General features: G+C 36.7%; 6 protein-coding genes across 6 annotated transcripts in view; 5 read left to right on the top strand and 1 right to left on the bottom strand.

Moving 5' to 3' along the window:
• Positions 1–1,541: 1,541 nt before the first annotated feature.
• On the top strand, positions 1,542–47,527 carry LOC132559794 (uncharacterized). Its single transcript, XM_060224420.1, has 26 exons — positions 1,542–1,643; positions 2,650–2,864; positions 5,775–5,975; positions 7,662–7,990; positions 8,327–8,477; positions 9,383–9,496; positions 12,250–12,360; positions 13,067–16,316; positions 17,552–17,651; positions 18,523–18,644; positions 18,908–19,161; positions 21,082–21,492; positions 22,442–22,591; positions 29,214–29,379; positions 29,999–30,155; positions 31,742–31,901; positions 32,376–32,492; positions 33,634–33,750; positions 33,993–34,208; positions 34,567–34,730; positions 36,865–37,015; positions 38,257–38,346; positions 38,754–38,949; positions 40,103–40,337; positions 40,546–40,733; positions 40,971–47,527. The coding sequence occupies exons 2-26, from the start codon at positions 2,667–2,669 to the stop codon at positions 43,595–43,597; spliced, it is 9,975 nt and encodes a 3,324-aa protein (XP_060080403.1). The 5' UTR covers positions 1,542–1,643; positions 2,650–2,666; the 3' UTR covers positions 43,598–47,527.
• A 578-nt stretch (positions 47,528–48,105) lies between these two features.
• Positions 48,106–72,445, bottom strand: LOC132559796 (ATP-dependent RNA helicase DDX54-like). Its single transcript, XM_060224423.1, has 20 exons — positions 72,100–72,445; positions 70,958–71,075; positions 69,097–69,167; positions 68,768–68,956; positions 68,080–68,129; positions 67,510–67,551; positions 67,217–67,312; positions 66,057–66,240; positions 65,475–65,606; positions 64,209–64,419; positions 63,447–63,578; positions 63,243–63,334; positions 60,917–61,052; positions 60,095–60,168; positions 59,317–59,505; positions 58,796–58,935; positions 53,344–53,448; positions 52,769–52,876; positions 49,015–49,133; positions 48,106–48,369 (listed from the first exon to the last, which is right to left on the bottom strand). Exons 1-20 carry the CDS (start codon positions 72,376–72,378, stop codon positions 48,149–48,151), a joined length of 2,688 nt encoding a protein of 895 aa, XP_060080406.1. The 5' UTR covers positions 72,379–72,445; the 3' UTR covers positions 48,106–48,148.
• A 281-nt stretch (positions 72,446–72,726) lies between these two features.
• LOC132559795 (mRNA-capping enzyme-like) lies at positions 72,727–93,347 on the top strand. The gene is made up of 19 exons (XM_060224421.1): positions 72,727–72,797; positions 73,733–73,842; positions 74,153–74,262; positions 74,752–74,858; positions 75,514–75,602; positions 75,869–75,944; positions 76,469–76,499; positions 76,682–76,790; positions 77,603–77,700; positions 78,260–78,363; positions 78,646–78,747; positions 79,831–79,966; positions 80,358–80,429; positions 81,414–81,578; positions 81,788–81,859; positions 82,462–82,562; positions 83,019–83,085; positions 84,303–84,426; positions 90,099–93,347. The coding sequence occupies exons 2-19, from the start codon at positions 73,773–73,775 to the stop codon at positions 90,281–90,283; spliced, it is 1,818 nt and encodes a 605-aa protein (XP_060080404.1). The 5' UTR covers positions 72,727–72,797; positions 73,733–73,772; the 3' UTR covers positions 90,284–93,347.
• A 5,442-nt stretch (positions 93,348–98,789) lies between these two features.
• On the top strand, positions 98,790–114,063 carry LOC132559799 (microtubule-associated protein futsch-like). Its single transcript, XM_060224426.1, has 9 exons — positions 98,790–98,843; positions 99,120–99,267; positions 100,140–100,354; positions 101,966–102,156; positions 104,151–104,335; positions 106,900–110,414; positions 112,062–112,213; positions 112,810–112,881; positions 113,982–114,063. The coding sequence occupies exons 1-9, from the start codon at positions 98,790–98,792 to the stop codon at positions 114,061–114,063; spliced, it is 4,614 nt and encodes a 1,537-aa protein (XP_060080409.1).
• A 12,264-nt stretch (positions 114,064–126,327) lies between these two features.
• On the top strand, positions 126,328–136,284 carry LOC132559800 (uncharacterized). The gene is made up of 10 exons (XM_060224427.1): positions 126,328–126,876; positions 129,001–129,114; positions 129,275–129,485; positions 130,155–130,265; positions 130,546–130,746; positions 132,199–132,438; positions 133,090–133,421; positions 134,666–134,727; positions 135,188–135,248; positions 136,171–136,284. Exons 1-10 carry the CDS (start codon positions 126,328–126,330, stop codon positions 136,282–136,284), a joined length of 1,995 nt encoding a protein of 664 aa, XP_060080410.1.
• Positions 136,285–141,247: 4,963 nt separating this feature from the next.
• LOC132559804 (zinc finger protein 184-like) overlaps positions 141,248–144,179 on the top strand; it is a 3,786-nt gene continuing 854 nt past the window's right edge. The window contains exons 1-2 of the mRNA XM_060224430.1: positions 141,248–141,323; positions 143,238–144,179. The exon at positions 143,238–144,179 is cut by the window's right edge and continues 854 nt beyond it. Of these exons, the coding sequence (XP_060080413.1) occupies positions 143,384–144,179 (796 nt within the window). The 5' untranslated portion in view covers positions 141,248–141,323; positions 143,238–143,383. The remainder of the gene's footprint in view (positions 141,324–143,237) is intronic.

A 144,179-nucleotide genomic window follows, 5' to 3' on the forward strand; every position in this document is an offset into this window, starting at 1 on the left:
AATCCCTTTTGTTTATCTATAAAACACATCAAACAGGTGAGAGAATAGTCGCGTTGTTGCATGGCGTCATTTCCCAGGTTTTTTTTATGTATAACTTCATTTTTAAAATTTAAATTGAGATTATAAGCAACATAGAAGACATGGGTTGATAAAAAAAATGCTACAATTATTCATAAATTAGTCAATTCTTGTTTAGAATAGTTAATAATCACTTGTATTGCAAAATAAAAATCTGCATGAAATATTTGAGAAGTAATCCTTTTTGGGTACCGTCACGTTATGTTGTAAAAGTTGTGTTCTGGGTATTAAAAACAAAATATGAAGAATATAAACCAGAAATTTTATAAATCACAAAATGTTGTATATAAACCAAGATTTTTAACAAAAGTTAGAATATTGCAACGTTTTACATGCCGTTGTCACTCTTTAGCTAACGTCAGTTGAGCTCCAGGACTACCGTGGGCGAGTACTACTGCGGGTATCGTCGGTTCAATTCCATGAGGTCAATTCACGTTTCTCAACCTTGGATCATATATTTCTGGGCAACGAGAAGACATATTCACTAGCTACAGAAAAAATGGCAGTGCCATTGTTGGAATATATAGATCTGCCACATATATATTTTACTGTATTCGGCAGTGATGGGAAACAGCTGTATTTTTTTAGCAAATGCATTAATTCGACAGAATTACTTACTGAATTTGCTTAAATTTAACAAGTAAAGTAAAATACAGATAATATGCAATCTTGTTTGTTGAAAGAACAAGTTTAATTGCGAACATTCGTGAAATTGCTTAATATCCGTAACAGTTTCGGAGCAATTATTTTTGCGTACATCATCTGGCGAAATTCAGTTTTCAATGTTAGGTAAAAAAAACAATAAGAAAATACCATCATGTGAACAGAACAATAATCCAACTTCAAATTCAATAACCTATGTCAAAATATAAACAAACGAAAGAGTTCATTTGAAAAAGTGCAAGAAGGAATGAAGAACTTTTCTTTTTTAACTACAGAAACTTAATACTAAATACATGTGTGGAATAGTTTGCACTCTGTACAGATATTAAATATCGAAATTGATCTTACCGTCTGAAAAAGGATCGGACCAGAGATTTTCGGATGCTGGAATATGAAGGCGAAAGAATCTCTTTCCATTTCTCAACTGTCATATTAGAATTTAGAATGACGTCTCGTGTCAGAACACAAAGTTTTCATGATTTCCCGCAATTTTGTTCGATGCCACTCTCCTTCCGCTATCAACACTATATAAAGTCCCGATGGCTACCGATAGACATGTGAATAAAACTTATCATTTGATTGGATAAAATTGATAATGTATTTGTTTAATTAATTGTACTCATTATGATGGTATGTTTCTATATCATCATAGTATTGGGTATAAGAAAAAATGCACATGTGTAATATCAAACTATCGAAGGAAGACCCTCTGAACTAAGAAAAACACAATGTCACGTGACGTCTAGGAAAACATGGCGCTTGAATATTGATGAGATACGGTAGTGTGTTGCAAGGACACCTGCTATTTTGGTATATTTTGCAACTGGATGGAAAAGTCTTTCAGCAGAGGAAACCTAAAATACATAAGCTATTGCAAACACGTTATTTGTGGGATGCTTAAGGTTTGTATTTTTCAGACACAACTGATATTTCAGTCGACATCATTACTCGTCAGCATCGCTTTGCCTGCGCATGAGGCCTTGTATATTGATAAGCAAAAGCACGTGATTTTGTTAAAAACAAACAGGCCAGCTGATGTTGCGACACAATACTATACTATGAAACTGACGAAATGATTGTTTTTCGAAAGAACAATAAATTGTCATTGTTTACGGAGTCATGAAATCCATCGTGTACCGCGTGGAATTTTGCAGTCATTGTTATTTATAGAATGTTTGGGTATGGTCTGCATGGTACAAGACAAGGCCTGCATAGCATTTATTAACATCTTGATATGCTTTGGCAATAAAGAATGTGGGATCATTTTAAATGGATATTGAATATTTATACAGAAACCTGTAAATAAAGTAAGTGATGAAATCTGTTATATACGTACATTGTCAAAATTTGTTATGTGACCAAGTTCATGTGGGCAGCAGCAAACAATAATTATACTGTTAACTGAATGTGAAGTTACTAAATACACAGAGACTATAATACAAAGAAAACAAGATCCAATGTCTGGTCTGTTAGATTCAGTAATACCAGCAGTCTTCCTAGGATCGATTCCTAGTGGAATACAGGAATCTGGTTCAAAGATGTGAAAACAGCAAATATGCCAAAACATGTCAACAGTTAAACAGTTTTAATTCTTCCTACGATGTTGTCTGGTCCTCTATATTTGCTTAAGTTGCTAGAGTTAGAGATTGCAAATTCAGAAACATTTTAATGACATGATAATAATCTCTTGTCAAATAAACAATTATTTAACAACTTTGTTTTCTCTGGTCAGAACCAGAGTTATGATTATTTCTTCCTTCGGAAGGTATTATTCCAAAAGATGTTTTCAATGAGTATTATTTGCTATGGTGGGACAAATTTGTGAAATAGAACATACATAAAGATTGTTATATTGATAGTTTTAGGTTCTTTTATGTTGCTCTATTAATTTTGATAATTATTTTACAGATATTCAAAGGTGTGAAATGTCCGAAAGTGAACGAACAGAAACAAGTCATGCTATAGCAGTGACTTTAAGTGATAATCAAGGTTGTTCTGGCAGTGCTGGTCCTCCCACTTCCACTGTTTCTGTTGGTAATGATAACTCTTGTGCTACAAAACCAGAAAGGGGAGAGCACTCTGGACCTACTCCCCAGGGTGGCTGGCCTTTAGAAGGATTTGAGGTAATGAAGGACAGTTTTATTTTTCAAACCATTGCCATATGTAATATTCATTTTACTCTCTGTCATTTCTTGGAATATGTCTGCATTCCTGGAATGAATGAATGTGATATGGTGAATTTAGACCAGTTGGTCAATTAAACTGGTACAAAAATCAATGTTTTTCCTGCCTTTATATTTCAGCCCAATTCAACAATGTTAATGTTGATTATATTTATATGCCCATCAAAAATTTGACTGATTTAAAGGGAGTTACTGCCCATGCTTGTTTTCATGCTGTTCTTGTCCATCCTATCTCTCAGTTCTCAAGAGATTTCTGTTAAACCTGGTAGGCTTCATTGACCCTCAGAAACCTTCATTTTGACTTCTTAAATTTGCAAAGGACTGGTATGTCCCTCAGTCCATTTATAAACTTTTATTTTTCTGGATATCTCCAACAATTTTCAATCGGTTTTTTTTTTTTTTTTGTTCTAAACTTGGAAGGCTTACAATTTCCCATGACATGAAGTTGCCTATACTTGAATGACAGTTTTTAATGAGTTATCACCCTTTTGTTGTTTGGATTGCGTTAATCTTATCTGGAGATCTCCTCTGTGCTTTTAACCGATTTCTTTGAAACTTGATAGACTTAATCACCTTGACATGAAGTTGTCTGTTCATGAATGGAAGTTTGATTTTACATTATTTGAAAAAGTTACTGCCCATTGTTAATTGTACTATGTTCATCTCTCTCCTGATCAGATTTCAGTTGATTTCAAACTTTCATACTTTCAAACTTGATATGCTTCAATTATCATGACATGAAGTGGTATTTTCTCACAGCAGGTTGATTCCACGCTTTTAGGTCATTTGATCCTAATGATGAACTATAGTCATTGTTCTTCATCCGTTGTCTGCTGTGCATAAAATTTTGACATTTCAAGCTTCTTCTTAAGTTCCACAAGTGGGATTGAGCTCAAACTTGCATGAAATGATCCTGGGATTGTTCAGACCAAGTGTTGTTATTTTTCAGGTCTGTCTGAAATCCAAGATGGCCGTCATCTTGAAAAACATTTTAAACTTCTCCAGTTCTACTGGTGCCATTGAGCTAAAATTGAGGGGAATGTTAAAGAAAAGTAGCCAACAAAGTGTTGTTATTCTTCAACCTTGTACAACACCTATTTTGTCTCAAGTTTCACCGGTGGGATTGAGCTTCAACTTGTTTTCAATAACCAAAAGGCCCAGGATGCAGATATTTGGCCTGTAGCATGCAAGGGTGAAGTGAGGACAAGTTTTTTTTTATTTAAATCACCTTGAGCCACTTTAAAGATTACTGGGGTCAATTGTCGTAAAATCTTCAAAGGACTTCTTAATAACAAAGAGGTATTGGCTATTGATATTGGTCCTGTAGCATAATTGAGTGAAGGGCTACAAAATTAATTCAAATGATTGACCTTGACCCAATTTCAAGGTCACTTTGGTCAAATGAATTTAGAATTTCTTCTTTCAATAAGCAAAACTTCCTGGGTGATGGTATTTGTGTAGTAGCATGTATTAGGAATAGAATTTCAAATGTTCAGAAACTGACTTTATGAACTGATCAAAATATTTTTTGTAAGCTTTAGAACAGATTAGCAATTCAGGGCCAATTGGCATCATCTTATATGGGACTTTATAGTCAGATGACCATTAAGACCCATGGGCCTCATGCTTGTTTTTTGTTGTTAACAATTTGATTTTTGTATGGAGATCTTCTTCCCAAGTTTTCACCAATTTCTATGAAACTTGGTAGGCTTTATAACCTTTACAATTTTTTTTCTTTCTGCCATTGTGATTTTACAATTTTGAAAAGAGTAATTGCCATTTATTTTCAACATTTTTATTTGGTTCAGATATCTCCTTCCTCAGTTTCAACCAAATTCTTTCAGACTTGGTAGGCTTGAAAACAACAACTTGATACTCTGGTCTCATGAATAACATTTCAATTCAACAATATTTCAAAAAGAAAATTTCCTTTTGTTTTTTTCAGCATTTTAAACTTGTCATGAGATTTCTTTCAGTTTTCCACCCATCTCTTTAAAACTTGATAGTTTCAATTTATCATTAAAACACCTAACACTGTATTTGCTCGCTACTTTTTGATTCATTATTATCTTTCAATATGTTCTTTGGCCTGGAATTGATGTATATTTTTCTGCCCTGTGGTTCTCTTGTTCTTTCTGAAGTCAGAATGATTCCCCTATTAAATTACATTTCATATGCGAACACAGAGTCCATAAATTAATATTACTTATTTTTTGCCAGATTTCTGCATCAGCTGTACAAAATATTCCTTTCTTCTACCAATTGGCATTTTCACCAACTGAAAATATTTCTGTTACACAACTTTGTTATCAACATCATTTTTTCTTTTTCAACAAATTATTATTCGTTCTAATGATAAAAATCCTTATACAAAGCCATTGTATTTCCACTGTTCTTGAGTGTTCTGTATTAAATGCAGCTTGTGAACAACATTATCATACAGGCATTCAAATTTATGGTCATTACAAACACCAAAGTGATTCAGTATTTGTCCATTGTGTTTAGTTTGTAGACAACAATCAGCAAGAGGTTTCAAATGGACATCCTCTGTCAATGAAGGATGTGTTCCAGATTTCAAGAGAAAAAAGAAACGACATGCGAATACTACACCCAATTAGGTCAAGCTGCACTTCAGTTCCTTGTTTACAAACAAAAAGGTTAACATGTCTGCAAGAATTAAGATATTGGTGTTTTTCATTAGTGATTATCCAGAGATTTCAGGTGGATATTTTAAAAGATGGCAACAATCTTAAAACAACTTCAGATTAATGGACTTAAAGCACTTCTTAATAAATTAAATTTCTTTTTAAATATCAAATTACTCTTTCTGTATTAATATATTTCCTATAGGACAAAAATCCATTTAGTGGTTTTTCTGAGGAGCACATGAGCAAGCTGGACGAATTTCTGTCCTCCGAAGAAGCTAGAAAGATTCTTCAACAGACAAACGAAGGCGATTTCACCGAGACCATGGCCCAAGTGGCAGGTTTGGACAGTAGTCAGGATTCTGCTAACACCAGTGAAGACCTTCTGACACTTGATATGTTTGATGTAGGTTTTCCTGTCGTAAATGTATAACATATCAGTGTGAACATACCAAATTAGTAGACATCCATTAAGATATTAAGACAGGAGCATTGTGATACTCTGGTATTGTTTTTCTTCTGTACATTTTTTTCAAACAAGAAATCCCACCTGCCATCAGTTTTTGACTGATCTCTATAATTTTGTGAGGTTTTATTACCTAACTGTGACTATATCCCTGCCATCAGTTTTTGACTGATCTCTATAATTTTGGGAGGTTATATTACCTAACTGTGACTATCTCCCTGCCATCAGTTTTTGACTGATCTCTATAATTTTGTGAGGTTATATTACCTAACTGTGACTATCTCCCTGTCATCAGTTTTTGACTGATCTCTATAATTTTGTGAGGTTATAATACCTAACTGTGACTATATCCCTGCCATCAGTTTTTGACTGATCTCTATAATTTTGTGAGGTTTTATTACCTAACTGTGACTATCTCCCTGTCATCACTTTTTGACTGATCTCTATAATTTTGTGAGGTTATATTACCTAACTGTGACTATCTCCCTGCCATCAGTTTTTGACTGATCTCTATAATTTTGTGAGGTTATATTACCTAACTGTGACTATCTCCCTGCCATCAGTTTTTGACAGATCTCTATAATTTTGGGAGGTTTTATTACCTAACTGTGACTATCTCCCTGCCATCAGTTTTTGACTGATCTCTATAATTTTGTGAGGTTATATATTACCTAACTGTGACTATCTCCCTGTCATCAGTTTTTGACAGATCTCTATAATTTTGTGAGGTTATATTACCTAACTGTGACTATCTCCCTGTCATCAGTTTTTGACTGATCTCTATGATTTTGGGAGGTTTAATTACCTAACTGTGACTATCTCCCTGCCATCAGTTTTTGACAGATCTCTATAATTTTGTGAGGTTTTATTACCTAACTGTGACTATCTCCCTGTCTTCAGTTTTTGACTGATCTCTATAATTTTGTGAGGTTATGTTACCTAACTGTGACTATCTCCCTGTCATCAGTTTTTGACTGATCTCTGTAATTTCTGGTAGGTTTTTGTGTCGTCTGCAGAGCTGGCGGACACTTAGGGATCACTTTGTCCATCATCACGCATAGGCGGTGGTGTCCGTACGAAAGTTTTCCGGACTTTTTTCAAGTTATAGAAATGAAATTTGGTATATGGCTTCTTGTTGGAAGGGTACAGAAAATTCTTTGAGAATTTGTTTTTTTTGTACTTTTCTTGATTATGCTTTTTATGAGTTTTTGAAATGAAATATGATAAATGGCTTCATGGTCAAACATTACAGATAAGGTTCGATTCTCGGCTTTCTTGGCAGAGTTATGCCCCATTGAACTTGGACAATTTTCTTGGTTATGCTTCGAGTTATCAAAATGCAATTTTGTATATGAGTTCTTGGTCAAAAGTTGCGCATCGAGTTCGCTTCTTGGCAGTCTGTAACCCTTATTGGCAGTGATATGTCCCTTTGAACTTGGAAAATTTCTCAGGAATATTGCTTTGCGCAGTTTTCCCTTTATGCTTCGAGTTATAGAAATGAAATTTGGTATTACAACTTTATGGTTGAACGGTGCACATCCAGTTCGATTACTGGGTGACCGTGAAATGTAAGTAAAATCCAAAGGAATGTATTTATCCTACATGAAAACTTTTTGTTTTTAACAGAAGTCAGATGATAGATCATCAGCTTTCTCTGACCATGCCTATGCCCTCCCTTCCTACCAAATGCCCAAGCCACCGGCAGTAGTGTTACAGACTTCAAGCACACCATCATCCTCCCCACGCAAGAGTGCACGCATCGCCATTCGTAAGGGGCAGAATGATGATGTTGATGAAGTGAAGGATGTTGAGCAGACACGCGAGGATGTTACTGTAGAAGTAAAGGTTCAGGTGGAAGAGGTTGTTGAGGAGGTAGAGGAGCAAGAAGAGACTCCTAGTCGGGGCCGAGGACGTCCAAAGGGAAGAAAGGTGGAACAGTCACAGCTCAGTATCAGGTTAAGGGATATTTTAACTTTACTGCAGCTAGTGATTGAAAGATAATGGAATACAACTACAATTCACTTATTCGTTCACCTCAGCTGATCTGATAATCAATTAAAATATTTCATGATCTTATATCATAACTTAATATTTTCTATCTATGAATATTGTACACATCAGTAAGTGATTAACTACATCAGAAAGACTGAGAGTATATCTGATAATTGATAAGGGATTGGAAACAGATTTCCCTTTACTAGCCAGAGTTATCTACCTTGTCAACAGACACCAGAATCCTTCTGTGTGGATGTGTTAATAATGCTTCCTTGATTGACTGATGTGTGTTACAGGCGGTCGACCAGAATCGGTGACCATGAACAGCGTGAAATGGCAGAGAAGATATTACAGGAAAATAGACAAAGAGAGAAGGAGGCTTTGGAAGCTCTGCAGACTGGAAAGGCTGGAGAGAAACAAGACGACAGAAAGACACCTGTTAGAAAAGTAAATAGAAAAATTTCAAACTAATTGATTTTTTTATCACAGAATGATAATTATGTCATAAGGTGAGAGGTGATGGTCAAATTTGAAATGTCTCACAGGTATATTTGTAACAATTTACAAGTCTCTTGACCATTACTAAAGGTCTGGGTATATTGAGGTCAAAGTACTTTTTTACAAGTTTTAAATTGGTAAATAGATACTGTGACCTAACACAGCAGCTGCATGCTTCTGTTAACACAAAAAATATTTCTGTCGGATTTTGATTAATGAACCATGGCAGCTTAAGAGAAATCTTTAAAATAAAGGATATTAATGGAGGCTTCCTGTCTTCACTTCAACCTGGCTTGAAGTCACTCTTGCATTCTACAATGTATTCTGTATATGTGACGCCTTGAAAATTTCCAAGTGTTTAGTATTTTAAACTTCCACATCATTCTTTGTTCTCAATAACAATGATTATAAGTTTGCTATATACTGATGAAGCCTCTCTTACAGAGGCGAATCTAGTCGGCCAATAAATCTGTAAATGATGCTGGGGTATGTTGTGATTGAAACTATCACGATTTAAGTTTGTAATATGATGTTCTTTCTCTGTAAAACAGTGTTCTGCCACTTCTGTATTTCTTGCCTTTCAACTTGTGTTTGATGCCACACTTTGTGATGAGAAAGGGAAGGTCTATGATGTTAGCTATATGTTTCAGTCCTATCCCATCGTTTCCAATCTTGAATTAATGTCATATCCTGAGACCCTCTGAACAGATTCCTTTCATATTTATTCTGTTGTATCTTAATTCCAGGTTCTACACCTGATCAGATCCTTGTTGGGGGTATTCATGTCCTACAGATATTTTGTTAGTAAATAGTAGTAGGACAGTGATCAGCTTATTATTACTGTATCTTTTTAGGGTGGTCGAGGACGCAAAGCTGCAACCAAGACAGACGATGAAGAACAGGTTCAGGAAAGTGAGGGGGAGAAGGAAGTTAAAAATGCCAAAGGGAGAAAAAAACCATATAAAAAGGTATTTGATCACAAACTTTACAATGTGGACAAGTGTGAGCACAAAGTGAATAGTAATGCTGAGAGGAATAAAGGATATTGATTAGTTTCACAAATGAGTAATTTGGAAGGACTGTGTTCTGAGGCTGAAGTCAAATATCAAATAATGATTATGGGGGATGGTGTGTGTATTGGGGTAACTGGATGGTGTGTTTATTGGGCAACTGGTTGTTGGTGTGGAGACGAGGAGTCATGTATAGGGTAGCTGTTTACTAGTGTAACTGGTTGTTGGTGTGGAGACAAGGAGTCATGTATAGGGTAGCTGTTTACTAGGGTAACTGGTTGTTGGTGTGGAGACAAGGAGTCATGTATAGGGTGGCTGTTTACTAGTGTAACTGGTTGTTGGTGTGGAGACAAGGAGTCATGTATAGGGTAGCTGTTTACTAGGGTAACTGGTTGTTGGTGTGGAGACAAGGAGTCATGTATAGGGTGGCTGTTTACTAGGGTAACTGGTTGTTGGTGTGGAGACAAGGAGTCATGTATAGGGTAGCTGTTTACTAGGGTAACTGGTTGTTGGTGTGGAGACAAGGAGTCATGTATAGGGTAGCTGTTTACTAGGGTAACTGGTTGTTGGTGTGGAGACAAGGAGTCATGTATAGGGTAGCTGTTTACTAGGGTAACTGGTTGTTGGTGTGGAGACAAGGAGTCATGTATAGAGTAGCTGTTTACTAGTGTAACTGGTTGTTGGTGTGGAGACAAGGAGTCATGTATAGGTTAGCTGTTTACTAGTGTAACTGGTTGTTGGTGTGGAGACAAGGAGTCATGTATAGGGTAGCTGTTTACTAGGGTAACTGGTTGTTGGTGTGGAGACAAGGCGTCATGTATAGGGTAGCTGTTTACTAGTGTAACTGGTTGTTGGTGTGGAGACAAGGAGTCATGTATAGGGTAGCTGTTTACTAGTGTAACTGGTTGTTGGTGTGGAGACAAGGAGTCATGTATAGGTTAGCTGTTTACTAGTGTAACTGGTTGTTGGTGTGGAGACAAGGAGTCATGTATAGGGTAGCTGTTTACTAGGGTAACTGGTTGTTGGTGTGGAGACAAGGAGTCATGTATAGGGTGGCTGTTTACTAGGGTAACTGGTTGTTGGTGTGGAGACAAGGAGTCATGTATAGGGTGGCTGTTTACTAGGGTAACTGGTTGTTGGTGTGGAGACAAGGAGTCATGTATAGGGTAGCTGTTTACTAGGGTAACTGGTTGTTGGTGTGGAGACAAGGAGTCATGTATAGGTTAGCTGTTTACTAGGGTAACTGGTTGTTGGTGTGGAGACAAGGAGTCATGTATAGGGTAGCTGTTTACTAGTGTAACTGGTTGTTGGTGTGGGTTAGCTGTTTACTAGTGTAACTGGTTGTTGGTGTGGAGACAAGGAGTCATGTATAGGGTAATCAGGGTAACTGGTTGTTGGTTTCATGTATAGGTTAGCTGTTTACTAGTGTAACTGGTTGTTGGTGTGGAGACAAGGAGTCATGTATAGGGTAGCTGTTTACTAGGGTAACTGGTTGTTGGTGTGGAGACAAGGAGTCATGTATAGGGTAGCTGTTTACTAGGGTAACTGGTTGTTGGTGTGGAGACAAGGAGTCATGTATAGGGTAGCTGTTTACTAGGGTAACTGGTTGTTGGTGTGGAGACAAGGAGTCATGTATAGGGTAGCTGTTTACTAGGGTAACTGGTTGTTGGTGTGGAGACAAGGAGTCATGTATAGGGTAGCTGTTTACTAGTGTAACTGGTTGTTGGTGTGGAGACAAGGAGTCAAAGGGCTCTATGTAATAGGTATAGTGCTGTTTACTAGGGTAACTGGTTGTTGGTGTGGAGACAAGGAGTCACTGTTTGTAAAACAACTGTTTACTAGTGTAACTGGTTGTTGGTGTGGAGACAAGGAGTCATGTATAGGGTAGCTGTTTACTAGGGTAACTGGTTGTTGGTGTGGAGACATGTGTAACATGCTGTTCGTGGCCTAGGGTAACTGGTTGTTGGTGTGAGACAGGAGTCAATATGTAATGAACTGTAAAATTTATAACTGGTTGTTGGTGTGGAGACAAGGAGTCATGTATAGGGTAGCTGTTTACTAGTGTAACTGGTTGTTGGTGTAGTATAATGCTAGACAAGGAGTCATGTATAGGGTAGCTGTTTACTAGGGTAACTGGTTGTTGGTGTGGAGCAGAAATAGGGTAACTGAAGGGTAACTGGTTGTTGGGTGGAGACAAGGAGTCATGTATAGGTAGCTGTTTACTAGGGTAACTGGTTGTTGGTGTGGAGACAAGGAGTCATGTATAGGGTAGCTGTTTACTAGGGTAACTGGTTGTTGGTGTTATCATGTATAGGGTAGCTGTTTACTAGGGTAACTGGTTGTTGGTGTGGAGACAAGGAGTCATGTATGGGTGCTACCTGGTTGTTGGTGTTAGGGTAGCTGTTTACTAGGGTAACTGGTTGTTGGTGTGGAGACAAGGAGTCATGTATAGGGTAGCTGTTTACTAGTGTAACTGGTTGTTGGTGTGGAGACAAGGAGTCATGTATAGGGTAGCTGTTTACTAGTGTAACTGGTTGTTGGTGTGGAGACAAGGAGTCATGTATAGGGTAGCTGTTTACTAGGGTAACTGGTTGTTGGTGTGGAGACAAGGAGTAACAATGAAGGGTACTTAATAGTGAAAGATATTGAATCATCATTTTCTAAGTGAGAATTTGAAATCTGATATTCTCCAACTTTTCTTGTGTTTTCAGACAAAGAAAAATGACATAGATGAAAACAGTGATGATGAGGATGAAGATGATGATGATGAGGAGGAGGAGGAGGAGGAAGAAGTTGCTGATGAGAAAAAGAATACAAGAAAGGTTGGTTTTCGGAACAAGTTTGTCATCCTACTAAGCCCCTCCACTTTGAGTTAGAGATTTTATTATAAGGACTCATTGTGGATGGATCTGGTAATCATTTTTCATTCACCTGCGAGAATGGCTAGTAAGCTTATGCACTGGTTCAGCATCCATCCTTTGGTCTGTCTGTCATGAACTTTTCCTTTCTAAACAATTACACCCAGGGTACTGATATCTAGCAGTATCATGCTGCCAAGTTTGTTCAAATAATTGACTTTGACCAACTTTGAAAGTCAAAGGGCTCAAGTGTGTTCAAGTTTTAAAACAACTCAGTAACTCAGTAAACGTCCAAGGTACTGATATTACATGTGTAACATGCTGGGATCGTGGCCTACGAAGTTTGATCAGATCAATATGTAATGAACTTAAAATTTATTTTTTTTAACAAGCGATAGTTTCAAGTTCATGGTATTTGTGTAGTATAATGCTAGAGGAGTATGCATTCAAGATAGCAGAAATTTGAATGAAGGAATGAAAGGTGCAGAATAGGTGAGCGATTCAGGCCCCTAGAACCTCTTGTTTATCATTCTACCATTCTGTGTGCTACCCATGTTCATCTGTTGTGTACTGTTATGTATGAGTTGGAACTCATAAATAGCCAGAAGTATATATGTTCATGTCGAATTTTGATGGAATGTTATGAAAGATATGATTTTGTTTATTACAGACTGGCAAGAAAGGTGTGAGATCAAAAGGGAAAATGGTGAAAGCTGGGGACGAAGATAAGAGTGATGGAGACAATGAAGACAGTGAAAAAGAAATCAAAACAACTCGAGGTTCTAAGAAAAAAGCAGTAGTGAAAGGAAAAAAAGGAGGGAAGAAACTAGCCAAAAAGGAAGAAGAAAGTGACAATGAAGAGGAAAGTTCTCCCAAACAGAAAGGGAAGAAAAGAGGAGGAAAGAAAGGGAAAATGGAAAAAGAAAACAGTGAAGATGAAGACGAGGAAACACCTAAAGGCAAGAAAAAAGGAGGGAAAAAAGGAAAAGTAGAGAAAGAAAGTAGTGAGGATGAAGAGGAGGAAACACCTAAAGGCAAGAAAAAAGGAGGGAAAAAAGGAAAAGTAGAGAAAGAAAGTAGTGAGGATGAAGAGGAGGAAACGCCTAAAGGCAAGAAAAAAGGAGGGAAAAAAGGGAAAATGGTGAAAGACGGAAGTGATGATGAAGAGGAAGAAACGCCGAAAGGCAAGAAAACTAGAGGAAAGAAAGGAAAAATGGTGAAAGAGAAAGAAAACAGTGAGGATGAAGAGGAGGAAACACCTAAAGGCAAGAAAAAGGGAGGGAAAAAAGGAAAAGTAGAGAAAGAAAGTAGTGAGGATGAAGAGGAGGAAACACCTAAAGGCAAGAAAAAAGTAGGGAAAAAAGGAAAAGTAGAGAAAGAAAGTAGTGAGGATGAAGAGGAGGAAACACCTAAAGGCAAGAAAAAGGGAGGGAAAAAAGGAAAAGTAGAGAAAGAAAGTAGTGAGGATGAAGAGGAGGAAACACCTAAAGGCAAGAAAAAAGTAGGGAAAAAAGGAAAAGCAGAGAAAGAAAGTAGTGAGGATGAAGAGGAGGAAACGCCTAAAGGCAAGAAAAAGGGAGGGAAAAAAGGAAAAGTAGAGAAAGAAAGTAGTGAGGATGAAGAGGAGGAAACGCCTAAAGGCAAGAAAAAAGGAGGGAAAAAAGGAAAAGTAGAGAAAGAAAACAGTGAGGATGAAGAGGAGGAAACGCCTAAAGGCAAGAAAAAGGGAGGGAAAAAAGGGAGAAAGAAAGTGATAAAGAAGGGACAGAAGAAGCAGGAAAGTGAAGAAGAGGAAGAGGAGATCACACCCAAAGGGAGAAAGAAACTTTTTAGAAAAGGAAAGAAAATTAAAGACAGTGAAGAAGTAAAACCAACTCCAAAAGGAAGGAAAAAAACTGAAAAGGAAAATGGGGAAAGTGATGAGGAGGATTCACCTGTCAAGGGGAAACCTAAGAGAGGAAGGAAAGCTAAGGCGAGGGATGATGACAGTGTTCAGGAAGAAAAAGTTAGTCCATCAAAAGGAACAAAAGGGGCAAGGAAAGGAAGGAAAGTAGCAGTTAGTAAAACAGTAAAAGCAGGAGAGAGCAGTGAAGAGGAAGAAATGCCAAAAGCAGACAAAAAGAAAGGAAAGAAAGTTAAGGATGATGAAGATGCAACAGAACCTGTTACAAAAGGAAAGAAAAAGAAACAGGAAGTTATGGAGGAAGATCCAACAGAAAGGAAGGGGAAAGGAGATATAAAATCAGTGATAAAGGGAGATAAATTGGAAGTGATGCAAAAGAAAACTATTGAAACGAAAACTGTTAGAGCAGGAAATAAAAAAGAGGAAAATATAAAGGAATCACCAGCTTCAGATAGAAGGAAAAGTGGACGGGGAAAAGCTACAGAGACACCTACGGTTGTCATGGAAAGGACAGGAAAGAAAGAAAGCCCAGGTGAGGAACAAGAGGATACAACTCCTAAACAAAGGAAAGGCTTAGGTAAGAGAAAGGAGGACTTGAAGGACACCCCCAGTGGAGGGAAAAGGAGGAGGACAATTTCAGAGAAGGAAGAAGTTTCTGTGAAAGGGAAAGAAGGAAAGGATTCTCATAGAAAGAGACTAGATTCTGTAGATTCCAAAATGAGTGAGGAATCTGCTGTACAGAAAGTCACTCCAAAACCTGTGAAGAAGAAGCCACGGAAGTCTGAGGAGATTGTTATAGATCCAACTGTCATGGATTTGTTTAAACCTGACGGAGTCATTCAGGAAAAACATGACACAATGGATAGTGTAGAGGTTAAGGGTCATCAACCTACACAGTCTGAGATGTCCAAGGACAAAGTAGATGTTCAACAAGAGAGTAAAGTGTCAGAGAGCCATTGTTTGACTATAGCTGATTCTGATACCAAAAAAGACAGCAAAAATAAAGTTGTTGACCTTATTGAGGATGTTAAAGTTGAAAAGGACAATATGGAATCTGAAGCTATTGTTTCAAGTGATAAAACAATAGGTGTGAGTGAAAACATGGATTTTACTAAAACCGGTGCTGATGCTTTGACAGTAGAGGATACCATTAAACAGGATAAGCAGGAGCAGGTGGCAACACATGTACAAACTCCAGAGATTAAGTGTGAAAGTGATTTTGTAACAGATGCTGACAAAACTCATATTAAAGAGACAGTCAGCAGTAGTGTTCAGATCCAACCTCAGATAATAGAGGCTGTCGGTGATAGTGTTCAGATCCAACCTCAGGTAATAGAGGCTGTCGGTGATAGTGTTCAGATCCAACCTCAGATAATAGAGGCTGTTGGTGATAGTGTTCAGATCCGACCTCAGATAAAAGAGGCTGTCGGTGATAGTGTTCAGATCCGACCTCAGATAAAAGAGGCTGTCGGTGATAGTGTTCAGATGGAAACTAAGGATAGAGTTGATTCTGTTTGTAAACAGGAGGTGACTGCTGTTGATACAGAAAGTGAGAAATGTTCGCTTTCTGAACAAGCCCTCATGAGTGACAAAGGCTCTGGTGGTGTTTCTAATGAAGGAAGTGCTGTGATTTCACAAACTAAAGAGGAGATAACTCCCGAAGTGAAAGTTCAGGAAAATATAGATTCTTCAGTTGAATGTTCAAAAATTACAGAGGTAAAATTACAGAAGGTACCACAACCAACTGTAATAAATGACAATAATTTGAACACTCCAAAAACTCAAGACTCAAAGACTTTACTTAAAGAGGTTGAAGGTCAAAATACGCCCACAAGTGGCAGTGATATAGAGGTCAGACAGAAAAGAGAAAGAAAACCAAAAACATATTCCTTTCCTTATGAAATTCCTGAGAGAAATCAAAGAAAGGAGAAGAAACAAAAAGTTAAAGAAAAGAAGAAAACTACAAAAACTAAACCATTAAAGGTTGGAAAGTCATCACAGGCAGATCTAGAAAGTGGTAAGTTATTACTGAAGGAATGTATGAATCTGGACAGTTGTGTGTTATCACTAAAGAAATGTATGAATCTAGACAGTAATGTGTTATCACTTTAAAAATATATGAATCTAGACAGTTGTGTGTTATCACTAAAGAAATGTATGAATCTAGACAGTTGTGTGTTATCACTAAAGAAATGTATGAATCTAGACAGTTGTATGTTATCACAAATGAAATATATATTATTATCTAATTAGTGCCATCGAATACAAGTTCATCCTTGCTGACTGCTATGCTTGGGAGCACACTTGTTAAATGTTCCCTACCTAATTAATGATAGACCATGGTTCAGGACTCTGGGATAGGTCCTGTAACTGGTCGGTTAAAATGAGGTCATTATACAGATAAAAGTATTTTTTACCATGTTTATTCTACCTATTTGGTCAGGTAGCAAATTCAACAAGAAAATGGTTTGTAAAACAATTTTAGTGATGTAAAAATGTGCAAACGTTCCTCAATCAATACCAATAATTTAACCATATTGGTCCTTAAAAAACGACTAAGTTGTCATCATGAGTAAAAAATTCAGATTCAAAGAATTTTTCACTCACTGAAAAGTTTACTAAAATTTCAAGCATGTTGGGTTCTTCTCAAAAACATTATAATGGTTAAATGGGTAGTACCTACACTTATACAAAATAGGAATGGATCTGGACCAAATTTCCAGATTTGTATCTTTCTGCAGTTATTTTTGAAATTGATATTTAACATTAAATACAAAAATTGAAATATCAAGATTAAAAAATGAAAGAATTAATTTCATTTTTTGAAAACAAATACTTTGCTTCTTTCTCTAATGTTTGATAACATGACAGCTGAAAATTTCATGAGATGATTAACGTTATTTGTTCCTTATAAAAATTAAACCAATTCTTTCAGAAACATCATATTTGGAAATATAAGATTTTTTATTTATCTTACACTTGGTCCATGAACTGTGTCCATCTTGTCTTGGATTTTGACAGAATTGCGTATTATTAGCCAGAGACAACTAGATAAATACTAAGATATTTCATTGTCATATATAGATTAGTCAGGTTCCTTTTGTTTCTTGGCTGGGGGCTTTGGGGGTTGGGGGTGGGGGGTGGGGATGGGGCGATGCAAGAGGTTGGTGAGGAAACAGTATGGAAAGAATCAAGAAAGTTAAGACTTTCTTATCCTAGAACCAGTGAAGCTGACAGCAGGCTCTATTTCAGGAGATGACGGTGATCTGAGTTATGAGGATGATGAGAATGATTCAGACTATGAACCTCCCGATCAACTTTACTGTATTTGTAACCAGCCCCATGGTAACAGGTGAGAAAATGTCCAACCTTAGGTTACATGAGCTACCTAGATATAAATAGACAGGAGAATCAGTAGATCTTTTTATGGATAAGCCGTGTTTGATTATAGTAATGATATACAGCTGTTTCTGTACCCCAGGCATTTTGAGGAAGGGGATGTTATGTTATGACACAGCGTCAGGATTTTGTTATATTTTAGCTAAGATAATGTACCGCCAGATGAATTCAGATTTCATGGATTTAAGGTCAAGGTCACTATTACTATTTATAGGAAACTATTCCTGCCTTTACACTGATGTAGGTGACCTTTACACAGAAATAGACAATCTTTACTCTGATGTAGGTGACATTTACCTTGAAATAGGCAATCTTTACTCTGATGTAGGTGACCTTTACACAGAAATAGGCAATCTTCACACAGATGTAGGTGACCTTTACACAGAAATAGGCAATCTTTACTCTGATGTAGGTGACCTTTACATAGAAATAGACAATCTTTACTCTGATGTAGGTGACCTTTACACAGAAATAGGCAATCTTCACACAGATGTAGGTGACCTTTACACAGAAATAGGCAATCTTTACTCTGATGTAGGTGACCTTTACACAGAAATAGGCAATCTTTACACAGATGTAGGTGACCTTTACACAGAAATAGACAATCTTTACTCTGATGTAGGTGACCTTTACACAGAAATAGGCAATCTTTACACAGATGTAGGTGACCTTTACACAGAAATAGGCAATCTTTAAACTGATGTAGGTGACCTTTACACAGAAATAGGCAATCTTTACATTGATGTAGGTGACCTTTACACAGAAATAGGCAATCTTTACACTGATGTAGCTAACCTTTACCCTGTTGTGTACTATTTTTCCAGATTTATGATCTGCTGTGATAAATGTGAAGGCTGGTTCCATGGTAACTGTGTTAACATGACTAAAGCCCGTAACAAGGAAATGGAAGAGAATGGGGAGGAATATATTTGTCCAATCTGTACTGGTAAATACAGAGGTTGTTACAGTCAACCTACTTATAATGTACTAAATAAAAAATTCAGCAAAATTAAAACAAGATGCATTATGAAAATAAATGTTTTAAGCCAGATTGTAAATCATTTTGTATTATCAATGATTGCATGATATATTGATAAAAGAATACAGAAAATATTGCGGTGTGTTATTGTCTAACCATGTTGAGTAGAGTAATCCAAAAGAGTGAGGTAAGATGACATGATCAGTATTCAACATTATCTATTTCTCCAGGTGATCATAAAGGTCCAAAGCTAAAGACAAAGGGTCCCGAAAAATCACCAGATTCTAGAAAAGAATCTACACCTAAATCCAAAGATGAGGAGAGAGTGAAAAAGGAGAGCACACTGCCCAAAATACCCAAAAAGGAAAATAAATGTGAGGTTTCTTCTGTCAAAGGGGAAAAATCTGTCTCAACTAAAGAGTCTCGTCACAACAGTAGTGAACATCGACATCGATCATCATCAAAAGACGAAAAAAGTGGAGGAGTAAGTCCTTTTACCTGTTCTTGAATAATTGTTGTAAAAACACTATTTCTTCTCTAGACCCTACCATCATGTTGTAAACCCACTTCTTCTTCTCCAGACCCTGCCATCATGTTGTGAACCCACCCCTACTTCACCAGACCCTTCCATCATGTTGTAAACCCACTTCCTTTTCTCCAGACCCTGCCATCATGTTGTGAACCCACTCTTACTTTGCCAGACCCTGCCATCATTTTGTAAACCCACTTCTTCTCCAGACCCTTCCATCATGTTGTAAACCCACTTCTTCTCTAGACCCTGCCATCAGTTTGTGAACCCACTCCTACTTCGCCAAACCCTGCCATCATGTTGTAAACTCACCCCTACTTCACCAGACCCTGCCATCATGTTGTAAACCCACTTCCTTTTCTCCAGACCCTTCCATCATGTTGTAAACCCACCTCTTCTCCAGACCCTGCCATCATGTTGTGAACCCACCCCTACTTCACCAGACACTTCCAGCATGTTGTAAACCCACTTCCTTTTCTCCAGACCCTGCCATCATGTTGTGAACCCACTCTTACTTTGCCAGACCCTGCCATCATTTTGTAAACCCACTTCTTCTCTAGACCCTGCCATCAGTTTGTGAACCCACTCCTACTTCGCCAAACCCTGCCATCATGTTGTAAACCCACTCCTACTTTGCCAGACCCTACCATCATGTTGTAAACCCACTTCCTTTTCTCCAGACCCTTCCATCATGTTGTAAACCCACTTCTTCTCTAGACCCTGCCATCAGTTTGTGAACCCACTCCTACTTCGCCAAACCCTGCCATCAGGTTGTATACCCACTCCTACTTTGCCAGACCCTGCCATCAGGTTGTGAACCCACTTCCTTTTCTCCAGACCCTTCCATCATGTTGTAAACCCACTTCTTCTCTAGACCCTGCCATCAGTTTGTGAACCCACTCCTACTTCGCCAAACCCTGCCATCATGTTGTAAACCCACTCCTACTTTGCCAGACCCTACCATCATGTTTTAAACCCACTTCCTTTTCTCCAGACCCTTCCATCATGTTGTAAACCCACTTCTTCTCTAGACCCTGCTATCAGTTTTTGAACCCACTCCTACTTCGCCAAACCCTGCCATCAGGTTGTGAACCCACTCCTACTTAGCCAGACGCTGCCATCATGTTGTGAACCCACTTCCTTTTCTCCAGACCCTGCCATCATGTTGTGAACCCACTCCTACTTAGCCAGACGCTGCCATCATGTTGTAAACCTGCTTCCTTTTCTCCAGACCCAGCCATCATGTTGTAAACCCACTCCTACTTAGCCAGACCCTGCCATCATGTTGTGAACCCACTCCTACTTAGCCAGACCCTGCCATCATGTTGTAAACCTGTTTCCTTTTCTCCAGACACTGCCATCATGTTGTAAACCCACTTCTTCTTCTCCAGACCCTACCATTATGTTTTAAACCCATTCCTTCTTCTCCAGACCCTGCCATCATGTTGTAAACCCACTTCCTTTTCTCCAGACCCTGCCATCAGGTTGTGAACCCACTCCTACTTCACCAGACCCTGCCATCATGTTGTAAACCCACTCCTACTTCTCCAGACCCTGCCATCAGGTTGTAAACCCATTCCTTCTTCTCCAGACCCTACCATCATGTTATAAAACTACTCTTACTTCTGTGACCCTTTAGGAACCATTTTAATTAACACAAGTAACAACAAGATGTTTAAGTTTCAAATTTTTGTCCAATTTTTCAAAGTGGAAAATAACTCATTTAATAATGTATAAGTTTTGTACACAATTTTGTATAGCTAAAATGATTTCTGGTCATCCAATCAAAGGGTATTATAAGGTTGTTTAATAGAATTTAGATATATTTGGTAAGATTTTGTAGCTGACATTTGTTTTACTTTAATGTACATGCAGGATAAATCTCGTTTGGAGAGAAAGTCATCTGATGATCGATCTCGAGGGCGACATCACGACAAACACCACAGCTCTGAACGCAAACACTCAACAGATGGGAAATCAGGAGAAAGACGTTCATCAACTTCAGGTCACCATGACGATAAGACAAAACACAAGCATCACTCTGGACAGAAGTCTTCAGATTCTCACAGACGTGACTCAAGTCACGGGCATCACTCAGGACAAAAATCATCAGAATCTCACAAACTTGACTCTAGTCGAAAGAGTTCTGTAGGCCATAGTGTTAAATCTCCAGTTCTTAAGTCCCCTGGTGTCTTGTCTACTGATACACGTACTCCCGATAAATCTCATGGTGATATACATAGAAGATTGTCCTCGGGTGGAGACAGAAATCTAAAAAATATTAAGGTGAGATTGTGTTGACATTTATACAATCTATGGAAACAAATAGCAAAATGATACCTTCATTTAATAATAAATATATAAAAGATCACACACCTGAAAATCTATTGTATTTTCTGGATTATAAGTCACAACTTTTGTGGGTCAGGTGTGCTGCTTATATGTGGAATTAACTTTGCTACCTATACACTGGTGCGACTTATAACCAGGAAAATATGGTAAAATCATGACTTTTTTTTGTATAAATGCGTTTAAGTTAAACTAGTATATATAGTGATTGATTAAAATTCTCTTATTTTTTAAAATAAAACATCATTTCAAGAGTTATATTGGTTAACACATAACTCTCCCTGTATTTTTTCATCTAAAGCAAAAGTCACGACATAAAGAATGCTTCGTCATATAATGCTTACATGGTTTTGGTAGTTTGACCTTGGGTATCAATGGTTAAGGTCGATATGACCTTGGGTATCAATGATTAAGGTCGATGTGACCTTGGGTATCAATGGTTTTGGTAGATGTGACCTTGGGTATCAGTGGTTTTGGTAGATGTGACCTTGGGTATCAATGGTTTTGGTAGATTTGATCTTGGGTATCAATGGTTTTGTTAGATGTGACCTTGGGTATCAATGGTTTTGGTAGATGTGACCTTGGGTATCAATGGTTTTGTTAGATGTGACCTTAGGTATCAATGGTTTTGTCAGATGTGACCTTGGGTATCAGCGGGTTTGTTAGATGTGACCTTGGGTATCAATGGTTTTAGTAGATGTGACCTTGGGTATCAATGGTTTTGGTAGATGTGACCTTGGGTATCAATGGTTTTGTTAGATGTGACCTTGGGTATCAATGGTTTTGGTAGATGTGACCTTGGGTATCAATGGTTTTGGTAGATGTGACCTTGGGTTGGGTGTTATTGTTAACATGATAATGATATCGTCTAACCAACTTTTGACAGGAGAAAAGAACGCTGCAGAAATGTGTCGGTCCAGGCTGTAAAAAAGATGCTGTGTATGGGACAGTTTACTGTTGTACGGACTGTATCATCAAACATTCTGATGAGTCACTCAAAATCATACGCAAGGATCAAGAGGACCAGGGCATTAAGGTGAGTGAATCCTGCCAATAATTACATACCTGAAAACTTATAGTATCCAGTTACCTGTGTAATTACATCCGTCACATAAATACACTGTTATCAGTGTAATAACTCCCTCACATAAATACTCTGTTATCAGTGTAATAACTCCCTCACATTAATACCCTGTTATCAGTGTAATTACATCCGTCACATAAATACTCTGTTATCAGTGTAATTAAACCCGTCACATAAATACCCTGTTGTCAGTGTAATTACACCCGTCACATAAATACTCTGTTATCAGTGTAATTACATCCGTCACATAAATACCCTGTTGTCAGAGTAATTACACCTGTCACATAAATACTCTGTTATCAGTGTAATTACACCCGTCACATAAATACCCTGTTATCAGTGTAATAACTCCCTCACATAAATACCCTGTTATCAGTGTAATAACTCCCTCACATAAATACTCTGTTATCAGTGTAATAACTCCCTCACATAAATACTCTGTTATCAGTGTAATAACTCCATCCTCACATAAATACATAAATACTCTGTTATCAGTGTAATAACTCCCTCACATAAATACCTTGTTATCAGTGTAATAACTCCCCACACATAAATACTCTGTTATCAGTATAATAACTCACTCACATAAATACTCTGTTATCAGTGTAATAACTCCCTCACATAAATACTTTGTTATCAGTGTAATAACTCCCTCACATAAATACTCTGTTATCAGTGTAATAACTCCCTCACATAAATACTCTGTTATCAGTGTAATAACTCCATCACATAAATACTCTGTTATCTGTGTAATAACTCCCTCACATAAATACCCTGTTATCAGTGTAATTACACCTGTCACATAAATACTCTGTTATCAGTGTAATAACTCCCTCACATAAATACCCTGTTATCAGTGTAATAACTCCCTCACATAAATACTCTGTTATCAGTGTAATAACTCCCTCACATAAATACTCTGTTATCAGTGTAATAACTCCATCACATAAATACCATGTTATCAGTGTAATAACTCCCTCACATAAATACCCTGTTATCAGTGTAATAACTCCCTCACATAAATACTCTGTTATCAGTGTAATAACTCCCTCACATAAATACTCTGTTATCAGTGTAATAACTCCCTCACATAAATACTGTTATCAGTGTAATAACTCACTCACATAAATACTCTGTTATCTGTGTAATAACTCCCTCACATAAATACTCTGTTATCAGTGTAATAACTCCCTCACATAAATACTCTGTTATCAGTGTAATAACTCCCTCACATAAATACCCTGTTATCAGTGTAATAACTCCCTCACATAAATACTTTGTTATCAGTGTAATAACTCCCTCACATAAATACTCTGTTATCAGTGTAATAACTCCCTCACATAAATACTCTGTTATCAGTGTAATAACTCCCTCACATAAATACTCTGTTATCAGTGTAATAACTCCCTCACATAAATACTCTGTTATCAGTGTAATAACTCCCTCACATAAATACCCTGTTATCAGTGTAATAACTCCCTCACATAAATACCCTGTTATCAGTGTAATAACTCCCTCACATAAATACCCTGTTATCAGTGTAATAACTCCCTCACATAAATACCCTGTTATCAGTGTAATTACACCTGTCACATAAATACTCTGTTATCAGTGTAATAACTCCCTCACATAAATACCATGTTATCAGTGTAATAACTCCCTCACATAAATACTGTGTTATCAGTATAATAACTCCCTCACATAAATACCCTGTTATCAGTGTAATAACTCACATAAATACCTGTTATCACATAAATACTCTGTTATCAGTGTAATAACTCCCTCACATAAATACTCTGTTATCAGTGTAATAACTCCCTCACATAAATACCCTGTTATCAGTGTAATAACTCCCTCACATAAATACTCTGTTATCAGTGTAATAACTCCCTCACATAAATACTCTGTTATCAGTTCTGTTATCAGTGTAATAACTCCCTCACATAAATACTCTGTTATCAGTGTAATAACTCCCATAAATCTGTTACATAAATACTCTGTTATCAGTGTAATAACTCCCTCACATAAATACTCTGTTATCAGTGTAATAACTCCCTCACATAAATACTCTGTTATCAGTGTAATAACTCCCTCACATAAATACTCTGTTATCAGTGTAATAACTCCCTAATAACTCACTCACATAAATACTCTGTTATCAGTGTAATAACTCCCTCACATAAATACTCTGTTATCAGTGTCACATAAATACCCTGTTATCAGTGTAATAACTCCCTCACATAAATACTCTGTTATCAGTGTAATAACTCCCTCACATAAATACTCTGTTATCAGTGTAATAACTCCCTCACATAAATACCCTGTTATCAGTGTAATAACTCCCTCACATGAATACTGTGTTATCAGTGTAATAACTCCCTCACATAAATACCCTGTTATCAGTGTAATAACTCCCCACTGTTATCAGTGTAATAACTCCCTCACATAAATACTCTGTTATCAGTGTAATAACTCCCTCACATAAATACTGTGTTATCAGTGTAATAACTCCCTCACATAAATACCCTGTTATCAGTGTAATAACTCCCTCACATAAATACTCTGTTATCAGTGTAATAACTCCCTCACATAAATACCCTGTTATCAGTGTAATAACTCCCTCACATAAATACTCTGTTATCAGTGTAATAACTCCCTCACATAAATACCCTGTTATCAGTGTAATAACTCCCTCACATGAATACTCTTATCAGTGTAATAACTCCCTCACATAAATACCCTGTTATCAGTGTAATAACTCCCTCACATAAATACTCTGTTATCAGTGTAATAACTCCCTCACATAAATACTCTGTTATCAGTGTAATAACTCCCTCACATAAATACTCTGTTATCAGTGTAATAACTCCCTCACATAAATACTCTGTTATCAGTGTAATAACTCCCTCACATAAATACTCTGTTATCAGTGTAATAACTCACATAAATCTGTTATCATAAAATACATAAATACTCTGTTATCAGTGTAATAACTCCCTCACATAAATACTCTGTTATCAGTGTAATAACTCCCTCACATAAATACTCAGTGTAATAACTCCCTCACATAAATACTCTGTTATCAGTGTAATAACTCCCTCACATAAATACCTTGTTATCAGTGTAATAACTCCCTCACATAAATACTCTGTTATCAGTGTAATAACTCCCTCACATAAATACTCTGTTATCAGTGTAATAACTCCCTCACATAAATACTCTGTTATCAGTGTAATAACTCCCTCACATAAATACCCTGTTATCAGTGTAATAATCACATAAATACTCTGTTATCAGTCACATAAATACCCTGTTATCAGTGTAATAACCCTCACATAAATACCCTGTTATCAGTGTAATAACTCCCTCACATAAATACTCTGTTATCAGTGTAATAACTCCCTCACATAAATACTCTGTTATCAGTGTAATAACTCCCTCACATAAATACTCTGTTATCAGTGTAATAACTCCCTCACATAAATACTCTGTTATCAGTGTAATAACTCCCTCACATAAATACCCTGTTATCAGTGTAATAACTCCCTCACATAAATACTCTGTTATCAGTGTAATAACTCCCTCACATAAATACTCTGTTATCAGTGTAATAACTCCCTCACATAAATACCCTGTTATCAGTGTAATAACTCCCTCACATAAATACTCTGTTATCAGTGTAATTATACCTGTCACATAAATACCCTGTTATCAGTGTAATAACTCCCTCACATGAATACTGTGTTATCAGTGTAATAACTCCCTCACATAAATACCCTGTTATCAGTGTAATAACTCCCTCACATAAATACTGTGTTATCAGTGTAATAACTCCCTCACATAAATACTCTGTTATCAGTGTAATTACACCCGTCACATAAATACCCTGTTATCAGTGTAATAACTCCCTCACATAAATACTCTGTTATCAGTGTAATAACTCCCTCACATAAATACTCTGTTATCAGTGTAATAACTCCCTCACATAAATACCCTGTTATCAGTGTAATAACTCCCTCACATAAATACTCTGTTATCTGTGTAATAACTCCCTCACATAAATACCCTGTGTAATTACACCTGTAACATAAATACTCTGTTATCAGTGTAATAACTCCCTCACATGAATACTGTGTTATCAGTGTAATAACTCCCTCACATAAATACCCTGTTATCAGTGTAATAACTCCCTCACATAAATACTCTGTTATCAGTGTAATAACTCCCTCACATAAATACTCTGTTATCAGTATAATAACTCACTCACATAAATACCCTGTTATCAGTGTAATAACTCCCTCACATAAATACCATGTTATCAGTGTAATAACTCCCTCACATAAATACTGATGTTATCAGTGTAATTACCCCTCACATAAATACCCTGTTATCAGTGTAATAACTCCCTCACATAAATACCCTGTTATCAGTGTAATACCTCCATCACATAAATACTCTGTTATCAGTGTAATAACTCCCTCACATAAATACTCTGTTATCTGTGTAATAACTTCCTCACATAAATCTGTGTAATAACTCCATCACATAAATACTCTGTTATCAGTGTAATAACTCCATCACATAAATAATCTGTTATCTGTGTAATAACTCCCTCACAGAAATACTCTGTTATCAGTGTAATAACTCCCTCACATAAATACCCTGTTATCAGTGTAATAACTCCCTCACATAAATACTCTGTTATCAGTGTAATAACTCCCTCACATAAATACTCTGTTATCTGTGTAATAACTCCATCACATAAATACCCTGTTATCAGTGTAATAACTCCCTCACATAAATACTTTGTTATCTGTGTAATAACTCCCTAACATAAATACTGATGTCAGAGTAATTACACCTGTCACATAAATACTCTGTTATCAGTGTAATAACTCCCTAACATAAATACCCTGTTATCAGTGTAATAACTCCCTCACATAAATACTCTGTCATCAGTGTAATAACTCCCTCACATAAATACTCTGTTATCAGTGTAATTACACCTGTCACATAAATACTCTGTTATCAGTGTAATAACTCCCTCACATAAATACTGATGTCAGTGTAATTACACCTGTCACATAAATACTCTGTTATCAGTGTAATAACTCCCTCACATAAATACTGTGTTATCAGTGTAATAACTCCCTCACATAAATACTCTGTTATCAGTGTAATAACTCCCTCACATAAATACTCTGTTATCAGTGTAATAACTCCCTCACATAAATACTCTGTTATCAGTGTAATAACTCCCTCACATAAATACTCTGTTATCAGTGTAATAACTCCCTCACATAAATACTCTGTTATCAGTGTAATAACTCCCTCACATAAATACCCTGTTATCAGTGTAATAACTCCCTCACATAAATACTCTGTTATCAGTGTAATAACTCCCTCACATAAATACTCTGTTATCAGTGTAATAACTCCCTCACATAAATACCCTGTAATCAGTATAATAACTCCCTCACATAAATACTCTGTTATCAGTGTAATAACTCCCTCACATAAATACTCTGTTATCAGTGTAATAACTCCCTCACATAAATACTCTGTTATCAGTACTCCCTCACATAATAATCCCTCACATAAATACTCTGTTATCAGTGTAATAACTCCCTCACATAAATACTCTGTTATCAGTGTAATAACTCCCTCACATAAATACTCTGTTATCAGTGTAATAACTCCCTCACATAAATACCCTGTTATCAGTGTAATAACTCCCTCACATAAATACTCTGTTATCAGTGTAATAACTCCCTCACATAAATACTCTGTTATCAGTGTAATAACTCCCTCACATAAATACTCTGTTATCAGTGTAATAACTCCCTCACATAAATACTCTGTTATCAGTGTAATAACTCCCTCACATAAATACTCTGTTATCAGTATAATAACTCCCTCACATAAATACTCTGTTATCAGTATAATAACTCCCTCACATAAATACTCTGTTATCAGTGTAATAACTCCCTCACATAAATACTCTGTTATCAGTGTAATAACTCCCTCACATAAATACTCTGTTATCAGTGTAATAACTCCCTCACATAAATACTCTGTTATCAGTATAATAACTCCCTCACGTAAATACTCTGTTATCAGTGTAATAACTCCCTCACATAAATACTCTGTTATCAGTGTAATAACTCCCTCACATAAATACTCTGTTATCAGTATAATAACTCCCTCACATAAATACTCTGTTATCAGTGTAATAACTCCATCACATAAATACTCTGTTATCTGTGTAATAACTCCCTCACATAAATACCCTGTTATCAGTGTAATAACTCCCTCACATAAATACTCTGTTATCAGTGTAATAACTCCCTCACATAAATACCCTGTTATCTGTGTAATAACTCCCTCACATAAATACCCTGTTATCAGTGTAATAACTCCCTCACATAAATACTCTGTTATCAGTGTAATAACTCCCTCACATAAATACTCTGTTATCAGTCCCTCATGTAAGTAATCTGCTATCAGAGTAATAACAAACATAATTTTTGGTGTTGTGTTCAGTTTTTGGTAAGATAAGATACATATATTTCAGTTGAAAGACAAATCGGAGAGGAAAGTCTACGTCCTTGAGAAAAAGACTGGACGAATACTGACAGGTAACAACGCTCCAACTGAGGCCAATATCAAAATCTGGCTGGAGAGTCACCGGTCTTTTGAAATCCTTTGTCCCACCAAGAAACCATCCACATTCTATGGAAGTAAGTACCAAAGTATTTAAAGTATTTCATTGTGACTGAAAAAACATCCCAGACAGAAAGTCTATTGTTAGTAGTGTTGGCATCAAAGCTATCCTTTGTTCCTTCAGTCTTACCTTTGTCTTATCTAACCAGCTTAATGGAAGTCTTACCATTGTCTTATCTAACCATCTTAATGGAAGTCTTACCTTTGTCTTATCTAACCAGCTTAATGGAGGTACTTGTTAGGCATAACAGTACACAGTTTGTATACACAACTATTCTGAAAAGTTATTTTGAAATAAACAAAAAACTCAAGGTACATTCTTAATGCCTGATCAGAACTAAGCCTGGTAAGATAAAATAGATAAAGTACTGAAGATGGGTCAGATAGGTATTTGCTGCCTAACATCTACTACTGAATGTTGTAGTGTAATCTGCAAAGTACAGTCAATATTGTCCACGCAAAAAGTGCTAAAATAAGATTACATGTACTGCTAAAATATGTATGTGTAGAAATTTACTGATTATTCAAATCTATGTATGTAAAGATAGGTTGTTATTTAAAATATTCACATATTGGATCAGGACATAAGGATAATGATAATAAATGGGTTAAATATTGTACACTGATTCGTTGTAGGCAAGGAGAAAGAGAAACAGAAAGATCGGGAAAAGCATGTCACTGAGAAGGAGAAACCAAAGCCAGAAGAACCAAAGGAAGTAAAGAAGGCTGATGAAGGTCCTGATCCAGTCCGACTAAATGTCAGAAAATCCCTCAGGGATGCTCTCACACACAGGTAAATATCTAGTCAAATTTCACACACAGGTAAATATCTAGTCAAATCTCACACACAGGTAAATATCTAGTCAAATCTCACACACAGGTAAATATCTAGTCAAATCTCACACACACACAGGTAAATATCTAGTCAAATCTCACACACAGGTAAATATCTAGTCAAATCTCACACACAGGTAAATATCTAGTCAAATCTCACACACAGGTAAATATCTAGTCAAATCTCACACACACACAGGTAAATATCTAGTCAAATCTCACACACAGGTAAATATCTAGTCAAATCTCACACACAGGTAAATATCCAGTCAAATCTCACACACAGGTAAATATCTAGTCAAATCTCACACACAGGTAAATATCCAGTCAAATCTCACACACAGGTAAATATCTAGTCAAATCTCACACACAGGTAAATATCCAGTCAAATCTCACACACAGGTAAATATCCAGTCAAATCTCGCACACAGGTAAATATCCAGTCAAATCTCGCACACAGGTAAATATCTAGTCAAATCTCGCACACAGGTAAATATCCAGTCAAATCTCGCACACAGGTAAATATCTAGTCAAATCTCACACACAGGTAAATATCCAGTCAAATCTCACACACAGGTAAATATCTAGTCAAATCTCACACACAGGTAAATATCCAGTCTTGTCTCACACACAGGTAAATATCTAGTTGAATCTCACACAGGTAAATATCCAGTCAAATCTCACACACAGGTAAATATCCAGTCTTGTCTCGCACACAGGTAAATATCCAGTCGCACACAAGTCTCACACACAGGTAAAGATCTCACACAGGTCAAATCTCACACACAGGTAAATATCCAGTCAAATCTCACACACAGGTAAATATCTAGTCAAATCTCACACACAGGTAAATATCCAGTCAAATCTCACACACAGGTAAATATCCAGTCAAATCTCACACACAGGTAAATATCTAGTCAAATCTCACACACAGGTAAATATCCAGTCAAGTCTCGCACACAGGTAAATATCTAGTCAAAACTCACACACAGGTAAATATCCAGTCTTGTCTCGCACACAGGTAAATATCCAGTCTTGTCTCACACACAGGTAAATATCTAGTCAAATCTCACACAGGTAAATATCCAGTCTTGTCTCACACACAGGTAAATATCTAGTCAAATCTCACACACAGGTAAATATCCAGTCTTGTCTCGCACACAGGTAAATATCCAGTCTTGTCTCACACACAGGTAAATATCCAGTCAAATCTCACACAGTTAAATAACTAGTCAAATCTCACACACAGGTAAATATCCTATTAGACTCCTTGTAAAATATTCCTGGTGATTGCCCCTCATTATGTCAGATAGGTGCCTCTGACCTAAAGCCAAATGTGAAAATTTAAGCTTTTTTATCAAAATGGCAAAATGACATTTGAGACCAGTGCGTCTTATATGTGTATCAAATTGAAAAAATCATTTAAAATCAGCCCTTCATCTTATACTTTGGTGCAGTTTATAGCCTGGAAAATACAGTATATTATCTCTTAATTTAGTACAACTACTAGATCAAATTGTATTGAATGTTTGATTATTTATACAGGGCTGGCAAGGCTGACGACATGATGCTTTCTAACAGTGAGATCAAGTCACTAGCATTGAGTGTAGAAGGAGAGCTCTTCAAATGTTTCAAGGATACCAACACCAAGTATAAAGCAAAATATAGAAGTCTTATCTTTAATCTGAAGGACTCGAAAAATCAGGTAAAAATTAGCTCTAATCTTAACTAAAAAAATCAGGTCAAAATTAACTCTAATCTTAACTAAAAAATCAGGTAAAAATTAACTCTAATCTGAAGGACTCGAAAAATCAGGTAAAAATTAACTCTAATCTTAACTAAAAAAATCAGGTAAAATTATCTTCAATCTTAACTAAAAAAAATCATGTAAAATTATCTTCAATCTTAACTAAAAAAAATCATGTAAAATTATCTCTAATCTCAGTGACTCCAAAAATCAATTAAAAAAAAATGATCTCATATCTCAGTGACTCAAAAATTCAGTTTAAAATTCAATTTATGTCTGAACATAGGATAAAAGTATGGAGTTTGTTACTGAGGTGAAAGGTAGGTTTGAATGCTATCAACATATCTGTTTTGACATCTGTGCCATGTTTTGTGTTGGTATGGACATATATTGATAATAAAGTTATATTGAATATGTCTGTTCTTAATGCAGGGTTTATTCAGGAAAGTGTTGTCTGGTACCATAAAGCCTCACAAACTTGTACGTATGACTGCGGAGGAATTGGCCTCCAGGGAACTAGCCATGTGGCGAGAATACGAAACAAAACATGTAAGTAATGGACTCTGCTATAGGAGAAATGTAGGATAGTAATGTTACTGGAGAAAGACAATAAATTAGAGATGTGTGATGGCTATTTGCCTTCAGTTAGTTGTAAATTTTCTAGAGATGTTTCATCTTTATTTGCCTTCAGTTAGTTGTAAATTTCTTAGAAATGTGTTATCGCTAATTGCCTTCAGTTAGTTGTAAATTTCCTAGAAATGTGTTATCGCTAATTGCCTTCATTTAGTTGTAAATTTCCTAGAAATGTATTATCGCAAATTGCCTTCATTTAGTTGTAAATTTCCTAGAAATGTGTTATCCCTAATTGCCTTCAGTTAATTGTAAATTTCCTAGAAATTTGTTATTGCTATTTGCCTTCATTTAATTGTAAATTTCCTAGAAATGTGTTATCGCTAATTGCCTTCAGTTAGTTGTAAATTTTCTAGAAATGTGTTATCCCTAATTGCCTTCATTTAGTTGTAAATTTATATTTCCTAGAAATGTGTTATCGCTAATTGCCTTCAGTTAGTTGTAAATTTTCTAGAAATGTGCTCATTTAGTTGTAAATTTCATAGAAATGTGTTATCGCTAATTGCCTTCAGTTAGTTGTAAATTTTTCTAGAAATGTGTTATCGCTAATTGCCTTCAGTTAGTTGTAAATTTTTCTAGAAATGTGTTATTGCTAATTGCCTTCAGTTAGTTGTAAATTTTTCTAGAAATGTGTTATCGCTAATTGCCTTCAGTTAGTTGTAAATTTTTCTAGAAATGTGTTATCGCTTATTGCCTTCAGTTAGTTGTAAATTTTTCTAGAAATGTGTTATCGCTTATTGCCTTCAGTTAGTTTTAAATTTTTCTAGAAATGTGTTATCGCTTATTGCCTTTAGTTAGTTTTAAATTTTCTAGAATTTATGCTTTATTATCCATCATGTCTTTGTTGAGTGTTTTCTCCCAAGAATTTACCTTAGTACATTCATTCATAATTGAGAATACTAACAGAATGGATGTAGTGGTGTCATATGATGATTGTCTGTGAAACTCTGTGAAAGGAGATAGCTTTTACATTAAGGTTGCATAAAGCCTTAACCAAAGTCTGTTTGTTTAGATTTCATGTATCTGCTTGTTATAGTCCTGTGTGTTTGTTTGTCCATAGAATCTAGAGATGATTGAGATGACAGAGAAAGAGCACATGAATGAACAGCACACAATTGTGAAGAAAACTCACAAAGGGGAGGTCACTCTGGAGGAGGAAGATCTAAGTACATTAGATGTATGTGAACGAGAATAACCTGAAGAATGATAATTGTTATTTAGATGTCTTGTTTAATTTGTAATCTCCACAAAAAGAGTTTCTTCTGAACTTAACTGAAACTGTTCATTGAAATTATTGATCAAATTTTAATATGGCCAAACACTTTGGAAGAGTTCACTTTCCACTTAATCTTAAGAAAAAGTTCAGTCTAAGCCAGCTTGCATTTAAACAAAAATATTTTAATTTTATTAACATTTTAGTCGAAACCAGAGATCAACAAACAGAAATCAGAAACCCCAGAAGATGCTCCCAAGGCAGACATCTTGTCAGAGTTAATTGTCAATGACACAACTTCCCAACACAAGCAGCATTTGTTTGACCTCAACTGTCAGATCTGTACGGGCAAGATAGCTCCACCAGCTGAGCAGGAACCAGTTTCCAAAAAAGTGAAGGTTGCCCGCCGACCCACTGTAGAGGTAAAGAAAACATAATTGTGATATTGATACTGTACATGGGCAGTCATACAGGCACGGTTGTATTGGTCCTCAGAGCTGAAGATCTCATTGGAATTTTACGTTGGCAACACTCAGCTGAGTGCAAACTTGATATTTGAGAAAACATTTGTGATACTGAAGCCTAGAATGGTAGATGCAGGTATACTCTTACTTACTTTGGAAGTGAAGTTAAAGGGACTTTCATTTTTGAAAACTATCCACTTAATTTGAAAACATCACATTTGTTGGAATACCCAACAACAACTCTTGAGATGGTTTCTTAATTTCATGATTCAGTTCAGGTAGATGGTCAGATAAATTTATTGTTGATGATTTACAGGATTCCGAAGAAGAAGAAAAAACTGAGGCAGCATCATCTAAGAAAACTGTGGAAGAACAAAAGAAGGCAGAGCAAGTTGTCAAAGAAGTATTGAAAGCAATACAGAAAGCCAAGATCCAGACTGACAAAACTCCTCCCATTGTGGATTCTACAGTCACTGTGGGGTGAGTATGTGACCTTAAGTTTACAGTTTGTGACTTGAAGTTAACAGTATATGACCTAAAGTTTATAGAAGGTGACCTGAAGTTTACACTATATGACCTTAAGTTTACACTATATGACCTTAAGTTTACAGTATATGACCTGAAGTTTACACTATATGACCTTAAGTTTACACTATATGACCTTAAGTTTACAGTATATGACCTGAAATTTACAGTATGTGACCTTAAGTGTACAGTATGTGACCTTAAGTGTACAGTATGTGGTCTGAAGTGTACTGTATGTGACCTGAGGTTTACAGTATGTGACCTAAGTTTACAGTATGTGACCTTAAGTTTACAGTATGTGACCTTAAGTGTACAGTATGTGGTCTGAAGTGTACTGTATGTGACCTGAGGTTTACAGTATGTGACCTAAGTTTACAGTATGTGACCTTAAGTTTACAGTATGTGACCTGAAGTTTACAGTCTATGACCTGAAATTTATAGAAGGTGACCTTAAGTTTACAGTATGTGACCTAAATTTACAGTATGTGACCTTAAGTTTACAGTATGTGGTCTGAAGTTAACTGTATGTGACCTAAGGTTTACAGTATGTGACCTCAGTTTACAGTATGTGACCTAAGTTTACAGTATGTGACCTTAAGTTTTCAGTATGTGACCTTAAGTTTTCAGTATGTGACCTTAAGTTTACAGTATGTGACCTTAAGTTTTCAGTATGTGACTGTAAGTTTACAATATGTGACTTGAAGTTTACTCTATGTGACCTGAAGTTTACAGTATGTGACATTAAGTTTACAGTATGTGACCGTTATTTTACAATATGTGACCTGAAGTTTACACTATGTGACCTGGAGTTTACACTATGTGACCTGGAGTTGGAGTTTACACTATGTGACCTGGAGTTTACAGTATATGACCTTAAGTTTACAGTATGTGACCGTAAGGTTACAGTATGTGGTCTGAAGTTTACAATATGTGACCTGCAGTTTACACTATGTGACCTGGAGTTTACGCTATGTGACCTGGAGTTGGAGTTTACACTATGTGACCTGGAGTTTACAGTATGTGACCTGGAGTTTACAGTATATGACCTGAAGTTTACAGTATGTGATCGTAAGTTTACAATATGTGACCTGAAGTTTACACTATGTGACCTGGAGTTTACAGTATGTGACCTGGAGTTTATAGTATGTGACCTTAAGTTTACAGCATGTGACCGTAAGTTTACAGTATGTGGTCTGAAGTTTACACTATGTGACCTGACGTTTACAGTATGTGACCGTAAGTTTACAGTATGTGACCTGGAGTTTACAATATGTGACCTGGAGTTTACACTATGTGACCTGGAGTTTACAGTATGTGACCTTAAGTTTACAGTATGTGACCGTTAGTTTACAATATGTGACCTGGAGTTTACACTATGTGACCTGGAGTTTACAGTATGTGACCGTAAGTTTGCACTATGTGACCTGAAGTTTACATTATGTGACCTGGAGTTTACACTATGTGACCTGGAGTTTACACTATGTGACCGTAAGTTTGCACTATGTGACCTTAAGTTTACACTATGTGACCTGGAGTTTACACTATGTGACCGTAAGTTTGCACTATGTGACCTGAAGTTTACACTATGTGACCTGGAGTTTACACTATGTGACCTGGAGTTCACAGTATGTGACCGTAAGTTTGCACTATGTGACCTGAAGTTTACATTATGTGACCTGAAGTTTACACTATGTGACCTGGAGTTTACACTATGTGACCTGAAGTTTACACTATGTGGAGAAGTTTACTGAAGTTTACATTATGTGACCTGAAGTTTACACTATGTGACCTGGAGTTTACACTATGTGACCTGAAGTTTACACTATGTGACCTGGAGTTTACACTATGTGACCTGGAGTTTACACTATGTGACCTGGAATTTACACTATGTGACCTGGAGTTTACAGTATATGGTAGCAACAAAAGTAGACTTAAATTAAGCCAACATTCACTCATTCTGGCATTTTCTTTTCCTGAACCCAAGATGTTCTCCATTATCATTGCTCAGATGTTTGATATTTGAGAGAGTCACCAGATTCCACAATAATTTAACTTTCTTACTGTACTAGCATTGTTGTGTTATTTGAAGGTCTCCAGACTCCGCTCTCCAATCTGGATTAGAGAAGAAGCCTATGTTTACACCGTCTGGACCCCAGTTGTGGAAAGGGTTCATCTTTATGCAGGATGTTGCGAAGTTTGTCACCACAGCTTATCGTGTTTCAGGACCAGAGGTCAAACTGGTATGTATTCCATCTATATTAAGTCTGTGTGTTCACCATCAATCGTACAAAGTACAAGTTTAACCATGTAAACATAACAAACATATTCATGAAACGTAATTTTTAGAATTGACTGATTATGTCATTTTGTGCTGTATTGTGTACAACCTAACCAATGGTATGTAAATGATGCTATCAAACTTGGAGGAAACCACACTTTATATTCATCTTTGTTTTGCTTTCATGTGCTCCATACATTTCTTGAATAATAAATTCACTGTTTATCAGACCTATACATACCAGACTAAACACCACTGTTTATCAGACCTGTATATAACAGACTAAACGCCACTGTTTATCAGACTAAACACCACTGTTTATCAGACTAAACGCCACTGTTTATCAGACCTATATATACCAGACTAAACACCACTGTTTATCAGACCTATATATACCAGACTAAACACCACTGTTTATCAGACCTATATATACCAGACTAAACGCCACTGTTTATCAGACCTATATATACCAGACTAAACGCCACTGTTTATCAGACCTATATATACCAGACTAAACGCCCCTGTTTATCAGACCTATATATACCAGACTAAACACCACTGTTTATCAGACCTATATATACCAGACTAAACACCACTGTTTATCAGACCTATATATACCAGACTAAACACCACTGTTTATCAGACCTATATATACCAGACTAAACGCCACTGTTTATCAGACCTATATATACCAGACTAAACACCACTGTTTATCAGACCTATATATACCAGACTAAACACCACTGTTTATCAGACCTATATATACCAGACTAAACACCACTGTTTATCAGACTAAACACCACTGTTTATCAGACCTATATATACCAGACTAAACACCACTGTTTATCAGACTAAACGCCACTGTTTATCAGACCTGTATATAACAACTAAACGCCACTGTATATCAGACTAAACACCACTGTTTATCAGACCTATATATACCAGACTAAACACCACTGTTTATCAGACCTATATATACCAGACTAAACACCACTGTTTATCAGACTAAACACCACTGTTTATCAGACCTATATATACCAGACTAAACACCACTGTTTATCAGACCTATATATACCAGACTAAACACCACTGTTTATCAGACTAAACACCACTGTTTATCAGACCTATATATACCAGACTAAACACCACTGTTTATCAGACCTATATATACCAGACTAAACGCCATTTTTGTTACCTTTACAGGATCTGCCTGACACTATCCACGTGTGTGGTAGGATAGCTCCAGAACAAGTCTGGGATTACCTGTCGAAGATGAAAAAGATTGGCACTAGGGTATGTACTGAACAGTATATTGTTATATCTCTAAGCTTGGTACTCTTTTTTTATTAGGATTAATGTCAGCCAAGTGGGTATCCTAAAAAGAGTCATGGTGTCAGTCAAAACACACATATTTCAAGATATTGTTTCAGAGTCCAGAAACTACAGACATTCTACATGTTGATACAGTTATATGTGGGTGTGTGTCAGGTCTTTAGCAAGTCCTTTGAAGCCTTGATCAAGGGCACAATGACGAAAAGATGGAACAGGTGTTGGCATACGTGTATGTAGGATATATGACCAGGCATGATAATTCTCAATACATAATAACATATTATCAGTATGTTAATTATAATATATCATTAATATGTTAAGCCTTTCACTTATCTCAGCATCATCATCATTAACTTGACTTTTTACAGGACATCTGTATTTTGCGGTTCATACCTGGAAAAGAAGAAGAGAAGACCTCCTATATTAACTTATATTCCTACCTAAACAGTCGGTCACGATGTGGGGTGGTCGGAAACTGTGCCAAATACATAAAGGACTTCTACCTTCTCCCTCTAGCCTCCCACAGCAAAATTCCATCAATATTATTGCCCTTTGATGGACCAGGTAAGTAATCTTGCCCGAGACACAATAGAATACCCTCAATATTATTGCCCCTCAATGGACAAGGTAAGTAATCTTGCCCGAGACACAATAGAATACCCTCAATATTATTGCCTCTCAATGGACTAGGTAAGTAATCTTGCCCGAGACACAATAGAATACCCTCAATATTATTGCCTCTCAATGGACAAGGTAAGAGATCTTACCTGACACAATGAAATACCCTCAATATTATTGCCTCTCAATGGACAAGGTAAGTAATCTTGCTGGAGACACAATAGAATACCCTCAATATTATTGCCTCTCAATGGACAAGGTAAGTAATCTTGCCCGAGACACAATAGAATACCCTCAATATTATTGCCTCTCAATGGACAAGGTAAGTAATCATGCCCGAGACACAATAGAATACCCTCAATATTATTGCCCTTTGAAGGACTAGGTTTGTGGTCTGACCTCACACAGCAAAATTCTCTCAATATGGTTTCCTTTTGACAGACAAGGTACATACCAAGATAAAATCTTTTTAAAGGATGATAGAAGGAAACAACCTAACCCATCAAGGTTCTCAAAAAAATTCTTGCCTCAGGTTTTATTTTAATTGGTTCTGATTAGGAGAGCTACGTCCTATCCACCGCACTTCTAGGTTCTCAACAAATTTTGCTGAACAATGAATGCCATCGATGGATGAGGTCCTGAAGAGAATGTTTACACATTTTTGATGGACAAAGTGAAGGTGTAAGGCTTTGCGTTTTATGATGTTGTCATCAGCCCTTTGTATTATTGAGTTTTTAACTACATTTAGGTTTGTTCTATCATGCTTGTGTTTCTGACCAAAGATTGGTGTAGAGATATGATTCCCAAGTCTATCTTAAATTAAATCAAGTTTTGCAGAAATTGTTTCAAAGCTTGAAAATCATTTATAACTTTCTAACAGAATAAGTCTCAATATTCCAGTGCTTCAAACTAAGTCAGTTTGGAGATGAATTTCTGACTAAATGTAGATTTGGAGATAAGTTTCTGACTGAAGTTAGTTTTGGAGATGAGTTTCTGACTGAAGTTATATTTGGTGATGAGTCTGTAACTAAAATTAGATTTGGAGATAAGTTTCTAAAGAAAGTTAGAGAAATTATTGCTGGACTTTTTATAACTGCAGGGTTAGAAGACAACCGCCCACACATGTTGCTGGCAGTTATTGTGAAGCAAAAGACGAAACGACACGGCAGCGACTCTTCCAAACAGCCATATGATCCATCAGATCCTAAGAAATCCAGGTCGTCTCATGACAAAGAATCACGTCGACATAGTCTGCATTCCTCTGAGTCTTTTACATCTCCTCCACATTCTTACTCTCCCAGTGTTAAGACAAAATCCAGAAAATCATCCCCAAGGTATGTCAAATCTTAAAACTTAACTTGAACCTCAAAGTCTTTCCTGGCTCCTCTCCCCTTTTACTCTTGGAGACCAAGTCAAAGTTTTCATACAATACAACATTGTGGACAATACATTGCATTTCATTGGAAATATTTTTGGTCAAACTGATATCATGTGTCCTTATGTTTGAATCAAACAAATAAAATCTGAGATTTGTGGTTGTAGGTTGACGCCCACTAGTTCCCAGCGCGGGAAAGGCACGCCTATGTCCTCTACCCCCTCCACTACACCGTCCTCCTCCAGCATCACACCTGGTAGTGCTAATGCCACTCCTGGGACGTCAGAGAGTAAGGACCCTATTGTCAAGTTTTATGGCTCCGGGGAACTCTTACCAGTTGAGAAAACACCTGAGGGTAAGAATATTGAAAGTTTTATCATTATTGTTTAATTTAAGCTATGGTAAGACTATTGTATAAGGGTATAAGTCATAAAAAGTTCAAACACAAACTTTTATGTATGGTGGGGAAAAGAATGATGTTAGAGGTCATTGGTCAGACTTAAAGGTCAAATGTCATACTTAACAATTTTACATCAGATTATTACCCGGTAAGTTAGAAATAAAAAGGTCAATAAAATTTTGTTTGTTACAGATGACACACCCTACTCACCAGGCGGTGGTGTTGAAGGAGATAATGAGGACCCCTATGATCCTGAGAGTGTCAGCTTTGACAAAGCTGAGGAAAGTAAGCAAGGCAGTGCAGCCTCAAGTTCCAGCAACAGTGTGGCACAAATGATAGAAAAAATTGCCCAAAGTGATAATCCTGCTGAAATGACAGCCATCATGGTGGCTACCCTTGCCACAGCCACATCTCTACGTGACAAACAGATGTTGCTGCTGGAACTCACACAGAAAGTAAAGGAACAGAAGGATCTGCTAGAGGCCAAACGCAAGAAAAAGGAAACTCCAGTTGTAGCTTCTAGTGCCACACCAGCAATGGCTTTGTCAACTTTGACCTCAGCCATTAGTGCTATAACTACTGTTTCCAAGCAACTGTCATCTGATGGACATAAAAAGTCCTCCTTAGCAACCGCAGCAGCCCAATCATCAACTCCTAAGGCTAAAACACTGGACAAAAAACCAGCTTCTGAGGAACAGAAGACAAGTTCCACATCTCATGGTGATAATAGTGTTGAAAATGCGACTGAAGATAGTAAAGTTGTGGCCACAGTGCCACAGTCAGCAGAGGAAGCTGGTGAAAAGACAGAACAGATAACATCAACTGAGCACAGAGAAGATGATAAAGACCCCAAGTCAGTGCCAGAAGCCTTGCAGTCACTGTTCTCCAGCATTCCTGGTAACTACAGCCATGTAACAAACATGAATCTGGATGAAAACAAGCCACCAAAAGCATCATCTCCAGAATCCGCCAAGCCTAGTAGTGTGCCAGTCATGGATCCTGACCCAAAGTCAGCTCCAGAACAGCAGGAACCAGCACCAAGTATCATCACTACACGTGTCAAGGGTGGAGGAGAGAAGAAAAAGAGAGTTGGATTTGATGTGTCTTTACTCAAATTTGATTACGGAGATTCAGACAGCGAAGGAGAAGAGAGTGAAAGTATGGGTGAACACAAACCCAAGCCGGTATATGAAAACACTACAGCCCCAGATTTCATCCCAGGTCTAGACTTGGATGAAGACACCATGCCTTCTAAGATGATTCCCCCACTTCCTCGTCATTCCATTCAGATGGCAGATCCTCTTGTTGAGCCTCCTTCTGAGCCTCCAGTAGCACCGCCAGACATGCCTCCGGACATGCCTCCACCTCTCCCATTGGAGCCCCCGCCCCCACCACCAGATCATGATCCAGATGATGAAGAAGAGGAAAATGAGGACAAAAAGGGCAAAGGTAAAGGAGGTAACCAGAAGCCTAAGCCTCCACCTGAGATTGTGCTTCAGGCTACAGACCCTGTTGGTAGGGTCATTCTTCAGGCTTCCTTTAAGAAAATCCAGCAGGCAATGACAGTTCCGGCCCCACCACTACCACCATTGCCAGGGATAGGAATGCCCACCCAAGGCCCGCCACCCACACACATACAAATGCCTCCAATGTCAATATCAGGTAATATAGGTGGGCCAGCACAATATACTTCTCCTGAAATGCACTTGCCTCCTCCTGGACCAGGTATGCCTCCACCAAGGTCCAACTTGCCTCCACCTGGACCTGGTATGCCCCCATCTGGACCTTCCTTGGCTCCGCCTGGGCCTGGTATGCCTCCTCCCAGACATAACCGTGGAAGACACCCAAACATGAGTGGGCCATCAAGGCATCAAGACCGACGACCTATCAGCGGTGGCCCTCGGTTACATGGGGCACCAAGAGGATCACGACGACCACACAGAAGTCATAGATCAAAACAGGGAATCCCCAGTCTGTTTGACGTTGATACACATGACTACAACCGCAGGACTGGTAACTGGAGAGAGGAAGAGTTGCATGAAGACTCGCCAGATTGGTCACTTGATCAGGACATGAGGCAGGCACAGGATCAGGATTTCAGAAGGATACAGGATCATGATGAGCGTATTCGACCAACATCTTGGAAAGAGTTTAAGGAGATGTCTAATTCACCCGTGATGGAAGATGTGGACCACAGATGGTCAGACAAACATGGACGCAAACCTAGGGTGCCTCTCGCTCTGCAAGAACAATCCCATTTGCCTCCCTTGCCTGCATCATCAGACATTTTGGAGGACAGTGATATGAGGAACTTTGTACACAATGTGGAGGACAGAGACTACAGAGTGAAAAGTGATATGTCCTCATCACTGGCTCCAACAGAGGACCAGGACATGAGGCTTCAACCTCCACCCCATAAATACTCCCAGGAACAATCAGATTCAGACTTTAGTGAACCAAAACTGAAGAAAGCCAAATTAAAAGAGGATGATACTTATTCTCCCAGTTCCTCACAATCCCTTATTGTTCCCTCCCAAGCCGTGACACATTCTCAGTCCTCCTCCCCAAGTCCTAGTCATGCACTGCCACCTGGTGGTGAAAAACTTGAGGGACCAAAAACTGTGCCATCAAATGTCTCCATGGCAGCACCTGATCAGCAGAGACCAAGAATGCCCATTAGACCTTTAATGGAGATGGGTTCTCCCCATGGCCCCAACCCCCTAAGGGGTCCACCCACAGAGATCATTAGACCGAGACCTCCACTGCCTCGACTTCCACGAAATCAGCCAGCACCTCCTGGTGTTGATGACTGGGACTAAATCGTGTAATATTTTTAATGGTATATCTCATCTCAGAAAAACTGTATCTAGTCAATCTTACTGTCATTGCACTGACATGTCGGCAGTTCTCATTCATTTTCATTACAAATTTATTTTAAAATAGCCTGACCTCAGTCAAGCTCCATTATCTAGGTAACATTCTCTCCTTATAAATAGGAGATGCAGCAGCAGACTTGTTTTTCTGATTATCGTGTCAACAGTTGTGATGACTACAGATGAACTGTAGTGAAGGTGCATGTTCCTCAAAAACTATAAACCATCTTTCTTTAGCTTTCAGTTTAATTTCACAAAGTTAAACAAATAATTTGATTGAAGTAATTTTTTTTAAGTAAATTGTGATGGAAATCATTTTGTAAAAGTTTATCAGATTTTATGATACAAACAATTTCACAGACGTTGATTCTTGCAATTGAAACAATTTTGCATAAACTACAAGAAGTAAAGTATGATACAGTCTGTTATGAAAATGTTCACTTATTTTAGTATGATATAGTCTGTTTCAGAAAAGTACAATTAGGTACTTCAATCTGTTATGAAAAAGTTTTTTTAGAAAAGTTCATAGCCATGATTGATTTACAGTAGTAATATCACTATTGCTAAAGGTGATGATCAAGGATATATGTGTGTCAGAAAGATTCACTGACAATATAAAGATAAGACATGCAGAAATTATTTGTCTTGTACATATGAGCTTTCATAGTCTTGTATATATTTAAAGAAGATTTTATGTAAAAAAATTGTTTGATATATTGTGTTTAATTTCTGAAGTTAAAAAAATCACTTTATTTATATTTGGTTTGAACATCTGAAGGTAACAAGTTTAAAGTTAATCTATAATATTTTACAACAGAGAGAAAACATTATTTGGCTTGTAAGTGACAAAATATTTTATACAAAGCATTACACTCCAACTGTCCATTGTTGGATAAGCATACAACATAAATTATTGCTGTATTGAGGAATATTGAAGATATTTTATTAAAGACACATGTGTTGTGGGGACTGCATTACGCTTTAAATCTCAGCATTTATCATTACATGTGGACTACACATAACTTAGGACCTGTGTCTGTGGTGAGATGGCACCACACATGACTTAGGACCTGTGTCTGTGGTGAGATAGCAGCACACATAACTTAGGACCTGTATCTGTGGTGAGATAGCAGCACACATGACTTAGGACCTGTGTCTGTGGTGAGATAGCACCACACATGACTTAGGACCTGTGTCTGTGGTGAGAGCAGCACACATGACTTAGGACCTGTGTCTGTGGTGAGATAGCACCACACATGACATAGGACCTGTGTCTGTGGTGAGATAGCAGCACACATGACTTAGGACCTGTGTCTGTGGTGAGATAGCAGCACACATGACTTAGGACCTGTGTCTGATGAGATAGCACCACACATGACTTAGGACCTGTGTCTGTGGTGAGATAGCAGCACACATGACTTAGGACCTGTGTCTGTGGTGAGATAGCAGCTCACATGACTTAGGACCTGTGTCTGTGGTGAGATAGCAGCTCACACTACTGGTAACAATTAAAGGGAAGTAACTCCTCACAAGATTTCAGATTGAATTGTACTATATATTAATGAGTATGTGTATTTTTGCTAAAATGTGATTTTTTTTATTTAAGAAGAAGAGTAAAGCTTTGTAACAGTATAGTATAAAGATAACAGAGGACAGTTCACCTCTAGGGAGTTATATATTTTACAAGATCCCCCTGTGCTGTTGGATAACTCTATATCAAAGTTTAAGAAGATCCTACTTATACAAAATAGAGCAATGTTTATGCTTGATACAACTTGAAGCAACTTTTTTAAAGTGATTGTCATAGTAGTTTTTATGATTATTTGACACAGTGTACCTCCTCAGTGTTTAGTGATCTAGAATGCAAATTACTTCAGATATACCTACTGTGTGAGGGTCATAGCATGGACGTTGTGTAAAGTATCTGATGAACCACTCTACAGATTTGTGCAAATTGATGTCATCACATCAGTGGTTTACATCTGATTTATGGGGATCATCGGTCAAATTTTAAAGATCAAAGGACATACTTGACCACTTTGGAAAGGCAAAAAGTGTGAACAAGATATTTCTGGTGAAACTCCCAACAGATTCAGTCCATGTGACACAGGTTTGGGATGAGATTTTTAGTGGTCACTGGTAAAGGTCATAGGGTTACAGGAGGGTTTTTTTTTTTAGCTCACCCGGTCTGAAGCAATTTCAGCTAAGCATGTTAGGTGAGTGATACAGGCCCTATGTACCTCTTGTTTAGGAATTTGAATTAACACCATTCTTTGTGTGTCTGGTCTGTGCTGTAAGGTATATCTAAGTAATCACATTGTGACAAGTCAGTTACAATTGAAATTATAAACTAGAAAATGTCTGAAATAATAAAAGTGAAAGGTCCGAAAGAGATGATTTCATACTTAAATTGACAAGTTGATTTAACGTACATGAATTTAGAATTTTGTTCTCTGGAAAAAATGAGGGAGTATATTAGTTCCTTATGCCTTAAAACCCACAAGTACCAAATTATGTAGAAAAAGGATGATGTTCCTCTTTTTTGAGTTATCTCCCCCTTGTGGCCATCTTTTTTTAGAATGCCGAGAAATTCAACACTGCATGAGAATTACAGAATCCGCATCGTGAATAATTTAAAGCAAAAAGTTCCTGGTTTATATTCATTTTTCATGAAAAAAATTGATTTGTCAATTTTGATAGATTCCTATCTTTTAACTGAATTTGAATCCTGCGTCAAAAGATTGTTTTATTGATATAAAGCTCACCATACATAGGATGATGACAACTGGAGTTCAAGTTCTAAAATTTATAGACCATCATGAGTTATCAGGAAGTGATGATGATAAAAACATAAAAATTCATGTTTTATAATACTCAATATCGACCAGAATTACTTGCCTTTGTCTTACTCTTTCAGGTTTCCATAAAAATCCAAAAAGGATTAACAAATTTATAGTTATATCTGGTGACAGATTCGCTTATTTTTCTTAAACAGTTTGATAGATTCAAATGTTGCCAACAGTTTGAACTTCATCAATGTATCTGATGTGTTGATAGATTCAGATGTTGTCAACAGTTTGAACTTCATCAATGTATCTGATGCATGACTAATTCTGTACGAAATACAAAACATTATTCTCTGGTAAAAATCATTCTCGACAAGTTTTAAACTATTAATAAAATGCCAAAATGAAATACTGTTGTTTAACAGATAATCTTAAATGTCTGCAACCATTTTTTCGGTGTTTTAATGTAAATCATGTGAAATCTACTTTTTAGGACCCGGATATGTTAAAACATTTGCAGAAATGTTTAAGTTTTCCCCTCGTTGTTTTAAAACTTGAATACATTTTATTAAACCTGATTCTTGCTGCCACGGTAGATTATCCGTTATTTTCAATGATGTCTTTAGCCCAACTGAAAAGGGTAGATAAATTGGATGATTGTATACCAACATTGTGCATTCCAAATAGTTGTAGAAATCCATTCATTGATTAATGTAAAGGAATGGATACTTGTTACCGACATATTCAGAGTCAACGAGACGTTTGTTTTAATTGGTGCTATGAATCTAGCATCTACTCTACACTGATTTTGTGTTCCTAGACATTGCTCGCTATTCTGTTGGTTTTTAATTGCAATTCATGTGTTCATATATCTGTGTAGCATTATGGATAGTGCAACACTATATGTTGATATTGTTATGCAGATAAATGCTGTTCATGGTTATGTTGTTAGGACTGTTGTTGCCGTCATGTTACCTATGAACTACGTTTTGTATGTTTCCCATCAACCGTTTTGTGAAATTATGACAGTATCATTTCCAGTCTATATTGTCATTGATCATGTGATACACAAGTAAAATTTTAAAGTAAGCCTCTTGTCTTTTGCTGATATTTTCAACCACTTAATGAACAAGTATGTGTGTGTTTTACGGAAAATTCCAAAAATGGAAGGTTAGGTTAAAACAATATCTTCAGCACATGGATCTGAGGGGAGTACATCCAATAACAACATGTTCACCATCCTTATATGTGTTTCGAATTATAAACCTGTTATACAGAGGTCTCAGCATTCATCAGTTAATAATAGTGCATGCATTTCATACTTTAACATATCAATTTGTTGGATTTATCGCCTCGTAAACAGGATTATTTTGAGGGTCGGTGGCTACCTCACTGAATTATATACTGGAGGCCCATCACAAACCATCCAGATCAATTAAGGCAGAGTGTCGTGCCTAATGATATGATCAGGGCGTCACAGACCAGACTGCTTCTCAGAAACACAAACCAACCACATGTACAGAAATGGAGAATTGAACCACCAACAGATCCTCACCTGAGCTTACGTAGGTTTTAACTGACAGAGTAATCACTGCCTATTTTATAATACATCCGAATGTTGTAAGAGCTACCAGTTATCTACATGTAAACAACAAACAAGAAGAAATCTATTAGCATCGTTTTACTTTAAATAACCACTCTTTTAACATCTCTATCTTCGTCCTTTCTTTTTTGACATTTTTGCGGAGAAGTTTTTACGCTTTTGTCGTGCCTGCTCTTGATGTTTTTGGAAAGCTTGTTTACGAGCTTTTACATTTCTGGTCTTCATGATCTGTTCAGGACGTTTACGCTCCTGTTTTGGAATTTTGAATTTGCCTTTCCTAGAGCTGTTCTTCAAGCTGTTCTGGCTATCCTCTTGACCTCGTGTATGCCCTGTATAGGAAAAAGATGTCAAAATATTACAGACAATTTATATTGAAACCTTTTTTTCCACTATAACATTATATCATAACACTTTGTTTAACACAACAACAGATCAAGATATCGGCCATAATCTGATTCAAATCCCTGAGACCAGAAAGACGATGGCTTTCTCAGTCCCATGACACACAGCGAACTCTCATAGACCATTTACCCTTTGAACCAAGTGATTTGGCCGATTTGAAGAGAATTTCAGAAGTTTGTTTGCCTGAATAGTACACTGCTTTGGTTAATTTAATCAATCCGAATTAAAATATCATTTATGATTACAAACGTTCCAGTGTTGAGAAATTTGACATTCTTAACAAATGTTCATGGTTGTAGAATATACAGTTTACAGTATTCTATTAAAATCATTGTCATGCATCAAAGGGGTATTTAATCTATTGAAACCTTGGAAAATAAAAAGTATTTATTGCATAAATTCTATATTGTACTACTCTTTATGATGGAGACCTGGATAAAACTGATTTCTGGCAGGTGTAAACGAGATCATTACTTCTTTTAATATCTCTACAAGGGATCAAAAACCGTGACTTCTGGCTTGTTGATTTTATTTTTACAAGGTTACAACACGGCAAGCTGTATTATACTTACACTTCCTGCCCTTGCCTCCTAGAACCTTGATATGATTGCTCTTTTGTTTATCGTCGTCGTCATCACTGTGATCGATCTCCGCATCGTCTACTTTGTTTTTATTCTGCCATTCCTTGTATGTAAGACACGTTAAGGACAACAACATTTAAATTAAGGTTCAAGGACTTTCTCACTAAGCAGTTGAGGCAGAAAGAAATAATAAAACTGAAACAAATTTTGGCTTTAAGAAGCCTGTGTAGGAAATATCTTGAAATCAGATTCATAAAATTGATATAGATATATATAAGTGCAAATAGCAATACCAAACGGTACATTGTGAGTTTTCAAAAATGTCAGCTTCCTTTATCAAGCAAAGAATGCAAATGTACAAATGACATAACTCTGAGGTAACTAACAAACAAAACCAGCGATAGATTTACTTTTTGTTTTTTCAATCTTCAATCTTCTCTATTCTTTAGTAAGCGCTGTGCCGAAAATCTTTCAGCAAGGTTGGAAAAACCAGATATAAGTACAATGTTACACTGCCACAGTACAGCATCAGTACAAAATCAGCATAAATATTTTACAACATCATTGTACTGACAATACTACGTCATTGTACTGACAATACAACATCATTGTACTGACAATACTACGTCATTGTACTGACAATACAACATCATTGTACTGACAATACGCCATTGTACTGACAATACAACATCCTTGTACTGACAATACTACGTCATTGTACAGACAATACTACATCATTGTACAGACAATACATCATCATTGTACTGACAATACAACATTGTACAGACAATACTACATCATTGTACAGACAATACATCATCATTGTACTGACAATACAACATCATTGTACGGACAATACTACGTCATTGTGTACAGACAATACATCATCATTGTACTGACAATACAACATCATTGTACGGACAATACTACGTCATTGTGTACAGACAATACAACATTGTACTGACAATACTACATCATTGTACTGACAATACAAAATCATTGTACAGACAATACAACATCATTATACAGACAATACAATATCATTGTACTGACAATAAAACATCATTGTACTGACAATACTACATCATTGTACTGACAATACATCATTGTACTGACAATACAACATTGTACAGACAATACTACGTCATTGTACAGATATACAACATCATTGTACTGACAATACAACATCGTTGTACAGACAATACAACATCCTTGTACTGACAATACAACATCATTGTACAGATATACAACATCCTTGTACTGACAATACAACATCATTGTACAGACAATACAACATCCTTGTACTGACAATACAACATCATTGTTCTGATATACAACATCATTGTACTGACAATACAACATCATTGTACAGACAATACAACATCCTTGTACAGACAATACTACATCATTGTACAGACAATACTACGTCATTGTACAGACAATACAACATCATTGTACTGACAATACAACATCATTGTACAGATATACAACATCATTGTACAGATATACAACATCATTGTACTGACAATACAACATCATTGTACAGATATACAACATCATTGTACTGACAATTCAACATCCTTGTACTGACAATACTACATCATTGTACAGATATACAACATCATTGTACTGACAATTCAACATCCTTGTACTGACAATACTACATCATTGTACAGATATACAACATCATTGTACTGACAATACAACATCATTGTACAGATATACAACATCATTGTACTGACAATACAACATCATTGTACTGACAATACAACATCATTGTACAGATATACAACATCATTGTACTGACAATTCAACATCCTTGTACTGACAATACTACATCATTGTACAGATATACAACATCATTGTACAGACAATACAACATCATTGTACTGACAATACAACATCATTGTACAGACAATACAACATCATTGTACTGACAATACAACATCATTGTACAGACAATACAACATCATTGTACTGACAATACAACATCATTGTACAGAAAATACAACATCATTGTACTGACAATACAACATCATTGTACAGACAATACAACACCATTGTACAGATACACAACATCATTGTACTGACAATACAACATCATTACACAGACAATACAACATCATTGTACTGACAATACACATTGTACAGACAATACAACATCATTGTACTGACAATACTACATCATTGTACTGACAATACAACATCATTGTACAATACAACATCATTGTACAGATATACAACATCATTGTACTGACAATACTACATCATTGTACAGATATACAACATCATTGTACAATACAACATCATTGTACAGACAATACAACATTGTACTGACAATACAACATCATTGTACAGACAATACTACATCATTGTACTGACAATACAACATCATTGTACAGATATACAACATCATTGTACAATACAACATCATTGTACAGATATACAACAACATTGTACAGACAATACTACATCATTGTACAGATATACAACATCATTGTACTGACAATACTACGTCATTGTACAGACAATACAACATCATTGTACTGACAATACAACATCATTGTACTGACAATACTACATCATTGTACAGATATACAACATCATTGTACTGACAATACTACATCATTGTACTGACAATACAACATCATTGTACTGACAATACAACATTGTACAGACAATACTACATCATTGTACAGATATACAACATCATTGTACAATACAACATCATTATACAGATAATACAACATTGTACTGACAATACAACTTCATTGTACAGATATACAACATCATTGTACTGACAATTCAACATCCTTGTACTGACAATACAACATCATTGTACAGATATACAACATCATTGTACTGACAATACAACATCCTTCTAGTGACAATACAACATCATTGTACTGACAATATCATTGTACTGACAATACAACATCATTGTACTGACAATACAACATCACTGTACTGACAATACAACATCATTGTACAGATATACAACATCATTGTACAATACAACATCATTGTACAGACAATACAACATTGTACTGACAATACATCATTGTACTGACAATACAACAACATTGTACAGACAATACAACATCATTGTACAGATATACAACATCATTGTACTGACAATACTACGTCATTGTACAGATATACAACATCATTGTACTGACAATACATCATTGTACAGATATACAACATCATTGTACTGACAATACTACATCATTGTACAGATATACAACATCATTGTACTGACAATCCAACATCCTTGTACAGACAATACTTCATCATTGTACTGACAATACAACATCATTGTACAGACAATACAACATCATTGTACAGACAATACAACATCATTGTTCTGACAATACAACATCAATTGTACAGACAATACAACATCAGTGTACTGACAATACAACATCATTGTACAGACAATATAACATCATTACACAGACAATACAACATCATTGTGTACAGACAATACAACATCATTACACAGACAATACAACATCATTGTACTGACAATACACATTGTACAGACAATACAACATCATTGTACTGACAATACTACATCATTGTACTGACAATACAACATCATTGTACTGACAATACAACATCATTGTACTGACAATACAACATTGTACTGACAATACAACATCATTGTACTGACAATACAACATCATTGTACTGACAATACAACATCATTGTCAGTCTAGAAACTATGAGGTATAAAGGATATGCATTAGACTTGTAGGAGGCGGGAATCCACGCCCCACTCTCAGTTCTTATCTTCTTTTTCTTTGGGTCGTTGCTATCATCCCTCACAAACTTCTTTTTCTTTCTGTCCCTGAAACAATAAACACATTAATTTGAAAGAAAAATAGAAATTTTGTTCTCTCAGTCCTATTTTCTCTCTCTCTCTCAGAAATAACAATATAAACATTGAAATCATATTCTCTTAATCCCTTGCATCGTAGAAACATCAAAGAGGTGTTGGTTACTTAGTCTCTGATTCTATATCAGTTCATATAACTAATACACATATGATTCCATACATTTATATGAACCCTGGGTCTGTGACACAGCCTCCTTGGATTGACCAATCTTTCCAAGCTGAAGTCGTCTATGAATCAGATAACATTAACCTTGTTGTACACAAATTCTTGTTCTCCTTGTGCCTTTTCAAGGGTTTTCATGTAAATCTTCGTTTTGTTCAAATTTTGCTCTAATTTTATCAAATAAAGTTAGAGTTGTGATTCTGTTGATGTGTCTGTATTTTCTTTATTTTTTTAAGCATGTACCGATATATCTTACCATCGTACAGAAGTCTTGAGTTTCTTGACAGCATCATCATCGTCTCCTGCTATGTCAAACTGGACAGCTGAAGTCTCTTTATCAAACGTTGAGCCGAGACTGAACCTGTAACAATAATCAGATGTACAACTTATCTTCCATCACTTTTACTTTATTTTTCCAAACAGAAGATTTAAAAATGTTTCTGGAAGCATTTGATTTGTGAAATGCCATAAAAAGAAGTAATATTCTGACAGAATTTTGAAATTAAAATTTCTAACTGAAGCAGCATACTATGCCATGAAAGAGGTCATGAAAAAATTACTACAAAGTTCTACTGTGGGAAAATCTATAGGTCCATGTTGACCAGTTTGTCTGTACAAATATATGATGCAAAATTGATTTTACCCTAACCCTTCATTTTATCTTATCCTAACCCTTGATTTTATCTTATCTTAATCCTTAATTTTATCTTACCCTAACCCTTCATTTTACCTAACCCTACTCCTTCAGTTTATCTAACCCTACCCCTTCAGTTTATCTTACCCTAACCCTTCATTTTACCTAACCCTACCCCTTCAGTTTATCTAACCCTACCCCTTCAGTTTATCTAACCCTACCCCTTCAGTTTATCTAACCCTACCCCTTCAGTTTATCTAACCCTACCCCTTCAGTTTATCTAACCCTACCCCTTCAGTTTATCTAACCCTACCCCTTCAGTTTATCTAACCCTACCCCTTCAGTTTATCTAACCCTACCCCTTCAGTTTATCTAACCCTACCCCTTCAGTTTATCTAACCCTACCCCTTCAGTTTATCTAACCCTCAGTTTATCTAACCCTACCCCTTCAGTTTATCTAACCCTACCCCTTCAGTTTATCTAACCCTACCCCTTCAGTTTATCTAACCCTACCCCTTCAGTTTATCTAACCCTACCCCTTCAGTTTATCTAACCCTACCCCTTCAGTTTATCTAACCCTACCCCTTCAGTTTATCTAACCCTACCCCTTCAGTTTATCTAACCCTACCCCTTCAGTTTATCTAACCCTACCCCTTCAGTTTATCTAACCCTACCCCTTCAGTTTATCTAACCCTACCCCTTCAGTTTATCTAACCCTACCCCTTCAGTTTATCTAACCCTACCCCTTCAGTTTATCTAACCCTACCCCTTCAGTTTATCTAACCCTACCCCTTCAGTTTATCTAACCCTACCCCTTCAGTTTATCTAACCCTACCCCTCAGTTTATCTAACCCTACCCCTTCAGTTTATCTACCCTACCCCTTCAGTTTATCTAACCCTACCCCTTCAGTTTATCTAACCCTACCCCTTCAGTTTATCTAACCCTACCCCTTCAGTTTATCTAACCCTACCCCTTCAGTTTATCTAACCCTACCCCTTCAGTTTATCTAACCCTACCCCTTCAGTTTATCTAACCCTACCCCTTCAGTTTATCTAACCCTACCCCTTCAGTTTATCTAACCCTACCCCTTCAGTTTATCTAACCCTACCCCTTCAGTTTACCTAACCCTACCCCTTCAGTTTATCTAACCCTACCCCTTCAGTTTATCTAACCCTACCCCTTCAGTTTATCTAACCCTACCCCTTCAGTTTATCTAACCCTACCCCTTCAGTTTATCTAACCCTACCCCTTCAGTTTATCTAACCCCCCTTCAGTTTTTAACCCTACCCCTTCAGTTTATCTAACCCTACCCCTTCAGTTTATCTAACCCTACCCCTTCAGTTTATCTAACCCTACCCCTTCAGTTTATCTAACCCTACCCCTTCAGTTTATCTAACCCTACCCCTTCAGTTTATCTAACCCTACCCCTTCAGTTTATCTAAACCCCCCTAACCCTACCCCTTCAGTTTATCTAACCCTACCCCTTCAGTTTATCTAACCCTACCCCTTCAGTTTATCTAACCCTACCCCTTCAGTTTATCTAACCCTACCCCTTCAGTTTATCTAACCCTACCCCTTCAGTTTATCTAACCCTACCCCTTCAGTTTATCTAACCCTACCCCTTCAGTTTATCTAACCCTGACCCTTCAGTTTATCTAACCCTACCCCTTCAGTTTATCTAACCCTACCCCTTCAGTTTATCTAACCCTACCCCTTCAGTTTATCTAACCCTACCCCTTCAGTTTATCTAACCCTACCCCTTCAGTTTATCTAACCCTACCCCTTCAGTTTATCTAACCCTGACCCTGATCTAATCAGCACAAGAATTAAGACTAATAGAAGGAAAATGGCCATGATTTTATTATTATGTACATCATGAAACATAGGCCAACCATGGATATGTACCATTATTTTCCAAGGCTGCGAAATGAAATTGCCATATCTGCCCGATTAAATGTGGAAAAGTTTTAGTTCTTCAAGGAAAGTGTAGATTTCCAAGTGAGAAGGAACTAGGAAACAAGGGAGAGCACCAAACAAGGAAACAAGGGAGATCACCAAACAAGGAAACAAGGGAGAGCACCAAACAAGGAAATAAGGGAGATCACCAAACCCAGATACAAGGGAGAGCACCAAACAAGGAAACAAGGGAGAGCACCAAACAAGGAAACAAGGGAGAGCACCAAACCCAGATACAAGGGAGATCACCAAACAAGGAAACAAGGGAGAGCACCAAACAAGGAAATAAGGGAGATCACCAAACAAGGAAATAAGGGAGAGCACCAAACAAGGAAACAAGGGAGAGCACCAAACCAGGAAACAAGGGAGAGCACCAAACAAGGAAACAAGGGAGAGCACCAAACCCAGATACAAGGGAGAGCACCAAACAAGGAAACAAGGGAGAGCACCAAACAAGGAAATAAGGGAGATCACCAAACAAGGAAACAAGGGAGATCACCAAACAAGGAAACAAGGGAGAGCACCAAACCAGGAAACAAGGGAGAGCACCAAACCAGGAAACAAGGGAGAGCACCAAACAAGGAAACAAGGGAGAGCACCAAACAAGGAAACAAGGGAGAGCACCAAACAAGGAAACAAGGGAGAGCACCAAACAAGGAAACAAGGGAGAGCACCAAACCCAGATACAAGGGAGAGCACCAAACAAGGAAACAAGGGAGAGCACCAAACAAGGAAATAAGGGAGATCACCAAACAAGGAAATAAGGGAGATCACCAAACAAGGAAACAAGGGAGAGCACCAAACAAGGAAATAAGGGAGATCACCAAACAAGGAAACAAGGGAGAGCACCAAACAAGGAAACAAGGGAGAGCACCAAACAAGGAAACAAGGGAGAGCACCAAACCAGGAAACAAGGGAGAGCACCAAACCAGGAAACAAGGGAGAGCACCAAACCCAGATACAAGGGAGAGCACCAAACAAGGAAACAAGGGAGAGCACCAAACAAGGAAATAAGGGAGATCACCAAACAAGGAAATAAGGGAGATCACCAAACAAGGAAACAAGGGAGAGCACCAAACCAGGAAACAAGGGAGAGCACCAAACCAGGAAACAAGGGAGAGCACCAAACAAGGAAACAAGGGAGAGCACCAAACAAGGAAACAAGGGAGAGCACCAAACAAGGAAACAAGGGAGAGCACCAAACCCAGATACAAGGGAGAGCACCAAACAAGGAAACAAGGGAGAGCACCAAACAAGGAAATAAGGGAGATCACCAAACAAGGAAATAAGGGAGATCACCAAACAAGGAAACAAGGGAGAGCACCAAACAAGGAAATAAGGGAGATCACCAAACAAGGAAATAAGGGAGATCACCAAACCAGGAAACAAGGGAGAGCACCAAACCAGGAAACAAGGGAGAGCACCAAACAAGGAAACAAGGGAGAGCACCAAACCCAGATACAAGGGAGAGCACCAAACAAGGAAACAAGGGAGAGCACCAAACAAGGAAACAAGGGAGAACACCAAACCAGGAAACAAGGGAGAGCACCAAACAAGGAAACAAGGGAGAGCACCAAACAAGGAAACAAGGGAGAGCACCAAACCAGGAAACAAGGGAGAGCACCAAACCAGGAAACAAGGCAGAGCACCAAACAAGGAAACAAGGGAGAGCACCAAACAAGGAAACAAGGGAGATCACCAAACAAGGAAACAAGGGAGAGCACCAAACCCAGATACAAGGGAGAGCACCAAACAAGGAAACAAGGGAGAGCACCAAACAAGGAAACAAGGGAGAGCACCAAACCAGGAAACAAGGCAGAGCACCAAACAAGGAAACAAGGGAGAGCACCAAACCCAGATACAAGGGAGAGCACCAAACAAGGAAACAAGGGAGAGCACCAAACAAGGAAATAAGGGAGATCACCAAACAAGGAAATAAGGGAGATCACCAAACAAGGAAACAAGGGAGAGCACCAAACAAGGAAATAAGGGAGATCACCAAACAAGGAAATAAGGGAGATCACCAAACCAGGAAACAAGGGAGAGCACCAAACCAGGAAAAAAGGGAGAGCACCAAACAAGGAAACAAGGGAGAGCACCAAACCCAGATACAAGGGAGAGCACCAAACAAGGAAACAAGGGAGAGCACCAAACAAGGAAACAAGGGAGAACACCAAACAAGGAAATAAGGGAGATCACCAAACAAGGAAACAAGGGAGATCACCAAACAAGGAAACAAGGGAGAGCACCAAACAAGGAAACAAGGGAGAGCACCAAACAAGGAAACAAGGGAGAGCACCAAACCAGGAAACAAGGGAGAGCACCAAACCAGGAAACAAGGCAGAGCACCAAACAAGGAAACAAGGGAGAGCACCAAACAAGGAAACAAGGGAGAGCACCAAACAAGGAAACAAGGGAGAGCACCAAACCCAGATACAAGGGAGAGCACCAAACAAGGAAACAAGGGAGAGCACCAAACAAGGAAACAAGGGAGAGCACCAAACCAGGAAACAAGGCAGAGCACCAAACAAGGAAACAAGGGAGAGCACCAAACCCAGATACAAGGGAGAGCACCAAACAAGCAAACAAGGGAGAGCACCAATCCAGATGCAAGGGAGGGAATGATGAGATTTATCTAATGAACCTACAGGCATTTGAGAAGTATTAATGATTATGTTGGTGTTTAGGTGTGCATTGAGAACCTTTATAGATATAACCTGTTCTATTCCATGAATCTTCTTCTGTAGAATTCTAATGTAACTATACATGACTTACCTGTAGTGACATTGACCCTACCTGTACAGAATTCTAGTGTAACTATACATGACCTACCTGTGGTGACATTGACCCTACCAGTATAGAATGCTAGTGTAACTATACATTACCTACCTGTGGTGATATTGACCCTACCGGTATAAAATTCTAGTGTAACTATACATTACCTACCTGTGGTGATATTGACCCTACCGGTACAGAATTCTAGTGTAACTATACATTACCTACCTGTGGTGACATTGACCCTACCGGTATAGAATTCTAGTGTAACTATACATTACCTACCTGTGGTGACATTGACCCTACCGGTATAGAATTCTAGTGTAACTATATATGACCTACCCTCGCTCTGACTGGAAATCAGCAGGACGATAATGGAGGTAATTCTCTTCATCCTTTATTTCAACAAACTTGCGTTTTTTCTTCTTTGGTGTGAAGGATCGTTGACTTGCTTTTCCTCCAATTACTTTGGAAAACGCAGTCTGATATTTTCAAAAGTTAGAATGTCGAAAAAAGAATTTAAGCTAATTAGAAAAAAATCAAGATTTACACAATAAATATATATCAATCTTTGCCAGTTTGTATCCTTTTGTCAGTAGTAAAATCATTTATAAAAATATTTCTGAGATTGGATGTGAACAAAATTATAATTTTCTTTAATTTCAGTTTAATGCAAACTCTGTAATTATTTCTTCAGTTTTCCATGATTTCAGTGATCAGATTTTGATGTAATAGGGTTTTTTTTCACTTTGCCTAAGATTGTACCCTGTAGTTTATTTTGACTTTTTGATCTACCCTATACTATTCTCAACTCCTGATACAATAAGTTGAAATCTAAGTCACATGTCTATCCCATAATGCACCTCTAGTTCTTTGTCCTCCACTGTTTCCTGTATTTGCTGCCTCTCAACTGCTGATTTTTCCAGTGATTTCTGCTTGAAGGCTGATATATTTTCAGTCTTGCGTTCTATCACATTCTGATGCCAGCCTCTCTTTGATTTCATCACAGAAAATGCTTGCGTCTTTGCTGTGGCATTAACTTCAAAAATTGTCTGAAAAACAGATATCAAAAAGTTTCATTATCTACAGTGTTTCTTTCATTCAGTATATAATTTTTTAACAGGTGTTGGAATTTCTGTGTATTGCATACTTTAATTTTCTTATTGAATTCTGCCCAGGCATTAAGCAGGAGCACACCACAATGGATGAAGCATGATAGTTATAGGTCTTGACCCTTTGGGTCTGATGACCTAAAATTGGCTGCCTGGTGCCTATTTTTGTTTTCAGTTCAAACCAAAAATGCACAAATACATCTAGAAAACAAGGAATACCCACATAGGAAACTTGAGATGCCATCTAGAGCTTTTTAAGAAATACAGAAACAAACTAACCTGTAAGAATCTAAAATGGCTACTCGGGATGAAAGACAGCTGCTGTATTATGGACAACCTTAATCTGATGATGGCAGATTACAAGTTTTTTTTATTCTGGTAATATTTAGAATCATGATTTACAATATTTTCTGATAAAACCTAAGATAATACAATAAAATATATAATATAAATATAATAATGGAAATAGTACCCTTGAGTTCAAAGGTCACCTTGTCTCCTTTAGTCTAAAAGTTCCTTACATACTTACACTATTACTCTTGTAGGTCTTGAGTGAATTCAGTAGGTTGATACGCTCCATCTCCGAGTCTTCACTCAGCTCTCCTAGGGGTAAAGTTTATTAGATACAATGATATCAGACTTCACTCAGCTCTCCTAGGGGTAAAGTTTATTATATACAATGATATCAGACTTCACTCAGCTCTCCTAGGGGTAAAGTTTATTATATACAATGATATCAGACTTCACTCAGCTCTCCTAGGGGTAAAGTTTATTATATACAATGATATCAGACTTCACTCAGCTCTCCTAGGGGTAAAGTTTATTATATACAATGATATAAGACTTCACTCAGCTCTCCTAGGGGTAAAGTTTATTATATACAATGATATCAGACTTCACTCAGCTCTCCTAGGGGTAAAGTTTATTATATACAATGATATCAGAATTCACTCAGCTCTCCTAGGTGTAAAGTTTATTATATACAATGATATCAGACTTCATTCACCTCTTCTGAGGTTAAATTTATTAAATAGAACAATAATTGTGCCATTAAATTGATTATCACTTTGAATAGAAGCAGCCTTTCTTATAAATGATTAGTTTTTGTTGACATACAAGCTCTTTCAAGATTATGATCGTTGTTTAATAAGAACTAAACATTCTTGTATCTTGTACATGGCCTGAAACTTTTTTTTGGTCATTGGTCACTTCAACTGTTTTGAAAAAATCAGATAATTCTGACTTCATGTATTTGGTTTATTAATGTTTGAAAATGTAGATTAACTGCCTTTGAAATTTTGTCCATGATCAAAAGATTTCTTACTGATAAAACTCTAACCATTGAACTTACCAAATATAGGGTGAACTCCAGGAATCACACCATTACGATTTAATTCTTTAAAACGTTTCAAAGACTCAGTTGCAGGTGCTTGACGGGATTTCACATACTTCTTCTGGGCATTCAAACAGACCTGCTTAAGGTTTTCCTGAAATGAAATTTGAAATCAGGTGACAAAATCCTTTTTGTACACAGAAGATTTACATGTGAGGATGGTTAGTTTATTTTCACACACAGGGCTAGCTCTGGGTCAAAATTCAGTTTCGCCAAACCAAATTTTTTTTGCTATAAGCGTGCAAGAAACTCACCCTCACCCGATCCCTTAATTCCCTCATATAATAATAACACATATGCTAATTATATAATTACATTATTTATTCACTGTTTTAACAACAATACATCAAACATAATACAGTATATGGTAAAAGAGTTTATAAACATGGAATTATTACAGGCCTTCTGCATCTCGACAGTTTGCTGTTGTGTTGCCAAAGCAGCAGAGTGAGAGTTCTCATCTGTAAAATTGAAAATAAAATTTAGAATAGAATTGGACATTTGCAGAGAGATACAGGATTACATTGAACCTTATTTTACACCATCAAAGTATTATACTTATTACAGTAACTTCCTAAGTAATATATCTCTTAAAAACATTTCAGAGATAATAAAGACATAATCGTTAAACTAAAAGATTGTGTTTCTAATTCATGTGCCAAGCAGGCTGTAATGAGTAACTACATTGTACCATCCTCCAGGCTGTATAGTATTTCTGAATTACTTAATCTAAATTTACATAAATGATGAATAGTTGTATATACCTGATCCTTTCTCATGCTTAACCAAGCACTCTTTCTTACTGCAGTCATCAGTGAAACTATTTCTAACTAATGCCTTAATACATATGTCACAAAACATGAGCTTTTGCTCTGGGTCATATTTTAGCCATGGCCTGCCAATTTTCCAACTATCTAGAAACTTTCTTGAACTACTGCCCTTGTTAGTAACCTGATCAGGGCTGTCATTTTCTTTTCAATAGATGGTGTCTTAAAACCAAATGATGACAATCTGGGTACTTTCCCATCCCTATCACTAAAGGGGAGTTTACGTTTTCCCATTTCATCTAACGATCTATCTTAGTGAAGGGCCAAATCTGATGTGACCAAAATATGTACAAAAATATAAAACAAAATCGGCAACCTAGTGTAAAAACAACAAAATTATATCTTGTGTTTCTTGCTATTTTAATAGTCGATCAAAAACGTTAAGAAGCCTATTTCGGGCCCTTTCAAATACACTAGTTTACTAAGTTATGACTGCAGAAATCACAAACTCGTGCCCAATTAACGACATCGACACACCTAATGATCGACCTACCGTAAGCCAATTCCCGATAAAACATCTTTCCTTCAGCTAACTTACCTTATTGTTCACGGCAGAGGCTATCCCGGATTGAGACAATGGAGACATCATTGGATACAGGCGTGTTGCTGTTTAGACAGGTAAACGTTTCTGTCAAAACACAAAAGCGTTCCGATAGCTGACCTGGTTTAATCCTGTTTGTCCCAAAACTGAAAATTTATAAATCCTGTTTGTCCCGAAATCCTGTGTGTTGTTATAACAGTAAGGGACTGCAGTGTTGTTTTAACAGGTAAGGGAAGTTGTCCCAATATTCATACAGGTAAATTAGTATGTGGTATTTTGTATTTTGCCCCAGCTGCGGGAGTCCGTCAGCGGTGACCGTGTAGTACACAACGATGTCGGAGAAAAATTTACCTGTGTCACTCGTTACAAATAAGTTAAACGCCAGTGATTTTTCTCTATACAGTCATCGGTGACTGGAAATGTCTGTAATCGGCATTGTGGATCTAGAGAGATTAAAATCAGTGTGGATCTAGAGAGATTAAAATTAGTGTGGATCTAGAGAGATTAAAATAAGTGTGGATCTAGAGAGATTAAAATCAACGTGGATCTAGAGAGATTAAAATTAGTGTGGATCTAGAGAGATTAAAACAAGTGTGGATCTAGAGAGATTAAAATCAGTGTGGATCTAGAGAGATTAAAATAAGTGTGGATCTAGAGAGATTAAAATCAACGTGGATCTAGAGAGATTAAAATCAGCATGGATCTAGAGAGATTAAAACAAGTGTGGATCTAGAGAGATTAAAATCAGTGTGGATCTAGAGAGATTAAAATAAGTGTGGATCTAGAGAGATTAAAATCAACGTGGATCTAGAGAGATTAAAATCAGCATGGATCTAGAGAGATTAAAACAAGTGTGGATCTAGAGAGATTAAAATCAGTGTGGATCTAGAGTTAGCTCCATAAAATGGATACAAACCAAGTCAATAGACTGTGATGTCCAGATACGGATCTTTTCGCTCATCTCATCGGCAACAGTCTGAGGAACACTGCCATAGAGACCATCCTCATCTTGAAAATAAACAACAAAGAAAAATATGAAAAACAGCTGTCATTTGTACAAGATAGCAGTATCATTATTTTTGTACTAATCGTTATTGAACAATGTTCTCTGAACTCTGACCTTTGCCTGTCTGTTGAGAGACAACCTTGAGTGGCCTGCCTAGGAACACATGTAGATCTATCAGGTATGGAACCTCATCTTGAGCCACCAGGGAAAAGGCTGTCCCACTCCGACCAGCTCTCGCAACACGACCTTAATTCAAAGAGAGTCACCAACAACTTGTCAAGTAGGTAAAAATATTTCAAAACTTGTACACAGGGAGAATGCTCCTAAATCATTTTTGTTTAGACCTTGTCAACTGTATTAGCCATGTCTTACCATTTAATCAAAACAATCATGATCAAAAGACGTTTTTCAGGGGAAGCAAGAAAGTAAAATGACATGAGGACTGATGTTTATCACAACTCTAATTAAAGAAATGACATCATCCATGTGTGACAGATGTAAAAGTGTTTGTAAAATTCATTTATTTAACAACAATGAATAAACCATGCTTGAGGTGTCTGGATACTTTCTTTTTAGTAATTTCTGTGTGATTTCAGAAAATTTTTAATAAGTCACAGTTAGAAACTGTTTAAAACTTTTTGTCATAATTTGATGATGTGTCACGATACTGATTACAGAAACAGACACAATACCTGTTACCTGTTAGTACAGAACATATTCTTACTACAGATTATAACAATATATTTAGAAATATAAAATTTAAAATAGGGAAACAAAATCATCATGTTTATCATACAGTTTGGAGGAAAGCTGTCCTTGTTGGTGTAACTGTTGGATATGATCCACTCGATATTATTATATGATCTCCATTCTTACCAACTCGATGCACAAACAGTTTAGACTTGGCTGGAAAGTTGTAGTTAATCACATTGTCCAGCAGTGGAATGTCTATTCCTCGAGCCGCAAGATCCGTCACCAAAAGAACCTTCACTTTCTTCAGTTGAAACTTGGCAATGTTGATTTTACGAGCAGTCTGGTCCAAAGAGCTATAGATGTAGGTGGAGCTGATACCAGCTTTCTCTAGTAGCTGGAGAAGAAATGTTACAGTACAGTTAGAGGTACTGGAAGTACTAAAAAAACTGTGTTATAGGATAAATCACACAGGCTTAGTTACAGTAGAGTTAGCGGTACTGGAAGTACTAATAAACTGTGTTATAGGATAAATTACACAGGCTTAGTTACAGCACCGTTAGAGTTACTGGAAGTACTAATAAACTGTGTTATAGGATACTTAGTTATAAGATAAATTACACATACTTTAAGTAATCGTTGCTGAATCCCAATTGTCTTGAAGACCTCATTTCTTTGTGTGATAGTTTGCCTGTTGGTACCTTTGTTGTTATATACCTTGTTCTTATTTGAGAACATGACATTTCTTACTTGGATCGACCAAAGTTTACACGACGTATTTGATACTCGTTAGTTTGCCTGTTGGTACCTTTGTTGTTATACACCTTGTTCTTATTTGAGAACATGACATTTCTTACTTGGATCGACCAAAGTTTACACGACGTATTTGATACTCGTTAGTTTGCCTGTTGGTACCTTTGTTGTTATATACCTTGTTCTTATTTGAGAACGTGACATTTCTTACTTGGATCGACCAAAGTTTACACGACGTATTTGATACTCGTTAGTTTGCCTGTTGGTACCTTTGTTGTTATATACCTTGTTCTTATTTGAGAACGTGACATTTCTTACTTGGATCGACCAAAGTTTACACGACGTATTTGATACTCGTTAGTTTGCCTGTTGGTACCTTTGTTGTTATATACCTTGTTCTTATTTGAGAACGTGACATTTCTTACTTGGATCGACCAAAGTTTACACGACGTATTTGATACTCGTTAGTTTGCCTGTTGGTACCTTTGTTGTTATATACCTTGTTCTTATTTGAGAACGTGACATTTCTTACTTGGATCAACCAAAGTTTACATGACGTATTTGATACTCGTTAGTTTGCCTGTTGGTTCTTTTGTTGTCCTTGTTTGCATTTGAGAATGTGACATTTCTAACTTGGATTGATCAGATGCCTACTCTTCAGAAACACCTGGTCTTTGTAGTTTGTAATGGTTAACTCACCAAATTGAGGTATTCCACGTGATGTTTAGTAGCTACAAATATCACACTTTGTCTCTCCTCCACTATTACATTCTTCAGTATATGTAATAACAAGGCTGATTTGTCGTCTTCTCGGCAATGAAAAAATGACATCTGGAAAATCAACCATGACAGTGAAAAAACAATGAGGAAAAACAAATGACTGTAAATTCAGGGGGGGGGGGGGGGTGGGAGGACAAAAAAGCAAGCTTTCTGAGGAAATGTTAAGTGTGGAAAATGTTACACAAAATATGAAAATATAATCCAAGTATTGACAACCTATCTATGTCAATTGACATTTTTCAAGTTAGGAATTACCATGTCTTAATTTCTTGCTATCAATTCAAGGCAAACTGTTGGATATCTGCTATGGTCAACTTTCTGCATCAATTATAATCATGAGGCCATGCTACATGATAAATCTGTGTGACATTTCAGAATTCAAAGAAGTTCTTACAGCAAGTGGCAATAGTCAGTGGAAAAAAGCATATTTAATACGGCATAAAACAATTTAGAATTTAAAGATTCATATTGATCCCTGGAGATTACATCATAACGTCTGACCTCTAACTGGTTGCTAAGCTTCGTTTCCACATCAAGTCTTAAGAGAGTTGGGTCATGGAGACCGGCCTTGGCAAAGTCAACCAACAGTTTGGGGAGGGTGGCAGAGAAAAGCAGAGTTTGGCGAGACTCAGGCAGACGGTGTATAATCTCGAGGAGTTGTTCTTGGAATCCCATCTCAAACAATCTGGTGAAATAATAAGTCAATCAAGATATAAAGAGGTGGAATGTTTTAGTACATTACAAACACAACAATACAATCACTGCCACAATACAAACACTGCCACAATACAAACACAACAATACAATCACGGCCACAATACAAACACAACAATACAATCACTGCCACAATACATTCACTGCCACAATACAATCACAACAATACAATCACTGCGACATTACAATCACTGCCACAATACAAACACAATAATACAATCACTGCCACAATACAAACACTGCCACAATACAATCACTGCCACAATACAATCACTGCCACAATACAAACACAACAATACAATCACTGCCACAATACAAACACAACAATACAATCACTGCCACAATACAAACACAATAATACAATCACTGCCACAATACAAACACAACAATACAATCACTGCCACAATACAAACACAACAATACAATCACGGCCACAATACAAACACAACAATACAATCACTGCCAGATTACAGTAAATGACAGGGTTCAATACAGTACTTTATTTCTGTGACAATAAACAGCAGATTTTGATGTTTATTGGACTTTCTGTCAATGTTTTCTGCCATGTCTTTCTGTGACAGTGAATAACAGGATTAAAAATTTCATGGACTTTTTTCTGGGACAGTAAACAACAAGTTTCAAGATTTACATGACTTTCTTTCTGTGACAGTAAACAACAGTTGTGATGTTTACAGGAATTCTGTGACAGTAAACAACAGTTTTGATGTTTACAGGAATTCTGTGACAGTAAACAACAGTTTTGATGTTTACAGGAATTCTGTGACAGTAAACAACAGTTTTGATGTTTACAGGAATTCTGTGACAGTAAACAACAGTGAGATGACTTTCTTTTTGTTCTTAATATTTTAATTTAAAATACTATCTCCCCTATAGTTATATGTTCCAAACAATAAGAATAATTTTTGAAAAATATGTTAAGTATTTACCTGTCAGCCTCGTCAAACACTACATACTCAACGTTCATCAATCGTAGGTTCATCTCGACCAACACATGAAGTAATCGTCCAGGCGTGGCGATGATACTGAAACAACACAGAAAATAAACACAGAAGTGATTTTAAGTTCAATCAAGTATCCTCTAGCACCAGAACGTTTGATGTGGTATATCTATAAATTCTTTAGAAACACATTACTCTTACCATTAAACATTTTCTTCCTATTTGTGAGAAATTTAGATTTCACAGCAGAGGCATACTGGCACATAAATATATGTACTTACATATCAGGGTTTTCATGTAGCGAAGAAAATTGGTCATCCATTCTGAAAAGAAAAGACACTAATGAAAATTCAAGAAGATTGCATTACATTATACTGCAAGACAATAACCAGAGATCCTTGGGATGTTGGCACCTACCATTGTATGATCTTGATTAGTGGTTAATCAGTTGGATAATGTAAACATCTATTTACAATGATTGCAGAACAAGTTATTACAACCTACATAAACCACTACTGATGAGAGTGTGTGTGATTTTATTTTGGGAGGATATCAGAGTACTCAAGTAAAAACACGTGTGGTTGGGAAGCTGACCCCACATCTCTGGGGAATTGAACTACAGGTATCTAGGTGATAAGTGATTGTGACCCCACAGTGTCGCCCAACCACACAGTATCCCGTTACCAATTATCTATACTCAGCTGGATAAATTACATACACAACTAGAGACCAAAGGGACTCTACAACTTAGTGAGATTTTCGAGAATGATTCATCAGGTACTTCAATGATGGATGGATGAGCAATTATGACAGATGACGAACTAAACACACAGACCATTTACATAACTTACTTATCACCTCCCAGAATGACCGCAGCCTTCAGACCTGTAAACTTGCCAAGCTATAAAGAAAATATTGTAGTAAGTTCCTTTATAACAACAGTCTATATAAATGTTATAAGTTAGGAGTTGGATGTGGTCAGGTTGTCAATGACTTAAACTTTATTTTTCACACAACAGTTGACGATAATGTATAGAAATATGCCAAATCCAGTTCACCTGAATGTTTCAAGATTCAAATATAATTACATGTACAGTCAAATTACACCAACATTAACCAAAATTTTTCTGCAGAATCAAGATTCACTAGATTTCCTGGGTTTTTTATAGGATAAGACAGCATCAATAATCATCATGTTTTCCAAAATATTACTACATCAAAAATTATTAGGTTTTCCCTGAATGTTTCTATATTTAGTATCAAGATTTACCAGGTAAATTATAGATATCTTTATTTCACCTTTGGAGTATTTACAAGTATCCACAAATACCTTCAGTCTAGCAAATAATTTTAATAAATCAAAATAGAAAAACAACACAGACAACCTTGTCATAGGCAGATTGGTGTTGCCAAAGTAAAGGTCACGTGTTGCCAAAGTAAAGGTCACATGACCAAATTGAGTTATTGGACATAACACCAATTGCATTCATAATACATTATAAAAAGAGTTTGGAAATTAAATCAACTCATCATTTTTACCTCTTTGGTGAACTTGAGGGTCTGTAGCGCTAATTCCCTTGTAGGGGACAATATCAGTGCCCTTGCTCCAGCTTTGGCTGTATGCATTTTCAGCTTTTCAAACATTGGGAGTAGGAAAGCAGCCGTCTTTCCACTTCCTGTCCTGGCCATGGCAACCACATCTTTTCCCTCCAGAATCAGAGGGATTGTCTGAATTATATAAATTATTACACAATGGAATTCTTAATTTTTTCATGCTTTATACTTTCACTGATTTTCCAAAATCTTGAAGCAAAAAGTTTTTTCCATCAATGAAATCAGAAGGATTTTCTTCAGTCTGAATGTCTTACCTTCCTTTGAATAGGTGTTGGTATCTTGTAGCCTTTTCGTATTATACCTGTGTACACCTGGTGACAGAAACCTGAAAAATACAAATCATTTTGTATCACCTAAAGTACAAATGGAATATCACCAATTTGATTTTTTTTCTCTATAATCATATTGCAATCTTGTCTTGCTACTTTCCACATTGAGGCTATTCCAGTAAGACACCTATCCAACCTTGGGGCTCCAGGTTTTGTTTAGAGGTACTGGTCATTAAATTGGATGGAAGGTCGAGTACATGTTTTTGTACGTACATGTACATACAATAAAACAGTTGAAAAATCTGGTGATTTCATTGTCATCTTCTTGACTGTATACCTCATTGCATGTACGCTTCATACTGGTCATTTGTCTGATGAAGGTAAGAGTGTGTTAATTGAAATGTCACAAAAACATTTTTTAACTGGTTGTGATATAAGAACATTCACATACATTACCAACTCAATGAAAAAAGAATTCACCTATTACAATATGATGAAAATATGTAACTTAATGCTAGGAAAAACATTTATCATTTATACAATCAATAACAAATTAATGTTTTTAACATGATGTCTGTTTAACCTGAACAGACCACAATAATAATATCTTAATACTGATGTGTAGTGTGTGAAATCACCACACTCTAAATAATGTTGTTACAATTTCAGATCACTGAACACTACCATGTTTGGTTGAATATGTGTAATTCTTAAAATCTCAACTTGAGTTGAAGTTTTTCTTGATGTACATTTTCATACTCAAAACAGAATTTTTTTAAATAAATTAAGCAAACAACTTTTATATTCATATAATCTTTTCCTTTCAGAAAAACCTAAACAGGTTATAGATTTACATATGTTGAAAATCTGATATATGCAGCAATAGCAAATAAAATTAAATTGATATTTCCAAATATGATCAAATCTCAAACTGGTTTTACTAAAGGTAAAAAAGAATCAATTTTGATATAAAAATTTGCAGCAAATAGATGAAGTCCTGAGATTTCGGTCATGTCGAGACCTAACTATTATTGGTTGAATAACTGTTGTGAAGACCTTGTTATACCAAAGTTTGTACACTTTCGTTATTTACCAGTTTACCACGGCATGTTATGAGGATGCATTGAACATATAGAAATAAAAGAGGAATGTATCTTCTGTGCAAGGTAAAGTGCTGTTTGTCAAATAACAAAGGTAATGCAATTTGAATAGGTATAATTAACGTAAGTAATTGATATAAGGATGTGATAAAATTCTACAGAAGAGAGTTTTTTGTTTTATTATGTTTGTGTGTCTCGCAAAGACGCTGTATTTAACCATATTATAATTACTCTTTACTGTGCTAGAAAATTATTGATATTGTAACTGTGTCTTAGTCAGGAAAATGCTTGCAATTCACTATTTGGTTATAATATATAAAAGTTTAAGTGTATATGTATGTAGCTACATGTATTTCTTACTCTGGAAAATGGAAAGTATGAATGATGTGTTTAAACAAAAAAAAATTTTGTTGTTTTGTTAAATTAATATAGATAGTCTAGAAATTTCTTTCAGAACTGTTTGATTTTATTTTTGACTATAATTGTATTATTATGTGACTTACAGGGAGGTGAAACCATGAAGGCCCTACTAGAATTCTGATGGTCTTTCATAACATTGATTGGCCATGCACATCATCTTTACTGACATAACCTGTATCTCTATTTTGGAAAACCGGCTGAAGTATCGTGTCCAAATATCCATGGTTTGATATATCAATTAAGGGTGGGAAAGCATTCAGTGTCTGTTCCTTCTTACCTCAAAGTAAGGCAAATATAATACAAATATCTTAAACTAATAGCCATACCCATGGACTGAAAACCTCCAGATTTCTTCTTTTTTCTGTTTTGTTGTGTGACTAGCTTCCGTGTTTCCTGTAACTCTTTATCACTGTCTGTGTCTGTGGAATCCTCATCTTCTTGGGGCTGGAAAAATGTAATGGTTAAAATAATTATTGCTATAATATTTACCAAACCTGGACAATATTAATATAATGACTTTCATCCTTTTACATTCAGACCTACTTCATGTAGTAGTAATACTTCCACAGAACAAATATTTTATACAGGTTTGAGCAGGTTTACATTGGAAGGAGCTATTAGCAGATTTAAAACAGGAGAGTGTAACACCAGATGCCAAGTTAGGAAGGAGGGAGTTCTGCAGAAGAACAGCTCTTGGGGAAGAAGCTTTCTTTCAAAGCAGTGGTTTTACATGGGGAAAAAATGGAATGAATTGTGATGACAATGTCATGAGGGTTTGACAGTCAGGATAAGATCAGAAGCATTTGAAGGAATATTTACATGCAGTCAAACATTAGCTGACAACCAATCCCTTCAGTGAATTAAAGGGGTTCAACTCTTACTTAGGTCTGGGTGATATTTGTTTGGTGTATCTACAGAGGCCCATGGCCAGTGGATTTTCCCTTGTGGATTTTCAGTGGATATGATAAGGTAGATATTGATGATTTGTACATCACTATGTGCATCCTGGTAAAGATGATGGCAAGTGCTCAATATGTATATCAATGCCATAGAACCAAACCCAGTAAATGGAGTTTGTTTGTACATGTATGTGACACTGTTGTACAGATGTCCATACACAGTGTATATCTATGATCTATGTGTATTTTGACTAATCAGAGTACATCATCAACTGATAATTATCCCTTCCATGGCGGTTTGAAGTAGCCATCGGCTAGACTATCAGAGACCCCCACCTTAAGAAGACATTGAATGTTCATGGGACGATGAACCTGGCAAACAAATAACTTATCTAGATTCCTGTACATGTGTAATAGGAGGAATAATAAAAACATCCTGCCATGGCTTGGGTTCGAACCAGCGACACTTCGGTCTATAGCCGCAAGGGAAATTTTCACGAGCCAAGGCTAGTAAGACGACATGTACTCTCAACTTCCACAAATTCTCATAATGGGCAGCTGATAATCACCTTATATTGTACTAAAGATTCAGACACCTCTTCAAACTCAGAACCATCGTCGGATTCCTCCATTTTGCCTTTTGATTTCCACGACACTTTCTTCGTCTTTTTTCTTTTAGACTCCCGGTTGTCCGTGTCTCCTTTCTGAAAACTGGGTTTGGAAGGGACGTGTTTTTTCATGTGATTTGCAGGTCCTGTCCTCTTGTTTTTAGCATTGTGTGTGCCACCTCTCTTCTTTCCTGAATCTAAAATAGGTTTTCGCTTCTTTAATCTATGATGTCTTGCCATCTTTACCGTCTACGAACAAAAGTATCATATACAGAACTAGCACTAACAGATTAAGCTCTCTACTGAAAACTAACTCGTGTTTCCTCCAATGGGCGCAGCCATGTTTTCTTTTTGAAATCTCGTTCAGTTCTCGTTGTCGTTATTATTTATGTTTTACTCCATAGAGAACAAATCATGAATCATTTAATATCGTAACATTATAGAGTTTTTCACATAATATTTATACATAGAAATACAAATCTATATTTTCAGGGGAAAAAATATTTTCGGATAGTCTTAAATATCTTCATGTATAGTTACAAATAAATCAAAGGTATTCCGACTGTTGTTGACTTCCGGTTGAAAGAAATAGAAATTGAACGTAAAGTGCAAAACGCACTAAACTTTGTGATATTCTCATTGTGTGGATGTCACAAATGGTATGACAGATTTCAAATATTACAATTAATCGGATATTATTACTGTTATGACTATTTATTTACATACAGATAGAACCTAAATCACAGTGTATTCTGTCTAGCCGTAATTTATTTCTAGATGCCTTGGCAGACACACACAACTACAGAATGGAAACCTATCCCAGCTTAGTCACCAGACACCGTCGATCTATATGTAAAATATAGCTAGTATACTGAATTTCACTTATAGAGCATCTAATTATTTTGCTTAGTCGCACATGGAGAAAATTTTCAACCAACATGTTGAGAACAAACGACTTTCCTTAATTTCTCTGTATCTTTTAAATGGACAGTTTAATTTGAAACTTCTTGGTTTTGTTGACAAGGTTAATTCTCCTTTTTGTCAAGCACAATAAAATTTCTCAAAGTCTCATTTTCCTTATAAAGAAGTCTAAATTATTTTGATGTGCTATTGACTTTGATTTATTGGCTTGGGAGTGTAGATTTAAACATTGAAAGAACATCAAAATAATTTGGACTAATGCAAGTAAGGCAGATTTTAAGTGTACGTCAAGATATGGTCACCTTCTAGCTTCCCGCCAGAGGCAATTTGCCCTTAGTTTGATCAGTAGAATTGCAGACCAGCAAGCCAGGGGTCGCAGGTTTGATCCCTAATGGCATACTAATCCTGTCCCGTTAAAGAAGCACACTGTTAAGTCATGTCTCACCAGCCACAAGACATGATTCACAGACATTACATAACTAAATTTGTATCCGATGTTTGATAGAGATAATGTTCACTTGAATCAGACACATTTCTTTTTCTCAAAACATGGGTTATACAAACAAATTTATGCAAAGTAATCTTAGTGTGATTATTCAGAATGTAGTTGAATTGAAATAAATACATCATTAAACTATGGTTTGTAATCAAGTTTTCTATGTTATTTTGTCAGGACACAATGGCCCTCATCAAGGAAAGATAACCCAATCACAATGAGTAAGAAGTTAGGCGGCTGTCCACCCAGATGGGTCAACTGTCCCAGAAAAGGAGTGCTTGTTCAAGGTATATTATGTTGTTTACTAATATCTGTTCGTCTGCACCAACCTAATCACTTGAATAAATTTTCGTTTGGCAATGCTTGGCATTATGCACTCATCAAACAAGCCTGTCCTGACACACTTGGCAGTGCAAGGCAGAACTCTGACAGTATGATAATAGGTTATAAGCATTTCCAAACAAAATTTCTGTACTCCTCTAGGTCCTGTTTTGCTTGCATTGCTGTACACAGGGAAACATTCATTAACCATTAAGTTCAACTATGTATTTTTTGGAATTTAAGCTTGAAGTTACTTTATGAAATACTTTTTTATAGGAAAGTTTTTGCCCTTCAAGACTATGTTGGATAGTAAATATGATGACCAGATACCAGAGTACAGTCGCTTCAACCCAGATCTTCTATTTTCCTCCCTGAAAACCATGAAAGTAAGTGTGTTGTATGCTTTAACAAATGTTAATGGTACTGTAGTACTTGAGTCAGAAGTACTGTAAAATCATCAATTTTCATTGGTAATTTATCTTCGTTGAATTTGTAGGTATTCTAATTCAAAGAATTTAGATAGTCAGAAATTAGAAATGTAAAAGAGGGATTAAAGTACATGGAGTATAGTACTTGTGGATTTTGTCATCAAGATTTAACCACAAAATCTGGTACCAACAAACATTTGTATTTTTTTGGAACATCGGGAAATTTGATCCAAATGAAAAGATATGATTTTACAGTTTAATGTTGGCCCCTTGGGCTTATTGTGGAAAAAAAGGTAATTTTTGTCCGTCTAGTTGTATTCTTGTTTATCTAACAAAGTAATGTAAGTGTTGTTCTTGAAGAAGAAGATCACAGTATTTTTTTTTCATATGTTTGATATATGATATATAGCATTGATACCTGAGTTTAATGACATTATTTGTATTTAGCTGAAAATGGGCCTCCTGATTGACCTAACAAACACCAATAGATTCTACAACAAAGAGGAGATAGAAAAGAATCATGACTGTAAATATGTTAAACTCCAGTGTAGAGGGTAAGTCATGTAAAGTTTGGTAAGTATCTTGTTTATGCTAGTGGTGTGTTAATGGGATCAATCCCCTGTCGAAAGTCCCAATTGAAAAATGATGATCCTTCCTTGGAAAATTCAAACCTATGCCCCCACTATTTTATTGGGAGGCTAATAAATTTACCCAATACCCATAATGTTCCAAACCTTTGTCATGTCTTGGGAACTTCACAACAAGCTTCACTTATAAATATCCATAGTATCATCACATCTACTCCTAGTCATATTCTGATTCACATAGCAGGTAGATATTTTCTAGTTTAAGCTCTATTTCAATTATTGCTTAGAAGTGTTTAGGACTGAACTTGACCAGAATTATCCTTAGTGGAACAGGATTCAAAGCTGTTAGAACAGGAACCTGCATTCTTCTCAGGGGGTAGAAGTTATTGAGTCTGAAAGTGAAAAACATCCACTTCATTTAAAGTTCTTCCTATGCAGTTCTTAAAATTCTACTGCTAAATGGCTTCTGTTGTAAATATATTTATGTACCTTATATGGTTGAGTGTTTAAGCCAAATTCCTTAGGGCCTCCTGCTGGCTGAGGAATGTTACATTATTTAAATACATGCATAAGATTTTCAGTGTAGATTTATTTGTTGACCTTGTACTAATTTGTTTTGCAGTCATGGAGAAACACCTGCTAGTGAACATGTGGATATTTTCAACAATCTATGTCACCATTTCATCTCTCAAAAACCACTAGAAATCATTGGTAAGGTATTCTACCATACAAAATAGATTACTAAATATATTTTGCTTCATTTGTAGGCATGGAGTTTGAACCCATGCAAGCCATGTTATTGAAACATGTGTTGTTTGTTTACATACATTTACTGTCAGAAAATTTTATATAAACTCATTATGTATATAGTAATTCTTAAAACATTCTTTTGAAAACTTTGTAGAATACCAAACATAAGTAAAGATAGCAATATGTTTTTAAGGTTTTCTGTACAGACTTATGTTTGTTTCCAACAGGTGTACACTGTACTCATGGCTTCAACAGAACAGGCTTCCTGATCTGTGCTTACCTGGTGGAGAAGTTGTCATGGAGGTCAGACATAACCCTATCAAATTTCTGAAAGTCTTTAAAGTGATATTTTTTGTCCTGTTGCCTCTAGCTGAGGAGTGTGTTGTTTTCCCTAAATCAAGGAAAAAACAGAAATATTTAATAATGTATTTCCATATTTGATTAATTGATACAGGCATTAAAATTCAAGTGGAAAAAATACACTGATAGATCTCTCGGTATTAGGACTTCTCAAAATGTCACTGAGGTCATATCTGGATAAATCCTGTTACAAAAACACAAGATGTAATACCCTGCTTGGAATTTCTTTTACTGCATCATATACATCCAATCTAGAGTTTGATTAGGGTTGTTCAGATTTGTCTACAATACAAGAGAAATTCCTGTTAGTCACATTGACAGATTTTTTTATCTAATGTGATTAAATGTAATCATAATAATGCTCGAGGTATTCCAAGATGTAGTGTAGAAAGAAAACCACCACCAAATGCCTGTTATTAATTTAGTTTTATTTAACGCACTGTTTCAACAGTTATTTTACATTACAGTATAGAGGCAGCTGTCCATACATTTTCCCAGGTAAGTTGCTTGAGGATTAAAATTTACCGTAATATCAAACATCATAAAGAGGACTTTAATCTTGTTTAATAAAAAAAAAATCTCTCTCATAATCACTTGATTTTATGGGTGAATACGACTCACAAATCTAATCATAGAAAGATCAGACTTTGTATAGTGCTATTGTGTATTGCTGATTCTAGGCGAGGCCACCTGGTATATATAAACAGGACTACCTGGAAGAGTTGTTCACACGGTACGGTGAAAAGGAAGATACGCCTCCGGCCCCTGCCCTGCCAGACTGGTGTGATGGTAAGGTGCAGAATTATATACTCTTTCATTGTTTTTGATGACACACTTGGCTTTGGTGCACTAACCTAATTTTCCCAACCGGCATTTTATCATTACTGTCACTGTGCACGCACAAACCAAAAGTGAGTGATTGTGCCATTTTGCCATCAAGACCATGTAGGTCAGAATTGGATTTGGCCATAGTGTATACTAGGAGAGAGAAGAGATAATAGTTTCTTTCTGTAGACCCTGATTACATAGCTATTTCTCTTATTCCCTTGATATCATTAAATGACCCATGATATGTTATTAATAAAAAAATTACACAGTCCAAAAGTCCTCAGTTCATATGTGTAAGATGTTGGGTAATTAGAAAATGACAGATGATGTCATTTTGGAACATTTTCTTCAGGTTGGTGATGTCAATAGAATAGAATTTCTTAAAACACAACCAGCAGAAGATTAGAGTGTGACATTTCAATGACTACACCGTCACCTTCATCTTATAACACAACCAGCAGAAGATTAGAGTGTGACATTTCAGTGACTACACCGTCACCTTACAGTTAATATAACACAACCAGTAGAAGGTTAGAGTGTGACATTTCTATAACTGCACTGTTACCTTCATCAGACAAATGACCAGTGTTACTCTCCACATTGGTTATTTGTCTGATGAAGGTAATGGTGTAGTTATAGAAATGTCACACTCTAATCTTCTACTGGTTTTGTTATAAGAACTTCTATTCTATCAACAGATGATGTTATTTGAAAAATGACATTCTATTTACCGTTTTAGATATTAAGACATATAGATGTGTTTATATTTGTAGAAACGGATGACCAGGATGATAATGGTAATGCTATTAATGGTGAGAGTTCTGCTGAGGGAGGAGGATTTAAAGGACGAAGAAGAGAATTTGTCAAAAAAGTAAACTTACATATCTTTCACATTGTTGATTATCTATACACCTTTTTAGGTCATGTGACCCTATTTTACAGGTAAATTTAAAAGCATTGCAGTTCTTTTTACCTCAATTAGATTATTGTCTGTTGAATTGGAAAGGAAAATTAGAAAAATTCTTCTGTTGCAACAACAATTGCCCTCACATTTACTCCTTAATGTTTAATCCAAAGACATTATAGTTTGTATCATACTACTGTATGTTACAGAAGTTAAGTGCTTAATTTAATTCATGAAAATATTATGAAATCCTTTAATTTTGTTGGAATAGTTTGACATGTTTAACGAGGTGTTTTAGGAAGGGTTTGTTACTACGCTAAACACACATTTTAGCAGTAATGTTATATATATTTTCATGGTAAAGAAAGTTTGCTAAAATCTGATTGTGCTAATGGTAGTTTATGTTTGTTGTTTGTATAGCAATTACAGAAAATGCACAAATTCATCATTGTCCAAAATTTGATTCTACCAAAAATAGTATGTTTACAGTAACCTACATGTGGTTTATCTTTAACTTGTGTTACAGGATGCCAAGTTTATGGAGGGTGTGAAAGGTGTATCACAACTTCGTCTACAACCCAAACTGGCAGAGATACAGAGACGTTGCCAACTCATGTGTGGCTGGAACAGGTAACTCTCTCACATGTATGGGCGAGGGTTTAGAGTTCAAAAATAAAGGTCAAGAGTTAAGGTCGCAAGTAAGGGGTTATAAGTAAGAAATCTTGAGTTAGAGGTCAGACCTTGAAGGTATGATTTGGATATAAGATAAGGTTTGTTACCTCAACAAATGTTGTTGTCATACGAAAAGCAGTGTGTTCCTGTTGTTAATGATATCTTGGAGATAAATGAAGGATTTCATGAAAACATGGAAATATATTTAGTTTTACAGTATATTAAATATTGTACTTTCAGCTCTGGCTTTCCTGGTTCACAACCCGTTTCAATGGATATTAAGAATCTGTCATTTGTCCAAAAGAAACCGTACAAAGTCAGCTGGAAAGCTGATGGAACAAGGTACTCGACGGAATTCTGTAAAGTAAAGTAGAATTTAAGAAACAGTTTTCTGTTCATCCTTCATGCTCTCAAATAAGAACAAGGTCAACTACAAGGAGACAATGGAGCGTGTTAAGGAACCTCAGACATGTCTTACTTCCCAAAGCGTTTCTCTTAATTGAATTATATTTTTTCAGATATATATATAATGGTCAAAGTGTAGTTTGTGAATTTCCTGTCAAACTTGAAAAACAAACAAAAATATCACCTATTTTGACATACTTAACAGCATATTTCCGACAGTATATGCATGCACAGACCCTGTATTATACAGAAATTATTAAATCTAATGATATTTATTGAGTTAGTTCAGATTTGTACAGATGGATTCATTAAACTGCCAGTGCTGAATGTTCTGCCCTCCCGTCTCAGTCCCAATCTGTACCTGACAGCCAGTTAGTTCAGACAGGAACAGATGGACTCTTTATATTGCCAATGCTGCATGTTCTGCCCTCCCGTCTCAGTCCCAATCTGTACCTGACAGCCAGTTAGTTCAGACAGGAACAGATGGACTCTTTATATTGCCAATGCTGAATGTTCTGCCCTCCAGTCTCAGTCCCAATCTGTACCTGACAGCCAGTTAGTTCAGACAGGAACAGATGGACTCTTTATATTGCCAATGCTGATTGTTCTGCCCTCCAGTCTCAGTCCCAATCTGTACCTGGCTTATCTCTTATCAGAATCAGCTGACCCATCTGTTTATGCGAGACCGAAAGTATCACTAGAATTAGAAGTAGATGTTGATAATAGTCTTGGTTTGTTCAGAGATCTCAGCGGATAAAAAAAAGGTTGATAAGTGATACATTCAGCTTGGTAAGAAAACCAAAGCCTTGAACTGAAAAAACTTCCATCTGCCATTATTATTTGTGTCTAATATAGTAAAATATGTCAATTATGATGAAATAGATATGGGTTGCACTGACAAACAAAACTGGTAGTCTGAAGCCAGAAAGATGTTTACTTGAAATGCCATATAAAGCTTAAGAGATTATGCTTTTATGTAAAGACAGTTATGTAAGGTTTCCAATCGGTTGATAATTACAGATATATGATGCTGATTGATGGAAAGAATGAAGTGTTCATGTTTGACCGAGATAATACTGTATTCCATGTACCAAACCTTGAATTTCCACGCAGGAAGGATCCTAAAAGTAGCATCAAAGATACTCTCCTTGATGGGGTAAGTTTACACCGCTAAAAACAAAAAACAAAAGCAAAATGTTTATATCGCTTTCTCCATGTTCTCTCCCTCTTTGTTTTCATTCATCAGCGAGACCTGTTGGACCAGGTGTCTTTGTTGATTCCTTAATTTTCTTTCTGACGAGTTTGTGTGCTTTGAGGCCTGTGTTTGATGTGATATTTGCAGGTCTGTTTCAGTTTATGTCTGAATTGTTATATGTAAAATGCAAATAAATGGTGTTGTCGCCATAAATGAACAAACCCCTGTTGGGATAAGAGAGAGGGGGGTGTTTGTTTTCATTGGATCTGAAGTTGAATATCAATATTTGTATCAGGCATTGTTGTTTATTGTAGACAAACTTTGTACTCATATTCCTTTATTACCTTATTAGGAGATGATCTTAGACAAGATTGACGGCCGAACGGTCCCACGATACCTCGTGTACGACATTGTAAGATTTGAGGTAAGAATGCTTCCATTGCCATGCATGCTGTTTATGTAGCATTCAGATATAAAAGGAGCAGGTTGTTTTGGCTTGTACACAGTGTTAAATACTGTCATTGGCATTCAGCTGATGGAGCATGCCATTTTCATTGAAATTGTAGAGTCCTGGATTATAATGCTGGAGACTCTGGTTAAATTTCTGACAAGGCGCTCAGCAGGATTGTGTTTTAATCTTAACAGGGATATTCAAATAGGTTCCATCGATCTGTCTTTCTGTCCTTCTGTCCTTCTAGATGCAGCTTTCCACATAATATCCAGGGCTCTCACACCCCATTTTGGGACAGGGGCCAGGGGCCCTTAGAATTGGGAAAAATAGCAGCATTTTCCTTAGAATTGGGAAAACTTAGGGTCTAAATTGGAAGATACTATTTTGCATTGGGATTCGGCACCAAATCTGGCAGGTCAAGAGCCCTGATATCTTTTTAAGGACTGGTCGGATTGTGATGAAACTTGCTTGGTACACTTGTTACCTTAATCCATTGTCCAAGTTTGATTAACGGTGAATTCTGCACATATTTAATGAGGCTGCTGTGACTTGTTGCTTCATGATGGAAGAGGAAAAATCATGTTTTCAAGGAAACAAGGTTGGAAAGACCAGTTATAATACATGATTACACTGATGGAAAAGGAAATCATTGGACCACGTTGTGCAAAAATGACACAAGGACAATTGGACATGAATAAGGAGCCATTTAATCTCTCTCGGATGTTGCTTTCCTCATGATATCTTTTGAAGAATAGTGGTTTTTTAACATGGCAGTTTCTGTCATTGCAAAATATAAATGTATGCATGTAATGAAAGGAGTTTGAGCATTTCTGTTTTATTTGCCATGTGCACATTTGTATTCTTTTTTATTTATCAACATGAACTTTTGTAAACTTCATTAGAGAATGCTGATGTTTTGTCTGCTTGATGTTGGAAGAGGAAAAATAATGTTTTCAGGGAAACGAGGTCGGAAAGACCAGTTTTAATACACGATTACACTGTATTGAGAAAGAAATCATTGGACCACGTTATGCAAAAATGGCGCAAGGACAATTGGACAAGAACAAGGAGCCATTTAGCATAAGGGCCAAACCTTTCTGGGACGTCACAGTTTGTCGGAAGGTAAGAATGAAACAAGGTCATACAGGGCCCTCATGATGGTGATTTGTAGGATGTCACATACTCTGTGTAAAAATGAAGATTATTTGTAGTCGTTGGATAAAAAGTATAATTTTTGAACATTTAACATTTTTTAATGAATCCCTGTATTTATTATTAAACGTTAAAGTCTAAATATTTATCACATTTAATCCTGGGGATTTCTTATACAGATACTAGACGGCCATTTCTCAAAGCAAGTCAGCCATGAGGTGGATGGTCTAGTCTTCCAGCCTGTACCTGATGTAAGTATGTGTTTTTGTTCACAGAAGTTACCCACCACACCATAATATAAAACAAAACCTAGATGTTAAAAACTAGGATTCAAGTTGTGTGTACCATTATTCTGTCACAAATTAGAGTCATTGAGACGTTGTTGTTTATTCATCAATCAGATGTTGAATTACTGATAAAACTTTTACTGTGTATTGTCTTTTGCAATTTTCCAAATTTCTGATGTTGTTTGTTAACACACCTATAATGTTGACTATGAACAATATTCCCCTATGTATGATTATGACTGTAGACAATATTTTACTTTGATTGTGACAAGAGACAATATTCCCTTGTGTATGATTATGACTGTAGACAATATTTTACTTTGATTGTGACAAGAGACAATATTCCCTTGTGTATGATTATGACTGTAGACAATATTTTACTTTGATTGTGACAAGAGACAATATTCCCTTGTGTATGATTATGACTGTAGACAATATTTTACTTTGATTGTGACTAGAGACAATATTCCCCTGTGTATGATTATGACTATAAACATATTTAATATTCTTCTACATATGATTTTAACTGTTAATTGAGATTTTCCCCTTGTTTATCCAACTTACAGCCATACTGTGCTGGCAGATGTATGGAGGTGCTCAAGTGGAAACCTCCAGATCAAAACTCCATCGACTTTAAACTCAAGATTGTAAAAGAGAAACGCGAAGGGTAACTCAAAATCTCAGTAACTCACGATTTTTATGAAAAGAGAAATGTGGAGCAGAAATCCAATTGATAGTTCTAGTTAAATAAGGATCAGTGTCATATTGAGGTAGACTTGGAGGAGTGAGTATTGGAACAAATCTTTACTCTAAACTGATAATTAAGATAATTTGAACCTGTACTAATGAGGAAAGTTATTACTTTTGTCACAAAGCAAGGCTATTGGAATAGTAGGCAAACATTAACTTACCTGCAGACATTTATCCTTTAACACCTGTCTGTAAAAAACACCTGTATACAGCTAATACCTGTCTGTGAAGGCAGCCACAGTTTCTGAGATACCTGTCTATAAATGATAATACCAGTAAATGATAGATTCAAATACAAGAGACATTAAGGCACTTTTTGGATGAGACGCTTAGACTTTCAGAGAACAAAAATAATTTTCATTCTTGGCCACAGGATGCTTGCTGAAAACAAAGCTTATCTGTACGTGCTGGGACTGGAACCCCCAATGGCCATGATGAGGGTAAGCAATCTGAGGGTTAGCAATCTGATCAAGTAGGAACTGTAGCATCTGCAAATGGTGAGAGATTCCTTTCAACTTAGACATTGCGCTCATGTCTTGTATCAAGGTAATTAGATCGCCTGTCATGAAGGGTTAAGTGAGTTTATGTTATACCACAGCTTCCCTCAACTTCTCCTACAAATTGCTTCTAGTTGTGAACAACTTAGTGGATTTTGGATTTTGACCAAATTTGGTCATGAGCATCCTAAGGGGAAGTACACTCAGATTTCTGTAAATGGTGGGTCTGTGCCCCCACTCCCTCCCTATCAGAGTCTGAGGAGCAATGCCCAATAGGGGAAATTAAGCAAATTCTTTAAAATCTTTTGTAATCTGTTTGAATGTCAGAATTCTGTCCTTATTGTTTGAAACATCCTTGGGTAAAGTGTGATCAATTCTGAATAGACATTAGGTCAAGCCCCCCTGGGGATGGAAGGGTAGGGCCAAACAGGAGAAATCAGCAAATTCTTTTAAATCCTTCTTCCTCTTTAGGAAGGCCTGGATTCTGCCCCAGTTTTGTCTGAAGTGTCCTTGGTTAAGGGGGAATCAAATTGGTATGTTTAGTGTCTTACCCCAAGGGTGGAAGGCAAAGGTCCCCACTGGGGAAATAGATAGAAAATATATATATAAACTGTGGTTCTTAGCCAGCTGGGTCAGGAGAGGTGGACCAAAAAGTGGAAATAAAAACATTCTTTATAATTCTTCCTCAGTAGGAATTTATGGATTCTGCCCATTTTGGTCTGAAGCATCCTTGAATGAAGGGGCATCAGTTTTGTATAAATTGGGGGACTTGGCCACCTGGTCTGGAAAGGATGGACCCAATTTGGGAAATAGTGCATATTTTTTAAAAACCTTCTGTATGAATGGCTGGTATCTGCCCTAATTTTTGTATGATGCATGCTTGGGTGAAGTAGACTTGTATAAGTTGTTTGCTGACCCCGTTGGGGCAGATGGATGATGTTTATTGTGGTCTGGGCCCCCTGGTCAGGAAGTGTGGGGCCCAATTTGGGAAAAAGAGCAATTAGTTTTAAATCCTTCTTTTGTATGAATATACTTGTAACGGTATACTGGTGTGACTAAAATACGGTACTTTGCTTTTCCAGTCTTAACCCATTTTAAGTAGGACTACTGTAGTGTTCGTAAAGAATGATGGTCATTAATTGGCTTTATATTATTTTCAGTATACTAAGAGTATTAAGGACCTTGATGGTAAAATTGTGGAGTGTTCTTGGGATGGGAAGGAGTGGAAGTTTATGAGGCAGCGAACAGATAAATCTCACCCTAACAGCTACAATACAGCTATGGGTAAGTATCTTACAATACAGCTATGGGTAAATATCGTACAGTACAGCTATGGGTAAGTATCTTATATTACAGCTATGGGTAAATATCTTACAGTACAGCTATGGGTAAGTATATTACAATACAGCTATGGGTAAGTATCTTACAGTACAGCTATGGGTAAGTATCTTGTATTTGACTCTACTGTGTAATGCAAAGAACAGATATCCACATAAGGGGCCTCCTGTTTTTGTGTTAATGTCAGTAGAAATATTCTGTAATTTACAGAGTTGAAACCCCATAAGAGGCCCCCTGTTACCTCATTAATGTCAGTATAAATTTTCAGTAAAACTATCCAGTAATTCACAGAGTTGAAACCCCATAAGAGGCCCCCTGTTACCTCATCAATGTAGGTATAAATTTTCAGTAAAACTATCCAGTAATTTAGAGAGTTGAAACCCCATAAGAGGCCCCATGTTTCCTCATTAATGTTAGAAGAAATACTAAGTAGATTTATTCTGTAATTAACAGAAAAAGGAACACCTTTAACAGGACCTCCAGTTTCCATGTTAACAGGCCCTCCAGTTTCCATGTTAACAGGCCCTCCAGTTTCCATGTTAACAGGACCTCCAGTTTCCATGTCAATGTCTGTAGGAATATTCAGTAATTAACAGAAAAAGGAACACCTTTAACAGGTCCTCCAGTTTCCATGTTAACAGGGCCTCCAGTTTCCATGTTAACAGGGCCTCCAGTTTCCATGTTAACACGGCCTCCAGTTTCCATGTTAACAGGGCCTCCAGTTTCCATGTTAACAGGCCCTCCAGTTTCCATGTTAACAGGGCCTCCAGTTTCCATGTTAACAGGCCCTCCAGTTTCCATGTTAACAGGACCTCCAGTTTCCATGTTAACAGGACCTCCAGTTTCTGTTAACAGGACCTCCAGTTTCCATGTTAAAAGGACCTCCAGTTTCCATGTTAACAGGACCCCCAGTTTCCATGTTAACAGGGCCTCCAGTTTCCATGTTAACAGGACCTCCAGTTTCCATGTTAACAGGACCTCCAGTTTCCATGTTAACAGGACCTCCAGTTTCCATGTTAATGTCTGTAGGAATATTCAGTAATTAACAGAAAAAGGAACACCTTTAACAGGTCCTCCAGTTTCCATGTTAACAGGGCCTCCATGTTAACAGGGCCTCCAGTTTCCATGTTAACAGGGCCTCCAGTTTCCATGTTAATGTCTGTAGGAATATTCAGTAATTAACAGAAAAAGAACACCTTTAACAGGTCCTCCAGTTTCCATGTTAACAGGGCCTCCATGTTAACAGGGCCTCCAGTTTCCATGTTAACAGGGCCTCCAGTTTCCATGTTAATGTCTGTAGGAATATTCAGTAATTAACAGAAAAAGAACACCTTTAACAGGGCCTCCAGTTTCCATGTTAACAGGGCCTCCAGTTTCCATGTTAACAGGACCTCCAGTTTCCATGTTAACAGGGCCTCCAGTTTCCATGTTAACAGGGCCTCCAGTTTCCATGTTAACAGGGCCTCCAGTTTCCATGTCAATGTCTGTAGGAATATTCAGTAATTAACAGAAAAAGGAACACCTTTAACAGGACCTCCAGTTTCCATGTTAACAGGGCCTCCAGTTTCCATGTTAACAGAGCCTCCAGTTTCCATGTCAATGTCTGTAGGAATATTCAGTAATTAACAGAAAAAGGAACACCTTTAACAGGGCCTCCAGTTTCCATGTTAACAGAGCCTCCAGTTAACAGGGCCTCCATTTCCATGTTAACAGGGCCTCCAGTTTCCATGTTAACAGGACCTCCAGTTTCCATGTCAATGTCTGTAGGAATATTCAGTAATTAACAGAAAAAGGAACACCTTTAACAGGACCTCCAGTTTCCATGTTAACAGGGCCTCCATGTTAACAGGGCCTCCAGTTTCCATGTTAACAGGGCCTCCAGTTTCCATGTTAATGTCTGTAGGAATATTCAGTAATTAACAGAAAAAGAACACCTTTAACAGGGCCTCCAGTTTCCATGTTAACAGGGCCTCCAGTTTCCATGTTAACAGGGCCTCCAGTTTCCATGTTAACAGGACCTCCAGTTTCCATGTCAATGTCTGTAGGAATATTCAGTAATTAACAGAAAAAGGAACACCTTTAACAGGCCCTCCAGTTTCCATGTTAACAGGCCCTCCAGTTTCCATGTTAACAGAGCCTCCATGTTAACAGGGCCTCCAGTTTCCATGTTAACAGGGCCTCCAGTTTCCATGTTAACAGGTCCTCCAGTTTCCATGTTAACAGAGCCTCCATGTTAACAGGGCCTCCAGTTTCCATGTTAACAGGGCCTCCAGTTTCCATGTTAACAGGCCCTCCAGTTTCCATGTTAACAGGGCCTCCAGTTTCCATGTTAACAGGACCTCCAGTTTCCATGTTAACAGGGCCTCCAGTTTCCATGTTAACAGGACCTCCGGTTTCCATGTTAATGTCTCTAGGAATATTCAGTAATTAACAGAAAAAGGAACACCTTTAACAGGGCCTCCAGTTTCCATGTTAACAGGGCCTCCAGTTTCCATGTTAACAGGTCCTCCAGTTTCCATGTTAACAGAGCCTCCATGTTAACAGGGCCTCCAGTTTCCATGTTAACAGGGCCTCCAGTTTCCATGTTAACAGGACCTCCAGTTTCCATGTTAATGTCTGTAGGAATATTCAGTAATTAACAGAAAAAGGAACACCTTTAACAGGACCTCCAGTTTCCATGTTAACAGGGCCTCCAGTTTCCATGTTAACAGGACCTCCAGTTTCCATGTTAATGTCTCTAGGAATATTCAGTAATTAACAGAAAAAGGAACACCTTTAACAGGGCCTCCAGTTTCCATGTTAACAGGACCTCCAGTTTCCATGTTAACAGGGCCTCCAGTTTCCATGTTAACAGGGCCTCCAGTTTCCATGTTAACAGGACCTCCAGTTTCCATGTTAACAGGGCCTCCAGTTTCCATGTTAACAGGGCCTCCAGTTTCCATGTTAACAGGGCCTCCAGTTTCCATGTCAATGTCTGTAGGAATATTCAGTAATTAACAGAAAAAGGAACACCTTTAACAGGGCCTCCAGTTTCCATGTTAACAGGCCCTCCAGTTTCCATGTTAACAGGGCCTCCAGTTTCCATGTTAACAGGTCCTCCAGTTTCCATGTTAATGTCTGTAGGAATATTCAGTAATTAACAGAAAAAGGAACACCTTTAACAGGTCCTCCAGTTTCCATGTTAACAGGCCCTCCAGTTTCCATGTTAACAGGGCCTCCAGTTTCCATGTTAACAGGGCCTCCAGTTTCCATGTTAACAGGTCCTCCAGTTTCCATGTTAATGTCTGTAGGAATATTCAGTAATTAACAGAAAAAGGAACACCTTTAACAGGTCCTCCAGTTTCCATGTTAACAGGGCCTCCAGTTTCCATGTTAACAGGTCCTCCAGTTTCCATGTTAACAGAGCCTCCATGTTAACAGGGCCTCCAGTTTCCATGTTAACAGGGCCTCCAGTTTCCATGTTAACAGGACCTCCAGTTTCCATGTCAATGTCTGTAGGAATATTCAGTAATTAACAGAAAAAGGAACACCTTTAACAGGTCCTCCAGTTTCCATGTTAACAGAGCCTCCAGTTTCCATGTTAACAGGGCCTCCAGTTTCCATGTTAACAGGGCCTCCAGTTTCCATGTTAACAGGCCTTCCAGTTTCCATGTTAACAGGACCTCCGGTTTCCATGTTAATGTCTCTAGGAATATTCAGTAATTAACAGAAAAAGGAACACCTTTAACACGGCCTCCAGTTTCCATGTTAACAGGACCTCCAGTTTCCATGTTAACAGGACCTCCAGTTTCCATGTTAACAGGCCCTCCAGTTTCCATGTTAACAGGACCTCCAGTTTCCATGTTAACAGGGCCTCCAGTTTCCATGTTAACAGGACCTCCGGTCTCCATGTTAATGTCTCTAGGAATATTCAGTAATTAACAGAAAAAGGAACACCTTTAACAGGGCCTCCAGTTTCCATGTTAACAGGACCTCCAGTTTCCATGTTAACAGGGCCTCCAGTTTCCATGTTAACAGGGCCTCCAGTTTCCATGTTAACAGGACCTCCAGTTTCCATGTTAACAGGGCCTCCAGTTTCCATGTTAACAGGGCCTCCAGTTTCCATGTTAACAGGGCCTCCAGTTTCCATGTCAATGTCTGTAGGAATATTCAGTAATTAACAGAAAAAGGAACACCTTTAACAGGTCCTCCAGTTTCCATGTTAACAGAGCCTCCATGTTAATAGGGCCTCCAGTTTCCATGTTAACAGGGCCTCCAGTTTCCATGTTAACAGGACCTCCAGTTTCCATGTTAACAGGGCCTCCAGTTTCCATGTTAACAGGACCTCCAGTTTCCATGTCAATGTCTGTAGGAATATTCAGTAATTAACAGAAAAAGGAACACCTTAAACAGGACCTCCAGTTTCCATGTTAACAGGGCCTCCAGTTTCCATGTTAACAGGCCCTCCAGTTTCCATGTTAACAGGGCCTCCAGTTTCCATGTTAACAGGGCCCCCAGTTTCCATGTCAATGTCTGTAGGAATATTCAGTAATTAACAGAAAAAGGAACACCTTTAACAGGGCCTCCAGTTTCCATGTTAATAGGGCCTCCAGTTTCCATGTTAACAGGGCCTCCAGTTTCCATGTTAACAGGACCTCCAGTTTCCATGTTAACAGGGCCTCCAGTTTCCATGTTAACAGGCCCTCCAGTTTCCATGTTAACAGGGCCTCCAGTTTCCATGTTAACAGGCCTTCCAGTTTCCATCGTAACAGGGCCTCCAGTTTCCATTGTAACAGGTCCTCCAGTTTCCATGTCAATGTCTGTAGGAATATTCAGTAATTAACAGAAAAAGGAACACCTTTAACAGGTCCTCCAGTTTCCATGTTAACAGAGCCTCCAGTTTCCATGTTAACAGGCCCTCCAGTTTCCATGTTAACAGGGCCTCCAGTTTCCATGTTAACAGGCCTTCCAGTTTCCATTGTAACAGGCCCTCCAGTTTCCATGTTAACAGGCTCTCCAGTTTCCATATTAACAGGCCCTCCAGTTTCCATATTAACAGGCCCTCCAGTTTCCATGTTAACAGGGCCTCCAGTTTCCATGTTAACAGGTCCTCCAGTTTCCATATTAACAGGCCCTCCAGTTTCCATGTTAACAGGGCCTCCAGTTTCCATGTTAACAGGACCTCCAGTTTCCATGTTAACAGGACCTCCAGTTTCCATGTTAACAGGGCCTCCAGTTTCCATGTTAACAGGGCCTCCAGTTTCCATGTCAATGTCTGTAGGAATATTCAGTAATTAACAGAAAAAGGAACACCTTTAACAGGTCCTCCAGTTTCCATGTTAACAGGGCCTCCAGTTTCCATTGTAACAGGGCCTCCAGTTTCCATATTAACAGGCCCTCCAGTTTCCATGTTAACAGGGCCTCCAGTTTCCATGTCAATGTCTGTAGGAATATCCAGTAGTCAACAGAGATGAAATTCCCATTAGGGGCAGCACACCATCTGTCAGTGAATTTTGTTTTTCATAAAAATTAAAAAACTTGGACAATATTCATGTGATGGTATTCAGTAATTTACATAATAGACGTAGCATTGATGGTTTGGCTGTTATTGTGAACATCATTTTTGCTGTATTTTGCAGGAGTTTGGCAGAGTATACAGACACCAGTGACTAAAGACATTCTATTCAATGCTGTGGAGAATTTACCAAGCCATTTAACTAAACAGGAACAAGTGAGAACACGTCCGCCTGTGAGCGGGGGTAGTGACAGAGATCTCATGCCTCCGCCTGCCAAACAAGTTAGACGGGAGATGACAGGCACATGACAGTGGTTCTAATTTGATTCTGATGTCTTAAATATCACTACACATTTTGAAGAAGTTCAAAATGTCTGGTGTCTCAACAAACCAGTATGGAAGTATACTTCTGTATAGTGAAATGATGAGAAAGATGCATTGTCAATGATCTCTATGTAAAGGAATTAGGACAAGAAACTAGCCATTTATATAAAACATCTGGAATGTGAAGAATGTGAAATATGTCTTGAATTAAAATTCTTGTCAAAGATAAGCTGTAATGTAAGAGATTTGGTGTTTTGTGATGACATCTTTGGTAGAATTTTACAAGTAGATACTATCCAATATTAATCTATCACTGAAACAACCTTTTTTATTTGTTTGCTTTGATATTTGATCTAGTCCTTTGCAGTCTGCAAGATAATGTAGAAATCCACCAAGAAAATGAAGTAGAACACATTCATTTAGTTTTGAGGGGTTTGGTGTTTTGTTGTTTTAAGGTTGGAATAAAGTCGCAGAAAGAGGACAGTTTGAAAATCAAAAGACAAAAATTTGAAGCCAGTTTTGCAATTTTCCTGAAAACTGTATTCCCTTTTTTAAAAATTGTTGACAAAAAATTGAAAATCAAAAACATTGAAACACTGTTCATCAAGACCATTAATCTCGAGACCACTTTAGGCTGAAACTACATGACAACATTTCTTTGTATTACCAGGTACTAAATTACAGCGAAATGATCTTACAAGACTGACAATGCTAGTCTCTGAACCTGTGACTTTGAAAGGACTAGCTGTATCCCCTGTGGATTTTTTGACAGGACCTGTTGGTGCAATGTTTATAAGTGCTGTGTTTTTCATACATTGGATATTGCATCATTGTAATTAATCAATCCTGACATATTGATCAGGGTCACTTGAATGTTTGTTCCATGTCTTCCCATCTTAGGAGATTTAAGCAGATTATTGTTGAAGAATTCAACTTCTAGGTCGATTTTATGTGAATAAAATCATGATTGTGTCAGACTCTTCATAAAGCATTTTGATTATGTTTTAAGAATCTCCCTTTTAAAAAAATGTCCATTATAAAATTTATTAGGCCATTAAAATGCTGTTTTCATGAAAGTTTGCAAAATTTATAAAGATTGTGTGTTAACTCTAATTACAGAATTGTTCATTCTTTCCAGTTTGATACAAGCTTAAAGAAAATAGTTATTCATTAATCTTTCACCAGATAAAAAGATAAATTCTCAGACTCATTTCATAGATATCATGAAATGGGAACTCATGTAATATCCTCTACACAGGGGAAAGTCATCAGGAGTTCTGTTAATTTCTCGTTTGATGATAGATTTATTTCACATCGCTGGCATTGAATCTTGCATATCTTATGTTTTTGAAATGAGACAATAACGTAAATCAGTTTTATAAAGGTTTCCTTTATCATGGTATTAGGTTACATTACGCACCTGAATTGAGTCTACTTTTGACACCTGCCACAGATATTGAAGTCTCATTAAACACTTACATCCTATTCTGTAACTTCAATGGATTTGTGTTTTTGTGATGATCCTCTCATATCATTCCAGTGATATTTCATACATAACAGGTGCCATAGAGTGAATTCATTATCACAAACTTGTTTGCCTAAAAGCTAGAGCAAAAAACACTTTGTCCATTACTGGTGTCTTAAGGTATGATACCCAGTATTGTCCGTTACAGGTGTCTTAAGGTATGATACCCAGTATTGTCCGTTACAGGTGTCTTAAGGTATGATACCCAGTATTGTCCGTTACAGGTGTCTTAAGGTATGATACCCAGTATTGTCCGTTACAGGTGTCTTAAGGTATGATACCCAGTATTGTCCGTTACAGGTGTCTTAAGGTATGATACCCAGTATTGTCCGTTACAGGTGTCTTAAGGTATGATACCCAGTATTGTCCGTTACAGGTGTCTTAAGGTATGGTTCCCAGTATTGTCCATTACAGGTGTCTTAAGGTATGGTACCCAGTATTGTCCATTACAGGTGTCTTAAGGTATGGTACCCAGTTTTGTCCATTACAGGTGTCTTAAGGTATGGTACCCAGTATTGTCCATTACTGGCGTCTTAAGGTATGGTACCCAGTATTGTCCATTACAGGTGTCTTAAGGTATGGTACCCAGTATTGTCAATTACAGGCATCTTAACGTATGGTTCCCAGTATTGTCCATTACTGGTGTCTTGAGGTATGGTACCCAGTATTGTATTATTCTACACAGTTAAAACTGGTGTCCATATTTTCAACCCCGTTGGACAGAAATATCCTCAACTTCCGGTGAGGGTAAAGTATTTCTGTCTAACCCCAGCAAGACAGCCTGCATGCACGGAAAGTGACATTTCTGGTTCATGTTGTAAATGATGTCATTTTTATGACGTGTCAGGGTCATTTGGGGTCATGGACGCCAATAAGAATTGTCATTTGGGTCTCAAATGCAAATGACTATATCAATGGTTATATGTCACGTGTATTTATTTGCTTATTTATTTTCAAGGGAAAAAAGGGTAGAAAAAGATCATTGCCTACCTTGAGGGTAGGATAGAGAAAGCTATACCTTCGGAAGAGATTCCTGACAATCTAACCCTCGGCAAAGTCTCAGGTTAGACAATCAAGAATCTCCTCCTCGGGGAGAGATTTCTTTGTCCTACCCTCCAGCTAGGGAAAGATCCTATTAATGTCAAATTGATACATATTAATTTATTTTCATTGCTTTGACTGGCTAGGTACACTTCTTCTTTTACAGGCTTAAACACCAAGGTGTAGTCATGAACAGGTACTTGTCACAACTTATTTTTCCCATTGGTAGCACCGTTTTACACATCAGAGAATATCAAATGATACTGAGAAAAAACTCCAGAGCCTGTGCACATATTATTATATTAAATATATACCATTAGGATCCTACTTCATTATACACAAGTGATCAATATCATATGTGAGAACTGGAGTACTAGAAGTCATTTGGTGTATAATGTCCTTCTTTTATTCATTTACAATACACTGGTATTTCTCAGAGACCCGAGCAAATTAAAGATAATAAAGATTCTAATTGAGATCATATTAAGTGTCTTGTGTTTTCTCTCTTATACCAATACAATACTAGTCTGCTGAAAGTTGTACATCCTGTCCCATTCTGTACCAGTCTCCTGAAAGCTGTACATCCTGTCCCATTCTGTACCAGTCTCCTGAAATTTGTACATCCTGTCCCATTCTGTACCAGTCTGATGAAAGTTGTACATCCTGTCCCATTCTGTACCAGTCTCCTGAAAGTTGTACATCCTATTCCTTTCTGTACCTGTCTCCAGAAAGTTGTACATCCTGTCCCATTCTGTACCAGTCTGATGAAAGTTGTACATCCTGTTCCATTCTGTATCAGTCTCCTGAAAGTTGTACATCCTATCCCATTCTGTACCTGTCTGCTGAAAGTTGTACATCCTATTCCATTCTGTACCTGTCTGCTGAAAGCTGTACATCCTGTCCCATTCTGTACCAGTCCCCTGAAAGCTGTACATCCTGTCCCATTCTGTACCAGTCCCCTGAAAGTTGTACATCCTCTAATGAACGAAAGTAATAATAACAAGGATAATTTCCAGTGGTTATTAAAAAGAAAAAAAGATCTGTTTATAACTAAATCTCAACCTCATGCAGAATCAATATAACAAGGGCAAATTTTGTAAAAAAATAAAAAAATAAATCAAATGTACAATGACAACCATTTAAAAGTACAAGAAGATTAAAGCATTCCTCTTTAACTGATTGATATAATGTGTGTTTTTATCATCCTTTATAAAATTATTGCACTCATGAATTTTATTTATATGATCAATGAAGTAATGGCAACAGTGCTGACTAAATAAATATGGAGTATTTATAGACTTATTTGCTTTGTAGAACTCCATAATGATAAACATATTACGGAAATTTCATTTTAGTCCAGAGCTATTCAAATTGTTCTACTTCCGTGGTCTGTCGTCTGTCCTTTTACAAAAAATTGTCATTACTATTTCTTGAGAAGAACTTGATACATCTTTCTCAAATTTCATATCTAGGTTCCCTTCATCCTAAGTTGTGCTGTTTGATTTTGAGTATGATCAGAAACACAAAATGGCTTAAATGGCAGCCATCATGGATTACAAAAATGAAATTTTGCTATTTCTTGAGAAGTGCTGGATGAATCTCTTTCAAATTTCATATGTATGTTTCCCTTGGTCCCTTGTTATACCCTTTGATTTTGTGACTGATTAGAAAAAAATGGCGGACAGGCAGCCATATTTGATTTTTAAAAAGAAAATTTGTTATTGCTATTTCTGAGATGGATCACTCTTAAGTTTCCCATGTGGATTAACCTTGGTCCTTAGTTGTGCCCGTTTGATTTTTAGACTGATCAGGAAAACAAAATAACTGGCAGATCTTATATAAAGTTTGCCATAGCTATTTCTTTAGAAGCACAGAATGAATCACCCTCAAATTTGAAATGTTGGTTTCACTAGGGCCTTAGTTGTGCCCATTTGATCTTGGGACTGATTAGTGAAAATTTGTTACAGATGTTTCTGATATTTGTATCATTAAGAGGGAAAAAAAACAGAGGAGGGAAGAGAAAGAAGGAAAAATTCTGATTTTTTAAGACATACAAAGATCAAACAATGGTGGGTGACCCCTAGGGAACCTTGTTAGCTATTTTATTTCTTTTTATTTCAAGATACATTTTCATTTGAAAACTGCAGTAATGTCTGCTTATACAGTGATCATTGAATAACTGTTAAATTTACTATATATCACATCAAATTTTCACCCATTGCTATTTGACATTTTCAAAATATAAAAGACTCCCCATTCGTCACATATAAACTAAAAAATCTTCATTGGAATGCACTCACATCGAATACAAGAATTGATGTACATAAAATACAGGAAGATGAAAATAAAATGCTTAATTTCACAATTTTCGTAAATGCTTATCTTCTATATCTACATATAGGGAACATAATGGGGGGGGGGAAATCAGTACTGAATATTCTATTTTAATTAAATTAATTGCAAGAGCATGAATAAAGGTAAGTGCAATTTCCAGAAATCATCATGACAATATGCCGAAAAAAACTACAAATGTAAGGTGCTAAAGCGATATGAAATAAGACCGGCCAGACTGTTTCTAGACTGTGGTGTGTAACCTAGATAAATCGCTTTGCGAAAGTAGTCTCCCCTGACAATTCAAGAAATAGCGCCAACGGTTGAATGTCTTCACCGGTCGCAATATTGTAAACATCGAGTGAGTTAGCTGCTGGATGTACATGTGGTCGGATATATATACAACATTGGAAGAGGCGGATCTGGATAGCATATTAAAATGGTGAGATCGTACGATGTCTTAGTTTAAAATGCATGACAACAGCTGATGTGAATTGAAGCAAAGCAGCTGATTACATCTAGAATCGGACGTGCTATGTGTGAAACATAGCTATTGTACTACTTTAACAGCAGGAATCACGTATGAAAATATAGTAAATATATTGTTCCTGCTATTTTAGTTGTATAGTATCTTTATTTCGAATACAGAACGTCCGGTTATTTTGGTTTAGGCCCACTTAATTCACTTTCTGTCAGCCGATCTATGGTGTCTAGAGTGGAGAGCCTGGTCATGTCTATCCGAGCTTCAATTGTAATAACGATTCATCATATGAATATGCTCGTGTGTGTGTATGTAAGACAGTATCTTTATTCGATGCATTCCAAGATCTAGACCACAGGTTTACAAGCCTACGTCACATGAAATATTTTGTTTCTTAAAGTAATACGTGGACAACAGATCTGGCCATCAAAAGGTTGTACGTCTGTCAAATGTTTGTAGAATCTGTTCAATATTTCAGTGACTGACCAAGGAGATATCTCGCGACCGTTTACAAATAAAAAATTGGCCCCAGGCAAATTCAAAAGGAAATGAACTGTTTCTTTGTAATTCGGAAGACATTAACACAATGTTCAAAACAAGATGATTCTTGACAGTTTTTTTTTTCAAAATCAAGAATAAGGTACTTTTGCGTACACATTTTTCTTAATTCTGTTTTCCTCAAAACACACTCCAGAAACAGCCTTGCATTTTTATAGGTTCTTAACATGTTCTGAGCATCCATCCATGAGTCTAGATCTATGGACCTCAATATGTTATTAATAAACATTGTTTAGTACAAATGTTCTACATCTTAACCTAAGGGCCAGTGGAAACTGCATACCTAAAATGGCATGATAATTTACACTATCTTTCCAATGTAATATATTTTCATATGCTTGTCAAAATTTTTGACAGTACATACATATTTATGTTATGGTATCGTTTGTCTGTCCGTCATAAACTTTTATTTGTCAAGAGATCACCTCCCTCAGCTTTCAACCAATCATTTTCAAACTTGGTAGGCCTAATCGCAGTGGCGTGAATTGATGTGTGTTTTTTCTGAATGGCCATTTGATTCAAATGTATTTAGAAGATTACAGCCCATTATTGTTTTTGTAATGTTAATCTTATCTGAAAATCTCTTTATGTAGGTTTCAACAGTTTTCTTTCAAACATTTTGTTACGTGGGACGAACTTCAGCTTGTGATTCGGGAAAAAGAATACATATGAACTGATTACAATTACAAATATTTATTTACATAACTGATCAAACTCTAAATAAATGGACACACTCACTTACTCACTCAAACTCATTCCTCATATATAAGTCATCAGGTACATTCTGTAGCTCACATCTGCAGCAAAAAAAACACAGTTCCATGGTCGTCCACCAACAACGTGGCACAGCTCAATCCAGAGCCACACAATAGATACACCGCATATCCATCCACTCCAAGCAAAGCATGCCTGAACTTCCCTTTGTATCCAGCGAAGAATAAAGTACCAACAGGTGTCCTCCCGAAGCATGTCCCGCAGATTCACAGCAGCTTCATGACTCTCCTGACACAAGTCTGTGTGATGAAGAAAATGTGCATCACGCCTGGTCCTGACTGGTTGCTGAGTCGGCTACTGCCGTCATGTGAAGCTACAATAATTAATTAAATATAACAGTTACACTCATCACGCTCGGTTACTTTCTCATCTAACAAAAATAGCCTTAGTTCAGAAAATATCCTTAATAACACCAATTATTTTATCATCATAATTAGAAAACATTATAACTAAAACAATATGTCATTAAGTATCTTATAATAGTGTGCCGGTCCAAAGTATACACAAATATTACAAAATCTAAAGTTTTTACAATATGACACATCTAGGTTTCCATACTTTTTCCGCTAGACCGCGTACACAGTATGCTTACCTATGTCTAAATGGATCGGGGCTTCCATAGATTTACATATCAAACAAATGCAATGTTTAAACAATTAAAGCACAGCACATATAATTTAGTTAGGTTTAAATTAGCTAAATATACTTGTAATGCATATATTTTGGGTAAATATACTTCAAAACATTAGAAAATGTAACATATTTCCCCTGCATAAACATCAATCACAATAGTCGTGCATGATTGGACCGCACCAATAGCTAGATGGCTTGACCTGATAAATACATTGGTATACATAAATAATACCAAAACTAAATAATGAATAGAAATATAGAAATGGCAAACTTACCACAGTCTGTATTCTGTGCCTGGTTCACATATAAAAGACCTCAATATATCGACTCAGGTAACGGACAATACCATGTCCACCCGTATTGTCCAAGGTCTCTTTCGTGCCCCTCTTCTGATACAGTTACGCCTGACATACTTCTGTCTTGTACATTAAAGATACTCACAAGAATCAAAATAAATATCAAATAACTACTTGTGAACGTGACACTTTGTAGGCATGATCACCTTGACATGAAGTTGTGTTTTCCAAAGCAGGAATTTGATTAAACTGTATTTGGGAGAGTTACTGCCCCTTGTTGTTACCATGATGATATCTTGTCCAATGATCATCTCTTTCATTTTCATTGACTTCTGTCAAACTTGAAAGGCATCGTTATTGGGAAAAAATATGAAGTTGTGTTTTACTACACAGCAGTTTGACTAAACAATTTTTGAAGGAGTTATTGCCCTTTGTTTCCATCTCAGGTTTTCTCATATTTCTCTGAAACTTGGTAGGTTTTATAACCATTATATGAAGTGATATGTTGCTTATAATTTACATTGTGATTTTATAACTTTAGAAAGAGTTATTGCCCTTTACTTATTTTATTTTTTTCAATATTTTTTTTTCAACATTTTATCTCCTCTCTCACTTTCAACCAATTTCTTTGTACATGTAACTTGGTAGTCTTGAAAACCATGACTTGAGTTTGATCTTGTGAATAACATTTTAATTAAACAATATTTCAAAAAGTTATCGTCCTTTGTTAAATGTTGAACATATGGGCCATTTATAATTACCAGACTGGAGTGGACCAGGGATGGATGGGGAATGAAATGTCTGTAGAAAGATGGGTGAACACTTGGGCCAAATTGGGAATGGTCTGGAAAAATGAGTGCACAGGGGCAAATTATCATGGCTGTATGGGATCTGGGATGGGGAATGGTCTGGAAAAATGAGTGTACACAGGGGAAAATGAGTGTACACAGGGGCAAATTATCATGGCTGTATGGGATCTGGGATAGCAAATTCTAAATTCAGTGTGTATAGAACAGTTTGGAAAAAAAATCTTTAATTCATCTGTCTCACAGTCTGTCACATATATTTATTTGCTTCCCAACAAAAAATTAATTTTAATTGACTCTAACAATTTTGTGTGCTTTAAACACATCTCCAGTATCATGCTTCTAATCATGAATTTTTATCTTACAATTTAAACAGGAGGAAAAAGACACAGACATGGGTATTGATGCTCCAAAGGAAAAGAAGCCAAGAGTGTTAAAACGCATCAAAAAGAAGAAACCTGATTTAAATGTTTCGTCGACCAAGAAAAAGAAAGCATTTAGCTATGGTCGGAGCAATATAAGTAGTGAGTTTTTGGTCATAGCAATATAAGTAGTGAGTTTTTGGTCGTAGCAATATAAGTAGTGAGTTTTTGGTTGTAGCAATATAAGTAGTGAGTTTTTGGTCGTAGCAATATAAGTAGTGAGTTTTTGGTCGTAGCAATATAAGTAGTGAGTTTTTGGTCGTAGCAATATAAGTAGTGAGTTTTTGGTCGTAGCAATATAAGTAGTGATACGTTAACTTCTTGACGTAAATTGAAATTAGTTTTGATTCCTCCTTAAATATTCATAAAGGAAAAGAACAACTATTATTTATCAATATCTATGGTTTTGAAAAGATGTGAGAAAACAATTTTCCTATTATATAATACCTTGTGTATTTTGAAAATTCAATGAGAATAAAAGACTTTGTTTAATATCACACCACATTAGGATATCATTGTTTTGAAATTGATTTTCTTGTTTAGAATAGTAAAATTTCATGATTAAATATTTTGGAATGAGGAAAAGATTTTGAGTTAATGGTGATGTATGTAAGGTTGTCCCACGAAAGCTTTGTAGTCATATACACTTCATACCTTACACCAGAAAAGTGTTTTCACACCATAGAACTCTATTAAAACAAGGAGCTCAGAACAGTTTTCAAGCATGTCTATACATAGAGAAACAATACACCTGGCAGCTAAACAATAAAAAGAAATTGAGTGAGCATGTTAATTGTTATATTGAGTGTTTTTTATCTTCAACTTTTTATACTGTATAACTGAAGTAAACATTGTTTTTATCTTACTGTATAACTGAGTGAAACATTGTTTTTGTTTAGCAGTTTTACTGAAGTAAAACATTCGTTTTATAAACTGCAAAGTTCCCTTAAAGTTTGTTTCATGTTTCCTTTTAGTGAGTACATCTATTCAGAAGCAGAGTTTGCGGGCGAACAACAAGGCCCTAGCCTTTAACTTAGAGAGAACGAGGGAGGCTCTTCGTATCGCTAATGATGCTAACCTTGAGCTACAGAGAAATAATCAAGAACTTCATATGAAACTGACAACATTGGAGAGAGTAGCAGGGCTCAAAGACGAGGAAATTGAAAGTGAAGTTAACACCAGGCTCAAGGTACAGCAAATTACACAGTAACAATGAATGGCAGAGCATGGCATATATCCGGTTGCCCTGATGTTTAAGATGGGAAGTTTTAGTTGGTTTCAATGAAACTATACAGGAATGTTAGGGATCGTGTATATATCATCCTCGATACTCCAGAGCTTCTGATCAGTGTCACTCTTTATAACCCTGGAACATTTCATGGCAAAATTGAAGATTTCTTGTGGATAAGATGAGAAGACTAGTTTGATCCTTTGATTATTAAAGGAATCTCAATGTAGCATAATGGTATTCTGTACTGGCTTTGAAGTTGGGTATTGCTCCTTTGTAATCTCCACAGGAGTGTATAAGTCTTTTTTTTTTAAAGTTTTTTTCTCTTTAAACCAAACAATCTATTTTGCTTGTACTTTCAATTTTGCCATAAAATGATCCAGAGGTGCAGAAAGTGAAAGTGATCAATTACCCTTGAAGTATCAAGGATATGTGTAGATGTGCATGCAGGAATTTTTTTAGCAGAAATTTGGGTTGCCATCATAACCAGGTCACTATTCTCAGGTTTGTATGTAACAGCAGTAACTCATCAATCCTTTGATCAATTTTATTTTAACTTGGTGGAGCGTTGTAACTTATCAATTCCTGTAACTAGACACATCAAGTTTTTCCAAAACCGTTACTTTGGAAACATGATGGAGTCTTCTGATTGGTTGAAATTGAGATATTGTTTGATTGTGCTGAAAATTGGGACATAAGGGTATTGAGGAAAGACAATTACAATGGTACCATTTTGAAAAAAAACATACAATGTGTATTGGTTGCTATCGTAATCACATCAGACACATGATTAGATGGATCTTCTCCTGATGTTGTTGACCGATTTCATTGAAACTACACAGGGATGTAATTAGGGACTCTTTGTATATGTGAAAATGTACATGCAAGTTTTTTTTTTGTTAACTGAAATTTGTGTTGCCATGGTAACTAGATCACTACTACTACAGTTATTTATCTTTTAATTTGTTTACATAAATTTACGTTCACCCTTACTGTAGACTAGTTTAATATACTGGTACTTAACTGTGAAAAAAATTGGCATACAATGGATTCGAATCTTGTCTCCCAGTGTTACTTCCCTTCATTTCACTTGATTAACGATGTTCCTTACACCTGAGGTCGGTTGAGGATAGGAATATGATGAAGCTTCAAATAATGACATGTTCTGTAATGGTAGATTATTATTGTCTACAAGGTCTTTGTGATAACAGAGAAAAAATCTTGTGTATTTTAACGTTGTATAGTTAGGGCCCCGCATCTGCTGTTGTTTTCAAGGAATCACTTCTAACACTATAAACATACAAATTAAAATTCTTACTAAACATAAGCTTCCAAGTTCAAGTAAATCAATTTCTTTGTCAAAATTTGCTACATTTGCATCTCTTCATCTGAATGGGAAAATTTGCATAGTTTTTAATGAATCACATGAAAAGGAACATTCTAATTAGTCAGTAATAAAACTTATCATCAGGAATGGTAAAAGATTTTTTTATATATAATCAGTTTTCATCAATTAAATGATTTCTGGAATTTCACTGGTATTAGAGCACAGATTTGGTCCTTTTGTTGCAGAAACACATGTTGGAACTGAAAACTAAGATGGTTGGTATGCGACGACTTTTCTATGATGCTTTTGCCTGTATGGATGATGTAACAGACATGTGTAATCTTCTGTCCCATCGCACAAGTCATCGGGACGCCTCCCTGGGTAGCTCTGCCAGTGACACTTCCATTTCTCATGGAGCTTTAGCAAGTCATTGCAGGTGAAGCTTACAAAAACAAGGGATGCATGTACTTTTGTTAAAGGGATATTTGCCACAAGTTAGGATTTCTTGGGATGCTTTTGAAGAAAACCTGTACAGAATCACCTACTATGTTCTTATGGAAATCGCACACCTCAATTTACCATTTTAAAAACATCAGATTTTTAATTTGCAGCAATTCTTCATATATCTAGCTCACATAGCCCTGATTGCGTCATATCAGGTTTGCGCTGTTAAAAGCTGAACAGAATGAAATATTTGTGCAAATTATAAAATCAACAGAAAATAAGCCTACAGAAGTATTAACATTGTAACACCAGCAAAAGTTTCAGTGAACAGTATACACACTTGTGTATTTACCCAATACTCTGCACAAAATCTGTGATCCAGTGACCTTTCAGTTCCGGATTTTCCGATGTGCTATATTTACTCTAGGAGTATTCTCACCAATTTCGCTTGTCCAAACTGAACAAAGACAAGATATTTTGATGCTAACATTAAATTTAAAAGTCATTTGAATAAGTCCTTATAAGGTATAGAAAAGCCAAAAATTTTATAACTTGGATGGAATATGTCTGTAATGATGGGACAATGATTAGATATGATCAAGGAACTAATTGTATAACCTCAACTGATGCGATGATCAAATGTAATTTTTCATAATCAATTATTAGTGCCTTCATATTTTCCTCTGTTTTAGCAAAAATAAATTTCATTTACTGTTAATAAATAATAGTGAATTGCCAGCACATTTTATTCTTATTCAAATTCTAGGTAAGTGTGCAATTATATGTTCAAGCAGCAAAATTTTTTATATTGGAAAATTCATTTACTTTCTGAATGACAATGTGTTAGCTGATTATGTACTTGATTAACCAAGTCAGACAGCCTGCCTTTGACCAGATTACGGTTTTGTAAGCGATCACTAATGTATTTAGCCAGCAACAAAGGAAAATCAGTTCGGGACACCAACACAGGATCATAAGTCCAGGCCCACCAACATGGGACATAGAGGCCAGGAGGGGCCAACACGAGACAATAAGTAGGGGGGAGGGGGGGTGACCTCATTACCTCATAATCATAGTTAGGAAATGAGTTTATTACAGGACAAAGTTTTGGGGCATCCTTTCGGATAAATACAGTAGATTCTCCGTCATTTTTCCTCATTTTATCGGACTTTTGAAAAAGGTTACTGCAATTCAGGGGAAAAATATACAACAGACGCGAACATTTCTTTGATATTGATGATAAGTAAAATGTCAAGAATAGAAAGAAGCATGACAAATTGGAGACGTAGGAGGTATATTATTAGAATAAAACAGCTTTTATTTCTGTATGGCTCTGGATCATTTGGTCAGTAGCATCACCAGAGTTGTCATCCAAGCTTAGGTTTTCAGACCATAGCTTCCAAAAGAAAGAATATGTGGATGAATGTAATTCTGTATATGTCAGAATAATTATAGTGTTGCCTTTTCAATGTTTTTAGCAACAATATAAAATTGAGATATTTATAGCAAAAAACAAAATAGAAAGAATAGCTGTATTACTGTCTCTACATATACTGTTAATATACTTATCTGATTTGAACACAATATCCTAAGTTAGCACAATGATGAATTAGCGCCTCCATAATTATTTCTTTATGAACTAATTACAGAAATTGCAGTAAGAGCAATCATATTTCAGTGCAATATTTTCAGCATGAAAAGCTCTAAAATAAGATTACCACTGAAAGATGTTTGTTTACAGTGTGATATCTGTACAGTTGCCTTAGAAGGGAATTTATCACAGAAACTCCTGTTTTTCAGAAAAAGAAAGACAGAAATCAATAGATTCCTAGGTCACTTGTTCAAAGAAACTAAATGTGAAATCTTATTTAAAGCAATTTTGTGTAAGAAAAAAAAAATGAAAAATAGAAAACTAGATCAAACAATTCAGTTTGCTTTGACGACAAGAACTTTCAAATTTTGATTTTAAATATTAATTCGTTGTAGGTCTCTTTTTTCTCAACTTCCCAAAACTGGCTTTCCTGCAATGTTACCAAGTCAGGATGAGTTACCTACAGGGTATGAACTGACTCCATCCTCAGGCATCACCCATGATATGAGTATGATTGTAGAAACTTCAGTGCTGCTTGATGATATCAGACCTCCCATTGATCTGGTGGAACCCATCACTGGTAATGTTTTATGTTTTGCATTTTACCAAGTAGAGATTGTGAAATGTTTTCTTGTTTCTGTTGTATTACTCTTGAATGATCAGAGAATGTGTGACAATGAAGGTGTGACTCTGAGAGTTATTATCTAAGGCACAGGAATAACATACACGAGTACAAAGTATCTCTCTCCACCCATCAATAACATACACGAGTACAGATCTCTCCCACCCCCAACCCCCCCCATCAATAACATACATGAGTACAGATCTCTCCCACCCCCAACCCCCCCCCCCCATCAATAACATACATGAGTACAGATCTCTCCCCATCCCCCCTCCCCTCCCCCCCCCCCCCATCAATAACATACACGAGTACAGATCTCTCCCCACCCCTTCCCCCCATCAATAACATACATGTGTACAGATCTCTCCCCACCCCACCCCCCCACCCCTTCCCCCCATCAATAACATACACGAGTACAGATCTCTCTCTCTCCACCCATCAATAACATACACAAGTACAGATCTCTCTCTCCACCCATCTATAACATACACAAGTACAGATCTCTCTCTCTCTCCACCCATCAATAACATACACAAGTACAGATCTCTCTCTCTCTCTCCACCCATCAATAACATACACTACAGATCTCTCTCTCTCTCTCCACCCATCAATAACATACACAAGTACAGATCTCTCTCTCCACCCATCAATAACATACACAAGTACAGATCTCTCTCTCTCTCCACCCATCAATAACATACACAAGTACATATCTCTCTCTCTCCACCCATCTATAACATACACAAGTACAGATCTCTCTCTCTCCACCCATCAATAACATACACAAGTACAGATCTCTCTCTCTCTCCACCCATCTATAACATACACAAGTACAGATCTCTCTCTCTCTCCACCCATCAATAACATACACAAGTACAGATCTCTCTCTCCACCCATCAATAACATACACAAGTACAGATCTCTCTCTCTCTCCACCCATCAATAACATACACAAGTACAGATCTCTCTCTCCACCCATCTATAACATACACAAGTACAGATCTCTCTCTCTCTCCACCCATCAATAACATACACGAGTACAGATCTCTCTCTCTCCACCCATCAATAACATACACAAGTACAGATCTCTCTCTCCACCCATCTATAACATACACAAGTACAGATCTCTCTCTCTCTCCACCCATCAATAACATACACAAGTACAGATCTCTCTCTCTCTCTCCACCCATCAATAACATACACAAGTACTCTCTCTCTCTCTCTCTCTCCACCCATCAATAACATACACAAGTACAGATCTCTCTCTCCACCCATCAATAACATACACAAGTACTCTCTCTCTCTCTCTCCACCCATCAATAACATACACAAGTACATCTCTCTCTCTCTCCACCCATCTATAACATACACAAGTACAGATCTCTCTCTCTCTCCACCCATCAATAACATACACAAGTACAGATCTCTCTCTCTCTCCACCCATCTATAACATACACAAGTACAGATCTCTCTCTCTCTCCACCCATCAATAACATACACAAGTACAGATCTCTCTCTCTCTCCACCCATCAATAACATACACAAGTACAGATCTCTCTCTCTCTCCACCCATCAATAACATACACAAGTACAGATCTCTCTCTCTCTCCACCCATCAATAACATACACAAGTACAGATCTCTCTCTCTCCACCCATCAATAACATACACAAGTACAGATCTCTCTCTCTCTCCACCCATCAATAACATACACAAGTACAGATCTCTCTCTCTCTCTCCACCCATCTATAACATACACAAGTACTCTCTCTCTCTCTCTCTCTCTCCACCCATCAATAACATACACAACTACAGATCTCTCTCTCCACCCATCAATAACATACACAAGTACTCTCTCTCTCTCTCTCTCTCCATCAATAACATACACAAGTCAGATCTCTCTCTCCACCCATCAATAACATACACAAGTACAGATCTCTCTCTCTCTCTCCACACATCTAAAACAAACACAATTACAGATCTCTCTCTCTCTCCACCCATCAATAACATACACAAGTACAGATCTCTCTCTCCACCCATCAATCTCATACACAAGTACAGATCTCTCTCTCACCCATAACATACACAAGTACAGATCTCTCTCTCTCCACCCATCAATAACATACACAAGTACAGATCTCTCTCTCTCTCTCCACCCATCTATAACATACACAAGTACAGATCTCTCTCTCTCTCTCCACCCATCTACAACATACACAAGTACAGATCTCTCTCTCTCTCTCCACCCATCAATAACATACACAAGTACAGATCTCTCTCTCTCTCCACCCATCAATAACATACACAAGTACAGATCTCTCTCTCTCTCTCCACCCATCAATAACATACACAAGTACAGATCTCTCTCTCCACCCATCAATAACATACACAAGTACAGATCTCTCTCTCTCCCCACCCATCAATAACATACATGAGTACAGATCTCTCTATTTAATACCTTTTTTGAAAAATTGTGTATCATGAAAAATAGTCCCTTTTTAATCTGCTTAATACCTGTTTCAGACATTGAAGAAGCAGATGACGAAAGTGTGAAACCAAAGAAAATGGTGTCTGTGGGTGATAGCACTGGAGGCAATAGTGTAAAAATGGCCCCACAAAGGGTGTTGAAACTGAGGAATCAAGATTCTACTTCAGACTCCAAGACACACTCCGTTTCCATGGAAACGTTGGATGTTCCTACTGGGAGTCTTGCCACAGCAAGCAGAAAGTTTGATCGCCGAGGCACCTTTGTTATCAATTCCAGGATATCTGACAATTCACCATCAAGGTCAATGTTATCCAAGAAAGATAATTCAGAAATGAAAGACAGAACCCTGAAACTAGCCGCAAATGGGTCACAGACAAGCGTTGACCAATGCCAGATAAGCATAGGAGAAAACTACTCTTCCACAAGATCTCCATCATCAAAACACGAGACACCTGTCCTTGGTTTAAAGTTAGGGTCAGAGTCACTGAATGTTTCCTCAATGCCAAAATCAAAAGGAAAGCTCCATAAACAGAGTAAGTCTGAATGTACGGATAGCTCTGATGAACATGTTCGAAGAAAAACTTTTGTGGTGCCTCAAGTAGAACAGGTTACAGAGTCCAGTAAACCAAGCACCTCCAAGTCATCTGAATGTTTGTCTAGTGATACAGGAGGAGATGCTGTAGAGGATAGACGGAGAACATACTTACTCCCACCTTCACTTCCAACATCGGCAAGCAATCGAAGCTTGTCACCAGTTTTAATAGGAAATTGTGACGATGTTACTCAGTGCTTCAGTCTAGACATGGAAATGACAGAAGTAATTGATAGTACACAGCTGATACAGGTGGCAAACTCTGAACAGAATCAGGCTACAGATAGTTCAACAGAATCTGGAGTCCTCAAGGAGTTACAGCAGAGAAGTGAAAGCATCAATTTGTTGCCAAACTCTTCTGATTCATCTGATTCTGAGGTAGTGAGCAAACCAGCATCAGTGGAATTTCGCATTCCACGGCCTGGGAAGATTGTTTTCTCTGCATCCAGAAAAGAGATGGATGGATCAAGAAAACCAGTCCCCTCCAAACTGCCATTGAAAGCTCGTTCAAAGTCAAAGATAAAATTAAGCAGGAGCAAAGGGCGAAAAGACACTGTGCCAGAATCACCCAAGGAATTGAAGTCTATATTTGACTTCCATGATAGGACTCCAAAGGCGAAAGACGATACCACAAAGACAACAGGCTCTGTGTATGATTTATCTATGAATGAGTCTCTGAGAGACACTGGTAACAAGCCGTCACTGAGTCAGTTCAGAGAGAAATGTGAACAAGAACTGAAAAGTAAAACTCCCACTGTAAGTAAACAAACCGATATCAAAATACTTCCTGATAACCCAGTGTACTATGAACCTTTAAAGGAATGCTCGCCTGAACCACCTGTTCAGAAACGAAGCAGATCAAAAAGCCGGACAAGAAAAGGAGATGGAAATGAAAGTTGTAGCTCAAGGGCACGGTCTCAAAGTTGTAGACGAGAAGAGGAAGAAAAAACAAAGGGAGATGAAAATATGGATAATGTTTCAGAGTCGAGAGGGAGGTCTCGTAGTAAGCGAAGACATAATACATCAGAAGGGGTAGCTTCACCTGTCTCTGCAAACAACAAAGAATCAGATCTTACCAAAACAGAAGAGGAAACAAAAAGTTGCCAGTCAAGAGGGAGATCACGTAGCAGACGAAGACAGAACACTGAGGAAGCTGACAATGAAGTGAAAGAGAGTGAAATGAAAGAAAGATCTTGTAGTAGAGACAGGAGCAAGGATGTTAACTGTTGTATGGATGAAGACATTGAAAAACAAAGTTTGAGAACCAGAACACGATCTCGGAGCAGACGACGAAAAGAGCTTCCAGAAGAGGACATGACGTTAGCAAAAGATGATGTTGTTTTAGCTCCAGAAAAGAAGGAAAGAGTGGAGCCGGTGTCCACTTCTGTATCTAGGTCAGAAAACAGTGAAAATACTAAAAGTCCCAACTCTGGATCACAAAATATCAAAAGGAAAACAGATATTGATGCAGATGTGGACTTTGTTAGAGAAAAGGAATCTCTGAAAACCAGGACACGGTCTAAAAGTAGACTTCGCAAAGAGATGGAGGAGAATGAAGATGACAACTCTGATATTTGTGAATTGAAACTTAAATCAGGAAGCAGGCAAATCAGAGATTCACATTTAATTATGTCAGAATCTGAACTTGAAAAGGAGAACAAAGGTCAGACGTCAAGATCAAAGTCACTTGAAAGAGGAAGCTTGGATGAGGAGAATATTGATCAAAAATCAAAAAGTAGACTAAAAAATTCTGAACTTAATGAAGAGGGTGAAGGCCTCACTTCAAGGGCAAGGTCAAGGGGGAGGGCAAGGTCAAGGGGGAGAGTATTGCCTGAAAATGAAGATGTTAATATTGATGATAGAAAAACCAGGGGAAGATCACAAAGCAGACGGAGGAAGGATAATCTACCTGTTGATTCTGATGTTGAAACAGATGTACCAGCATCCCAGATAGAGTCAGGAAATATTTATTGTAACAATATGGAAGGAACTCCTGACAAAGTTATAAGGAAAACAAAGTCAGCAGGTGAAGATTTTACCAGGAATGAGAAAAAGAGTGCCTTTAAAAGAAGCCAGTCCAGGGCTCGATCTAGAACAAGAAAAGTTAAGGAAGGAATGACAGAGGAGATTGAGGCTGACTCCAAACAGCAGATACAGCCAACTGAGGAACATCCAGAGGTTGTGGTACTTGACAGCGATGAAGACAAATCTAGCTTACCTCAAACACTAAAGACTAATTCTGTAAATGAAACTTCTGATGATGAGGAGATCCCAGCTAGTTCTGACGAGGATAAAAAAGGTGCATCCATGCTAAAGTCTGTTACGAAAAAGGCAAACTTGAGGAAATTAGATGTTCAGGAAAATATATATAATGAAGAAGAGGTTGAGGAATCTGTCATCATCTTGTCTTCACCACCACCGGCACCAGGAAAGGCAAAGAAAAAGTTGTCACTCCACAAGAAAAACAGTAGAAAAAGCTCTGATTCCTCAGACAATAGTGAACAGTCCAACATAGATAAAACAAAAGAGAAAATCAAGAATGAAGAAGCAAAGGAGATTTCGTCGGAGAAGAAAAGGAAAGTCATCGATTGTGATGGAGATGAGATCCCACGATTGGCTGAAGGTATATTTGTTACCAAGCGAGGCAGAAGTCTTAAGCCAAGCAAACAGACCATGAAAGACGAGGAATTAGATTTTGATTTTGATAATCTTAGCGATAACTATAACTTAGATAGCAGCATGCTTAGGTTACAGAAAACTCCCCGAACACCTGGACAAGAGGGGTCAAAGGTCATCCCAAAGGATAAAACAAGCAGTACAAAGTTAAAGACACTTAAAAGTTCAAAGAAGAGCACTAAGAAACGGCGCAGGTCAAATTGTAGTTCACCTTCTGAAGTAGAACGGCTTACTCCAAGAAACAGAAAAAGCAATGAAGCAATAACCAGAAGTAACAAAGAGGTATGTAAATCTGCACCTGGAGGTATTATATGGTCTCTACCAACATCTCATTAAGAATTATTCTGTTTAGAGGTTTCCAATGCCTTTTAACATGCCCATTTTCATTTTAGGACTTAACTTTGATTGACCAAGATTTAAATGGCAGAAGACACTTACCCTCCCAAAACTCCTGGTCTTATTCTCTATGTACATTTTCAGTGTAAATCTTTCTTTTTGTATGACTGATGTAGAAGAGTCAGTGATGTCTCTGAATCCGAATTCATAGAAATAAAACTAGATGACATATAAACTCACAGCCCAGATTTTCCAGATATGCAGGTTGATTAAGATAATGGAGAATTTTTATGATCATCCTATCAATTTGGAAAATATTCTATTGCCATATGTGATGTGATATCAGACAGGTCAGTCGTATTTTGTATGTTCTGAAGCTCTGTTGTTGTTTACCAGATTCTAGTTTGGGAACATAATATTACTTGCATTGATTGACCAATATTAACATGGCAGATGTCGTCAATGAAGCAGAAATAGCATACAATTCAGGAACACCTGGTCTTATTAGATTATTTTCCTGTCCATTGATTTTGTGTTGAATTAAGATTTTGTTAACTGGTATTTACCTCAGATATTGATGAAAATGACCTAAATCTTATTTCATTATCATATCAGAAGGTTTATATAATGAGAACTTGGAAGATGCTGTGTGTTAATTAATTATGTCAGAAGGTTTATATAATGAGAACTTGGAAGATGTTGTGTGTAAATTAATTATGTCAGAAGGTTTAAATAATTAGAACTTGGAAGATGTTGTGTGTAAATTAATTATGTCAGAAGGTTTATATAATGAGAACTTGGAAGATGTTGTGTGTAAATTAATTATGTCAGAAGGTTTAAATAATTAGAACTTGGAAGATGTTGTGTGTAAATTAATTATGTCAGAAGGTTTAAATAATTAGAACTTGGAAGATGTTGTGTGTAAATTAATTATGTCAGAAGGTTTAAATAATTAGAACTTGGAAGATGTTGTGTGTAAATTAATTATGTCAGAAGGTTTATAATAATTATGTTGTGTGAACAGAAGGTTTATATGGAAGATGTTGTGTGTAAATTAATTATGTCAGAAGGTTTAAATAATTAGAACTTGGAAAGATGTTGTGTGTAAATTAATTATGTCAGAAGGTTTAAATAATTAGAACTTGGAAGATGCTGTGTGTAAATTAATTATGTCAGAAGGTTTATATAATGAGAACTTGGAAGATGTTGTGTGTAAATTAATTATGTCAGAAGGTTTAAATAATTAGAACTTGGAAGATGTTGTGTGTAAATTAATTATGTCAGAAGGTTTAAATAATTAGAACTTGGAAGATGTTGTGTGTAAATTAATTATGTCAGAAGGTTTAATTAGAATAATTCAGAAGGTTTATATAATTAGAACTTGGAAGATGTTGTGTGTAAATTAATTATGTCAGAAGGTTTATATAATTAGAACTTGGAAGATGTTGTGTGTAAATTAATTATGTCAGAAGGTTTAAATAATTAGAACTTGGAAGATGTTGTGTGCTAATTAATCATAATTTGTCAGAAGGTTTATATAATGAGAACTTGGAAGATGCTGTGTGTTAATTAATTATAATGTTGATGTTACAGAATGACATGCCTACTCTTGGACTTTCTGAACAACTACAGAATATCAGAAAGAAGCTTCTTTCCCTAGACAAACGGCAAAGCAAATCGTCAATAGAATCACAGCCCTCCACTGGCTCCATCAACTTTGACTTCTCAAAACTGGATATGGGAAGGTGAGTATTTATCTAAATCAAGATGTCCTAATTAAATTACTTTTCAACAAGAAATCTCTTTAAGAAATAATAGAAAGACTCTGCAAAATGTATTGCTTTGCTTCTATTTTTATAATTATGTAGTATTGAAGTAATTTTATTGTGTCAATTTTCTGATTTTACAAATCATTTTTGGGCAAATGCTCTGCTAATAACTTAGTAGGAATACATCGAGATCAGATTATGAAACTGCTAAGGAAAGTCGACAGGAATTCTGTATACCATATAACTTATAATGAAGTCTATAAATTATTTCAAAGCTTGATTTCACCAATAATATCTGAGCTTATTTCTGTACAACACAGAGGAAATTGTGAGTATAGCCATGCTATACTTTAGCTATAACCAAAAATAATAAACAAATGGAGCACCTGTCAGCTACTTGTGTGATAAACAAATGGAGCACCTGTCAGCTACTTGTGTGATAAACAAATGGAGCACCTGTCAGCTACTTGTGTGATAAACAAATGGAGCACCTGTCAGCTACTTGTGTGATAAACAAATGATCCTTGCAAATCTTGTCTTATGCAATTACACAATGAGAGTATATTTTGCAGTAATGAACCTGAAAATAAACGACAGAGAAGAGGAATTGCACAAGTGTCTTACAAAGAAATGTCCCTAGCCACGTAAGTAGTTTCTGTCTACTGTCTTCACTTACAAAGAGAGTCCTTCTGAAATCTGGATTCTTGTTACGTATGGTTGGTAATATTCATGGGGGATAACTTTCACTTTACTCACAGTTAATAAAGATAGCCCAAAATTAAATAACCAGTGAATACTTGTACAGTGAATGAACATCTGAAAATATCTGTTTTGTCTGTATTTATGGACACCAGTTCATAGATTAATGGGTACTATTACTTGCGGGGTAGCTGAAACTTGGACATCTGGGAAGTATGAGGCCTGCAAAATTAAACAATTCTACTATATTTCCACACGAAGTCAGACCCATACAGTCCACAAGAAGTCTAGACACATACAGTCCACAAGAAGTCGGACCCATACAGTCCACAAGAAGTCTAGACACATACAGTCCACAAGAAGTCGGACCCATACAGTCCACAAGAAGTCTAGACACATACAGTCCACAAGAAGTCTAGACACATACAGTCTGCAAAAAGTCTAGACCTATACAGTCCACAAGAAGTCAGACCCATACAGTCCACAAGAAGTCTAGACACATACAGTCCACAAGAAGTCTAGACACATACAGTCCACAAGAAGTCTAGACACACAGTCTGCAAAAAGTCTAGACCTATACAGTCCACAAGAAGTCTAGACACATACAGTCTGCAAAAAGTCTAGACCTATACAGTCCACAAGAAGTCAGACCCATACAGTCCACAAAAAATCTAGACCCATACAGTCCACAAAAAATCTAGACCCATACAGTCCACAACAAGTCCATGAAAAGTCTAGACCCTCCAAGTCCAAGGAGAAGTCTAGATACAGTCCATTGAGAAGATTAGACCCTTATATTCTCAGGAAATGTTTAGAGGACAGAGGAAGGAATACAAATATGTTTAATGCTGTTTACTTGTTTACAGCATATATGCTCTGTCTTTCTGAAAAGAAATGTTGACATTTTGCAATCTTCATCCTTTGTACAAATCAAAAGAAAGTCATTGCAATATTGAAAACACTAATTTGTTCATTACAGATGATTAAGAATGATATTGTAAGTTTTAGTTAAATTCAGTACTTGGTGCTGATGTACTTTTTTCAGTAAAATGAGACGGGAAGATTTTGAAAACTCAAAAAATGCCAGGAAACCAATGAGTAATGTGTCAACACCTGTGTCCAAGTAAAGCTAGCTAAGGTATGATGTTGTCTTTGTGTTAATATGTCAACACATATGTCCCAGTAAAGTTAAGGTATGATGTTGTCTTTGTGTTAATATGTCAACTCCTCTGTCCCAGTAAAGTTAAGGTATGATGTTGTCTTTGTGTTAATATGTCAACACATGTGTCCCAGTAAAGTTAAGGTATGGTGTCTTTGTGTTAATATGTCAACACATGTGTCCCAGTAAAGTTAAGGTATGATGTTGTCCTTGTGTTAATATGTCAACACATGTGTCCCAGTAAAGTTAAGGTATGATGTTGTCCTTGTGTTAATATGTCAACACATGTGTCCCAGTAAAGTTAAGGTATGATGTTGTCTTTGTGTTAATATGTCAACACATGTGTCCCAGTAAAGTTAAGGTATGATGTTGTCTTTGTGTTAATATGTCAACTCCTCTGTCCCAGTAAAGTTAAGGTATGATGTTGTCTTTGTGTTAATATGTCAACACATGTGTCCCAGTAAAGTTAAGGTATGATGTTGTCTTTGTGTTAATATGTCAACTCCTCTGTCCCAGTAAAGTTAAGGTATGATGTTGTCTTTGTGTTAATATGTCAACACATGTGTCCCAGTAAAGTTTAGGTATAATGTTGTCCTTGTGTTAATATGTCAACACATGTGTCCCAGTAAAGTTTAGGTATAATGTTGTCCATGCTAGTGGGTTTAGTTAATATGTGGAAATTATGACGGATTGTGTATTGAAGGTAGTGATATTCTAAATTTTTATTCATTATTTGGAAATACTGATATATTTATTACTGAAGAAATACTGATATATTTATTACTGAAGAAATACTGATATATTTATTACTGAAGAAATACTGATATATTTATTACTGAAGAAATACTGATATATTTATTACTGAAGAAATACTGATATATTTATTACTGAAGAAATACTGATATATTTATTACTGAAGAAATACTGATATATTTATTACTGAAGAAATACTGATATATTTATTACTGAAGAAATACTGATATATTTATTACTGAAGAAATACTGATATATTTATTACTGAAGAAATACTGATATATTTATTACTGAAGAAATACTGATATATTTATTACTGAAGAAATACTGATATATTTATTACTGAAGAAATGTTGATACATTTATTACTGAAAAAAGTATTGTTTTAACTTCTTTACAGATACTTAACACATGTCACACAATCTGGTCTAATCATTGGAGAAGAGGATTGTTGGAATACTAGTGAAGAAAGCATCAAAATTAGGAATGATAAACATTGTACAAGTGAACATCTAATCAGGTGTACAATTGACATCTAGTCAGGTGTACAAGTGGACATCTAGACAGGTGTACAAGTGAACCTCTAACCAGGTGTACAAGTGGACATCTAACCAGGTGTACAAGTGGACATCTAGACAGGTGTACAAGTGGACATCTAGACAGGTGTACAAGTGGACATCTAGACAGGTGTACAAGTGGACATCTAGTCAGGTGTACAAGAGGACATCTAGACAGGTGTACAAGTGGACATCTAACCAGGTGTACAAGTGGACATCTAGACAGGTGTACAAGTGGACATCTAGTCAGGTGTACAAATGCACATCTAGTTGGATAAAAAAAATAGTGTTAGCATGATTTTTGATCTTTCAAATTAAATCTGCGTGTTATAAGACGAAAATGAAAAAAATAACATAAAACATGAATAGCAAAACAAAGTGATTTTTGAAAAATTCAGTCAAATTATCCAGGAATAACTGGGCCCTGTGTGATTCTCATACCATCATGTCTTCAATCTGAATTTATCAGAACAGTGTACAATATCAGTAGAGTGTATTAGTATAAATTATATTTCATTTCATAAACTTGTAATTACAATATATTATACATGTAAAAAACTCTATAAAAAAGGAACCATGAACAAGGTGGTAGATTTAAACAGTTTCCTTAAGACTGTATTGACATTGTAGTGCCTAGGTGGTAGATTTAAACATTTACCTTAAGACTATTGACATTGTAGTGACAAGGTGGTAGATTTAAACATTTACCTTAAGACTATTGACATTGTAGTGACAAGGTGGTAGATTTAAACATTTACTTAAGACTGTATTGACATTGTAGTGACAAGGTGGTAGATTTAAACATTTACCTTAAGACTATTGACATTGTAGTGACAAGGTGGTAGATTTAAACAGTTTCCTTAAGACTGTATTGACATTGTAGTGACAAGGTGGTAGATTTAAACATTTACCTTAAGACTATTGACATTGTAGTGACAAGGTGGTAGATTTAAACATTTACTTAAGACTGTATTGACATTGTAGTGACAAGGTGGTAGATTTAAACATTTACCTTAAGACTATTGACATTGTAGTGACAAGGTGGTAGATTTAAACATTTACTTAAGACTGTATTGACATTGTAGTGACAAGGTGGTAGATTTAAACAGTTTCCTTAAGACTGTATTGACATTGTAGTGCCTAGGTGGTAGATTTAAACATTTACCTTAAGACTATTGACATTGTAGTGACAAGGTGGTAGATTTAAACATTTACCTTAAGACTATTGACATTGTAGTGACAAGGTGGTAGATTTAAACATTTACTTAAGACTGTATTGACATTGTAGTGACAAGGTGGTAGATTTAAACATTTACCTTAAGACTATTGACATTGTAGTGACAAGGTGGTAGATTTAAACATTTACTTAAGACTGTATTGACATTGTAGTGACAAGGTGGTAGATTTAAACAGTTTCCTTAAGACTATTGACATTGTAGTGACAAGGTGGTAGATTTAAACATTTACCTTAAGACTATTGACATTGTAGTGACAAGGTGGTAGATTTAAACATTTACCTTAAGACTATTGACATTGTAGTGACAAGGTGGTAGATTTAAACATTTACTTAAGACTGTATTGACATTGTAGTGACAAGGTGGTAGATTTAAACAGTTTCCTTAAGACTATTGACATTGTAGTGACAAGGTGGTAGATTTAAACATTTACCTTAAGACTATTGACATTGTAGTGACAAGGTGGTAGATTTAAACATTTACCTTAAGACTATTGACATTGTAGTGACAAGGTGGTAGATTTAAACATTTACTTAAGACTATTGACATTGTAGTGACAAGGTGGTAGATTTAAACATTTACTTAAGACTATTGACATTGTAGTGACAAGGTGGTAGATTTAAACATTTTCCTTAAGACTATATTGACATTGTAGTGACAAGGTGGTAGATTTAAACAGTTTCCTTAAGACTGTATTGACATTGTAGTGACAAGGTGGTAGATTTAAACATTTACTTAAGACTATTGACATTGTAGTGACAAGGTGGTAGATTTAAACATTTACCTTAAGACTATCGACATTGTAGTGACAAGGTGGTAGATTTAAACATTTTCCTTAAGACTGTCGACATTGTAGTGACAAGGTGGTAGATTTAAACATTTACTTAAGACTATTGACATTGTAGTGACAAGGTGGTAGATTTAAACATTTACTTAAGACTATTGACATTGTAGTGACAAGGTGGTAGATTTAAACAGTTTCCTTAAGACTATTGACATTGTAGTGAGTGTAAAATGCAGGAGGTTTTAAATCATGATTATATTTATGTAATATATGTGTGTGTGTGTGTGTGTGTGTGCGTGCGTGCGTGCGTGCGTGCGTGCGTGCGTGCGTACGTGCGTGCGTGTCTGTCTGTCTGTCTGTCTGTCTGTCTGTGTAAGTGACTTATCTATAGATTGTGGTAAACATACTGTAAACAGTTTTTGTAGTTTCAGCCTGTCAACCCATTCCTATATTTACTATTGCCTCAAAACTAGCAAAAAACTCCGTTATTTGTTGGAAAACTATTCCTATATTCCTCCTATATTTGGAAGAAGACTTGGTTAACAGCCTGTAGTTATGTTGTGATAGTTTGGATTTATATTCTCATACAACATACTTGTTTATTTGTGCTGTAATAAACATTTGTCAGGTATCTTGATGTTGACAGTAAATTTTCCAGATGTATTTTGATCAGTTGTCTCATTTTTTTTTTTTAGACAATTATTTCATTTTGTCCCAATAATTGATTTGAAGGTGTTGATATTCCATCAGTGAGGTGGTAGAGTTCCTCGTCGACAAGCTGCTTTATCTCAGGGTCCCTGACGTCATCGTATAACAGATCTGTATCAAGTTAGCAAACAGCTTAAATAAAACCATCATAATTTATTATATTTGTGGAATAGGAGCTTTGTGTTTAAACTATTTTTTTAAAACATTAATTATAGAATTGTCTTGCAAAAAGAAGTGAAAAAAAGTTTTCAAAGCTGGCAGAAGTTGTTAATACGAAGAAATGTTGCAAAATATAACTTTATTTAAGATGTATTCGTTAGTTGAGAAATGAATGACTTATTTCAGTGTGACAGTTTCGGAAGAGTTTATAAAATACATGATAAATCCTGAGTATAAAATGTTCCACGAAAAGGCATTATGATAACATGGACAACTACGAAAAGTTGAAAATGGAGATTTTTTTTTTATTAAAGGTTGATAATGTATTAAATATGTTTACATGTTGTTAATCACAGTAAGTAATGTGTAATGTATAATCACTATTTACTAAAACTGGTTTTCTGGGATATACTACAGTGTGTTGTAGAGTGTGATTCAGTTTTGTGAAATTCAGTCACAACTTGACTTAACAACATTTTATCTTTGCACATGACAAACATATTCCAGTATTTTTGCATATTTGTGAGAATTTTTAAAGCTTGGAACCAGAGCTGCTCTGAAAAGGAGACAATTATGTAATACATAGAGAAATGTGAATTACATGATTGTGTTGTCTATTTTATGGTTATATTCCTGGCAGCTATGTGTAGATGATGTTTGAGGTTTGACAACAAACTGTAAATAGACGTATAAATTGTCATAATAATAGATTGTATGTATTACATGCATTGTACAGATGTATTGACTGTAAATATTATTTATTATATATAAGCATTAAGATTTCCTACACTGATACCTACACTTGATATAATCATTGTATTTACTTTAGCTTCTCAGTTTGAAAGAAAAACAATTCTTTCTGATTGATTACTACTGACTGAGATACTAGACTAAGCTTTTCTCTGGGACTTCAGCATACTACACTGACCTCTCCATTAGGACTTCAGCATACTAGTCTAAGCTGTTCTCTGGGACTTCAGCATACTAGACTAAGCTTTTCTCTGGGACTTCAGCATACTACACTGACCTCTCCGTTAGGACTTCAGCATACTAGTCTAAGCTGTTCTCTGGGACTTCAGCATACTACACTGACCTCTCCCTTAGGACTTCAGCATACTAGTCTAAGCTGTTCTCTGGGACTTCAGCATACTAGACTAACTGGGACTTCAGCATACTACACTGACCTCTCTCTTAGGACTTCAACATACTAGTCTAAGCTTTTCTCTGGGACTTCAGCATACTACACTGACCTCTCCGTTAGGACTTCAGCATACTAGTCTAAGCTGTTCTCTGGGACTTCAGCATACTACACTGACCTCTCCCTTAGGACTTCAGCATACTAGTCTAAGCTGTTCTCTGGGACTTCAGCATACTAGACTAAGCTTTTCTCTGGGACTTCAGCATACTACACTGACTTCTCCCTTAGGACTTCAACATACTAGTCTAAGCTTTTCTCTGGGACTTCAGCATACTACACTGACCTCTCCCTTAGGACTTCAACATACTAGTCTAAGCTGTTCTCTGGGACTTCAGCATACTAGACTAAGCTTTTCTCTGGGACTTCAGCATACTACACTGACCTCTCCCTTAGGACTTCAACATACTAGTCTAAGCTTTTCTCTGGGACTTCAGCATACTACACTGACCTCTCCCTTAGGACTTCAACATACTAGTCTAAGCTTTTCTCTGGGACTTCAGCATACTACACTGACCTCTCCCTTAGGACTTCAGCATACTACACTGACCTCTTCCTTAGGACTTCAGCATACTAGTCTAAGCTTTTCCCTGTGACTTCAGCATACTAGTCTAAGCTTTTCCCTGGGACTTCAGCATACTAGTCTAAGCTTTTCCCTGGGACTTCAGCATACTAGACTAAGCTTTTCCCTGGGACTTCAGCATACTAGTCTAAGCTTTTCTCTGGGACTTCAGCATACTACACTGACCTCTCCCTTAGGACTTCAGCATACTACACTGACCTCTTCCTTAGGACTTCAGCATACTAGTCTAAGCTTTTCCCTGTGACTTCAGCATACTAGTCTAAGCTTTTCCCTGTGACTTCAGCATACTAGTCTAAGCTTTTCCCTGGGACTTCAGCATACTAGACTAAGCTTTTCCCTGGGACTTCAGCATACTAGCCTAAGCTTTTCTCTGGGACTTCAGCATACTAGCCTAAGCTTTTCCCTGGGACTTCAGCATACTAGACTTAGCTTTTCCCTGGGACTTCAGCATACTACACTGACCTCTTCCTTAGGACTTCAGCATACTAGTCTAAGCTTTTCCCTGTGACTTCAGCATACCAGACTAAGCTTTTCCCTGGGACTTCAGCATACTAGTCTAAGCTTTTCTCTGGGACTTCAGCATACTACACTGACCTCTCCCTTAGGACTTCAGCATACTACACTGACCTCTTCCTTAGGACTTCAGCATACTAGTCTAAGCTTTTCCCTGTGACTTCAGCATACTAGTCTAAGCTTTTCTCTGGGACTTCAGCATACTAGCCTAAGCTTTTCCCTGGGACTTCAGCATACTAGACTTAGCTTTTCCCTGGGACTTCAGCATACTAGTCTAAGCTTTTCTCTGGGACTTCAGCATACTAGTCTAAGCTTTTCTCTGATACTTCAGCATACTACACTGACCTCTCCCTTAGGACTTCAGCATACTACACTGAGCTGTCCCTTAGGACTTCAGCATACTAGACTAAGCTTTTCCCTGGGACTTCAGCTTACTACACTGAGCTCTCCCTTGGGACTTCAACATATCACACTGACCTCTCCCATGGGACTCTAGCATATCACACTGACCTCTCCCTTGGGATTTCAGCATACTAGACTAAGCTCTCCCTTATAACTTTAGCATACTAGACCGAGTTCTCCCTTGGGATTTCAGCATACTTGACTGTGCTCTCCCTTGGGACTTCAGCATACTAGACTGTGCTCTCCCTTGGGATTTCAGCATACTAGACTGTGCTCTACCTTGGGACTTCAGCATACTAGATTGTGCTCTCCCTTGGGACTTCAGCATACTAGTCTCTGCTCTCCCTTGGGATTTCAGCATACTAGACTGAGCTCTACCTTGGGACTTCAGCATACTAGACTGTGCTCTCCCTTGGGACTTCAGCATACTAGACTGTGCTCTCCCTTGGGATTTCAGCATACTAGACTGTGCTCTACCTTGGGACTTCAGCATATTAGACTAAGCTCTCCCTTGGGATTTCAGCATACTAGATTGTGCTATCCTATTGTTACACGTTATGTTAAAAGATTAAAAACTAGAAAATATATTAATTATGATGAAAAGTCATTTATGATTGTCCATAATTGTTGTGCTTCATGCTACAAGTCTGAAATTTGGTCTAGACACTGATGTCTTTTAATCTTTTTTTTCTGTTTTTCATCACATTCTTTGTCATTTGTGAGCTTATTCAAACCAATTGTACTGTACCGCTTGTGTAGGATTTTATATGTACTCATCAATAAATAGTAAAACAAGCAGTGAAGACTTCTGTTAATAACCTAGTACATATTATACTGACAGTGGTGACTGAATAAACAGTTTACATGTTTACGCACATCGGTTACTAAAGATCAGATGACAGGGGAACCTCTCAGTTTGCCAGGCCACCACTTCCTAATTTACTTTTAAGATTTACATTAGATTACTCATCATGCCAAGACTGTGACTGTATTTTTCTTTTCTACCTCCACTGAAAAAATTAAGTATAATGACATCCAGCACTTTCTGTGAAGTCTTATGAATGTATTTCATGAGATTAACCTGTTCTATATAGGTCAGTATCCAGGACACTTCTGGCTTTCATGCCAACATTGAATTTCCAAAACACCATTCAGAGAATATGGCTTAGCATGCCACCATTTAATGGTCAAAACACCATTCAGGGAATATACCTTTGCATGCCAACATTGAATGGTCAAAACACCATTCAGGGAATATACCTTTGCATGCCAACATTGAATGGTCAAAACACCATTCAGGGAATATACCTTTGCATGCCACCATTGAATGGTCAAAACACCATTCAGGGAATATACCTTTGCATGCCACCAGTGGCATGGGCAGACTGGCAGACAGTAACAAGGTCATGCTGGGCCAACGCTGTACCGACTTGCATTTTGGTTTTTCTACACCAAGATGGTAGACAATTTGATGGGGACAAGTGTAATGAGCAGATAGCTGATTTATTAAAGGACATGACATATTGCCAAGCTTGGATTGTCAATCATTTCACACCTAGCCCAAATGCAAGTATGTAATAGAAAGTATAGGGAACATGCTCATTTGCTATTATAATTAAAATAAATTATCAGAATGATTTCTCATTAATATTCATTAATTAAATAAATTCACTGGCACGGCATTGTTACCGTAACACCAAACGTTTTAATACAATGTCAGACAAGAAAAGAGAACAAAGGTTATCACGTCAAAAGAAATGTGAAGACATCATGGACGTAAGGGAGAGGACACAAGGAAGCCAGTATGTGTTCTATAAACGAACATTCTGTTTTACAATCACATCTAGTTCCTTCTCATACAGTCAAGTTATTTATAATCTTATTTATCTTCGATTCTATATACATATTCGTACATAGCTGAACATTGATTTGCCAGCTTACAAACTGAACAATGTGTGATATATTGAATGTATAATTCTCGTAAAAACACCATAAGAAATAAAACAAAAGAGGCCCATGGGGTCTGTATGTCCCACCTGGCTATAGCTATTCATTCAATTAACAAAAAAAAGACAAATAATTTCTGAAATAATTTTTCTACAAGGCCTCGGCCTTGTGGTCGAATGAAGTCGGATCCAGTGGTTATACAAAATTGAGTGCGATCTCCAAGGAATGTTCCAGTGCAAAGGAAACTTTGACAGTTTCTTGGTACGGAAGAAGGATTTTAAAGAATGTCATGCATTTCCCCTATAAGGCTCCACACCTCTGGGCTTAGGAGGGTCAGACTTCTGATTTATACAAATTTTGGTTCCTTTCATCCAAGTATGCTTCATATCAAATGGGACATATTTAGGTATTCTTACAAAAGAATGAGAATAAATTTCTCTATTTCCCCTTTTGGGCCCCACTGAAGGGGGCTACACCCAAGGATACTTCAGACCAAATTGGGACAAAGAATCCTGAAAGCCCAACAGAAGAAAGATTTAAACGATATTGATCTATTCCCCCGACAGGATTAGCCCAAGGAACCAAGACCAATTGTTCACGCAAAATTTATTCTCCTTCAGCCAAAAATACTTTCCAGCAAATTTGAACAGAATCCATGCATAGTTTCAGAAAAACGGTATAAGCTCTATTTTCCTTATTGGGCCTTGGCCCATTTGGCTGACACTGTTTATAAAATGCTGATTCTTCTCCAATCAAACATTGGTTAGACCAAATCAAGAAAGAATCCTTTGCTTCCCCACAAAAGAGGAAGTATTTGAATAGATTTGCTAAATTTCCCATGTTGGGCCGACACCCACTGTTCGTACAAAATTTAAGTTCTTCTTCAATCAGGAATGCTACAGATAAAATCAGAACAGAATCCTAGCATTCCCACAGAAGGACTATAAAGGCTTTGCATTTTTTCCTATATAAGGCCCCAACCCAGGGGGCCTACATCCAGAGTTTAAACAAAAATAATTTTCACTTCACTTAAGGATGCTTTAGACCAAAGTGAGACAGAACCATGAAATTCCTAAAGAAGAATGGTTTTAGTAGACACTCGCCTTGCCTTCCACAATGAGGGGTAAGTCAGATAGCTGTTTTTGTGTGAATATTCTTGTCCACCTGCCTAGTTCTACCAAATCTGAACAGATCACAACTTAAAATCCAAGAACAGGCTTATTAAAACTGAAAATGCACTGAATGTCCTTGTTTGCACATGGGACCAATTATAAAATTAGTTGACTGGCATTTTCGGATTTTTCCAGATCTAACATTTATTTGGCGGAAAACACAGTAACAGTTAGCAACAATTTTCACTCAAATACGGAGTTTGCGAGAACTTTAACAACAGAATTTACAATTTGCAACTCCCCAATTTGACACAATGATTTTCAAGGAGGTCAAACAATTTGAATGACATATTTTATACAGCTGGTCTTCAGGTACTTTCCTACAAAAATATACATGTATTTCTCATTGGATGGCCAAAATTGATGGCCTCGTTTGATGGCTGACATTTTATTTTGTATGTGGATGTACCTTTGCTTCCATTTAGGAATAAGATTAAATGCCATAATTTCAAAATTTGATAATTAAGTTGTTTCAATAATTAGATAAATAAGCAGTAATTTCTGCATGTAAAAACACAACAAAAACATTATTATGTTCAAATGTTTTTAAGCCATATGGAAATTTAAATATTTTTTCAATGCAATACCTAAGTGACTATTTTTCATATATATAATTTTTAAACTTCACACATCCAAGGTTATACATAAGACGTAGAAAATGTACACAAACACACAAGTGAATAACGCCTTTTCAATACAAATTTAGTTTGAAATACAGTAGAACTAAACAATTAAAACTGCTTCATACAGGTGTTCATTCTGTTTGTGATGCTCAGGACGTGAATTTTGAAGCCTAGGAGGAAACTCCAGTGTGATCGAAAGAAAAGTCAAAATCTAAGTATGGAGATGCAGTAATTACAAAACAATTAATTAGAAATTACATTTTGTATATGGTTAGTTTTCTTCTTCTTTTTCTTGATCTCAAAAGATTGATTTAGGTTTTTCACAACGAAAATGTATGAAATTTCTACCCACCATTCCATATAAAACATGAAATTCAATCAAATTCAACTTTAGCACATTTATAGTTGCTTGTGTATTTGATGACTTAACACAAACAATACTTATAACAAAATACATACATCTGAATACAAGGTATTAAAACATAGACCATTAAACCAAACTGGACAAAGGTCTGTCTAACTCACTTCTATTACAGTAAAATCGGTTACAATGAATACATTGTAACAATGTTACAACGTGATTTTATTAACAACTAACTACAGCTACACTACAGACCGACAGCATGGGTTGGTTTAAGGGTCGTGTGTGGTGTAGGTAAACAGACAGAAAAGATAATACGTGTTGTTACACGCATACTGTATAGTACATACCCGGACTCTATAAATAGATCAACAGCGAAGAGTTTCTGACAAGCAATAATAAGTAATATGTGGACCGAACGTCCGGAGATTTATAAGGGAGAATGGAAATAAGTTTAAAACAACGCTCTTAACGAGAAAGGTAAGATAAAGAACGAAATATTAGAGTACCCCACGTACGTGTAAATTCCATGTTAATGCCGTTTTGCTAAACCATGTTATAATATGATATGACATAGCAATAGAATTCTTTTTGTGTGACGGCGAGGCGAACCGATGATGTCATACACTTTATTTATAAGACAGTGTTTTAGTCTACACAATAGTTACAGTTCGGCTTGAGTTGACCTCATATCATTCAGGCCCCCTTTTAATACGTGTTATGTGACCCATGCTTTGTTGTTTACACCGAGTCATTAACAACCAGGGGAGACAACTTGTGTTATATTTTTGTAGGTAGGAGGCCACCAATTCAAGTTTTGAGCTAAGAAGACACTTATTTAATTAAATATCGGTTAAAGAACCATACGTATTTCTCTTTTAAAATCTCGTCGAAAATAAGCTCTTAACGACATTTTAGCAAAAAAGTGAAATTCTAAAAATGATTATTCAACAGTAAAGTTTACATTTATGTTGAAATAGTATGATATAGTCAGTCTTCTCCAGTTCATTACTGTATCATAGAAGTCATTATACAGGGTTTCTGTTCCCAGATATACCGAAAATAAAAACAAGATCTGCACCCTGTTGACGATAGTCATTATGTGTGTTTCAAGAAGTAGATTTTATTTTTTTTATTTTATTGGTTTATTATTTTGAATGTCGTTTCTTTTCCTCCTGTTTTTGACGATGAAGTTCCGGGATACCCTTGTGTTCAATTTGGATAAACTTCATCCTAAAACATGGCAAGCCTCAACTTCGACGAATACCTAGCAAAGAGGGGAAACTTACAGAGAACACTGTCAAATATAACTCAGCTGGAAAATAAAATCTTTACAGAACCTCCACGATATGAGAATGACGCCGAATTTTTTAATTCTGTAATTAGGAAAACTCAGGAACGACTATTGACTATAATAAAGGACCCAAACTTCGGTCCGGATAAAACACGTTTATTTTGTTCTGTCTCTAGAAAATTTCTTGGAGATCTGAACAATTTGGTATTTTATGCGGCATCAACCAGAAAAGAGAAATTTGAAAGAGGTAAAGTTATTGGAGACGAATTAGTTGACAATGGCACGATCTCGTTTTTCTGTAAGACAATCGTAGAATCGGAAAGAGAGCTTCCTGCGTTGTCGGAGGCAGGGAAGATATGCGTGGACATCTTAAACGACATGGCTAACTATTCAGCAGACGTGTGTAGTACATGTATGAATTACAAGGGTATGTTGCGATACCTCCGGAAGGCACTGGAATTGTGGAGGGAACCTCTTCTTAAGGGCCAGCTCTCGGTAAGTACAAGATTCGGTATATTCAGGAGGAACTATAACTGTGGCGAGAACCTCTTCTTAACGACCAGCTTTCAGTAAATACATGCTTCGGTATATTCAAAAGGCACTTAACGTTAACCTTTCTCACGTGTCAGGCCTCGGTTATCAAATGTTTTCTTACATGTGGAATGCAGTGGCTTGAATCTCATACATACCTTCATTCCTCATACTGACCTTCCCTACACATTCCCTCCTCCTCCTCCTCCTCCTCCTCATCATCATCATCATCATCATCATCATCATCATCATCATCATCATCATCATCATCATCACCACCATCATAAATGCCCTTCCTCTTTCATATCCTCACTCAATAAAACCCTTACACTCATAAAAACTTTCACTCCGATGAATTAGAATGTGTTTTTATTCTCTGTCTACCTGTAATATTCCCTAATGTCTGTCCGATGAATTAGAACGTGTTTTTGTCCCAGTCTACCTGTAATATTCCCTTATGTCTGTCCGATGAACTAGAATGTGTTTTTATTCTCTGTCTACCTATAATATTCCCTTATGTCTGTCCGATGAACTAGCACGTGTTTTTATTCTCTGTCTACCTGCAATATTCCCTAATGTCTGTCCGATTAACTAGCACGTGTTTTTATTCTCTGTCTATCTGTAATATTCTCTTATGTTTGTCCAATGAACTAGAATGTGTTTTTATTCTCTGTCTACCTGTAATATTCCCTTGTGTCTGTCCGATGAACTAGCACGTGTTTTTATTCTATGTCTACCTGTAATATTCCCTTGTGTCTGTCCGATGAACTAGCACGTGTTTTTATTCTGTCTACCTGTAACATTCCCTTGCATCTGTCCGATGAACTAGAATGTGTTTTTATTCTCTGTCTACCTGTAATATACTCTTATGTTTGTCCGATGAACTAGAATGTGTTTTTGTTCTCTGTCTACCTGTAATATTCCCTGATGTCTGTCCGATGAACTAGCACGTGTTTTTATTCTCTGTCTACCTGTAATATTCCCTTGTGTCTGTCCAATGAACTAGCACGTGTTTTTATTCTATGTCTACCTGTAATATTCCCTTGTGTCTGTCCGATGAACTAGCACGTGTTTTTATTCTCTGTCTACCTGTAACATTCCCTTATATTTGTCCGATGAACTAGCACGTGTTTTTATTCTGTCTACCTGTAACATTCCCTTATATTTGTCCGATGAACTAGAACGTGTTTTTATTCTCTGTCTACCTGTAACATTCCCTTGCATCTGTCCGATGAACTAGAATGTGTTTTTATTCTCTGTCTACCTGTAATATACTCTTATGTTTGTCCGATGAACTAGAATGTGTTTTTGTTCTCTGTCTACCTGTAATATTCCCTGATGTCTGTCCGATGAACTAGAATGTGTTTTTATTCTCTGTCTGCCTGTAATATTCCCTTGTGTCTGTCCAATGAACTAGCACGTGTTTTTATTCTATGTCTACCTGTAATATTCCCTTGTGTCTGTCCGATGAACTAGCACGTGTTTTTATTCTCTGTCTACCTGTAACATTCCCTTATATTTGTCCGATGAACTAGAGCGTGTTTTTATTCTCTGTCTACCTGTAACATTCCCTTGTGTCTGTCCGATGAACTAGAATGTGTTTTTATTCTCAGTCTACCTTTAATATTCCCTTGCATCTGTCCGATGAACTAGCACGTGTTTTTATTCTCTGTCTACCTGTAATATTCCCTTATGTTTGTCCGATGAACTAGAATGTGTTTTTGTTCTCTGTCTACCTGTAATATTCCCCGATGTCTGTCCGATGAACTAGAATGTGTTTTTATTCTCTGTCTGCCTGTAATATTCCCTTGTGTCTGTCCAATGAACTAGCACGTGTTTTTATTCTATGTCTACCTGTAATATTCCCTTATGTCTGTCCGATGAACTAGAATGTGTTTTTATTCTCTGTCTACCTGTAATATTCCTTTATGTCTGTCCGATGAACTAGAGCGTGTTTTTATTCTCTGTCTGCCTATAATATTCCCTTAGTCTGTCCGATGAACTAGCACGTGTTTTTATTCTCTGTCTACCTGAAATATCCCCTTATGTCTGTCCGATGAACTAGAACGTGTTTTAATCTCTCGGTAGCCTGATCACGCCACTCACATGTACACGTTCGTTGGACTGGTCCACAATTCCTGTATGTGTTGTTCGACGGTAACTGCTACTGTCCGATCGTCCTGTATCATCACTGTGCTCAAGGTGAGTGACACAAAATCGGGGTCTAAAGCTGAGTAAAATAGATATGATCAAAAACTAGTAATTTGATAACAAATGTTTTACGTTAGCAAATTTAAACTTGTGCCGTACCGTAAGGCGTTTAAAACATTATTAATGAAATGTGCTGTGTAATGTTGATCAGGAAATTCTGCTGTACCCTAAACTCAGCAACGAGCACGGAATGATGGTCGTGGCTGCTATTGCTGACGTGATGGACGAAGGAGACAGTGACTCAGTGCTTCGAGAAAACGACAACTACAAGTGGGCAAAGTTATTCATAGAACACCTTCAAGAGGCAGTAAAATGTTCTGCTTTACAACACAACGGATGGTTTGCGTTTGAATGTGGCCGAGGTTAGTAAATCAGTCCGTCAACCGAATAGAATTAAAAGTGACGTCAGAATGTTACTAGCTGACGTCAGAATGTTACTAGCTGACGTCAACGTTCAAGGACTTCAGTCGTCCGTCAGCTGAAATGCACAAATTGTTGATATTTCAAATAATGTATTTCAGATTTTTTCGATTAACATTTAATTATATTTCATTGTTTGGTACACATTCATTTAATATGAGCACTTCGCCCGTTAACATTTGGTCACAATTCGTTCCCGAACGTGCATTAACATATCTAGAAACTTTCTATAACTCCTACCAAGTCCTTGAGTAGTGTCTTGATATTTAAGTGACCACGCTGTCAGAATGATCCTTCACTACCCTCCTGGACCGTCCGTACGCTCCTGAACCTTCCGTCCGCTCCTGAACCTTTCCCCGCTCTTGGACCGTCCGTACGCTCTCGGAACGTCCGTACGCTCCTGAACCGTCCGTACGCTGCTGAACCGTATATTGCAGGCTACGAGTTCGTGAATGTCACAAATTCTACCGGAAAGTTGAGTTTTCGTTTATTTATGATTATTTTGATCTCGATTCAGTGTTACGACAGTTTTCGTGTTTTGACGATATTCTTTTTCCCTTTCAGTGTTACGACAGTTGTCGTGTTTTGACGATGCCTTTTTTCCCTTTCAGTGTTACGACAGTTGTCTTGTTTTGACGCTAATAAGATGATTTTAGTAGACCTGGGTACTTTGCCAGCTCTTGTTGAATTAGCGCGGATAGATGAAGAAATATGTCTTTTTGGTGAGTACATATTTTAACCGATTTTACTATCTCATGTTCTTTATGTATAGGTATTGGCCTACATGTTCGGTAGTACAAGAACACACGGATGTTACAAATATGAAAAGGTAAACTTTTGACAAGTGCACGATTTGCATGTTTTAAGTTACTTCAAGGACAAACATGATAGATATTTATTTACTGTTTCGGAAACGCAACTTTGGTCGTGTTATCCTGGTGTTAAAATGAAATATTTGTGGCTGTTGCCTTCAATTGAATTTTCATTTTTATTTTTTTGCAGAAGCGGTGACAGCATTGAGTCAGTTGGCTTTTGAGCCCAAAGCCCAGAAAGTAATGATAGCGGATGGGGAGGGAGAGTTAATCCCCCTCTTATTCAAACTGGCTGTTGATTGCACGTTCAAGGATATAAGGGAGATAGCACGTGGCACGATTTGGACAATGGGCGTTCCTCTGCGGAAATCATCAGTATATGGACCACAGGGTAAGAGGGAATATACAAAGGTTTTAGCTTCATCCAGAAAAAAGGCAAAATATTTGGGTTAATAGTGCTCCTCTGTATTTTTCAGCATACGTGTAGTCGCCTTCAAACTTCATAATGTATATCATCTAGTTTACCGGTCATTGATACTCAATCAGTAGGATTCTACAGTTTGGTCCCCTAATTAGCTCCTCACAACAGTACTCGACTCAACCTCATCCTCATATCTCAGACCCCGAATGTGTTTTGTTCTTTTTGGCAGAGAGGTGGAATTTGCTTGAGGCTAGGTCATGAGAATGCTCAGTACGGTAGTGCAATACTTCAAATTAACTGTGAATCCATGGAGCACATAGTCAATGTAAATAACTGCTGTCCTAAAACATTGTCGCCATAAGTTTCTTGGTGGACCTGGCGGCTTTGAGCCTCTTTAAGATGCGACGTGTTTCGGTTCCATCGATTCCTGATTGGATCATGATGGTAAAGCCATGGTATTATCACAGGTTACAACCCTTGACTGAAAAGTAACCGGGTTGGTGTTTTACCAAATTAGAAAGTCTTCACTGATGGTGATCCGCGACTGCCTCATGCCATTCGAACATCCGAAAGCATATATGTCGTGTATGGATCCATTTGAAATACATGCTGCTTCTACTTAATAATAATGGGTAATACGGCAGTTTTTCATTACAAATTTGTTCAGTTTCAATGTGTTCTGGGCTTGTACTGGCTGACGGCCGTCATGGCCTCGGGTCAACTTTGAAATTCTTTCTGCCAAGAACTTCTTTCAGCGTTTGATAGTTGTAGAAGGTGGTCTCCCCATTAATGTCAGTCATTTGTTCTTCAACCTGTTTGGCAGGTTGACTTTACACGAGAAACTTTTAAACAGTCCTGTACAAAGTTTTGTCCATGTTACCAACAAACTGGTGGCATGTCTTTCCAACAAAGTGAGTAATCGGCTGACAGTGTGATCCTACTTTAAGTTAGTTGCTAAGACAGTGATATAAAGTTTCATTTGGCCACCCTACTGGAATATATGTGCGACTCAAAACGTTTCTCGTATATTGTGATGTGTCGGATTTTTTTTACATAGATATTCCTATATAACTACATCTTTTGACATTTATTTCAACCGATTCGGATCTTCCTGAATCGCCCTCTGGGTTCTAACACTGATGAACCCTAGCAGGTGGAAACAACTGTGTGATGCATTACATTAGCCTGTATTGAATGGTCATACGTGTATGTCTTTTGTATAATGCTTACCATATTTGACACTCTATTATAAGTAACGTGAAACGAGAAAGCATTCCATTAAATGTTATTTTACTGTAAATAATCAATTTTTTTGTAAATGAATACACTTAACACTTACAATGCTTCCAGAAAAAAAACTCTACATCTAGGCCAGGCAATTCTGTCCCAATAGAATATAGAATATCACCTACTTCTTTTCAGTGCATACCTTATTTTCCAAGAAAACGCGAGGCCATATAATGATAAGTTATTCACGAGAGCAGAGACAGCTACTACTGGATGTTCGGGCCGCGCTGGAGGAAAACAAATTCACGGTGTGGATGGATGTTGACCAAATGAGGGGAGACGTTTATGAAAGAATGGCGGAGGCTGTTGAAAATGCAGCGGTCGTAATGTTAGCTATGTCCCGGAGCTACAAGATGAGTGAATACTGTCGGAGAGGTAGCTATTAAACTATGATAGAGGCGTTCAAGCTTATGGTAATTTTGTAATTGAATTTAACATGTCGATGTAATGGAAGTATTTTATTTCCTTTTTTAAAATATAAATATTCATATTTAGATGAATAAGCTAATTTGCGTAATCACTGAGCTCTGTAACAACTACGTGTCACAGATACCAGGATTTAAACAAATAAAATTTACATTCATAAATAGTAAGCGTTATGTGATACAAGGCTTTTGATCATTTTGTTATGTTTAAATTTTATTTCAAAGTTTCATGTTAAAATGTCATAAGAAAGCTGATGTGATGCCTTAAAAACGAGTTAAATGAAGGTGATACTTTGATAGGTTCAATCACTGTGTACAATTGATTTCTCCAGTCACCAATTTCTGTATTTTTGTATCCTTAATGGTTTCATATTTCTCGCTTCATCTGTGTCGATGCCAGTAGGTTGGCGACCTATGCTGGTGATTCGATCGTAGTATGAAGCGATAGCCTTTTATTCGTAGGAAAATCAGTACCGCTTTGTTTTGTCTTGTTTCGAAACACCCACTAATTGATAAGATTTTAATAATTCAATGTATATTCAATATCCAAACTTTAATTGCATGTATCGATTAATTCCATCAACAAAACTTCTCCTTTTAGAGGCTGCTTACGCTGGAAAACTAAATAAACATATAATTCCACTGAAGGTAGAGAAGGACTATGATGCCGATGGCTGGCTTGGTATAATGACTGCCGGCATGTTTTTCTATGACTTCGGCAGGAAGTCGTTTAAGACGATAATGGCAAAACTTCTCCCTGAACTTCAAAACATGGCCTATCGCGAGGGAGAGGCGGGGAACGAGCGCCGTCAAGCTGCTCTTCCTACTGAAGGGGTTCCAGTGCCTCCTCCCATACAGTTACCTTCATCAGTTGACTCGAATAGCTCAAAGATCTCGTCCCAAAAACATCACGTGACGTATATGACTAAAAAGGTATTGATACACAATTTACCTCAATGTATCACATTGATAATTTCATCATTTTTAACACTATACTGGTCATCTGTTCACTGAACAAAATAGATCAGAACGTTTCTTTATGTTGGTAATGTCAATGGAATATAAGTTCTTTTAACACAACCAGTAGAAGATTTGATTGTGAAGTTTTCATGACAACAAGGTCACCATTATCAGACGAAGCACCAGTTTGAAGCGTTTTAGCACTGTGTTACGTAATGCAAGAGATTGTAAGGAATCGACGGACTCGTTGTACGCTAAGGTCGAAAATTGTGTGACGAGATGATAAACACTCTGTTAAACATGTTCGTAGATGAACGAAAGTTTGTGGCCCCACTCGTCCCTGTTTAGTACTTGCCTGCTGTAGCATATCAAAATGGTCTCCTTAATGCTTGGGTCAGCATTTTGTAACACTTTAAACCCAGACTCTGGGGTCAGCATTTTGTAATACTTTTAAACCCTAATGCTGTGGTCATCATTCTGTAACACTTTAAATCCTAATGCTGGGGTTATCATTCTGTAATACTTTAAATCCTAATGCTGGGGTCGTCATTCTGTAATTCTTTAAACCCTATTGCTGGGGTCATGATTTTGTAGCACTTTCAAACCTAATGCTGGGGTCATCATTCTGTAATGCTTTAAACCCTAATGCTGGAGTCAGCATTCTGTAATACTTTAAACCCTAATGCTGGGGTCATCATTCTGTAATACTTTAAATCCTAATGCTGGGGTCAGCATTCTGTAACACTTTAAACCCAGACTCTGGGGTCAGCATTTTGTAATACTTTTAAACCCTATTGCTGGGGTCATCATTCTGTAATACTTTAAACCCTAATGCTGGGGATATCATTCTGTAATACTTTAAACCCTAATGCTGGAGTCAGCATTCTGTAAAACTTTAAACCCTAATGCTGGGGTCTTCATTCTGTAACACTTTAAATCCTAATGCTGGGGTCAGCATTCTGTAACACTTTAAATCCTAATGCTGGAGTCAGCATTCTGTAACACTTTCAACCCTATTGCTGGGGTCATGATTTTGTAGCACTTTCAAACCTAATGCTGGGGTCATCATTCTGTAATACTTTAAACCCTAATGCTGGAGTCAATCGTGAATTATATTTAAATTCTTAATATGAAAGTCATGGAAATGGAACGAAAACACGTGTAACCAATTAAATGTGGTGTAGCTGTACCTTAAAGACATTATTATTATTTTGTAGAAATTCCGGGACATTGACCAGACAGCATTTTACGAGTGGTTGGACAGCTACCAGTTGCCAAGGTGACGACAGTTTTTGTAGAACCAAAGTGACTATGTAATAAATAGAAAAGTGCATGTTGTCGTTAGTATTGTTGTCATAGAAACAGTTTTCCATCAATTTGGTTTTATTAGATGTCCAATGGTTTATACTTTGCATAACACAAACATAAATACATATTGACTAAAATCAACATTATATACTATGGAGTTTATAATCAATGTTTGACCAAAGAAATATCGGAACAGAATAAAGTATAACTTGTTCTCGTGTTAAATCAATCCTTTGTAAGGTGTGGTTCAACGGTAGATTATAACGGAACACCACTGAATCAGTGTTGGTTCTTGCGAGAATGTTTGGTTGTTTTCTGGTTTGTTTTCTTGACTTATCCTTGTAGAAGCTGTTAACTGATCTTCATATGTCAGATCCATCTCATGACTGCTTATGTATATATGACGTGAGATATTTTGTTTACAATTACAGAAAGCGATTTGAATCTCTGAGGCCGAAAGACATTTTGTACCTTGCCCGGATGAAGGAGGAGGTAAGTCTGTCCTATCACACCATCAATGCCTGTTTCTCTTTCCTAGTATTTAGGTACATCTATACAAGATGTAGTTAAGGTCTCTGTCATTTGGTTATTGAAACACGTGCTTCTTTGGCTCAGTTGGTAGAGTTGTGGAATATAACAACGGAGACTCGGGTTAAATTTCTGTTGGAACACTTAGCAGGAATGTGTTCATTCCCCAGTCCTTTCACACATATTGGAAGTGAACGAGTGTTTCATATTTATTTTTTCTATTCTATTCATTAATGAGATAAGATGAACATTCTAATATGCTTAGGAAACTGGTATCTGAATGTTAATTATTTTGCATACATAGTCTAGATATTGCTGAATATAAACAGTGTCAGTGTCCGGACGAATCACCCTTATCCGAGCTTTAGTGACGGATGAGGAGGATTCTCTGAATATCAGTCTGAGAAGCTACGGAAAAGAATCCGTTACGTCGATTATCTTTGTATTATTTTCATTAAAAAATATGTACTACTATAAACTTAATTTATTTTACAACAATTGCGAAACAAGTTATTTCAACTTATACCAATCACTCTTGTTAGCCCGGATTGAAGCGCGCGAGGGGTCTTACTGTCGGAGGAAACCGGAGTACGCAGAGAAAACCCACGTGGTCGGGCAGGTGACCCCATACCTTTTCACTTCCGTTCCAGGAGTCGAACCCCGGACGCCTAGGTGAAAGGCGAGTGCGTTACCATCGCACCACCCGACCACCCAATGTATATATATGTAACAAACTTATCTAAAACTCACCAGTTCAGACGTTACATATTTATTTTTATTTAGTGTCTTTGAAAAAAAAGATATGTTCAAAGATGACGTTGAAGTGTTGTTCTAAGCCTTTGATAACTCCAACATATCATTTATTGTCATTGTTATATTTCCATAGGCCCCAGAAAGCTACCACACCTTAGGCAGAAAACTTTTCAAGGACAAATTAGACCCATGTTTGAAAACAAGGATAATGGCGGACTTGACGGAAGCACTCGACGACCTTGTATAAAGAAATGAGAATTTGAGTATTATCTTGAGTACTGCTATATTGATTGTTGTGAAAGTGTGTGAGAAGCTTCCGAAAACCACGCAAATTACCAGCAATATTGGAGAGCTTGTGTTCTAGAAGGATGTTCTGGTTTTCTTTTGGATGATGAAGACAGCTCCTCTGGGGTCAAAAATGATTTAATGTCAATTTTTATAGTCTTTTTCTTTCGGTGAAGCCATTCGTGAATATATTGATAGTCAATTCAATGAAACAATGAGTTCATGATATATCATAACTGCAAGCGTGTTAAGAACAAACATGGGTACCTTCGCCATTGTTATGTGCTGTACAGTCTTAAACTGTGTTTCATTGGCACAGATGGTTTACTGTCATGTGTGTATGTAACAGGAAGTAACTCCAGTGAGATATAAGTAAGTATAATATACAGAATGTGACTATTGTATAATATACAGAATGTGTGTGACTATTGTATAATATACAGAATGTGTGTGACTATTGTATAATATACAGAATGTGACTATTGTATAATATACCTTATAAACCAAATTGCAGTTTTGGGTAATTTTGCATGTGTGTATGTAACAGGAAGTGTGAGATATAATGTGTGTAAGTATAATATACAGAATGTGACTATTGTATAATATACAGAATGTGTGTGACTATTGTATAATATACAGAATGTGTGTGACTGTTGTATAATATACAGAATGTGTGTGACTGTTGTATAATATACAGAATGTATGTGACTATTGTATAATATACAGAATGTGTGTGACTGTTGTATAATATACAGAATGTGTGTGACTGTTGTATAATATACAGAATGTGTGTGACTGTTGTATAATATACAGAATGTGTGTGACTACAGAATGTGTGTGACTGTTGTATAATATACAGAATGTGTGTGACTAATATTGACTGTTGTATAATATACAGAATGTGTGTGACTGTTGTATAATATACAGAATGTGTGTGACTGTTGTATAATATACAGAATGTGTGTGACTGTTGTATAATATACAGAATGTGTGTGACTGTTGTATAATATACAGAATGTGTGTGACTGTTGTATAATATACAGAATGTGTGTGACTGTTGTATAATATACAGAATGTATGTGACTGTTGTATGTAACAGAAAGTAACATATACACAGTATGTTTATGGCTATTTATTATTTTGTAAAAAAAATGTACATCGTATGTAATAGAAAGTAACTTCGGTACGAAATGACGTGACTGTTTAATACTTTGTATAAATTATGTGAGACATAAAGTATATTCGGTAAGAATTTATGAGGATATTTATAACATTGTATAAATTGTATGTAACATAAATAACTTCGGTAATAATGTATACCTATTTATATCTAGTGATAATGTAGATTACAGAAAAGTAACTTCGTTCATAATACATGTAACTCATTGTAACTATATATAGATTGAATATGCAATTGATGTAAAAGGTGCCATACTCGTTTATCTCTCTTAATTACAAGTTTATTGTTTAGATAAAGTCGTACAATATATCACTCACGCACCTGAATGTTTTCCTCTGTATTGGCAACTTGATGACAAGCCTTACTGAGTCGTTTTCAATGTAAAAATCACGCTTTTGTGTACATTTGATATTCAAAATTTCAGTTGATATTTTAAAACTTACTTTTATGTGTATCTACATGGTGTATGTTTAAATGTTTGTACGGATCTGTGGATCAATATCTCATATCTTATATTAGTTCTTACTAGCTGTTTATTTTAGATCTAGGATATGATATTTGGTAATTGTAGGTAGCTGAGTCGATTTCTCAAAATTGTTTAAATAAAAACACAAAGAATTGTCTCATTATATATTTCACTGTGTTTGATATGTTGAAGCTTTAAAATCGACAAGAAAGTACTTGCCTCTTAACTAAGGTATGATCCATTCTACAAATCAACGAAACGAGAGAAAACTATAACAATAGATTGTAAACTTCTTTATTGGTGGAACTATGTAGGCCCGAAGCACCGAGACCCATGAACAACTACAAAGAAAATAAGACCAGGTGTTCCGGAAGTGTAAACGTCTTCTGCTTCATCGACATCATTAGCTTGTAAAACTTCAAATCTAGGTCAACTTCTCAAATCAGAGCCAGGTACATGAGAAATTGATCTATCGGATATACGATCGGGAATCGACTACGTGTAATTTCACATCGCACAAGAAAAATAAAGTAATTCGGAATCATATCATGATAGAGATGTTTCCAGTAAACTTAATTGGCTTTTATCTATTACAACACTGGTAACACACCTTCATATGTAGAATAAATTGTAGAAACAGGAATGTTACTGACTAGTAAAATTCTGTACTGGGAATTGAGATCAAGATAAAACCATATTAATAGTTGTCACATTTCGGCATAGCAACAGCTGTGATGAAGGACTTCTTAGGCAAAAAATAACAATAAAGTAATCATATTTAAGTAATCCAGAGACTTCATCAAATGTATTAGCTAAGTATTAAAATGAAGTACTGTTTATAAACGAATTACAGATATCTATAAAAAGAAAAAGTGACGATATATCCGTACAAAAATCCGTGATACCCGTAATAGAATCCGAGACATCTATAAAAGAATAAGATATATCCGTAATAGAATCAGAGATATCAGTAAGAGAATCAGAGATATCAGTAAGAGAATCGGAGATATCAGTAAGAGAATCGGAGATATCAGTAAGAGAATCAGAGATATCAGTAAGAGAATCAGAAACATTCTTAAAAGAATCAGAGATATCAGTAAGAGAATCAGAGATATCAGTAAGAGAATCAGAGATATCAGTAAGAGAATCGGAGATATCAGTAAGAGAATCGGAGATATCAGTAAGAGAATCAGAAACATTCTTAAAAGAATCAGAGATATCAGTAAGAGAATCAGAGATATCAGTAAGAGAATCAGAGATATCAGTAAGAGAATCGGAGATATCAGTAAGAGAATCGGAGATATCAGTAAGAGAATCAGAGATATCAGTAAGAGAATCAGAGATATCAGTAAGAGAATTAGAGATATCAGTAAGAGAATCAGAGATATCAGTAAGAGAATCAGAGATATCAGTCAGTAAGAGAAAGAGAATCAGAAAGAGATATATAGAGAAGAGAAAGAGATATCAGAGATATCAGTAAGAGAATCAGAGATATCAGTAAGAGAATCGGAGATAAGTAAAAGAATCAGAGATATCAGTAAGAGAATCAGAGATATCAGTAAGAGAATTGGAGATATCAGTAAGAGAATCAAAGATACCAGTAAGAGCATCAGAAACATTCTTAAAAGAATCAGAGATATCAGTAAGAGAATCAGAGATATCAGTAAGAGAATCAGAGATATCAGTAAGAGAATCAGAAACATTCTTAAAAGAATCAGAGATATCAGTAAGAGAATCAGAGATATCAGTAAGAGAATTGGAGATATCAGTAATAGAATCAGAGATATCAGTAAGAGAATCGGAGATATCAGTAAGAGAATCAGAGATATCAGTAAGAGAATCGGAGATATCAGTAAGAGAATCAGAGATATCAGTAAGAGAATCAGAGATATCAGTAAGAGAATCAGAGATATCAGTAAGAGAATCAGTAAGAGAGATATCAGTAAGTAAGAGATATCAGAGATGGAGATCAGTAAGAATCAGAATCAGTAAGAGAATCAGAGATATCAGTAAGAGAATCAGAGATATCAGTAAGAGAAAGAGATTTCGGAGATATCAGTAAGAGTAATCAGTAAGAGAATCAGAGATATCAGTAAGAGAATCAGAGATATCAGTAAGAGAATTGGAGATATCAGTAAGAGAATCAGAGATATCAGTAAGAGAATCGGAGATATCAGTAAGAGAATCAGAAACATTCTTAAAAGAATCAGAGATATCAGTAAGAGAAGAGATATCGAGATATCAGTAAGAGATATCAGTAAGAGCATCAGAAACATTCTTAAAAGAGAGATATCAGTAAGAAAATCGGAGATATCAGTAAGAGAATCAGAAACATTCTTAAAAGAATCAGAGATATCAGTAAGAGAATCGGAGATATCAGTAAGAGAATCAGAAACATTCTTAAAAGAATCAGAGATATCAGTAAGAGAATCAGAGATATCAGTAAGAGAATCAGAGATATCAGTAAGAGAATCAGAGATATCAGTAAGAGAATCAGAAACATTCTTAAAAGAATCAGAGATATCAGTAAGAGAATCAGAAACATTCTTAAAAGAATCAGAGATATCAGTGAGAGAATCAGAGATATCAGTAATCAGAGTCTGTAAAAGAAGACAGTTCCACATCTGAACCGCCTCTACCCAAACGGATTTCTTCGTATACCCAGTTGTCTTGATTCCTTGCGCATGGAGTATGTGTATATTTTCTTTCCTGAAATCTTATCCATCTTGAAAATGAAGTGACTAATAAAATCTGACGCCGAAAGATTAATAATCTTGTAAACTTCGCTGGCCATCGCTTTAATGTCAGTAAAATGTAAAAAAAAAATCAAGCTTGTTTTTACGTATAAAGACAAAGAGTGTGTTTGTGTTTTCTCTAATTTGCAAATGTTGGTAAAAGTGTTTTACAAAAATAACAGGCAACAGACAATAGAAAAATATAGAGACGTCAAAAGATTTTGAAAAAATAGTGATTTTTATGTGTTTGTGATGTAGAATTTATTACTTTTTCATACTGATCAAGCTGCTTAAAGACATTGTGCTCTGGCGTTATCCCATGAATTTTACACTGTTATGACAATCTGAAGTTTGTCTTTCTTTTAAAAATGGTATCTGTGCTGGAATTCGAATTTGTTTATGCCGTTAACCAATCAACAAAGAAACGATTATTTTAAACAACTATTATTATGAACGATCAACCAAATTCCGGATCAATTGTCCTTTTCCGTACTACGAGTTATAATTGTTCTAGAATATCCGGGAAGCTTTGTGATCGATAAAAATAATATTACAAGACAAGAGACAATGGTGTATGTCGTAACCTTAACACTCCATGATACTACATCACAATGCTCAGAGTAAGTTTTGATCATTGCGTCAATAAGAGCGACGTTCGTTTTCACGTTAGTCTCTTACAAACGGTACTGTACTGTAATATATTCACATTTCGATTTGACGGCTGATAAACCGAGCCACACGGTACCGTTTCATTACGGTAAACTAAACATCATTCAGAGTATCGAACTGCCCGAGATGCTAAGTTCGATCTATGGCCTGAGTTTGTGTTTCTCTATGTTGATGTACGACTACAGTGCCCTCTATCCGTCATATTATACTCCAGCTTGGAACACATGACGTATAAATACAGATCTGTATGTTGTTGTATCGACACACGTCGATTGAACACTGCCCGGCGACGAGCCAAGTCAAGAAGACGAGAAACCTTCATCATCATGTATGTTATTGTCGTTAATACACCGTCATTTTACGACAATTTCATTGAATGTCATGTGACCAATCTCCCGCATGATTTTCATTAGGGAAATAGCATAAACATCCCCTTCCATCCCAAAAGTTTGGGTACATGACATCAACATACTACAGTCTGGAAACATCCTTGGATTTGAAAGGATGCACTGGAATTCGACTTAGGTAAATAAAGTTTATATAGGGATCAACTTTCATTTTGTTGAGGTTACACACAAAAATAACAAACTTTCATGGAACGCCTATTGTTTCAGTCTTTTTGTTACCACAGCAACACTTTAAAATGAACAACAATTTTTTTTCTGGTGATCATCATGGACTGCTGTCTATGGTCTGTCCTCAAACAATTCAAGTTATCATTTCTTAAGAAGTACTCGATAGATCTTCAACTTTCATATGTAGGCTTCGCTTGGTCCCTACTGACCTAGTTGTGTTTTTCCCATTTTTTGACTGATCCAAATCATAAATAGTCAAAATCCAAGATGGCTGTCTGGGTACAAATAGGGACCAATGGGTCCATAGATCCCAGTTACCAGTACAACACACCAGAAATAGCCATAATAAATGTGTAAGGACTGATGGAGAAGCAACAGAAACGTGGACACAGGGTGATATATAAAATAGCTGACAGGGGACCATTTTGGATTTGGCAGTTAAAGATTATTATTAATATTTTGGTAAAGGATGATTAAGAGAAAAACCAAAGGAAAGAGGAGAAAGAAGTGAAAAGATCCAACTTTCAGAGAACCAGTATAGACCAAATAATGGTGGATGCCAAGATCCCACTGAGATCTTACCTTTAATATTTGTTCATATATCATGTGCTGAATATAACTTCTAAAGTACATTCATTTTATAAAAGAAAAGTTTTACAAAAATTGGCATAAGGACCATATTTCAAGCAGACTTCATTTTCTTGAGGCATTTGTTATGTGCAAAATTCAAGTCTACATGTAATATGACATAGGTCCTTCATTCATAAAGTTAAATATTCAAGGGCTTGAGAGAAAATTTCTTTATTGTTGTATAGTGATATTGTGAAATACAAAGGTTATAGAATCAATTTCAACAGTGATGTAAATATTTCCTGACAGTAGATATTCTTTTTCGCATTATGGTGAACATAACAGCTGTAAACTGTAGTTAGATATATTATCTTGCTATGCTGTCTCCCATTCTTAATTTGTACTGAAAGGTTTTAATTTTATTAACTTTTGTTGAGTTATTATGAACATGATTTGTTTGTCAAAATCCAACAATAAAGTAACCGGTCAAGTTTATGGGGTCAAAGATCAATGAGCTAATTTTGTATTGACATAACAAATTGATTAGGATTTGATCATGAGATATATATCACACACACACATATCATATCCAACGTATGAATGTAAATAGACAAGGTGATTGTTTCTTGGGAACAGTTACAACAAGTTCAGGGAGTTGAGATATCTAATAATTTGGTAACTCTCTGTCTGATACCTAAAATTTTCTTTTTTGGTTTTTAGGTACCCCAGTTTCTGTGAAGATCATGGGAAGACGTTGTAAAGTGAACAGAGTATGGAAATAAGCATCAGCTCCTCTATAAAAACTAGATCCTTTCTTATAAATAGATCTGTCTTCTGTTTCAATAAAAACACAACAGGATACCACAATGGATATACCAGATAGTTCAATGTATAATGAAAATCTACAGAGCAGGCAAACTGGATTTAATGGAACATATGAACCCACTGATTCTATCATTATACGGACTACAGAAATTCATCACCAGCAATTGGAACTGTGTTGTAAAGAGGAATCTTCTGGTCATGATACCAAGGAGTATAGTTTGTCTAGTGACTTTAGGTTGAATCAAAGCTACACTGAACATTTTTCAGAACGGCATGACACACCTGTTGATGAGACTAAGTGCAGTGAGATAAAACAACCTACATTCATGAAAGACAGTTTTTCAGATGATCAGTCAGATTCTGTATCATTTCAGGTGGATAAAGGTTTAATCACAAAAAGGTCAAGTTGTACTCAGTTCAGTCCCTCCACATCGCCCTCTGCAGCCCAAAAAATTCTTGAATCAAGAAGTGGTTCAAGTAGAGACATAATGAAACAAAATGTTTTTGTGACTAAAGAACGAAGCACTTCTGGAAATACTACCTTATTTGGAGAAAATGACCAGCCCGATACCTTGGATTGTGATGAGGTACAAAATGATGCTTCCTATGAAGAAGGAGACTCGGTAATGGAAGATGAGTTATTTCAAAGTAAAAGAAATCTGTTTGATTCTCAGTATATATACAGAAGTGAAACTGGTGAGCCAAGTCTTATTAGTCCATGTACTACTGCTCTCACCGAGCAACAGGATCTTGATCCCTCGCGGTATGGTCCCAATGGAAATCTAGAAAATCGATGCGAGATCTGTGGTAAAACATTCAGCCAACCCTACTTACTTA

The sequence above is a fragment of the Ylistrum balloti genome, unplaced genomic scaffold, assembly GCF_031769215.1.
Source record: "Ylistrum balloti isolate Yb309-2 unplaced genomic scaffold, AGI_CSIRO_Ybal_v1 Utg370966, whole genome shotgun sequence".
NCBI lineage: Eukaryota > Metazoa > Mollusca > Bivalvia > Pectinida > Pectinidae > Ylistrum > Ylistrum balloti.

Bases quoted from the DNA above. Each gene is read 5' to 3' on its own strand.
- LOC132559794 (XM_060224420.1), top strand. From the start codon at position 2,667: ATGTCCGAAAGTGAACGAACAGAAACAAGTCATGCTATAGCAGTGACT. The intron at 8,478-9,382 runs GTAAATAGAAAA...GTATCTTTTTAG, and splicing joins GAAAGACACCTGTTAGAAAA to GGTGGTCGAGGACGCAAAGC. The intron at 40,734-40,970 runs GTAAGAATATTG...TGTTTGTTACAG, and splicing joins AGTTGAGAAAACACCTGAGG to ATGACACACCCTACTCACCA.
- LOC132559796 (XM_060224423.1), bottom strand. From the start codon at position 72,378: ATGGCAAGACATCATAGATTAAAGAAGCGAAAACCTATTTTAGATTCA. The intron at 71,076-72,099 runs GTGATTATCAGC...ACATTTTTCCAG, and splicing joins AATCTTTAGTACAATATAAG to CCCCAAGAAGATGAGGATTC. The intron at 66,241-67,216 runs GTAAATACTTAA...TTATTTCACCAG, and splicing joins GTGTTTGACGAGGCTGACAG to ATTGTTTGAGATGGGATTCC.
- LOC132559795 (XM_060224421.1), top strand. From the start codon at position 73,773: ATGAGTAAGAAGTTAGGCGGCTGTCCACCCAGATGGGTCAACTGTCCC. The intron at 78,364-78,645 runs GTAACTCTCTCA...TTGTACTTTCAG, and splicing joins CTCATGTGTGGCTGGAACAG to CTCTGGCTTTCCTGGTTCAC. The intron at 84,427-90,098 runs GTAAGTATCTTA...TGTATTTTGCAG, and splicing joins CAGCTACAATACAGCTATGG to GAGTTTGGCAGAGTATACAG.
- LOC132559799 (XM_060224426.1), top strand. From the start codon at position 98,790: ATGAGTGCACAGGGGCAAATTATCATGGCTGTATGGGATCTGGGATGG. The intron at 100,355-101,965 runs GTACAGCAAATT...CTTTTGTTGCAG, and splicing joins AAGTTAACACCAGGCTCAAG to AAACACATGTTGGAACTGAA. The intron at 112,214-112,809 runs GTGAGTATTTAT...TATATTTTGCAG, and splicing joins TCAAAACTGGATATGGGAAG to TAATGAACCTGAAAATAAAC.
- LOC132559800 (XM_060224427.1), top strand. From the start codon at position 126,328: ATGGCAAGCCTCAACTTCGACGAATACCTAGCAAAGAGGGGAAACTTA. The intron at 126,877-129,000 runs GTAAGTACAAGA...ATCTCTCGGTAG, and splicing joins TTCTTAAGGGCCAGCTCTCG to CCTGATCACGCCACTCACAT. The intron at 133,422-134,665 runs GTATTGATACAC...ATTATTTTGTAG, and splicing joins TGACGTATATGACTAAAAAG to AAATTCCGGGACATTGACCA.